This window comes from Rhamphochromis sp. 'chilingali' (assembly GCF_963969265.1).
Source record: "Rhamphochromis sp. 'chilingali' genome assembly, chromosome: 18".
Classification (NCBI taxonomy): Eukaryota; Metazoa; Chordata; class Actinopteri; order Cichliformes; family Cichlidae; genus Rhamphochromis; species Rhamphochromis sp. 'chilingali'.
The window spans coordinates 28,381,276-28,525,454 of NC_137945.1; the positions used below are offsets into that span (position 1 = coordinate 28,381,276).

The 144,179-nt window shown below is 40.8% G+C and overlaps 4 protein-coding genes across 13 annotated transcripts; 2 read left to right on the forward strand and 2 right to left on the reverse strand.

Moving 5' to 3' along the window:
* Positions 1-9,279: 9,279 nt before the first annotated feature.
* On the reverse strand, positions 9,280-28,741 carry LOC308385541 (outer dynein arm-docking complex subunit 2-like). Of its 3 annotated transcripts, none has more exons than XM_080864525.1 (22): positions 28,644-28,741; positions 27,787-28,034; positions 27,367-27,524; positions 26,812-27,016; positions 26,569-26,675; positions 24,786-24,922; positions 24,307-24,420; positions 22,104-22,231; positions 21,504-21,635; positions 21,228-21,359; positions 20,947-21,100; positions 20,397-20,543; positions 19,847-20,056; positions 18,725-18,958; positions 16,619-16,729; positions 16,353-16,507; positions 13,281-13,461; positions 13,127-13,188; positions 12,374-12,488; positions 10,698-10,886; positions 10,267-10,488; positions 9,280-9,645 (listed from the first exon to the last, which is right to left on the reverse strand). In XM_080864525.1, the coding sequence occupies exons 2-22, from the start codon at positions 28,008-28,010 to the stop codon at positions 9,520-9,522; spliced, it is 3,243 nt and encodes a 1,080-aa protein (XP_080720651.1). In that variant the 5' UTR covers positions 28,011-28,034; positions 28,644-28,741; the 3' UTR covers positions 9,280-9,519. The 3 variants fall into 3 exon arrangements, with proteins under 3 accessions (XP_080720651.1, XP_080720649.1, XP_080720650.1); XM_080864523.1 differs by having other exon boundaries at positions 22,104-22,234; XM_080864524.1 differs by having other exon boundaries at positions 22,104-22,234; positions 27,787-28,028; positions 28,644-28,712.
* A 2,877-nt stretch (positions 28,742-31,618) lies between these two features.
* On the reverse strand, positions 31,619-101,671 carry mpp7a (MAGUK p55 scaffold protein 7a). 6 transcript variants are annotated; one of them, XM_080864529.1, is made up of 18 exons: positions 101,446-101,671; positions 80,419-80,526; positions 66,666-66,828; positions 56,386-56,504; positions 52,356-52,433; positions 51,139-51,219; positions 49,079-49,210; positions 48,841-48,922; positions 48,105-48,190; positions 47,534-47,608; positions 47,049-47,245; positions 46,455-46,519; positions 40,701-40,871; positions 40,170-40,250; positions 39,097-39,190; positions 38,302-38,410; positions 36,561-36,704; positions 31,619-33,820 (listed from the first exon to the last, which is right to left on the reverse strand). In XM_080864529.1, exons 3-18 carry the CDS (start codon positions 66,715-66,717, stop codon positions 33,641-33,643), a joined length of 1,746 nt encoding a protein of 581 aa, XP_080720655.1. In that variant the 5' UTR covers positions 66,718-66,828; positions 80,419-80,526; positions 101,446-101,671; the 3' UTR covers positions 31,619-33,640. The 6 variants fall into 6 exon arrangements, with proteins under 6 accessions (XP_080720655.1, XP_080720656.1, XP_080720653.1 ...); XM_080864530.1 differs by lacking the exon at positions 80,419-80,526 and having other exon boundaries at positions 66,681-66,828; XM_080864527.1 differs by lacking the exon at positions 80,419-80,526.
* A 1,908-nt stretch (positions 101,672-103,579) lies between these two features.
* On the forward strand, positions 103,580-128,191 carry waca (WW domain containing adaptor with coiled-coil a). Of its 3 annotated transcripts, none has more exons than XM_080865293.1 (13): positions 103,580-103,826; positions 104,028-104,058; positions 104,870-105,062; positions 113,948-114,039; positions 114,718-114,833; positions 114,933-115,048; positions 121,530-121,781; positions 124,031-124,153; positions 124,320-124,471; positions 124,794-124,918; positions 126,513-126,708; positions 126,793-126,920; positions 127,008-128,191. In XM_080865293.1, exons 1-13 carry the CDS (start codon positions 103,786-103,788, stop codon positions 127,075-127,077), a joined length of 1,635 nt encoding a protein of 544 aa, XP_080721419.1. In that variant the 5' UTR covers positions 103,580-103,785; the 3' UTR covers positions 127,078-128,191. The 3 variants fall into 3 exon arrangements, with proteins under 3 accessions (XP_080721419.1, XP_080721421.1, XP_080721420.1); XM_080865295.1 differs by having other exon boundaries at positions 126,516-126,708; XM_080865294.1 differs by having other exon boundaries at positions 124,323-124,471.
* Positions 128,192-138,852: 10,661 nt separating this feature from the next.
* bambia (BMP and activin membrane-bound inhibitor homolog a) lies at positions 138,853-144,079 on the forward strand. The gene is made up of 3 exons (XM_080865838.1): positions 138,853-139,407; positions 141,844-142,122; positions 142,964-144,079. Exons 1-3 carry the CDS (start codon positions 139,332-139,334, stop codon positions 143,377-143,379), a joined length of 771 nt encoding a protein of 256 aa, XP_080721964.1. The 5' UTR covers positions 138,853-139,331; the 3' UTR covers positions 143,380-144,079.
* The last annotated feature ends 100 nt before the right edge of the window (positions 144,080-144,179 follow it).

Consider the following 144,179-nt stretch of genomic DNA (forward strand, 5'->3'; position numbering starts at 1 on the left):
CAGAGTTGTTTTCAGCCGGCACGCTTTCATGTTTAACAGGGGATTTCTGTGGGGTTGGAGCTTTTACAGAACTAGATGTATATTCAGAAGATGGAACCAGGTGTTTTTTGAATGTAGAAATGATCGTTTCTTGGTGTTTTTCGTCTAAAACCATGGTGGAGAAAACAGCATGCTCTGGAATAGCCAGCTCCTTACAGATGTCAGAGAAAATGACAGTTTCCACATTTTCTGCGATTTCTACATCTTTAGACTCCAGCTCAGGCCAGAGTTTGTCAAACATTTCTTTCTTGTAATTTTCAGCAGAGAGATGTGCTGCTTTTTCGGCCTGAAAAATCACACCGTCAATGACTGACTGTACGGTGTAATCCATAGGAACGTCACAAGATGTTACATTGACTGGATTTTCTATGGCGCTTTCAACTCCGTCTGCGGAGCTGACAGAACTTGACTGACGCCTACAGCGCATCCACGGGTTTTTGAGTTTTTTCTTTAACCCACCGCCACGTGCAGTCTTCCTTCGCTTGACTATTTTTCTGCCAGCAGTGGCAGAGGAGACGTCAAGTGCAGGGGTGGCCTGGGAAGACCCCTGGTTTGCAGCTGTCGACTGCGAGCACAGGGTCACCATGTTTGCCACAAATTGAGAGAGCTGTTGTGTGGTGACCTTGTCTGCGCGACCTAACAGAAACTCGTCCCACTGCCCCGCTGTAATGTTGTCGAACAACTGGCGCACAAGTGATTTCACAGCACTTACTGTGTCATCAGTTGTACAATTATCCAGATTACTCCTAGCTTTTATATTTTTCATTGTGTTTAAATTTCTCTTTGCTTCGTGAAAATTTATTCTAGGTTTGTTATTAAGCAAGTAACTGCGTTTGAACCCAAGCGGTGTGTGTGTCTAGACATTGCCTTGCCTTCTATATATAGATACACGTTGCCTGTGACGTGACTACTCCTTTGATCCCTGGTTGTGATGTCATTTGATCTGCGTTTAACCCCGCCCACCCTCAAAGAAAAAACGAGAAACTGTTGCCTAGCAACCGCTACACGCTGTCTGAGCCGCAGAACCGTTTGGTTTTTTTTTTTTGTAAAAGTAGGGAAAAATGAATTGCATGGGTCTAAGGCATGCATGCCAACCGTCCCGATTTCTCCGGGAGTGCCCCTTCCGAAAATCTCCCGGAGCCACCATTCTCCCGAATTTCTCCCGATTTTCCACCCGGACAACAAAGTTGAAAAACCGTATCCCAGAATTCAAAGCACGGTCCAGCCAATTCCAGTTTCCAACAATGGCGGCAGCTACTTAGTGTTAATATTACTCTTATTATTCTTTCTGGGTCGCAAAATAAACTTTTAACATATTTTCAGGCGAGAATGTAGGTGTGTAAACCTTAAATATCTGAGCCGGCGAGAGCAGCAAACCCCCGCGGTTTTCGCTACTCAGGTTAAACATGATAAGTCACTTGGATAACTTAAAAATGTTATTGTCTGGCTTTTTTCAGTGTTTTATTTATTCGTGAGTAAATCGGTTTGGCTGAGATGATTAGAGTCAATAAAACTTTATTAAGCCCTCTGGAGGATTCCTGAGTATTTCACACAACTGAATAAACGTCAAACAAAAAACCGATTAAACAGAAGTGTGAGATGGTCGAGAATTTGCGCCAAAGTCCGGTTATATTTTAGATAGCAAGCAGCAGACGGCAGAGTTGATCTCCACCGAGAGAGCTCGTGACGTAATTCTGACCGTCCAATTTCACAGTCGCTCACTTCAGCCTACCTGGCTTTCGGAGGACCCGGCGCACTTAGACCGCGAAGGCCTCGGGTGGATATGGCCTCTGAATTTTGACACCCCTGCTGCTTCCAGCCGGACAATAATAACGATGAAATTTAACTTACTTTATCCGATAAATAAACACTGTAAAATTAAAGTTTTGTTGTTGTTTTTTAGCATATATATATATATATATATATATATATATATATATATATATATATATATATATATATATATATATATATAATTTTTTATGTTTGTGTGCCACCTTAACTATATGAGGATCAAAAGCTAAACAGTCTCCTCTGTGGCCCCTTCGTATCATTAGGAATAAGGGGCCCTGCGTGGAAGGCAGTGGATGAGATTGCTGATGTCTGAACACAAAAATACAGATACTGAAGCCGCAATGTAAACCTAAGGTACCTACCATTCTCCAATACAGGGTTTGTGTGTTATATTTTCAGTGGGCTGATTGCGCCATCTAGTGATTATTTTTTATCATCACATTCTTAAAAGACATCTGCAGTGTAGCATGCTTTACTTAACTTTACTTAACATCTTATCTGGACATATTTGGAGTTTACAGTGTTATTATACTATATCTATATCATATATATATATATATATATATATATATATATATATATATATATATATATATATATATATATATATATATATATATATATATATGCTAAAAAACAATAATTTTACAGTGTTTATTTATCGGATAAAGTAAGTTAAATTTCATCGTTATTATTGTCCGGCTGGAAGCAGCAGGGGTGTCAAAATTCAGAGGCCATATCCACCCGAGGCCTTCGCGGTCTAAGTGCGCCGGGTCCTCCGAAAGCCAGGTAGGCTGAAGTGAGCGACTGTGAAATTGGACGGTCAGAATTACGTCACGAGCTCTCTCGGTGGAGATCAACTCTGCCGTCTGCTGCTTGCTATCTAAAATATAACCGGACTTTGGCGCAAATTCTCGACCATCTCACACTTCTGTTTAATCGGTTTTTTGTTTGACGTTTATTCAGTTGTGTGAAATACTCAGGAATCCTCCAGAGGGCTTAATAAAGTTTTATTGACTCTAATCATCTCAGCCAAACCGATTTACTCACGAATAAATAAAACACTGAAAAAAGCCAGACAATAACATTTTTAAGTTATCCAAGTGACTTATCATGTTTAACCTGAGTAGCGAAAACCGCGGGGGTTTGCTGCTCTCGCCGGCTCAGATATTTAAGGTTTACACACCTACATTCTCGCCTGAAAATATGTTAAAAGTTTATTTTGCGACCCAGAAAGAATAATAAGAGTAATATTAACACTAAGTAGCTGCCGCCATTGTTGGAAACTGGAATTGGCTGGACCGTGCTTTGAATTCTGGGATACGGTTTTTCAACTTTGTTGTCCGGGTGGAAAATCGGGAGAAATTCGGGAGAATGGTGGCTCCGGGAGATTTTCGGAAGGGGCACTCCCGGAGAAATCGGGACGGTTGGCATGCATGCCTTAGACCCATGCAATTCATTTTTCCCTACTTTTACAAAAAAAAAAAACCAAACGGTTCTGCGGCTCAGACAGCGTGTAGCGGTTGCTAGGCAACAGTTTCTCGTTTTTTCTTTGAGGGTGGGCGGGGTTAAACGCAGATCAAATGACATCACAACCAGGGATCAAAGGAGTAGTCACGTCACAGGCAACGTGTATCTATATATAGAAGGCAAGGCAATGTCTAGACACACACACCGCTTGGGTTCAAACGCAGTTACTTGCTTAATAACAAACCTAGAATAAATTTTCACGAAGCAAAGAGAAATTTAAACACAATGAAAAATATAAAAGCTAGGAGTAATCTGGATAATTGTACAACTGATGACACAGTAAGTGCTGTGAAATCACTTGTGCGCCAGTTGTTCGACAACATTACAGCGGGGCAGTGGGACGAGTTTCTGTTAGGTCGCGCAGACAAGGTCACCACACAACAGCTCTCTCAATTTGTGGCAAACATGGTGACCCTGTGCTCGCAGTCGACAGCTGCAAACCAGGGGTCTTCCCAGGCCACCCCTGCACTTGACGTCTCCTCTGCCACTGCTGGCAGAAAAATAGTCAAGCGAAGGAAGACTGCACGTGGCGGTGGGTTAAAGAAAAAACTCAAAAACCCGTGGATGCGCTGTAGGCGTCAGTCAAGTTCTGTCAGCTCCGCAGACGGAGTTGAAAGCGCCATAGAAAATCCAGTCAATGTAACATCTTGTGACGTTCCTATGGATTACACCGTACAGTCAGTCATTGACGGTGTGATTTTTCAGGCCGAAAAAGCAGCACATCTCTCTGCTGAAAATTACAAGAAAGAAATGTTTGACAAACTCTGGCCTGAGCTGGAGTCTAAAGATGTAGAAATCGCAGAAAATGTGGAAACTGTCATTTTCTCTGACATCTGTAAGGAGCTGGCTATTCCAGAGCATGCTGTTTTCTCCACCATGGTTTTAGACGAAAAACACCAAGAAACGATCATTTCTACATTCAAAAAACACCTGGTTCCATCTTCTGAATATACATCTAGTTCTGTAAAAGCTCCAACCCCACAGAAATCCCCTGTTAAACATGAAAGCGTGCCGGCTGAAAACAACTCTGAGGATAAAATATGGCTGAGCAAACTTATTCAAACTGTGTTTTCAGAGTTTGCTAAAATATCAGTGTCCCCCTCTTCCGATTCTCTGCATGAACGTTTGTTGGAGAAGGTCTGGGCTGAAATCCAGAACATTAAAGTGCCTTTAGGCCCAGAAGTGCTGGAAAAGGTTGCCAAGGACATTTTCAGTGATCTAAATGAAAAATTAACTGCTTTAGATGAATCACTGAGTGACACCACAGTTTTTTGTGTGTTCAAACAACACCTATTGGCATTAACAGACACGTGTGAAGTTGAATCACGTGAGAAAGAAGAAAAATACAGACTTTCTGTGGAACTCTGTAATGGGGACGTGATTAGGTGTGCTTTTGATAAGGCAGGCATTTTCATGCCCCCAGACATGATTGAAGCCATCCAAAACAGATTTACCACTGTAGTCTGGAAAGAACTCAAAGAAGAATGTGTTAAAGTTCCATTGGAGAACTTTAAAAACCTCAGCAAGCTGGTTTACAAATCTCTTTGCAAAAAGTATAAAACGCCTGAGAACGTTCTCCTGTTCATGCAGTTACAGTACCCAATAGTTGAGGAAACAATCGTGGACGTGTTCAAAAACCAAATAGCAAAATTATCTAAGAAACCGGGTTCCATCCGCCAATTTTTAGCATCTGCACGCAATTTTTTTTGCCGGAGCAAAAGACACAATAAGGTTTCTGTAATGTAGGGAAATCAACTGAAAACATTTCTTAAAAACTAATTGGAGCCATTTTTAAAATCATAATGGCTCTTTAATTAATTGGATCATTTATGAAACTCCGCGGACCGGTCGCGACAGATGGCCGTCCCCTCACTGAGCCTGGTTCTGTCGGAGGTTTCTTTCTCTTAAAAGAAAGTTTTTCCTCCCCACTGTCGCCGAGTGCTTGCTCAGAGGGGTGTGTCTGCTGGGGTTTTCTTTTTAACACTGGAAGGTACCAAACCTTACAGTAATACATTGTAAGGTTTCCTTACAGTGTATTACTGTAAGGAAACCTTACAGTGTGAAAAGACCATCATTTACTTTCCCTTACAGATTGAAGTGAACTGAATTGAACCGAAAACACAACTAATTCAGCGCTTCAAGTTAATGTCAATAAAAATGTTTACATTTCATGCCCTGATTTCTGTTTGATTTCATTGTCTGTGAGTTGAACAAATTCATTCTTACCAACTTCGTGTTTCATTTAAACGTGTAACCTATTTTTAAACCTTTCAAAAATCTGAACATGGCAGAATACCGTTTAATAAAGCAGAATGTGATATTTTGTATCTGACTTATTTCAAAACATACATTGATTTATGTGTGGAAGAAGACAATGTAGCATTTTTTAAAGGAGAGAAAAGAAAAGAGCCAGCTGAGTCTATTATTGTTACCAGACAAGAATATAACTGCACCAAATTTTGGAAGATTAAATACAAGAAATTTTAATCTTTTGACAAAGTGATTAAGTGAAACATTTTGGATTTACTCAGTTTCGAATGATGAGATTTTCTGAAATGTAGATATATTTAAAATAAATACATTTTTAAAATAGACATTGAACAGGATACACTTCCTTTTCAACATGACACCCACCTTCAGAAGGCATGTGACGCTCCTTATTGGCCCACAGTTTTCACTGATCGATGTCTCAGGCCAAAGGGTTGAGTAATGAACCATGACAGCTCTGTAGGCACGTTCACTTATTCAACCTGAACTAAACTGAGAGCAAATTTTGGCTTTTAGGGAGAGGTGAAAGAGATACCTGTAAAGGAAAGAGGAGATGTTGATTCAAAGCAAAAAAAATATGAACAAATGAGATCTTCAAAGTTAACGGAACGCAAGCTGATGAATGATTCAAATGAGTTTTTATCCCAATGAGCTTGTTTAATTGGTTGTTAAAAGCCAGAATTGTGATTTAAATCATAATTCAATTCATCTCCCAGCTCTGTGATTAATTACTGGATTATTAAAAGTATACTCATCACTTCTCGTAGCACAACAATAAACTGTGAAAAATGAATGAATGAAAATCTGTGGTCTCAAAGAATCACCTGTTAGGACATTAAACATTGTTGAGCTCGATATGGCCAATTTGTTTGTGTTGAGCTTATTCCTTGGTCATTTGGTGAAGAGGGTTCTGTGTGAACCTGTGATGACAAAAGTGCTGAAATTAAATTGTGCGTTTTTATTTTACTGTGAATGACAAACAGGAAGTTGGTACATGCAAGAATGAAATGTCCCCAGTAAATAGAACAGAACTGCCCTTTTGTCACGGTACTGGCTTAACCATCATACACCCTCTCTGTGCTGTTTGAGTTTTTGGTTTTGTTGTCTGTATTAGAGTTTTCCAGCAACAAAGCTGCCGTTTTGACTTTACTCCCCATGTACAAGTCCTGGTGAGACCTTTACTGTCATTGTACATGTACAACGAAATTGAGGATGCTTCACACCAACTGCAGGAATAAAATATTCATTGTAAGACAGCAGCAATTTAAAAAACAAAAACAGAAATGTATACAAAAGGAGAGAGGAGCACACATTTCACTGTAAGGTCTAGTCCAACGTAAGATCACTAAGTTAGGACAACTTAGTCATTGCAAGTACACAGTAATAAGAATAACCCGATTAATCTCAGTGTGAAATACCAATTGTATACCCACTAAACACCAAGTGCTAATAAATTAAAAGAAAACATTTTTTTCTTACACAAATTAAATGCAACTAGATCACATGATGTTTTTTTCTCATATTTCTAGATTAACACTGCAAATATAATTCAAAAATAATTAACAACACTTCTTGTAATGGAGTTAAAATCCAAATTTTATTTTCAAAACAAAAAATATATCAGCCAACATACTGGACACTGTTCTGCTGCACAACAAACAATATATTGCCACTATTAGAGCTTGTGTTATTTCACTATATTTTAAATGTTATCAATTTTATATACTATATTTTTAGTTAGACAACCTGAAACTTTAAGCTTACAATGAAACTTAGTCTCAGATTTAATTAATCTGAAACTAAGTTTAAGCTTCCCATAACTTTGTATTGCAAGTTACATTACCGATATAGTCTATATAAAATGTATTGTTTACCTACAAATGCAGTCTGTAGTTCAAATGCTTTTTTTGCATTCAAAAAACAGAAGCTAATATTCCAGTCATGGCATTACTGCCAAAATGACTGTCATGGATTTAGGTCGTCCAAATATAAGTTGAGTCTGTTCATCTGGACGTACGCTACGATACGTCCAGATGATACAGTAGTGAGGAGTAGATTTCTTCACAGTAGATGTCATTCTAAAAGTGCGGTAACTACGTTTTTAGGATATAATCCACCCACTGTTATCATCGTCAATGCCCTGTACCAACACAGAGCAGAGCAGCTACTTGAACGCTACTCTAACAGAGGTCGATTATCTTGTTAATAATTTTACCTCCTCACTATTTATGACTGGTGAGTAGAGCTACAACATCAACTCATAAAAGATCACTAAAGTGAAATTACACAAGATGAAAAATGACAATATATGAATTTCCTATGAATTCATTATCATGTGAGCCCTTAAATGAAAGTCTTTCTCGAAGTCTGCTTTTCCTGAGCTGTAAAGGACTCAGTCTCACCTGTGAATGGTAAATGCACTGATTCTTATATAGTGCTTTTCTACTCTCCCGGAGTACTCAAAGCACTCTATACAACATGGCTCATTCACAAGCACTTCTATACACAAGTGCAAACTAACCTGCATTCACATCGGAGGGCAATTTGGGGTTAGTATCTTGCCTAGGGATACTCGCCATGCAGACTGGGGAAGCCAAGGATCGAACCAACGACCTTCCAATCGGTAGCTGATCTGCTCTACCACTTGAGCCACAGCCATCCCTGTGAAGAACGCGTGCAGACAGCAGATCAATTATGAGTACAGTGGCTAAATAAATGTTATGTGACTCGTGCGCATCAATGCAGTAAACTTCAATTCTGTTCTATTCAACTTGTAATTTCTAGTTAAATACTGAAATCTGTCCTGACAAGAGAAGCACCTTTGAGCTTTCATCATTAACATTGCGCTAATTCCGTGCAACAAAAGCACAGAAACTAAACACCCAAGCAGTATTTTTAAGTTCCAACCTGTGTCACCATTTATGACATTTAGTTTTCTATATGGGGTTACAGGTGAGAATAAAGAGCCATGCAAACTCGGTCCAGTTCGTTCAAAGTTGTATACGTGTTTGTCCTCTACATCATCCCTGTCCTGAGTCTCAGTAACGTGGCTCCATTCCTGCTGCAGTGTGAGCGCAGTTACCTTGTTCCGGCTCCCTCCTGAGTCTGAAATACTACTCAGAGTTGCCAGCTTGTGAAAACCCCCTTTGGCTGGTATTTAGTCCTTCCGTTTGGAACATAATACTGCAAAGCAATATTATAACTAGTCATTAATGAAGCCTGAGTAATTATAAATTAGTAGACCTGAGTACAGATTATCTTCAAACTTGAAGAGTTGGCTGGATTTGTACAAAGTGAAATGGTTGGCAATGAACAGATGCAAGGATATCACTGTTATAGCCTCATGCAGTAAAGAGCATGTATGCTATATCACAAGACACAATAAGATGACTGATCAAGGTTTTCACTACCTCATCAATACGAGGCATTTTGTAGAGGGTCAAGCAGCTGTGGCAGTTGTTTGACTTCAAATGACAACTTTAATATCCACATTTAACTTTCAACTTTTTTCTCAAAATGAACATATTTTTTTCTTAAATCGGTCCTAATACTCTGTTGTAGGCACCTGAGCTGTAAAGTAGGAGCTCAGGATCAAAGTTCCCTGTTGAAATCGAAACAAGAAAGCCAACAAATATACACTCGTCGATCAAGGTAAAGCAGTTTATTTGAAACCAACAGATAGAATATATCTGAAAGACAGTTCAGACAGTTCAGTGAACACTTTCGTTATTAGAGCAGAAAGTGTAGGAATTTTTTTTCTAACAATTAAATGGTCCAAACGAAATTTGATAAGCCTGGAAAAACACAGTTCTTTAAAGTAACACATTACATAACTGCGCTGATCATTTTTGTATAGTCCCTCTTACATATCCAGGGGTGTTGCTGTGATCAGTTTCTAAAAGTGAATAACTCAGCATTCCTGTTAGCCATGTACAGTAGTCGGATGCTGCGCACACAGCCGGCAGCAGCTTCTTGAAGCTCCTCGTCATCGGATCCCATCATGTGGATCAGTGGCTGTGGAAGTATACAGGACAGAGCTGACAACCAGCAGAAGAATGTATTCCCAACAAATCTCATTTACTAAAGAGTGTTTCTCAAAACTGAATTAAAACACCAGAAACACATCACATTTCAAAGCATGAGATGCATTATAATACACCAGTCCACACATCGGTGTGGTTAGCAAAGAAGCAGAGGCAAGGCATTCCTAGGATTTTCCCAGAAAAACCAGAAGATGAAGTGAGCTAGCCTGTGGATGAAAAAGCTGTGAACTTACAGAATAAGTCCGGTTAAAATCTAAAAAACTGCTGTTCTTCTACTTATAACCACATTATTTTGTAGAAAAATACAAAAGCAGTCTGCTCAGTGTCGAGGAGTGTGTGTGAAACATTTGTGTTTCATGTGATTGAAATCCAAATATACATTATGGAGTAGTGTTGCAACTCTTAACTGGTACATTAATAAGGGCAAATATAGACACAGATTTAAAAAGTATTTCTTAAATTGGCACATTCTTACCACCCGTTAAAAAAAATCTAATAAAAATGTAAGTCTAAATGGAGGAAACAAAAAAGCAGTTTGAATGTGACTGAATTTTGGAGTCAGATATCTAGGTACCACAGCACTGTAACTGACCTGAACTACTTCTTTTTCATGCATGGTAATACAGTTGTTGGGATTCCTTGACAGCTGATACAGGGCCATGGCTGTGCTCCGCTGTACCGAGCCTTCTTTCGACTTAAGGTTACGCACAAGTGGTGCCACAGCTCCAGCCTCACCAAATGATGCCCTATTGCTGCCCCACATGCAGCACTGTGCGATGGCATCAGCAAGATGGTGACGGAGCCTGTCATGAGTCTGGAGAGAAATAAGACGCTACTGAATCCCAGACAGCATTTTTTACATTGCCCAGAACAAGTTGTGTCTACTAATGCACCCCTCATTAGCTGGATTCATACAGCAGTGAGTGATTAAAGAGCACCTAAACTCAGCATAAAGACAGTATATGAATAGTGACAACAACACTACAACCCTGTTGTTTTTCTCCAGCTGTGAGGTGTTCTTACTGTGTTAGTCAGCTTGGCCAGCGATGGGACAACCCCGAAATCAGTGAGGATTGCCAGATTCTCCTCATCTTTGGCTATTTTGCAGATGGCAGCACAAATACTTGCCAGCACCTCATTGTTTGTTGAGCTCAGCAATTTAACAATCAGTTGGAATCCACCGATGAGCGAGCGTGCAGTTTCTCCTGCATCCTAGAGTCAAAAAGTCTGTTATTAGCTGCAAATGAACACAGAAGATGATCAATAGGGGAGCAGTCCTAAGAATCCAGTCCAGTGGATCCAGTGAATAAGTACTAACAAAGCCCGACCCTGTTTCCAGAAAATATCAGGATGCCTTTTAAAATGTAAATAAAAACAGAATGCAAGCATTTACATTTTTTTTCTTCCATCCATCCATCCATCCATCCATCCATCCATCCATCCATCTTCATCCGCTTTATCCGAGGCCGGGTCGTGGGGGCAGCAGCCTAAGCAAAGAGGCCCAGACCTCCCTCTCCCCAGCCACCTCCTCCAGCTTATCCGGGGGAATACCAAGGCGTTCCCAGGCCAGCCGAGAGATATAATCTCTCCAGCGTGTCCTGGGTCTGCCCCGGGGCCTCCTCCCGGTGGGACATGCCTGGAACACCTCACTCAGGAAGCGCCCAGGAGGCATCCTTGTCAGATGCCCGAACCACCTCAGCTGGCTCCTTTCGATGTGGAGCAGCGGCTCCACTCTGAGCCCCTCCCGGATGGCCGAACTTCTCACCCTATCTCTAAGGGAGAGGCCAGCCACCCTTCGGAGGAAGCTCATTTCTGCCGCTTGTATCCGCGATCTCGTTCTTTCGGTCACTACCCACAGCTCGTGGCCATAGGTGAGGGTAGGGGCGTAGATCGACCGGTAAATTGAGAGCTTTGCCTTTACACTCAGCTCCCTCTTCACCACGACGGACCGGTGCAGCGTCTGCATTACTGCAGCTGCAGCCCCAATCCGTCTGTCGATCTCCGGCTCCCTTCTCCCATCACTCGCGAACAAGACCCCGAGATACTTGAACTCCTCCACATTTTTTTTCTTTTTAATTTTAATTTTTATCTATCATCTATCTATCTATAAATCGATCTATCAACTTTCAAATCACTGAAGTGGACTCTGACAAACAACACGAGTAACTGATGCTTAAATTATTTTCTGTGTTAAAGCTCAATTTAACTGGAATCTACACTGGTCCAAAATATGGATTGGCCTTGCTAACCACACAACTTAGCATAACCTTGTTCAAATATTGGCACACAATAACAACACAAAAATGTCCAAACTGCTGAGCTAGAGGTTCAAAGGTGGTAGTCCACTGGATTTGGACACAGTGGGTACATCAATATTTAATTTACAGCATTTCATAAGTTTATATGTTTTCTATGCTTTTAACATACCACGGTTACAAATGAATATAATGTTATTCTGTGCATGGTTGCTCTGTCCTCTGAGCTACAGCCACCCCAACTGTGTGCCTCTGGAGCTGGTAGCATGTTCAGAGAAGATTTTCAGCTGGGAAATCAGAAGCCATGCCACAGGATATTTACTCAGTCTGGCAAAAACACTGCAGAACTCTTTGGTTTACAGGATAAATATGTGCTTCACTTCACACAAACAGGAGACACAAAAGACCCAGTTTTAAGTCACAGACAACTAAAGAAATACATACCTCTGCATTTTCAATGCATGCACAAAGAGCCCAAGCAGCACTAGACTGAACATCTGCACTGGGGGTTTTTAGCAGCGACCACACCAGACGGATTCCATCAAGCTGGTCAATGATTCTGAAGAGAGAGAAAGACATGGAAGTGTTGTGAGAAAAGAGGGAATGAAAGACGGAATGAACAAACAAATAAACAATTGTAAACACATTTTGCCCACTGTGTGAAACTCCCCACAGTAACTGGCTATATTTTATCATACTAACAATTTTTTATTGGGCTTTTTATCCCAAACACATGTAATGGGTTTATTGTTAGTTAGCACTAATAGATAACTAACAACGTGAATTCTGACATTAAGTTGTATTTAGGTTTAGGTATGTTAGTCTGACCAGCTCACCTCCTAACAGTGACTGCAGGCCGATAGTAAAACACTGGGAATTAAACCACAACCACATTTAACACAGCAGGTACAATAAACAAAGCTTTTAAAACCTGTCATTAAGCCGGGGATAACAGGGTAACCTACCTGCATAATTACAAATGTAAAAAACAGGAGATTTCTTGAAGCATCAATGCATGACCAGTTAATGATACCGTGTTTAGATCCTTGACTTGATGTCATTCTTTTGTAAAACGGTATGACCGTATTGTCAAGAATATGTGAGTGTATGAATATATGAGTCAGACACATCACATTTTAACAGGCAGTTTGTCTTGTGTAAATTGTACTTGTGATGTACAGAAAGAGACAGACTTACACCATGTTATCCTTATTTGTTGCACAGGCACCCACTGCTTTGGTAACATTCACAAGCAGCGCCTGGTTAGATTACACGAAGATGAATCGGTAAAGGAGCAAGTTGTAAACATGGCATCACCATTAATGCAAAAATAGAAAAAAAATCTAGATACCTGGTTTGGGCTTGTGAGCAACTTAACTAGTGGTTTGATGCCTCCAAACTCACGGATGGCAGCCTTGTTAGCAGGTATCTGGGCAAATTCTCCCAGGGCTCCCACTACATTGACCAAGACTTCTTCGGGTTGATCAGTTAGTAGATTCACCAAGATCTCCAAGGCTTTGTACTCTTGAAACCTTTAAGGAAAGAAGACAAAACTGGGGTTGTATGATATCACTTAGAATAATTTAGCAATTAATTATATTAACCAAAGAATGTAAAACAACACTAAGAGTTTAGTAGTGTTTACCAGGTTGTGCTAGACTGGGAACTGTAAACATTTGTGCTACCATTGGCAGCAAAAAAATACATAGGTGGAAAGTCAGGGGATGAATAAAGTACTTCTTATCTCACTTTTTAATCCATTCACTAGTCTGAACCATGTCTGGACCACGGTGTGAAGTGGTTTGAACAACAGACTGATGACTATCACTATGTCTAGAACCCCATGCAGGGCATACTACTCAAACTTAGCATTGACTTAGTTGCATCTGCAAGCCACACTGCAACCCACCTCTACTCCCCTTCTCCTTTCATGCCGTTTCTGACTAAATCCAGCATGAAATACTAGGAAAACACATGCATATCTACAATGGGAAGAAAACCAAGTCAAAAATAAATGTAAAATGTCAACAGCCAGCACACTGTGTGGCTCCAGTTTTGCCTTTTAACTGCACCATGGAATCAATGTCTGTATTATCATTAATCAAGAAAATGGCTAATATGTGCTGCTGTCCAGACCATGTAAATCATCAGTCACAGAAAAGAAAAAAACATCCTGTTGTTTGCAGTGGGCCACAGGGTCTCATTTGACCATGAACTTAATGATGGAAAAGAGAAGAAAGTCGACTTCCCTCTCAATACTCCTGTAACAAAACATATTCAAAAATGATTGTCATTTCAGTACGCCACTCAGCCTGTGACTGATTCTGAAATGAGCGCATGCCCCTAAAACCCTGTTACCATTAACAGCCTTTCCTTTTTGACAGTAATGGCTCTGTCGCTTCATTCCAAACTTTTGCCTGACCTAGACATTTCAACCTCCTAAGACCCGCACTCCTCTACGGCATGCATTTTTCATTTCTCTTTGATATTTGGTCACATTGGGGCCTTATTTTTGTTTTTAAGAAAAATAAGAGCCACATATGAGGATATTCGTTTAAAATTTTGATAGAACAGTAGCAGTATAATGTCCTTGTAAGTGGATATCAGGCCCTTGTCGAGCAAAATTGAGTATTTTGGTCTAAATAACCCAAAATGTGATGTCCAAATATGTGGACGCCAGGTCCTAGAAGGTTAAGTGATAAGCCTGAGAGAGTTCGAAAAAACAGATCCACTTACACATTCAAGTGGGAATTAAAAACATTTGCTGTACATCATGCTGGTTTCCTCCCGAAGAGGCGGCCAATTTCACCTTCATTCATATCCAGCTGTGCATGTCATCCAAAAAACACAACATAACACAACACACGGAAACCAAACCACAAAATGAGAGAACGCTGTCAACCTTTGTGATAAGTTAAAGTTAGAGTGAGGACAACCAAAGTGTTTTTTAGTCTTTGTAGTGTCACTAAATGTGCTTTACATAAGATTAATGGCATCATTTCTTCTCCCATGGAGGTTATGTACGTGAAAGTGTTTGTGCGTGTGTGCATGCATGCATGTCATTCTTTCTGTAAACACTAAAATTGTTTTTATAATCCTTATAAAAATGTCTAAGGCTGTAGAGTGGGGTCATGTTTACTATCCATTAAAGTTTGGCTAACATCCTCCGAGGTCTCAAAGGTTGAGTTGATAATTAATTGGTCAAAAATTGGTAAATAGCTTCAAGTGTAGAGTGTATTGTCAACATAGAGAAAGTACCGTACAAAGACCTATTTAAAACTATGTTTGTTACTGCCATTGTTTGTATGATAACAGCATATAAGAGATTCTAAATATCACATTACTTTGGACCTCTCACCTCTCTTTCATGGTCAAATGTTCATAAAATGTCTTTTATGTCGTAAACTGCTTAAAATTCTACTGCCATTGTTTGTAGTGGAAACATTTAGGAAGTGATACTGGCATATGGGAATTCTAAATATTACTTTATAGTTTTCATCCAAATATCATGTAACATTTGACCTCTGACCTCACGTTCAAAGAACAAAGAAAACGATAGGAACAAAATACAATACTGTTTCCTTGAAAGTAAATACAGCCCAGAGAGTGAGCTGCCTTGGCTGAGGTTTGCACTGTCTGAGCGCTTCTTCTGTTATTATTATTATCATTATCGGTAGCTGGATAACTGTTTTATAGTGTGACAATTCATTAAGTGAGGCAGAGACCCTGTACTGACAACAAGTGTTTTAAGCTGCTAAATTAGTCATGGCCAGTTAAGCTTTCATTGTGTCAGTTATGATATATGAAGTGCAGAAAGCCTTGTGAGTGCTACTGAACCCTTTTTCTAATTATTTTTAGAATTCCACTAAAATCTGAACTACACATAAGAAAAAATGCATTTTCTCACCTCAGGAAAAAGCTTTCAACTTCATATAGTACTTTTTTTTTTTTAAATCATAACAATTATTACAACAGACTAGCTTATGAGTTCATTTGCTAAACTGAAGGGAATAACCAACACATCCTGACGTCTATGCAATCAGCATCCACGCTGATCCTTTTGTTTAGCTGTGGAAAAAACTGAAATCTATAAAAATAACATGTGGTGATGGTATAATGTCCCTCATGCACAGAAGTCGGCAGGATGCGTTCTATATCCACCGCTGCTACTCATGTGTTCACAGACTGCATCATTCTGGCAAACATATGTTCGAAAGGCATGGGCATATGTGGACGATTCAGTGTTTTACTGCTATCAAACTATTTCATCAAGAGATTTGTCAAAGTCATACTAATCTGTTACATCTAATAACGAACACTAAAAAGTTATGAATACATTGTTCTTTGTGTCTCTTTTATATTCTCTTTTAAAATCTGTGTGTGTTAATGAGTGGTACCGCTGTGCTGTCTGAGGTATTCATACTTAGTTACATTCTCCTGGCTTATGGAACATTTCCATATTGCTCCAGTAGCAGCAGCCAGAAGTTGCTTGTTGTCTGCTTTATGCAGCAGTGAGACCAGTGGCTGCAGACCTTTATACTTGCGCACCAGGTCACGGGTTTGCTTATCCTCTGCACACTGCAGAGCAAAAAGAAAGAAGTGAAAGCTATGTTAACACTGTATAGAACTCTTTTAGTCCAAATCCTTTATTCTCCAATGGATCCAAGACACAGACAAGAAACACGGTACCTTAAAGATAGCACTGGCACAGTGCATTTGTAGCTCATCGTTGTCACTGCTTAGGTTTCTGACCAAATCTTTGATCATGCCTAAAGTCTGAATGTCATTCCTGTAGCTCTCCTGTAGTGACACAAGAATAAACAGATCACATAACCATGAATGAACCATGAGGTGCTGTAGGGTTAGGCTCAGTGTGTCTCAGGCAGCAGCCAAGAGTGAAGGCCATGGAGGACCAATTGGTGGCTATTGAGGCTGGCGACTGAGTCCCAGCCTCCCAGTCTCCTCTCTAGTGGGGAAGGAGCCTGAACTAGTGTGTGAGGTTGAGAGATACTGGCTAGATATAGCCTCACCTCAACACATGGCTTGAGCTATGGAACCAGTCTCCTAGAGAAGGACTGGACTCTGTTCTAGTCTAGAGTTGCCTTCAATGGGAGGTGGTGGGCTGCGGTGGGCATCCTTGAATTAGAGTTTTAATCAGTGGACAAGAGCGTTTGATCCCTGCACCTGCAAGCCAGGGAATAGGTCCTGGATGTTGTTTGCGCTTGGAGTACCCAGTGTACCCATAGTATCCACCCTTCTTGGAGTTGCTGGGTGGTGTGCTCGACAGTGCTCTGTCTGGAGCCTCTGTTTTCCTACTAGGAGACTTCCACACTCATATAGGCAACAATAGTAAAACCAAATGGTGTTCTGTTATTGGACCTGCACTATATTGCCAAATGTATTCACTCATCTATCCAAATCACTGAATGTAGGTGTTCCAATCACTTCTGTGGTCACAGGTATATAAAATCAAGCACTTAGGAATGCACACTGTTTCTATAAACATTAGAAAGAAAGAATGGGTTGCTCTCAGGAGCTCAGTGAATTCCAGCGTTGCACTGTGATAGGATGCCACCTGTGCAACAAGTCCAGCCATGAATACTTCCTAGCTACTAGACAGCCGACAGTCAACTATTAGTGGTATTAGCTCAAGAACAGTGCATAGAGAGCTTCATGGATTTGTTTTCCATGGCCGAGGAGCTCCAATTAAGCCTTACATCTATAAGTGCAATGCAAAGTGTTGGATGCCATGTTGTAAAGCATGCCTGGAGTGAAAAATCATGCTTCTCTGGCTGGAAGAGTCTGGTTTGGTGGTTGGAGTGATACTTGACTAACTGCACTGTGCCAAGTGTAAAGTTTGGTGGATGGGGGATTATGGTGTGTGGTTGTTTTTCAGGACTTGGGCTTTGCCCCTTAGTTCCAGTAGAAGGAATTAAAAAATTTTCAGCATACCAAAGCATTTCTGACAAGTTCATGCTTCCAACTTTGTGGGGAGAGTTAAGGAAAGAATGACAATAAGTCAGAATTGTTTTGTGCTCATCCAGTGCTCTCCTATGTCACACATTTTGTTCATAACCTTTAAGCACAGAATTTGTATGAACAACCAAGCATCGGAAAGTTACGGTTCGTGGCACCCAGTATCTCATGTGGTCTTGTTGGCTGCAGGCGGTGGTCTCCAGCTCACACTGGAGCAATTCACAGTCGAGCATGAACCAGTGAATATGAGAATTAACTCCTACACGTCTAAGGCCATGGCCATCAGCAGAAATAGGGTAAATATTTTGACCCCTCCAGATAAGGGGCTCGTTGCTGTCCCAAGTGGAGGGATTCTTGTTCCCTTGATTGAGGGAAGACAGGGGCAGAAGATTGACAAATAGATTGCGGCTGCTGTACTCGTCCGTCGTGGTCAAGAGAAAGCTAAATGTGAAAGCAAAGCTGTCGATTTACCGGTCTATTTACGTCCCTACCCTCACCTATGGTCACAAGCTTTGAAACTAGTAGAAAACCAGCAGAAACTAAAAACTAAACATTTTTAAACAACAACAAAGAAAATGTAAATAAGAAAGTTAACTCTGAAACTAAATTTTAATTTTTTTTAAAGTTAAAATGAAATAAAAATAAAAACTAATTAGAAAATGCAAAACTATTATCAGTTCTATAAATGTATTTACAATAAAAAAGAAAGGGAAATTACTGGCATTGTCATTTAATAAAAATGATTTGCAGTATTTGTTTTAACACTTTGAATAGATGTTTTAATTTGACGACTTGTTGTCAATCCTAGGCCCCTCTCACCTCTGAAGCACATTCCTGTAGGGTGCCAACCACTGGAATAAGCATTTTCTGAAGTGGAGACTTGAGCAGGCGTCCCAGCAGAGGGATACCCCCAGCCTTCCGAATGGCCTTCTTGTTCTTGGTGCTCCTGCTGCAGCTCCATAATGCTAAAGCCCCACAACAGGCCACCTCTATATCCTCCTCCTGGCTGGGAGTAAGGCTGGCGAAATTAGGAAGGCAGTCCAGCAGCTTTACCTGATTGGAGATATAGACACCCCAAAACTTACATGTATATAAACACACAGATGAAGCTGTGTGCAGACAAGCAAACACACTCTGTATTTAATCTGATATTCTCTACATATAAGATCTGTGAGCCTAACACAAATTCAAGAACTAAACTCAAAAAATTTATTTGCTAGATTTGGGTAATAATTGATGGTTCCAGATGGAAATAGCTCATTTTTGGTCATGATGGGTGGGATTAAAGTTCTGTTACTAGAACATTTCATTCAGGGAGAATTAAAACAACAGAGAAGTTAGGAGTGGAAAACTGTCAGGATAGATGTTGATGCTGAAAAGCCCAGTGTGACCATTTAAAGCCATCATTCTGTGTTCATTTGATTTGGAGCTGAACAAAATAAACAAGACATGGTGGCTAAATTAGGAAGGCAGTCCAGTCAAAGATCCCTCCATCAATAATCACAAATGCAGGTCAGAGGATGTAGGAGACATTCTATCTGGTACCCAGCACCCACTTTCTAATTTAAAAAAAAAACTGATGACCACTATCAGGCATCTATTGTGTGAAAAGGGAACATAATTCTTTACTTCAAGGAAGCCAAAACAACAAAAAAAAACCTTTGAACTATGTTAATATATGGATTTCATCAGAATAAAACAGAATTTTTCTCAAAGTTTTCAGGTTTTCTGAGGTTATTACAAAGAAATACTACATCATAAATAAGCTGACCTGTGTTTTCAAGGAAAATCTGCCACTGTTGGACATTTTTCGTTATTACCAGTACAGAAAGATCAGGCTCAAATCTGCAGTGTTTTTTCCTGCTGCATTCCTCACCATGGGATTGTAGAGCTTGAGCCATGTCACACTCTGAACTTGCATTTTACTCTGCTTACACTCACCAGTTTATTGATACCACCATATAACCTGACATTTCTTCTTGCTCTGCGGAACTTGGCCACGTTAGCGATGGTCTCGGCAGCTAAGGCCTTCAGTTCCTTGACTGGTGAGTCCAGGATCTTCACTATGCTCTGCACGCCTTTCATGTCAACAATAACCCGACGGATTTGCGAGTTGTGGCTGATGGTTCTCAGTATTTTTAGAGATCCGATCTAATCACAAGAACACACATTAATATTAAATATAACCAGTTAAAAATTATGTTTGTTTTATGATAAAGAAACTTATGCCTACAAGAGGTCTCTAGTAGCCAAAAAAGTAGCAAAACTTTCCACTAAAAGTAGATAAAATGTTGCAGTACAACCCAGTTGAAAAGCACCAACCCACACATCTCATTAGGAATGCTATAGAATAATTGCTACCCCATTTTTTAAACAGCATGCTTTCTACCTTGCACTCATGTTTCTGAAACTAAAACACAGGCTGGCACACATGGCCAGCTCTGTTCATGCCAGCAGGCCATGCAGGTCCAACTTTGTCATGGCAACTCACTTTGCATTTGTGTTCATCTGTATCCAGCAAGTTAAGGAGGACTTTAAGGCCACCTGTGTCCTGGATAGCCATTTGGCATGACTCCTGCATCAAATTAAAGTCCATCATGGCACAAAGAGTGTCAACAGTGACTATCTGGTCACCATCCTGAAACAATAATTTCAAACACAAATGAATTAAAAAGTAGGAGAGGAGGAAATAACATTAAGAATTCTCCATTCTCTTATACTGCTCTTCCCTCTTACTCTGTTGTTTTTTTTCATAATGCTACACATGCTGGAGCTGTTTCATTGATGCCACAGCCTTGTACTTTAAGTGTTTAGCGTTGTGCTGGTTAACACTGATAGAAAAAAAATGATTTGCTGAATTCCTGGTGTTCAGTTTGGCTCATGGTAGGTTTCAGCATCTAATGGTAATGATATTATAAAATGACTACTGGGCAAACTATAAATAACTGTGCTGTGTGGCGTCCAGACACACACACACACACACAAAGAGGTTTTTGTGAAACCTGAGTTTGCTTCTGTTGTGCAGAGTGAACTTATCATACCTTGAGATACTTAACCAGTTTCTGGATTTGCCAGTATTCAGAGGGCAGGTCTGTGTTAGTCTCTGGATGGCGATATGGCTGCTCCTCTTCCTCTTCACTCTCAGTGGAGCTCTCACTGAAAAGTTCCCCTGGCAGGGCTCCTGCTGATGTCTTCCTAAAATACACAAGAGCAACTTCTGCCTTTTTAATTAGACATACAATCAAAACCCTATATGTCTAACGTCTTGGTTGAATTTACCCCAATTGCAGATCTAGAGGAAACTCTTAAAAGGAAAACTTACAGTTTCTGGGAAGACACGTGTCCAGGTGAAGAAGATGCAGATAATTCTGCTTTCGTCTTGCTCTTGGCTCTTTGTCTTAGATTTTTGTGCTCATCTTCAGAACTCTTAAGGGGTTTATTTTCCTCTGTTTTACTATAATGAGGTGAAATAAGAGTCATTATAGCTGCTTCATGGCTACAATCAGATCCCTTGCACTTTTAACCTCTGCTTAGTTTAATTTAGCCCAGCTGCAGTGCAAGAAGGAACCCTTGTAGGTTTTGACAAAAGAGATCTTACCGTTTTTGGGGGGACATGTGTCCAGGTGAAGAAGATGCAGAGAATTCTGCTTTTATTTTGCTCTTGGCTCCTTGTCTAAGACTTTTTTCCTCCTCTTCAGAACTCTTATGGCCTTTATTTTCCTCTGTTTTACTGTAATGATGTGAAATAAGACTCATTATACCTACTTCTATTTTGAGATGGTCATTTTTCTGGCATAATCATTATTTAACAATTCAGGACAGGGTTCAGCATTTTTTAAGCAATTAAGATTAAAAAGACCAGTTTCTCCTCAGATGGGTACAAATATCCTGAGGTAAAGCTGCAACAGCTCAGCCCTTGCTAGATCTATTTATCAATCAAAGACCAAATTTGATAGATCTTTTGGGGATTCTTTTCTCATACTTATTCCTAAGTTTTGTGTTTAGCAGAGAGCAAAGAGGGTTTCCCTTGAATTTCTAAACCATATAACGATGTTTTTATAACATCTTAGCAGATACACTAAACACATGCATTAAAGACTTGGCATCATGGTCATCAAAGTTCATCTGCTCTTCAAGAAGAATACCTGCAATGCAATGAATATTCAGAAGAATTCTTAAGTGAGGAATCATCACATACCCACATGTAGACAAGATACCACTTGGTCTTGGTTCATATATGTTCCTACGTGTTGTGTGCAGCTCAAGCTGTAGTTGCTCATTCACAGTCTTTTCCTTTTTTGTTGATAGTTCTTGAACTGCAGAAGCCTGCTGGTAAGGGGGAAAGCGAGAAGTTGAAGAATGAGTGTAAATACCTCTTCCAATTTGCAACAAAACAAGCGAAATTTGACTGTAAAGTGCTTTGTAGTCTGACTGTACATTTCTCAAATTCTTGCTTATATAAAAAAAGCTATTCTGATTAAGCTGATTAGCATTTCTTTGACTTCTTGTCAATCAGCGTGCTGTATTTTCCATCCATTTTTGCAACTCTATGTCTGACAAAGTCTTGGTCATGCCACTCAAGGAAGACTCATATAAAAACCACGAAAGAGTAAAAAGTTATAATTAAAAACACAAAATTGACATAAGAGCCCGTACTCAACAATATATGGACTTATTTATTTGGGCTGTGTTTGTGCATTAGCTAGAGCCAAGCATGCCCAATTGCTTTTTTCATTGGCTTGTGTTTTATAAAACACAAAGTGCTATTGGAAACGTATGTCAATATACAAACCCACAGTTTGACTTTACTAGGCTAACCAACTTTCTCCAGTTCTACTATATGAGAAATGGACAAATTCGTACTTGTCTGCCTGGAACTCAAAAGTACTACAGGAAATTAGCCCTGTTGTTCTCAGCCAACTTTGGTGGTTTCTCCCATTGATACTTGGGGACGTCTAGTCCATATGCGGCACAGATGTTTCCTATACACAATGTCTCTGTGCTGTCCTTTTTTTGCTTTTAGCCTTTATTTGGACAGATGCAGTGAAGAAAGACAGGAAAGCAGGGAGAGAGAGAGGGGGGTTGGTTTCACGGACTTCAGGTGGAGACCTCAATGCACTGTAAGGAGTTTTTTATGTCTTGGCATCAATGCCACCTATCACCTCCTGTGGCCAGCTTATTATTCCATCAATACATATGCCCTATCAGCATATGATCTTATTCCTGCTGTTCAGTTTGCTTTTCAGAACCTTTTTTACCTTCTAGAGGTACTTGGCTATGGCAGGCCTTCACTTCACCTCAGTTCCCACTGGCCTGTGGGATAAGAAGGTACTTGCAGCTGCACTTTTTATCTGATATTCTATCTTCTAGCAAGTTTGGATCACCTTCCCTCTCTTTGCAGCTATTCGCCTACACGTTCCCAGTCTGAATGACATCTTGATATCCTCGCTAATGATCCTGGTGATGTAATGTTCCCTCACTGATGGGATTTTGCCAGTGAGCCGGGGGACTCCTGCTCTTGGTTGAGTGGCTACTTGAGGTTGGGCACAATCTTTTTCCTCTGATAAAGATTAGATCCTTCTGTCCCTGTAGGCAGCTGGGTATCAACTAGTTCAATTCTGCTGGTCTCTTTTACTACAGTTGGTTCATTATGTCCATATTGCTCACTACTGTTTCCACTGTGCAATAGCCTCTTAAACTCCAGCTTCATCTTTTATTGATGTCATTGCAGTGAGCTGCCAGGTGCTTCTTGGGCAGTGTGGATGTTGGCTTTTGTGTTCATCCATAGTTCCCACATGTGTTAAAGATAACTGATCTCTTACTGCATTGGCTGGAATAGTAGCATCCATCAATTCTGTGTTGTCAGTCCTTGTCCATGTATAAGGCATACATGGACAAGTAGTAGTTCCAGTAGTCCACTTATCATCAGTATATCTGGGCATATATACAGATGTATAGTATTGCACTATTGCAAAAAATTCACATTCATTCACTCAGCTTAAATGGCTGAGAGTAGTACAACATGCTAATATAAACTGGGAGTTGGTGCAGACTATTGACTGATTAGCAAAGTCTGATAAAAAGTAAAAAAAAACAGGGACACTGCAGGTTCATATACTAACAACTGCTCAATCATTGAAGTCATGTCCAGAAGCATACCCTGCTTTGCTGTCTGTTTGGTCTCTAACGAAATTTTTTAGCCTGGATTACAGAATCCCAACTCTGTGTACAGATATGAATCACACAGCATCAGTCATAAAATCACAGGATTAGAGAGAAGGTTCATAAGACAAAGAGGCATTTGAGAACCCACACACTTTTGCTTAGAGAGTTACAATTCACAGCAAAAAAAAAAGACACACCTTAATGTGTTTATGTTAATTGCTATAATTCTACTCTACCTGGTTTATTTTATCAGCAAAATGTGGAGATCTGCTCTTCAGAAGTGTTACCAGGTCTTCATAAGCATCACTTGTTCGCTCATATCCATTCTCCTCCCCCTCCTGTTTTATGCCCTGTGAAAACAAAGTTAAATTAACTTTTTTTTATTCCAAAAACCACAATTTATTGTGGCTCACATGTCAGCTGTTGTTAGTTAAAGTTACAGTTGAGCTGAGGTTAGAACATATCTGAAAGCTTGTGTGAAAATGAAATGATTATGTTTTAAGTCATATTTACATAGAAATATAAAAGATCACAATGTGGACCACACTGCCTTTCTACGGAAGAGGATTAGGGCCACTGGAAAAAAAATCTGAGAAAAAAGTTAGAATTCTGACTTTTTTCTCAGAATTCAGGAAAAGAAGAAAAAAAAAGACGTGCCCACTTTTTTTTTCCAGTGGCCCTAATCCTCTTCCGTACCTTTCACTTCTAGTCTTACCCCATTGAGAAAACTCCCAGCAGTGCTACAGGTAATGTAGAGGGTTTCAGTGTCACAGGGCTCAATCACAAGGTAGCAAATGTCACCCTGCACCTGTCTCCACAGGGGGGCACGATAGCCATTTGAAAATTGAAAGTCTGAAAACAAAAACAAGAAAGCCAACTTAATAACCTTGGAAATGGTTAAAGGTACAGTCCGTTGATTTTCGAGTTTATTTCACAGAAAAAAAGAATTCAGCTTCAAGCCTCATCTCCTGAACTCAAGTTAGGGTTCTAACCAGGGTTCATACGCATTTTTGAGCATCAAATTCAAGCACTTTCAAGGTCCATTTTCAAGCTTTTCCAGCACATTACCAAAAAAAAAAGAATGCCTGTTTCACTTTGCATCACCTCAGTAAGACCATGTAAAAATTAAAACAAACCATCTTAGGTCGACTTAAATGTACTTTGTGCCTCTTGTTAAAACAGAGAAAAATGCACCACACAAAAATACTGAAAAAGGAAATGGTTGCCTTATATGCATATAGTATACAAACTCAAACACATTTCTCTTAAAAATTAAGATATGCAAATGTGAACAAATGAACTTGTTAGAGATATTCATCTCCACTTGAAAAAAACAACAACCCCACAAAACAAGAAAACTGCACCAAACACCACAATAATACACAGCAAGGCCAAATTAATAAGTCTCTTATCAGGTATTGATGCTTCTTTCCTATGTGACACAAAAATAGGAGACAGATGTTTGTTTTTTTTAAGCACCCATGCCCAGAAAAATGGGGGCAAAAGGGAGGAGATCGCGTTTAATCGGTTATAACAAGAGGTCAGAAATATAAGTGCCGACGTGAGTAGTGTCCATAGAAACCTCCGAATCTCAGCCAGAAAATCATGTAAACCATTTCAACAACAACCAAACAAAGCGAAGATACCAAACAGTTAAAAGAGCAGCTATGTCACCATGAATCTGTGGACAGGTAATATCCATATTTTGATTTATGATTTTCTGGAGTTAAAGGTGTTATATGCTATAAAATACTTTTAAATAAATTAAGTGAAGGGACTTTAAGAATGCACAAGCATCTACCTAAAATCTATTTATTTAGTCTATCATCTGTGATATAATTATGCAAAATTATAATGTGTTGTTCATCTCCCTTAAACAAACAGGCAGCCTTAAAGTATGAAATATTAATATATTAAAACACTTAAATTTCTCTGCTGTCTTGCTCATAGAGGGGCTGTCTGATTGTTGAGGTTTTCTCTGTATTATTTTAGGTGCTTAGCTTACAAAATAAAGGTGATGGTTGTGATTTGGCACTATATAAATTGTTTTGAATTAAAGTAAAAATATAGTGTGTAACAATTTTCTTTTTACGCAAACAGTAGTTGAACCACACCAGCTGGTGCAGCCATCATGGGGCACAGTCTAAATTTCATGTTTTTGATGTTTCCTACAGTAGCTAATCTACTGACATCTAACAGTGCAGCATGATATCATTGGTTATGATGTCTATAGTTATACTTGCAATATAAATCGGATTTGAATGGGGGTTTTTTTGTTTGTTTGCTTTTTCTGTAGAATAGAATAAAATGTGTCATTATGTGTGCATGCTGCTAAATGCAATGCAATGAAGCAAAATACCTGAGCTGAAAAATGACTTTGTAAACTGGAATCTGTCTCTCATGTCTTTGAGAGCAGCAGAACACAGCTTTTATGCAGCATTAGAGTTAACAGTGACTGCTTTCCTCGTATTCCAGTAAAATGTGGAACTGATTCAAACCTGATGTGTATCGCAGCGACTTCAACAGCCCTTTATCCCCTCCACCGCAGAACATTTGAAGGATTTCCACTTCATTCTTCACTGCTTTGGGGTTCAGCCTTACTTGTCTTTTGTGAATATTAAGGAAAACAAAACAATAATTCATTAGTAGTTACTTTTTTCAATATGCTTCCTAGTCCAATCAGATAGGCTGTTTCAAATGTGCTTGAACATGTCTAAATGGAAATATTGTGGAGCACTCACTCTGATATGTCTTTAAGAAGCTTGTCAAGGATCTGTTTGTCCATGTCTTGGAACAACTGAAACAGTTTGACCTTGACCTCCAAGTCCTTAGATAAGCCTTCCTCCTTCGTCCTGTCTACCACACTTACTGCATCGTCATGGGCTTCTATCGCCAGGTCAGAGGAAAAGCTCCTACCAAGAATCTTAACCAGGGGCTCTTTGTTTTCTGAACAACAAAAGAGGGGAGGTTTAGCGATTCAAATTCAAATGCTATGAGTTGGATTCATTCTGAACTATAAAAACAGCTGGCTTTGACTGTACTTTGTTTCTTTTCAAAACTAAGCTAATATTATCTCTCCATAACAAATCCACTGGCAGTATGAAATAAGTATTACTATATTCATCATGTGTCCATCTGTTAAAGAAATATATATTAGTTCAGAGAAAGAATTACCAATGGTGGCATAATTGGATGGCTGTACACAGTAACAAGGAGGACAAACACATTAAGTCTGTGGGTTATGGAGGAATGCTGGTGGTTGGACTGCTTAGGATGCAAATTGGACTCAAATTTACCTTCTAGACATGCCCGAACCTCCACCAACTTCTTATCATCTGCCAGATGAAGCAGTTTAGAGAGCTGGCTGAAGCTGCGTACATAAACAGTCGGTGGAGAGAGCTGCAGGAGTGGATGGCCCTCACTATCTCTTTCGTGGGACTGAACATCTGAGTCACTGAGTAGGAAATAAAACAAAAAAGAAACTTTAATTGCCTGAAATGCTTAATGGAGATCTGAGTCTTTGTTTTTGTACTTCTGATGAAATACAGTGGAACGTTCTCAATCTTACTGAAGCTGAAAAACAAATTAATTACAGTCCACATGCAGCTTTGAGTATGTCTAAGGTAAAAACATTTGGAGACCATGGTGACAGCAAATCCTGCACAGACACATAATACTGAGAGCCAGCCAGCTGCCCACTTCATGATTAGACCAACCTGATGTCGTAGTCTGTTTTGAAATCAGACGGCACTAAAGTGGTACTCCACTGGAGTGGCTCCTCAAACACATGTTCAGCTTCCTGTGGGTGTTGGGAACTAAAGTGCTCCACAAAGTGCAGGATTTCTTTCAACAAGGACTCATTCATTGGTGTGGATGCCAGCTTTGCAGTACTGGAGCTGACCATGGTCCATTGGGCAGCCCTGGTCAATGATATCCCCATCGCTGTGTCTGGGATACTCTAAAACTTAACATTAACAAAGGAACCATTTAAAACAGCCTTTTAAGTCTTGGTTTGCTTGTTGGATATGACAGGAAATAAATAAATATTTCTGGATGGATTCATGGATAATTTAAAAAAAAAAGAAGACAGATGCTTGCACTGGTATCATGATGGCCATAGTGGGTCATTCAAATAAATGGCATGTACTATATACACTATATAATCCCCTCCCTCCTCCCATCATTATTATAGCTAAATAAAATCTAGAGAGCCAGACCCTTACGTCTGTGTTAGCTGCAGAACTTTAACAAAAGAAAGACATATCCAACAATCAAAACTCGCTAGAGGACAGCAATGCAAAAATAAACAAGTAATGTATTATAATAACGGCGTTAACGAGACTGTGAAGAGCACCAGCACACTTTCTTGGGACAGGAGTGACTACAGTTAAGCGTATTTTTATGCTACAGAGTCCCGTTATTAGAAAAGCCGATGGTCTTCAGCTAATATTAGATACAACAACTGAAACCACACCGAGGTATTCCTCATTAATTCACCATGAAGCAAGTCTCTTCCGCTGTCTGTCATGAAGTTATGACTATCTGTTTTTTACCTGTATTAGTACAAACTTACCGTGTATTTTAACTTGCTTTACAACACCTTTACTGGTAGCTAGTCAACCACAGTGTCCATAGAAACAAGACCACTATCGGCTCTAGTAAGTGCCCCTCCCACTTTTGTTGCCATGACACTGGTAAACGAAACGGCAAGCGAGTTAAGTCAAAATTCACAAAACCAATTGTTTCAGTTGACACATGACGATAGAAAACGACTTTTTATATAGAGAAGAAGAAGAGGAAGAAGAAGAAAGGTGGTGTCAAGTGTTGTTGTTGTCACTTACTGAAGTTGGCAATCTTTTCAGCTGCTGGTGAACATGTTAGGAGCCTACAAGTCATGTCCTACGACCCAATCACTTACTGTATTCAAATTCAAATTTTATTTGTCACATACACAGTCATACACAGCACGATATGCAGTGAAATGCTTAGACAACTGCTCGTGACCTAAAATAAAAGACTATGAATAGGATAGGAAATAAATATGAAATTAAAAAAAAAAGAAAGTTAAAAATAAAATAACTGTACAACAAAATACACATTATAGAAAATATATAAGAATATATGAAGAAATATAGAACAATAAGAGCAGCTGTACAAGTAATAAATGGTAATGAAAGAAATGTAATGTCCAGGGTTGTGCAATCCACATATTTAAGTGTCTTGTGCAGTGCAAAAATGCTTAAAAGTGATTTATTTAAGTGACGTGTGACTAAGTGAGTGATTTGATTAGATGACCACGCAGTGTAGTTGTGAAGTGCCCACTAGTGTAAACAAATGTCCGGAATGTCCAGTGTGTGTGTAAGAACCATATGTGTGGGTCAGTATTATGTGGTGGTGTGATTGAGAGACCGTATCGCCTGCGGGAAGAAGCTCCTCCTCAGTCTCTCTGTGTTGGTCTTCAGGGAGCGGAATCGCTTTCCTGACCTCAACAGAGAGAACAGTCTGTTGTTGGGATGGCTGAGGTCCTTCACGATCTTCCTGGCCTTGGTCCAGCACCGTCTGCTGTAGATTGAGTGCAGGTCAGGGAGCTCGGAGCGGATGGTGCGCTCAGCTGATCGCACAACCCTCTGTAGAGCTCGTCGTCTGTCCTGCATGGTGATGTTCCCGAACCAGGTTAAGATGTTTCCCGTCAGGATGCTCTCTATGGTGCACGAGTAAAAGTTCCTGAGCACCTTGGAGGGCAGTTGGAAGTCTCTCAAGCGTCTGAGGTGGTAGAGACGCTGACGGGCCTTTTTCACCACGGTGTTGATGTGACAGGACCATGACAGGTCCTGCGTGATGTGAACTCCGAGGTATTTGAAGCTGTCCACTCTCTCCACTGGGCACTCGTTGATGACAGGGGTCTGGTAGTTCCTCTCCTGCTTAGTGCTGAAGTCCACTATCAGCTCCTTTGTCTTACTGACGTTTAGAAGGAGGTTGTTCCTCTGGCACCAGTTCTCCTGTACTGTACTACTTTGTTATTTTAATGATCACAGAAGTGTAAACTTTTCACGGATAATATTTGTGTTTAGTAAGTCACATAAACCAGTAAAATAAAAAGCTATGAAATGTTCAGGATTTAGCTTGTGGAAGGTTAGTGTGTAACAAATGAGATAATTATAAAAATCACTCTGTGTGATAGTTTGCATGTGAGAGGTGTATGAAAACACAGCTGCTGGGTGATCTTATGTGTGTTGGGAAATAATTTATAATTGTGATTTTTTTCATGAAGTTATGGCTATTGCCATAACTTGGCAATAGCCATAACTATGGCTATGCCACGTGTGTCTCTTAGATACAGTGAGTACCAAAATGCCACTGAAAATTTGTCACACTTTCTCAAGGATGATACAGTTTGATAACCTCGAGTCAAGACCTGCAATATGTGTGATGACAAACTAGCTGCCTTAAACTAGCCCACTGAATGAACAATGGGCTTTGAGGTCGGTTCCATAATCATTAATAATCAAGGAACTGACCTCACAGCCCATTGTTCTTTCAGTGGTGCTAGTTTCAGTCATTGTTCAAAGGTACTGTTTATAAGGTTGTGAAAATCCTGCAGTCAGCTGAGACTCAAAGTCGTCACTTAGAGGAGTGACAAAATGTTCCTCCCACTGAAGACGCTACGTCCAGATGAACAGAACTTTTGGGGATTTACTTACTTGGATGACTGAACATGCATCAAGACATAGCTCCCATAACAGAGGTGTGGGACAAGTGGGTAAAGGTTCTTCAGATTTTAGATTTTTAGTGAGTTTGGGTCATTTTTGACCCTAGGCGTGTACAGGACATGAGGACAACAGGAGGGCTAGAGTGTCTTCCTTAAAAGATGCAAAGCAACTTGTGGTATTAACAATTTAAGAGAAAATTTGGTCAAATACACTTACTTAGCACCTCCTAAACCCATCACTGTGCAAGCTTTAGACAGCCTGGAGGTGCTGTTGCCAGTACCCAGTACATCTCCGCATATTAAAAATGAGCCACTGACCTTGATTGCTTTTGGGGGGGAAAAACGTATTTGCCCATTCATTCACTTGTGCGTACAGCCTTGGGAGTGTGGAGGGTTAGTGCCACATTACTGTATGTGAAAGCAGCCATTTTGTGTCCCCCTTTACTCTAGTATCCTAATTATGAAGCAGGAATGAGTGAAACACATCAGCAGCAATGTGTGGACAAACTGAGTAAGTGGCTTCTCCTCCTCTTCCCCCACCTAGCACTTCTCTGCCCAACACCATTAACTCTCCTTTGCTCTGCTCTACTCTCAAAGTGAGCACCATGGAAGGTGTTTGGGTTAAGTCAACCTGATTTTGATCAGTACAGGATTTCTTTTGAACATCAAGCGGAGGGCGGCTAAATCCTCTTCTTAGGAGCCCCCCTTTCACCACCTCCACCTGTTCATTACCTTTATTCACAAAATATGCAACATTTTATTAAAGAGAAGTAGGGATTGTGCTGGTAAACATAAAGTTGTGTTCACTCTTTGCTTGGCTAACAACATATATGAATTAATTTGGGGACATTGCAATTACAAGTTTAGTCGTATTTTCTTTAATAAAAAATGCAGCAGTTATCAAGAATAATGTAAATTCATACAATGTGCCACTTAAAGAGTATATCATTACAGGGAGACATTAAAAAGGTATTTTCTGGAGACTGTACAAATGTGACTTTGATCTGTAAGATGGGCAGCAGGGGGGTGGGGAGGTAGAAAAACTGAATAAACAAAAAGACAAAAAAATGTTGGGACAAAGTATGGCAGACAAGAGTGTTAAAGACATTTAAATCATATTACATCAGAGCAGTATAACCAATCATGCTTACACTTAAAAAAAAGGACACAAATCAAGTTTGTATATGTCACAGTTGGTGGAAAGGGAGAAATAAATGATGCACAATTTGGAAACATACAACCTGAGCTGGACATTCAGCAGAGTAAGAGAGTATTCTTAGAGTAAAGAAAAAAAAGAATAAATATAGAGTTTAAGGAATCATTTAGACAGTTTGGATAATATGCTTAATGCTTTTTTTTACTGAGACTTTGGAAGACTGATAGCACTCTTAGAGTTTTAAATGCAGCTAGAGATTGGAGGCAATCAGCCGAGCAAGCACAGAAATTAAGAGATGAATTCAATATGAACTAACTGTTATTAATAGGGATGAACAATGTACTAAAATCACAAGTTCAGAAAGACTAGCAGACATAGGCTAGCTCCTCCTAATTGTTTCCAGTCTCCAACTATCCTTGCGCTCTACCTCCATGTATAAAGGACAACTTATCCATTGGCTTGTATTTTGTCATATACTAAGCAGATATTAAACACTGCTAAATATGCAAAATATGCAAAAGGTCATCTCTGGGAGGCAGTGCATACGAGCACTAGTTTCTGTTTGCACAGGCTAGGTGAGGGGCAACCAATCAAAGAAAGTATACTTTTAAGGAGCAGGAAGTTAAAAAACAAAACAAAACAAAACAACAGCCCAAAGCATAAATAAATAAAATATGGATTGTTTTTGTGTGAATTCTGGTGAATAAAAATGTAGCTGGAATTATAGTCTCCCCTTAATTTAAAGGAGGTCAGCTTGTCCCAGAATCAACAAGAGAGCAAAATCTGGAGCTAGGAGAATTGTAGCAGTGCTGATAATAGAGCCAAATAAAGCCAAGTAGAGCTGACAGAGCCAAAAAACTAAACTAGGGTGACGAACAAAAAAATGCTAGATTGAGAGAAAAAAATGCTTCTAGTAAAAAGAGGCTGTCACAGAGATGGCTACAGCTAAGATCATATTAAAGTCATAAATGTATATAAAATGCATAAAAAGGACTACAAGCAGATATTAGAAAATATATTAATTTCTTTTAAATAAAATTACACTTATTGCCCTTTCTCAAAAGTGTACCTGACAGTGTTTTGCTTGGAATAACAGTCATGGAAGATTTTAGATGTACAAAAGTCTAATAAGACAGAAGGCAAGTATGTTTTCCTTTCTCCTCTTTCCCTGGTGCTGTGCTCTTTTACAGACAAACACATGTAAGTTGTCCACGAAGAAGAAATACATCAATCCCTTTGGTTTCTAATGGTCTAATGTTATAAAACCACTAAAGGAGTCCTGTTTGGCCGGTTTACTGATGTGCTGGCAGGACTGCTGGTGCTACGATGCTCCAAGCTCGCTCCACGTTCCGGTTTGGACCAAGGCGCTCCAAGTTGTGGCCATGGATGTGTGACCCAGACTGAGACCCTGATCAATGTCAAAGTCTTAGATTCTGGAAAGAAGCCTGCAGCCACAACCTGATCACATCTGGTCAGACCTGGAGCTTCCAGACCACAGCTGAGGTCTAAATCCAACCTGATCCCAGGCAGAAGCTTATTTTTAGCTCGATGCAGTTCAGGTATGGCGACACAGCAGCCAGGCACTGTTTTATTCCTGATTTACTTCCCAACACCGTCCCTGGCAAATATTTTTTTAAAAAGATAGAAAACCTGCATATTTTTGTCAAAGCACTTCCCTTTTCTCCTTTTACAGTCAGTATGTCTCTCAGGAGTGAGTCCAGCTGACTGGAATCCAGTGTGTCTCTGTCTCCACTTTCTTTAGTGCCAACTGCAGCTCGCTGAAGGCAACATCGAGGTTGTCGTTGACTATAACCATCTCAAAGAGATGGCTGTACTGAGTCTCCATTGTCTGGGCCGTGTTCACCATCTCCTGAAAGTCTTCCTCCTGGGAAAAGAGGGAAGAGACAAAATAGATGGAAGTTAAAAACACAAAACGAATAAAATCTCTTTCGTCAGTCGTCCAAGTGACTGATGAAACGTTTCTCCCACTGAGAACGCTACGTCCAGATGAACAGAATCAACTTTTGGAGAACTTATTTTATCATTTATCATTCAAGTAAATACTGCCTTTCTAAATGAGCCCAGGTATCTCTTGGTAGGTTAGGGTGCTGTGTTTTTACTGGGAACACTTAACTTTAAATTGGACTTTAGCTCATTTTCGCTGCTTGTATCTGTGATCTCGTTCTTTCAATCACTACCCAAAGTTCATGACCATAGATGAGGGGAGGGACATAGATCCACGGATGAATTGACAGCTTTGCTTTTACACGTTGTCATGATGAAGCTGTCTCTTACAGGGACTTTTGCCAGCAGTTCCTTCAGAATGTTTCTGGTGGTTTCTGCTTCATAATGGATTAGCTGTGTTTTTGTCTGCCCAACAAGAACATTAATCTGAGCAGGAAGCTGTTTAAGGAACAGCAAGCTGGGTTTGGAAGATGAATAGAAAATCAGAGAACTTAAAAAGAAAAGATTGGTTTAGGATGATGCCTCTTCTGGGGGACCAAACTTGAGAAAAAGCACACCCGGGACTCGTTTATTCCCACTAGGTGGCCTAATTTCCACAAGAAGTTATGTAGCATCTTGTGCCTGTTTAAGTACTTTGTAACAGCATAGATAAATTTCATTGCACAGCAACTAAATACTGAGTCACAGTTTAGGTGAACGTTCCCTCTGTTTTTATTGTAATTCTTTTATTTGTAGCCTTTATACATTTGTTGCTTTTACCTTACAGGACTATAAATCTTTACGCATTTCAGTGGCATGAAGCAGCACGTGTCAGCCTCAGTATCCTCTTTTACAAGCAACCACGTTCTCTGCTGGACACCTGCTTTGTTGTGCCAATAAAACCCACCTGTCTTTGCGTTTTAAAAAAGTGTCAGAAACCAAAGAGATTTCCTCAAATCACTTTGAAATGCCTGTGGTTCTTTCAGATTGGGTGCCAGTTTCTATGCTAACCACATTACAGCTGGGATTTTGCATTACATCAGATTGTTTTGCTTGTATTCACATCACGCTTCCAGCCAGCTCGACTGAAACAATGAGACGACTGTTCCTCGGCCTTTATCATTAAAGCAGACCTGTCTCTTGCAAAGAAAAATACAGCTAGCGTTGGATTGAAAATGTCTGGGACAACTTGCCCAACAACAGCTTCCCTTCATTTAATAGTAAATATAAGATGGGTTTGGGTCTGTCAGTGTACATGAACATTTACACAGAGACTTTGTTTGTTAGCTGGTTGAAATACAGCCCGCTGTCACACAGCTTTATAGAAGTATATTTGTATTACATGAGAGAATAACAGAAGCTAATAAAGGGACGTTAAAACTGCAACAGACTGTTCACAACCAGATTGCTTCTGACAACTAAAGCTTATTGTTCTCAAGACCCAGCTGGGAAATAAGGAGCGGACTGAGACAAATTATGTTTACCTGTGTGAATAATATAAGCTGATGCTGTGTCTGTATCAAGGTTTAACAAGCTGACCTTCAACCATAAATTCACTGCATGTTCTAGGTGAAAGTGTATTGTACTCTAGCATTTTCCTCAACACTTATTACCCATAAATGCACTAAATTATGCCTCAATAAGTCGGATCCTATTATATTTTGTGTGAATATGACTTGACTAACTATCAGCTCTGGGCATATGTGTTGTAACTTTTTTAAACAGAGTAATGTTTGACCTTTTGATTTGACATGTGAGTTAAAGGTAAATCAACACGTGGAAATGAAACCACTGGCTATCGACTGATGACAAATTAGCTTTTTATTAGCTTTCAAAAGTTTTCTACATTCCTAAACAATGACCCCTTTGGCTCAGATGTCTGCTGCCTATACCAGAAGCCCTGAAATATTGCCAGTTGTTCTACAGAGGTCAACTAAAGTCCTGTGACTGTATCACTGCAGATTGCATGTGTGTGACTTGTAGTTCATCGTAATATAATTGCCAGAGACTGCTTATTTTCAGGTCATTTCAGATCGGGTCTGACTACCAGGCTTTTAATTTTTATGGGGTTGTGTTTGGGAAATTAATTTGTACCAGTTTGTAATTTCTCTATGGTCCATTCTGGTGTCAGTATAGAGTTGATAGAGCTATGACTAGAAATGTATCAGTGGAGTCATCAACTGATGTGGAATTAAGATCTGCTGGAATTGCAGCTTAATTTGACTGCATGTCCTGCCTGAAGTAATGCTATGCTTGATTTGACAACTTTAGGAAGGTTTAACTGCTATATTAGCTCAAATAGAGCTGTTGAAACTGAAGAGAAATATTTTTATTTCACAGTATCACGTGAACCGTGCTTGAATGAAATGTACAGGATTGTATTCGTTCCTTGTTGGTCTTCAGAACGGCCATTTGCCCCAAGGCTGCACTTTGAAAACATCTGTTTGAATCAACCACGCACCACGATGTACCTCAAGCAAAAAATACATCAGAACAAATCACATAAAACAGGTCGTGTGGACAGAGAGAAAGATACATTTAAACCCGACCAAGTCACAGTTACACAGTAACAATTTCCTCTTGCTTTTCTATCTCAACTTAAGCAGGGAGGTAATATCTGATTAACATACGATATAAACTATCAGCCATGTACAACCCACACACTAGAAATAAGTTTTTACCGTGAAGGGTTTGGTGGAGTCCTTGTCGTCTTTGCCTGATATAATTTGGGTTTTCTTTCTGGTCTCTCTCAGTCTGTCGACGGTCGGGGGCTTCACGAACACAACGAAAGGTTTAAACTCTGCTGTTCGAAGATGCTTTATTAGCTGAAAAGAATAAAAGTGGATGCAGAGAAAAAGGAGTTAGGCATTTGGCAGCACATTAAGACGTAATCACAAAGTGTGTCACGTATGGTATAAACAGACTGTGAAAAAATTAATAGACAAAACGTTTAAAAATATAATCCTGTAAAAAAAAAGGTTGCCAATTCATGGTCCACTTGTAATAGTGATATGAACTGGATTATGGGGTTGTCACAAAGTCCAGTTTAACAGATTCAGTCTGCTGATTTCCAATCGAGAAGATATTAAAAATTAAAATCTTCCTTCTATTTTTAAGCAAAGACATTTTCTGCCTTAAGTTCCTCAGACATGAAAAGTTGAGGCTTTTCTTCCATTCTCTCATTGTAAACCGAATATATTTCTGTTTTGCTGAAGCATTAAATCTTAAATTACCTTTTAACTTATTGACCTCTCTAGAATGAAGAAGTCTTTGCATAAATGACTTATTAGTTGGACAGAACAATTAATAATGACCACAGAGCAGATGACTTCCCATCATTCTGAGTGAATCTAGAACTTTGAAATCATGTTTATAGTTTTTGTCATTTAAAAATGACTCACAAACACCAATCTGAGGGATAAAGACTACTCACACTAACTCATCACAGCTTTTAAATTCTTTTGGAAGATAGTGGAGGATATATATGTTTTTATTTATGCCTGATCTTTCTGTCTGTCTCTTCTTTGTGGTGACAGTTTTCTGAAATAACATGCCAATCTGGTACCTCAAGGGCCTTTCACATAGGATATGGCAAGTGCAGAGCTCTGAAACCCATTTGTTTCTATTGCTTGCGCCACTCAATAACAGTTTTAAAGAGCAAGTGCGCCGGTAAGAGTACTCTTGCATGCAAGGGTCAACGTTTAACTGGGTTAAACTTGGTTAAACTTTGACTGCTGCGACGTACCGTCGCACGACCAACAGAAACGAAGCAAACAGCCCTACTAAGTTCAACCACACAATGAATGAAAACAAGGAGGAAAAGTTGATTGTGTGTGTTTCCGAGTTCAACAAACTTCATGACACAAGTTGACATGCATACTGAGACTTTGGGAGGAAACAACACAAGTGTTCACTTGTGGGGACAGTGCCAAAGCTTTCTTTTTTATGGATGAGAAATAGCTGGTCCATCGAGTTTTCGACGTACAAGAGCGCAACAACCACTGCAAGACAAATTTTAGGCCACTCGCTCCAGCTCGTGGTAGGTGCGCCCAATGTGAAAGGCCCTTCAGAGGTATGAGAGAGATGAGATTTGATTAGAGGTGGTGTCTGGTGTCTGGTTCTGGCATGATCATCTGACCTTCTTGCTATGCTAATAGCAGTGGGTCAAGACCCACAACTCACAACAAGATGGATAAAAAACTTAATGGAGAGGCAGCAGCGGAACCACTGGGAAACAGCTTCCATCATTCACTCAGTTGGTCAATAACTGAGAAATGGCATTACTGTGGAGGTTTATGGTGACATAAGCCAAAGAGGAAATCTTCAAATAAAGTAACAGGGCGATCTGCTTCTGAGACAGGTAGTTTCCAAAACAGGCTAAGAATACAGTACAGGGATGGTGAGAAAGAAGGTGTCACTCACATGAGGCTGGACATCCAGCAGGCACACTTTCTTCTTTGAGAGGATTGAACGTATCGAGTCCAGACTTGTGCCGTAGAAATTCCCTTTGTACTCGCCATGCTCAAAGAACCTGAGACATGAAAAGAAGAGTGATGAGAAAAAGCACGAACGCACATCTTTGGATGGACACATGGACAAAGTTTCAAATAATTATGTCAGTTTTTAGAAGAGTAATTACTGTAATCTGAGTTAAAGCTCAGGCCTTGTACCTGAGCTAAAAGAGGTTCTTTTAGACTGTGACGAGACAAGGATTATTTTTAACTGCATATATTGTCCAAGAAAGAAAATATAGATCTTGAAATGAGCATCAGGAGGACATTTTTAAACTAGTTTACATAAAACAAACAAACCTTTTTCCACTGTATTAGATATGTTAATTTGTGCTTTTAAGATTTTTTTATATATCCTCATAAGAGCAGGATTTTTTTTTTTAAACAGCAACTTTCAACTTTCATTTTTATAATTAATTTTCTACAATCACTGTGATTTCTGAGATTAGAGTTTTGAGAAATGGTGATAAACCAAAACAATTCAGAATTGTTCTCTCCATTGTAGTAAACATTAAAGAAAGGCCGTTTGAAATAGAGACGTACAAACATATAATCTACACACAGCAGGATATCCAAAAAAGTTGTTCTCTTTTTTTTCCCAGGGAAAAAGTACTTTTGTTTTGGCCAGAGTATGAATATCAATTGTTCATCTCTGCTGCATAAAGTCTGAATGTGTGTTGTGATTGAATTCATCAGTTTTGCTTACTTGTTGTTTTGGATGTCCGTCTCAAAGAGCTGCTTGGAGATGAAGTGGTAATCCACACCATCGGTCTCCTGGTTCTTCTTGGGTCGACTGGTGTCTGAGTGAAAGAAGATGAAGATGGAAAGAGAGGGAGTGATGCCTGTGAGTCATTGCAATGAATAGTGCAATGCTCCTTGTGTGCAACAAGCAGAGAGACAGAGAGAGAGCCGGTGGTCTCCAAAGCTCCGGTTTTCAAATTAACAAAAAGAAGCAACACTTTTGGGCTTAACCCGAAACAACAGCAAGTGTTAAACATATCCATGTGTCCACTGGCAGCGATCAAACATTCAAAAAGAGCGAGACGAGACACTTTCCGATTCTCCTTCCTCTCAATGAGAGCCAGGACCTGTGCCATACGTTTCCTATACGGGTCTGAATCAGACTGTCTGGGCTCTATTAAACAGCAGCAGCACAGGTCACATTTGAGAACAATTAACAGGCTGTGTGGAGAGAAAAAGGCCACACCAATGGGATTTTAATACCGGGGACATTTCAAGTGTCAGACTTTGGCTGGGGGAAGACAATAAAGTCATAAAACTTGGTTATAAAAGGTTTTTTTTTCAATAATTAAAAAAATCTCTCTATGTAAAGAAATATTTCAAATAGTGAGAACAGTGAGAATAATACAGCCACGTTTTTATTACATTTTATTTTATTTCATTTATGTTGCATCCTCAATTCAAGATAAAGCACAGAACGGAAGAAAGACAGAAACTTTAGTTTCGGCACACAAATGTTTAAAGGTTTCTTTGGGATGAAACAAAGAGAAAAGAGATTGTTGGGAACACCACATTTAATGGTCAGCGAATTAACTTCTATTCTATTAACTAGTATAAAGCACACATTCACATATAAGACGCAGAGATAAGAACAAAGAAATATGCAGAGCGAAAGACAAATGAACTGTACTGTTCAGCCAAAGTTTGGTGGGCTTAAATCAGAAGAGTGAAGTTATCTTTTTTCCTTTTTTTTAATTTAACCTTTATTTACACAGGTAGTCACACTGACACCCAATGTCTCTTTTACAGGACACTTACGTGGAATGGTCACACTGAAGTGCTGGGGGTCAGAGATCAACAGTTTCTTCTTCAGTTCACTCAAGCCGACACCTGTGGGTCCTACACACAAACATCTAATTATAAACTCTGCCAAACTCCTCATCACGTTATTATCACATCCATAACATGATATGAGACATTCAAACTTTCTTTCGTCTGTACTTGGTGGTTAGAGTTGCCGAGGTTAACTCAAGACCTCAAACACTAATGATGAGAATATAAATTCAAATGTCTAATAGGATCAAATGATGAACTAATGAAAATTTGTATCCAAAAGATCTAAAGTTACTTTCTGGTTATTCATATTCACTTCTTAGGAACAGATGATAGAGAAACATAATATTCAGCTTCTCTCTTGCAGAGCTGGGCCACCTTTATTGTTTCTGTCGTCTCTATGTGACAATGAGATTGAAGGTGAGGATTTTCATTAAATTCGGTATCCTAACAGCAACAGTGTGTGAGGTAAGCAGCGACATCAGAGTTTGAGAACTTAAATTTCTCTTTACTCACCTACTAGCACCACCAGCCTGTGTTTGTCTCCCCTTTGCCTGCGGTACGGGACGACTTCCTCGTATGTGGGCACGTCAGCCATGTCGTACATTTCACTCTTCTTCGCCTCGTACATGGACTTGGTGGTCTTTCTGTCTCTCCTGCTGAGGCGAAAGCTTCTCCTGAACCCAGCTGGAGGTCAGCATGAGCCAAAAGAGGAGACAGAAGAAACAGATCAATCAATACAAAAAAAGAAAATTCTTTGTCAGTAGTGTAAAATCCAGCACAACCGTATGTACACATACAAATACTGTGGACTTCAATTTATAGTTGTTTCAGGATCTTGGCAAACACCTCCACACAAACATTACTTTCCCCAGGTGACATCAAACAGGTGAAAACTCATCATAGGTCTATCATCATCCAAAATACAGTCCCTCTCTCCTCTTGCACCCGCTGACACACTCACTAAAATAACACAGGTAACTAATTACACAACAACAACAACAACAACCATCCTGTCTTCCATACCAGTGGAAACTGTATTACACAAAGAGGATGACAATGAATGTGCTCCAAATTTTAGAACAAGTCAGGTATGGGTAAACGAAGCTTGCTCATTTGTTCTGGAAAGCCTCATAAGATGATCCAAACACGAACAAGTTAGTAAAAAGAAAGGAACTGGCACAAAGTTCCGATCTCTACTTTGATTCAAAGCCCCTTCAGTAAAGTAGAAGTGCAAAAATGTGAAGGAAAAAGATGAGCATATTTAACACAAGCTGGGACGACGCACACTTACACACAGATACATACAGGAAGCGACTTTACTTCCACAAACAAAAAGTTAAATGAAAACAGAAAGTTGGTGTAAAGATTGAAATCAGTGAATGAATCTAAGCGTCATCAGCTTAAATGTAAATTAATCTCTACACTTGATGTAACCTAATACTGACCCCCACAGCTGCTCTGTATCAGCCCAACACAGAGCTTTACTGTGATTTCACCACATTAATGCAAGCTAACCTGTTTATTCTGCAAATATGATATTATAGAAAGACAAAGTTAGTATACTCACACAATGAAAATAGACCATTTGTCAAAACACATATGTGATATGTGATTAAAAATTTTGACATGTAACCTTTAAATCTGCAGGTCATTAAATGTCCCAGAGCAGAGATCAGCTTTAAAAATAATCTCTACTCTTTCTCTCCTGACCTGACTTTCTTATCTTTCTCCGTCTCTGAGTGAAGTTAGCTCTCTTTCTTTTCTCTCCTTGTGAAATACAGCAGCTGGACCTTTAACTAGCAACACACTGAGACGAACAGCACACAAACAGCTTGAGTCTGCTGATGTTTGTTGAGCTGATAGAAATGTTGTAGAAACATTATGTTGTGAAGCAAGGTTACTCCCTTTATACTCATTCCTCTTTTGTAACACTAGCTACAAGCTGACTAAAACATACAGACAAACGCATTTTTTCCGACTCAATTTCAGCTGATACTGTTGAGTCTAGAGTAACGAGCCTGTTTTAAAAATGATATTTGTGCAAAAATGTAGAGAATAAGAGTAAATACTAAGGTAAAGTACAGATACCTGAAGGTTCTACTTAAGTACAGTAACGAAGTAGCCTCTAAACAGTGCTTACTAAGGAGATATCATTCTCAAGTTTGCAGGCTGTAAAATCAGGAATCTGTTCATCCCAAAGTTGTGCTCAAGAATGACTCTGGCAATGGACCTTACAGACGTTGCATCATTGAGAGGCATGGGGAGAAAACAAACCAAAAACTAAGGACAACAACTGCCGCCCCCTCCCACTCCTTTATTTCCCCATGCAACCTCAGCAGCATTGCAAAAGCATCTGTAAGTTCTAAGATTTCAAACTTTTAGGGACAGGCCAACTTTAAATCATACAACCACATCCAACAGGCTGAAAAGCCATGCAGCAAGTACTCTCATAGAGAAGATGTTATTATAACTCACTATTTTTTACTTCTTCTCCCGAGGTTCTCTCATTTCATTTAAACCTTGTTCTTGGCTGCTGGACTCAAGGTGCTGGACTTTTTTGGGCAAAAAAATGGAATAATGTTTGGCAGAGTTCGGCTTTGGGAGTGACCCTGATTGAGCTTGGCAGACATGACTCAAATGTAGTATTTATAAACTTGCGTGTGCTCTGGATATCCTGTGAAATCTGGAGTCTAAATGTGCAAATGACAGTGGTAATAAAAACACGATGGGAAACATTTTCTGTACAAGACAGGGATTTGGAAGCAGCTCTCTGGAATTAAAGTGGTTGCAGAACCAAAGTGGGCCATGGTAATTGTCATTAAGTCTGACTGGAACCACATCAGCAAGACCGGCCTTCATCTGGACCTCCACAATGCAGCGAAGCACACAAACCTTTCTTTTAAGCCAACTCCAACCAGAACCTCTCAAAGAAGTCCTCAGACCCACAGCAGAGGCAGAACAGGATAACTACATACTGCAAATCCATGACATGATCTGCCAGTGCACTCATGCTGTCAGCATGGGAGCACAAATAGCACAGCACAGTGAGAAAGTACAAAACTATTAAAGTCCAAAAAGTGAATTATGTAAGAAGGTTTAAGAAGTGAATTATTTGCCCCACAAGTGCTCTGTGAGTTAGAAGAACAGGTCAAAGATATGAACAACTGTTCCGTCCCGTGAAACATGTATGACTTAATAGTTCTTCGAAGATGATATATGAAGGATTCATGTGGAAAAAACAAAACTTGTACTTGGCCACTGTCCTCATATTTATTGTAACAGTGAAATGACCACATCTGGCAGGAAAAGGCAAGAAGACAAAAGAAGACAATCTCTCACCTAGGTGAAATCCACCACTATAATCAGCATCCTCTGGTGATGAAAAGAAAGGAGCCAAAGAGAACCACAACATCAAGTTAAATAGAATAGTCAGAAATGAGCTGCGGCCCTCTAAATATGATAAAGGGAAAAACACACAGGTGCTGTTAAGAAGAGAGTGATCAGAGAGGTTTGGGGTAAATTTTGCTTGAGTTACATTTTATAGTGTGTTCGTTATTTTTAAATATTGGCCTTTGCCCAGAATGACAGCCACGCATGTAGAGGTAAATTCAAGGACAGGTTACATATAACCTCCATCTAGTGAGCAGCTAAAGTTGACCAAAATAAACAAAATACTCTCTTTTTCTTTACAGAACTAACAATGCTGAAAAATGTTGATGATCCCAGCTAACTGACTAAGCCCCATTTAGCCTTACAGGCCACTACATTCTTGGCTGTGGTGTTGGACGATTCTTGGAGACAGTGAATCAGTTTGTGCTGTGACTGAGTCCAACAAATATTACTTGTGACGGGATGATTCTCAAAAATGATGTCCACATTTATGAAAATGAGTTGAGGAAAGGTGAGGCTTTGTAAAATGTTAAAGTCAATAAAATCTATGAGGAACCATTGACTGTGACAACTAATGTTACTCTTAAATGGTGAATAGCTTTAATGGGTCAATTGGGGAGATGAGGTAAGAAGTGGACCTCATTACACACAAATAGCATGAAGGGGAACCAATCACAGATGGTTGGGTTAGTAAAGTCCTACTCGGTGGAGGATGTCAGAAAAGTAGTACCTTCAATCTCTTCAGCTTTGAGTGCAAGAGAAGCAAGGAATGGAAATTAGGTAATACTAAACAAAATATTAGATTAGGAAAGTAAACATAACTCAGGGATGAGGAAGAAATATAAGAAGAAACCTACCAAACTCTACTGTCACATCATCTTAGAAAAGCAGAGCAAAAGACAACAGAGAGAACATTATAAAACATTTTAAAGCTGAGTGCCACATCCACAAACATCCTATGCAGGTTCAATTCAGTCATTTCTCACAAAACACTGAAAAAGCAAACAATTCTCTTCAGTTTTGTAATGTTTGTGAAAAATACCGAGCTTGACCACTACACTGTAACTCCCAGTATCACTCTAATGGTATCACTAGTTTAACTATCTACGTTTCAAATAATAAAATAACTCAAGTTCCACTTGGTTCTGAAACACTCGTCAGGTCTTCCTGAGAGGAAGTTGCAGTACACTCAGCTGTCATGACATAAATTGATGGAACTCATTGAGGAAATCTTATCCTTAACTTCTTTCTTTTTTTAAGGTTGGGTTTAAAAAGAACACGTACAGAAACCCTTCATAAGCCATGCTGCTACTAAAAGGTTACAAAAACACCAGTAAGTGGAGCTTGAGTTCAGGTTTTATGAGAATATAACAAACATTTACTTTCTATTTGCTCCTATTTTGATAGAAATGTATATCCATTGTTACCTAGTGATACACAATCTGCGGTACATGTCTGTGGTGCAGTCACTATTTACAGGGGGGAAAAAAGCCATTTAGATTCATAAGCCTCCAAATGATTGATATTGTAATACTGATACAGTCCTCTGTAAGTATTTAACAGTATGAAGCTCACCTTACATCACTGCATTCATTTTCCAGAGTGTTGTTCAGCATGTCCAGAATTAATGTCTAACCAAAACAACAGTCAAGACCTATCTGTGCAAGGCTGTTTGTAGGCTAGACGCATCAGGCAGCTGTTCTGAAGTGTGTGTACCTTTATCTGACATCTTGTTTCAAATGTCAGTGGCCAGGTCAGTTTTCCCACTGATGTTGCCCTCTTCCTGCTCTAATGTGGCATCTTAAGTTGGGACAGCGACCTCAAAATGTGGTTTTAAGAAGGATGAGAATTACTGTACTGTGAATAAGAGTTTAGCCAGATTTAATTATCTAATTTATTTGAAACTAAACCTTAAAGAAAGAATGTGATGAAAACTGCCATAAAGATGTATGATTAGTCCACCTTTATCAAGTCCATGGGTGAGCTGCCAGGAATGTTTACATTGGAAAAATCTGGGTAATAATGTAATAATACTGTAATACTGTTTGTCTTCATTCTCTCTTCCGGCAGTGATGATAAGGAGTTGAACTCTGCAGTTGGAGTCAATCACGGACAATTGCTGAATAACAGGCTGCCATCAAAACCATCCTTGTTATTACCCTCATCATCATCACCCCAAGAGTATAAGTGATTATCCAAATTAGAAGCCAGGCAGCCAAGTGACAATACCAGTTCACATGAACTTGTCTTTTATCTTTGCTATCTGCATTATGCACAGCTTTTAGAAAATCAATCATCTCTTTAGCTAGAGTAACAGCCAGAGGGCAAACCCTCTCCTAATTCATATTAAAGCTCCTGCGTGACTACAACAACAATCATATGACCCCCTATGAGCAAGCACTTTGGTAACATTGGGAAGGAAAAACTCCCTTTTAACAGGAAGAAACCTCTGGCAGAACCAGGTTTAGGGACGGGCGGCCATCTGCCGTGACCGGTTGGGGGGAGCAAAGGAAGGCAGGATAAAAGACATGCTGTGGACTTAGTGAACAACACACAAAGAGGCTGTAGAAGACACATGGAACAGACTCTGGATAGAAATTTAGAGGGAGAAACATTGAACAGACAGGAAGGAAAATGAAAACAAAGATAAATCTAAATTGCTTCTCCAGACGACCAGCATGAACTACACAACTACACGAAAGACTCCAGTGGTGGAATCAGCAGAAGGATGAGTCTGTTTCAGAAATGAACTCCACAAACTGTCCTGACCAGCATTCCTCACTTTTGCCATTCTTCTCTTCCTCCCATCCACCTGTTAAAGACAACTGTCTTGTTGTGGTTTATTAGTCGCTAACACAGCAAATAATATATGCTTACATGATCGTCTAGTAGACCTCCTTAGGGACGAAAGAGTCGTAACAGGTTGCTGAAATGCAAGTCTCCTGAAAGCAAAAAGATGGATAAAGAAAGAGAAGAAAAAGGAAAGAACAGAAAAAAGAAAACCATCAGTTTTCATGGTCACTCTGGGAATAATAAACACTCTGCTATGCTACAGAAACCCTGCTCTACAATATCCTTCATTTCTATTCTGTCAGCTGAGACTGGTGAAACCAAAGATTGAGGAGGTGAAGAACAGAACATCTTTCTATTGAAAAAAGTAGAATAATAAACCTGAATATAAAATGTTCTACTCGATCCCTTTACTCTTCAGCCTTCCTCTTTCTGCCCAAGCCTCCTGAGCTCTGTGTAGGTCTGGTGTGTGTTTTCCATCCACTTGCAGTTCAATGTGGATTGGTACCAGCGCTATCATTTTCTGTCATTACTCACTTTGGACCAGAAAATGTGTGGAAACCCAGACTACTTTGGCAGAGTGAAGCAAGAATACATGGATTAAAGAGGGAGAGAAATAAGATGGAACATCTATGACAGTGACAGCACTGGAGCCAATAAGGTCAGCCTTGTGTTTCTCACCTCTCCTGGAACTGTTTGGATGGTATTAAGCCAGCACGAGGATTTGTGTCGCCCTCGTGTTTGGCCTGCCACCAGGTTGCATCATCTTGGCTCATGATCTGTAGGATGCAACCCTTCTTGAAGGCCAAACCAGCTTCCTTACATGGGATGGTGTTGTCATCTTTTGGGTCGTAGTCAAAGAGCGCCTTCACAAACATCTGTACATCATCATGAGGGAAAGGCAAGAAAACAAAGAGGAGGATTGAAGACACAACAGGAACAAGTTCACTATGTTGTATATAAAATGTTTTCTTTCTAAAACATTGTCATCATGGTTAAAGGTGATTCACCAAAGCTCAGAGTGATTATTCTCAAAAGATTACAGCAATCGATGGTAAACGCTGCAAGTGATGGCCAAGATGGTCTTTCAATGACTTTCCACTATCAAAGGGTCTAAATCACTTAACAAGTGGATAATCCAAATAACAGAGAAAGACAGGACCTACCTGTGGCTCCTTGATAGATGCCTCGTCCTTTGCACCAGGGACAACTTTAAAGGTAATGGCTCCTTGTGACTGTGCCTAAATAATGTAGGAACAGAAGTTGGAGTAATTGTAAAGGATAGTTTTCCTATCCTTTTAAGTATTTTATAAGAGACCTAATCTAGTTACAGTGACATAGCGTCAAGCATTGATTTTTCAACAAAGGAAGGTTTAGTGGGATAGTATAACCATTCTTGACAGAATTAGGGAGTACAGTGCAGGGGTGTAAAGGAGGAGTGTTGAGAGCTCAAAGACTTTTGTGTCTGAGAAGGCCTTAAGAGTTTAAGATCCCAGGCACATGACAGAGCTCATTTAGGCCTGTGACCAAAGCTGCGTGGAGGAACTACACATCATCAGCCTCATCCACAGAGACTCTGCATGTGATCTATCGGCCATCAACACGGCAATGGGAGGCCTGGGTCGTGGATGAGTTGATAAGGGGAGGTTTCTGTCATTATAAACAAAGGCTGGTACCAAGGGAGTGGAGCTGAAAAACCCTCAGTCTCACAAACGTCCATAGAAAGACAAGACTTACCAGAATACGAATGATTTCCTCTGGTTTCTTGTCGTCCACAGGGATTCCATTGACCTCCTTCAGTTCATCCCCTACATGAATTAAACCTGCCACACATAAACAGACGTTACTAATTTGCAGTCATTCTGGCATTCTATTATTTTAACGCCCTGATGTAAGCGAGGTACTAAATTCTGTGCAATCCCAATATATTCCACACTACAGACTTGTATGGCTCTTTTCCACTAGTATCTACTTTGCTCATCTTGACTTGACTCTGTTTTTTAGGGTTTTCTATTAGATGGCAGCACCTGATACCTACTAGAGCAGTCGTTTTGAGCAACCTGAGTTGATCTGAAACTGTGACGTCAACAGACTCCATGCCACCATGTGATGCCAGTCAATTATGTCACTTGATGAGTCATGAAAGTGATTCCTTCACAAACATCAAAACTGCCCTTTTTGAAACACGGCATCCAGGGAAATGGGTGCAGAAAAACCAACAGTGTGATCGGACAGGTATACCAACGCCTCCATGTCCACTGTTGTGTGCTGGGTTTGTGTTGCATACAAATGACATCATGGGACTTTTAAATGAGTTGCTATAACGACCCCATGTAAACTGAGGTGCTACACAGTGACAGAAAATGACAGAAAACTGAGTAGAATCGAGTACACACACACACACACACACACACACACACACACACACACACACAGGCAAACTTATAAAAGAGAGAAAAAGGCTGGAACCAACCACTTCTGTCAGCTGGCCCTCCCTTCATGATCCGGGCCACAATGATGGCACCTGTGCTCTCATCATGTCTTATTGTTGCTCCCTATAAAAGAAGAATAGTCATTATAACAGCATTTCTACCTTTATGACATTATGATGTGCAAGTCAAACAGCAATGACCTAAAATCACTGTAAAGATGAAAATTAAGGCGTAGAGACAGATAGATACTGCACACAGGATGATTGTTAAGTTACTTACCAGTGGCTCCTTGTTCTTGACCAATCTTATAATTTTCACAGAATCTTCATCGTCATCGATGTCTTCAGGCAGCGGAGGTAGTTCGGGGTCATACTTCTTTTGGGCAACTGCGTCGTGGACGGACAGGAGGCTCTAGAAAAAGGAGAAAATAGGATTTATGGGAGGAAACACAAAACAGGCAAGGGTTATCTGTCAAGCCACGAAGGCCTCAACTTTACCCCAGTCCACTTAGCTAAATAAAGTATGGCCATGCATGCAGGACAGAGACACTGCAGACTGCAGGGAGGATGGTTATGAATTGGGTTGTCTCCCTCATGTGCTGGGTGATGGATTTGAAAGCATTCAAGGCCAGAGCTTGTAGATGAACAAGCGTTAATTGCCATTAGGCCCGTGCTCTCCCTCCATACATCTCTCTGATTAAAGGCAACCCAGGCTCGCCCTGCACCATTGCTCAGCAAGAGCTGCAAATGTGACCACCACAAAATCCACACTTTGCAGGGTAAGGTGGTGAAGACTCAAAAGCAAAGTTCTCAGCTCAGATATTTCACACTTTCACGAGCAGGCATAAAAAGAGACGGGACGCAGACGAGAATGATGCCATTCAGGAGACATTCATTTTTCAAAGTATTTAACAACCGCGTGTCCGGACCAAGATGCAGCTAGATGCGTGCTGCTTTTTCTGTGGTTTAGAGGGGGGGGAAAAATTGAGAAAAACATCTTCCAACCAAAGTGCCAGACAAAAGTAGAGGGGTGGAGAGCAAGAGAAACAGGGAAGAAAGAGGAGGATATGGTGAGAAGAGAAGCAGTGTGTTTTATGACATGGGAGCATGCTGCAGTACAGCATTCAAGATGTTGCTAACTGGGAGCAGATGAGAGGAGGAGACACAACTGGAGCTATGTGAGTAGTCTTTGGAAGGCAAAGAGTCTGTATTACCTTATTATAACTAAAAATAATAACTTCTTTCGATCAAGAGAATCCCAAATGAATAACACATGTAAAGAAAATCTCACAGCCAGGAAATCTTTAAAAATGGTTGGTTTTGATCCTACTTCAGAGATAAAATGCCACTCCTCTCCAGCTTGTCTTCTTTGGCTTGTGCTGCTACACCGTCTGCCAAAATTCACCAGCCAGCAATGGAGGAAGCAGTAGCAGAAAGAACATTTTCCATTGTTTGGTGGGGAATTGCTTGGCTGACCCCATTCTGCACTGGAGCTGAGAGACCACTGCACAACTACAGCAGCAATTATATGTGTTAGGTGCAGGGGAAAAACATAGTAATGAGCCAAATGAGTACCAGTTTGCTGGAGGTGTGTGTGGAGTTGCTGATTCTATGTCTAAAATATGTGCTGCCTGGTGAAATATGTGTGTCTGTACCTATAGCACCTGTAAAAAACACATGCTCCACACTTGTCTTTGAACAGATTAATGTAGTTGTTCTTAATGTGTTTGGAGAATTTAGGAAATGAATCATAATTACCAGCTCAGACATTGAAAAATCCATGTTTGGGAACCACCATCTCTTGAATTCCTGCTGTTTGACACTGATAGGTATTAAATATTTGCATGTACTGTAAGTGTGTGTGTGTGTGCTATGTTGGGGGAGAACTAGAGAGCTGTTGTTTCTGGCAGAGCCCAAACAAGCATGACGACAGCGCATTAAAAACGGAGCCTGTCCAACTCTGCTTCTATCCTGCCGTCGTGAAGGCAGCTCTGTCTGGCTGAGACACCTGGAGGCCCTGATGGATGGCCCCAGTTATGCATTAGAAAATAAAAATGTGTAAATTTATTTTGTAGCTGTCTGCATCTGGCTAACGAGGTCAGCAACGGCAGCCAAGAAAACGAGACAAGGCCTGGATCTAACAGGCGTGTTATTTTGTGTACAGCACGATGATTGTAACGCTTTAATGTGGCTGCTGTGCAAACAGCAAAGATCCAGAGCCAGAATTGCCAAATGCTTTGCTGTTTTTTGGATGGAATAATACAATCCTCCACAAAGAGAATATGTGGTTTTAGTTTGTTAAAACCTGCTCAGTACAAAATAAGCAAATCCTTTACTCACCTTTACATGTGGGTTTGCCAGCAGTTTAAGAAGCTCTTTGACATCCTGACTGGCTGATTTGCCTTCCAGCTCATCAGACACCTGAAAATAGTCAAGGACACAATGTTCACACAACTGTGCTCAGACCATTAAGCATGCTTCTCTTTTTCAGGTGTGCATGTGAACATTCAATGCTTCGACAAGAAGACAACAGCAGTCTGTATAATGAAAAACCAATGGTAGAGGTTTGTAATTAACAGTTCAACTCTGCAAGGTGTGCTTTGTGTCAGTAATGAATAGAGGACTTGCATTTAGAGAGATAAACATACTAGTTATGCTTTATCTAAAGAAGTTATGTTGGTGTATCTTCTATTTGTATCATATTGTATTAAGACATAAAAATGCAGCTCTTTCAGTTACAGGATTTATCTGCAGCTTCATCTTGTCTTAAATAAGGTAAATCGCAGCTGGAGGCAAGGCCACACTTTGTCATGTGGCCTAGAACTCCCACCTACTGGCACCTGCCCTTTGATAAATCTTCTATTGTACCAGATCATTTTCCAATGAGAATCTCAAGAACTAAAGAAAACAGTCAGTTAAACCTGGAAACAATGGGAGCTCTGAGAGCATCACTGATTTATGGAAGATCCTCCTGGACTTGGTTGGAGTGTGGAAAGGAGCAGCAAGCCATCCCACACAGTAAAAACTGACATGAAAGCCACTTGACACTGATGAACCCTTTCTCTGTGTTTGTATTTTTCGTATCTGACCCTGCAGGAATAAAATGCAGACCAATGCTCTCTGATGGCACCAAGTGATCTGTCCAAGTAACAGCAGAGTTTGTATTAAGATGTTTGGAAGTCAGCCAGAAGAGGAAAACGGTTTTCCAACAGGGAGAAGGATACAAGTCAACCATAACAACCATACAGTTCTAGATCAGTGGCCATCATTTGAACTATTTATTGATGATGTGGTGTGTCTCACTTGCTTACACCAACGGCACTGGCCATGCTGGTTTCACTTGAGCGGTGGTAGTCACTTGCTGGGAGTTCTAGACAGTACGGCCGGGGCCAGACGAGGGTTGAAGTGTCATTTTATGTTAGTCAATAAATTAAACCTCCATTAACCGAAACCCATCTAGACAGACACTGTTCACCAAAGGTTCCTTTAATCGATTCATTTGCCTCCCAGCCAATAAAAAGATCGATCAGTTTAAACAAGTTTTTTAAAACACTTACGTCACGTGCCAGAGGTGCAGCTCCTTCCAGGACAGGGGCGGGCTTGCTCTCTTCATAGTGCTGCAGCCGTTCGTGGATCTGAAAGGACAGATTGTATTCATTATTAAGGTAGTTATTGAGATAGTAGTGAGCACATGTGGAAGAAAAAGTGTGCACGCTGGAAGCCATGTGCACATCTCCAAACAGACATGTGAGAAAACATGTACAACCTTCATCAGCACCATCTTGTACATACACAGAGTTCATTAAATCATGTCCTTAAATACCAAAAGCACACACAAAGATCTTTCACTCCCTCGATCCACTAAGTATTTCAGTTAGCTTAGCCACTGTACAAACAATCCAGTTTTCCACCATGCATTCGATATGTCCCAGTGGCCCCGTGATGATTCCAAATCATTTCAACAGTCTGGTGAAATTGGCTAAACATTTCCTTATCAGCCTCAGCGCTGTGACTGCACAGTGTTGAGAGACAGAGCTGCGTCTCTGGAGAGTTGCTAAAATGGAAAGTAAGCCTGACTCGTGCGCTCACTTTCACTCATTTATACACGCAAAACCACTTCATCATATGTGGAGCAGAGATGGAATAATTTATATACACACACAAAGCACACGTTCACGCCCACGCACACAACGTCAAAGGCACAGTTGCACACTTGTGCCTACGCACACACAGACTCACAAAAAACACTATAGATATCCCATTTGTGATTTAAAAGCAGCTGCGCAGGAATGCATTGACAGCCTACAGGCTGCTGTCAGGTCCCATCAAGGAACAGACAGGGACAGCTTTCCTCCCAGCAGCCACTCCTGCGTCTCTCCTTCCTCAGGCCCAGCATGGTGAAGGGGATCTGGGCCACGGGTCTGACTGATAGCTGGGCCCCGAGCCTGGAGCTTCCAGCTGGATGTCCTAGAAAGCATTCCAGGAGGATGGTGGAACAGAGGAGCCTCTGGCTGAGGAGAGAGTGACAGAGACGCTCTGGGCCACTTCTATATCTAAAGGGCCAAATCCACACATGCGGGAGTGCACACACACACACACACACACACACACACACACACACACACACACACACACACACACACAGATGGAGCCGTGACAATGTGTGACAGAAAATCACTCAGCAGGACAGAAAAAGACAAGAAAAGCAGTTTGTTTGCTGTCACACTGAACGGCTACAGATGCTTTGTGCAATTAAAACATCTGTTTTAGGAATGTTAGACATAGTTTTTACTCCTCGCAACACAGGTGATTATGTTTTAAAGCTAGATGGTAGCAGTACTGTAAATACGGAGGAAAGCAAGTCAGAATCACTGACAGTTGAATGTTCTGACACACTCACAGGACGGTATTTGTCCTCAATGTTTTTGGCCCTGGCAGAAGTTCTGATTAGCAATAACATGAGCAGCATGTGTAGATGAGTTGATTTGAGTCTCTTCAAGCTGTCATCTGGCTTCGATAATCACCAGGGACCAACACCAAAATCCAAAACATGATGTCATTCAAAAACATTACCCAAACACCAAATGTCACCCATCAAAATCACTTTTATAACTTTCCAGTGAAGAAAACGCGACGCAACGACGTGTGAAATGTCTTTACATCGTCTCTCCCCATCAAGATTCCAGTTTAAATCTTGGCCTTAAACAGCTACAGCCATTTCAGCTGGACTTATCCATACAGTCTGCCGAGATAAATCACAGCCTGTTAGGACTCTGTCTTGGCCAGCACAACAGTCATGTTTCAAGGTCAGCTTAGAAGTTCAAATCCTGCATAAAGCCGTTATTACTCAGCAATAAAACACGGTGCATTAGGCGTGTCGTGGAGGTAAACATGTTTTTCCCCTGTGGACATGCTGATGGATGTTAGGACTGCTGTTGATGCTTCGGCAACCTGTCATGCTGTAAACTTTTTTAGACCCCCAATTATCTCAGAATTGAGATAATTGGGGGGTCAAATCACTCTATAACACTATATAAAACACTATATAAAACAGTGCTAACTGCATCTTGTGAACATCATCTATAAGCCCTAACATTATGGCTAACTAGTTTTATTTTTCTTTCCACTGAGTTATTGGTTTGAAATAATCTGTCACTAGTTTGCTAACATGAACTAATGTAATGTTTAGGGTCAGGGTTGCACACTTTGGAGACTTTTCAAAATACCCGAAGACATAAAACATAGTATTTAAGCAGGCTTAAGACCTCTGCCCAGAAAACTTCACATCACATCCTTTACAAGCTGAACATCTTTTTCAAAGTGACCCGGAGCAAAACCCTGTGACAGACTGGCGACCTGTCCACGGTGTACCCTGCTTCTCGCCCTAAGACAGCTGGGATAGGCTCCACAGTCCCCCCGCAACTCTGAAAAGCAGCAGAGAATGGATGGAGGGATGGATGAAACTGGAGTAATGGCTGTGGGATTTTCCTTGATTACCAATACAGACAATACAAAATGATAGAATAGGGACTGGTTGACCTGTAGCTTTCTTCTTGTTTTAATTGTCCCTCCAGTGTGCTTGACATGGTTCAAAAAGTTTTTCAGTAGTCAACAGCATACTGTGACCTGTCTGCTGCAATATGGAGTTTCCGTCTTCCTTCCCCTGTCCCTATCATAACCTTGCATTTGGCTTCATCTATCATCATCTAGCCACTTTTGGCTCATTTCAGAGGTACTTGTTTGTGAACAACGTGCTTGATCCGGTAAATCTGGGCTGCAGTCGACCATTGAACTTTAATGAAAATATTTGGAAGGCAGCCTAAATCCAAAGTAAGACAGTGCAAGGAAGGGGATATATTTTGGATTCAAGTGAGGCTTTTAAAATATAAATAAGCACCTGGCTCGTGTCATGAGAATATTTTCTAGCAACAAACAGATGTAAATAAAAGCTGAAAGATGATATCGGACAATAATTCTTTCATCTCTGTAACATAATCGGATTAGGATGGATGTGAGACGTCCCGACCATCTGGTGAGTACAGGTGAGAGAGACAGAAAGAGCATATGTCTGGTTTAAGTCTTCATGTTACTCTGAATTCTCTACTTCTTTCTTGTTTCTCTCTCCATCTGTGACACCTCCTCCTCTGGACCGTCTCTCTCCTTCCAGACAGAGTGACCAACAACTGGTTGTAATTACCCAGGTGAGGCAATTACAACCAGTGAGCGACCTGGGTTGGGAAGCCTGTCAGATTAACTTGATGTGTGTGTTTTCTCTCTGCTGTTTAGCCATTCTTTCGTATCCCCTCTACAACCTTACACAAATCCCAAATAAAGGTGGACTGTGGAGATTTGGTGGCCGAGCTTTAGGAAGAGGATAATTAAGGTTTTATTAATGGTGTGTCCATGATGTTAGCCTGAATGCTGCATCTGGTTTCTGAGTAAGACGAGATGGTTGTTTAGTACTTGTGTGCGTTTTAAAGTCTGCCCGTCTGTCCATTTGGCTCACTAGGATGGCTCAGTTAATCAGTCAGACACAGCAGTCGAGCAGCTATTACATTTATTTACTGAATAATAAAGAATGGAAAGCCGATTTGCAGGAAACTACCCCATGTTTAGGGGGGAAAATTGTTCTCTATTTAACAACAAAAATCAGAGAAAGATTTCAGACAAACCTTCTCCCCAATCTCTGCAGCTATCTAGTTTAACAGGCAGTAACCAAACCACAGGCCCCTTCCTGCTGGTAGAGGAAGGAATTAGAAGATCTGGGCAGGTAGATGGTGCAATAGGACTGTAATTCATGAATAATAATTGCTTTGGAGGCCGGGGGCTCCTCTTTTCAAGACTTTTTATGTGACTAATTTAGTTGTCTGCCTTCTTGACAATAAACTTTGTACACAATCTACATGTGCAATTAAAGCTAGGCTTGGTTAAACTGAGGTATTCATATGTATAGCACTTAAATGAAATTACTTAAGTGTTTTAAGTGTATTTAAGAGTTATCAGTGCGTGCATATATGAGTTAAACAACACGTGATTTTCTGAAAAATATGTAGGCGAAATTCCTATAACTCTATTTGTTTGTTGTACCTTAACAAGTGAGTGGAGACTTCTCTCTCCAAACATATCCTGAAGGAAGGTGTTGTCCTCAGAGCAGTTGACATGAGGCTGCAGCTGGGATGGCAGGGCCGCCAGCAGCTCATACAGACCTGCAGAAGGAAAGAGGAAGCAGGAGGGGTCAGTGTGGTAGTGGGAGGTGTGAGTTGTTGCATGCACAGCAAAAGACACAAGTGCTGTATGTGTGCATGAATACATATACACCCAACACACCCAGAGTCAGGCAGAAAGCAGATGCACACGTAAAAACAAAACACACAAAGTCCTGTACTAGTGCCTTTAGGAAGGAGTACATACTTACACAGACTACAGCTCTAATTATAATCTGTGGATGCTCTTCCTTTTCCTTCCATGCTGATTCTATTACGCATTAAAAAAAAACAGAAACAAAAATGTATGGTTCAAACTTCTACGAGCGACAAAACAGACGATGATATCCCTCCCTTTCTTGCCACTGGAAAGAAGAGGAAACGTAAAGGCAATAAACTATTTCCCTTCCCCCGCCTTTACTTCTTGCTTTTGTTCCAGCCCTTCCTGTTGTTTGAGGGACGCTTCTGTCCATGATTAGAAACAACTGAAAAAAAACAGGGAATAAATCTGAATCCTCTCAGAACAGCGGATGCTGAAATCCACAAGGCCTTTCAGGGTTTTACTCACCCAGCTTATAAAAAGAATGAAGATTTCAAATTCAATTTAAAGAGAACCAGACTGGGGAGCTGATGGTTTCAAGATTAAGCAGGGGGGAGGTGAAGCACTCAAGACGGAGAGAGCACAAAACCAGTGAGTGAGTGGGGTTACATCCAAACACAACACAGTCTTGGAGCACAGCTGATGGAGAGTGGTAGCAGATACTTGTTTGCTGCTCACTTCTGGTCCTCAGCCTGGCTGTGATCCACCAAACTAGGTGATGCATTAAAGGTCAGGCTCATACTGAATGCAGTCAAGCTGCATCAAAGACCCCTTCACTAATTCTCCAGAAAAGGCCCCCCAGTTTCAAACTCCACAAACACAACCACACGGTGCTTTAAAGCCTTTGAACTAACACTGATCACGTGAAGAAGTTCTAAACATATCCACAGCAGAGCCACTGAAACGTCAAAACAAAGACAAGTAGCTTGGCTACCTCTCTGAGAGTGTCTTTCATCAGAGCACAGGGCAACAGAGAGAAAGGAGAGAGAGAAAAATCACCACAGACAGAAGCAGAGTAAGTCAGAGCTGAAAAGGACTGATTGATGGTTGACGTTGACTGCTGGACGAGCGACTGACTGAACTGGGTTCTGACCGGGTTAGAGTCAGTGTGTACTGGCAGCTCTGGACGTTTTGTGGGAGAGCTTATGTCATGCTCTCCGTCTGCTGCTGTTGGGCACCAGGATACATCAGTATGATATCCTGTCCTTTTCTCTAAACCCTGACATGATTCCTGTGCAGTGTTAGCGCCTCATACCTCACCGTTTCTCTGGAGAAAAAAAAAGGGGGGAAGAGAGACCAAGAGAACTTTTACACATAATGATGCAGGCCAGATGCAGGTTCTGGTGTCCTCATCACCAGAAAGTTTGCTTTGTAGCTAACAAAAGCCGACTGAGGGCAGCTGGCCCTCTCAATCATTTACAACTTGGAACTCTCTACAGAACATCTCACATAATATATTCAACTAAAGGATTTAAAGAGACATGGGATGAGGTGATGGGTGTAGAAAGGGCTGCTAAGGGAGCCCACTTCCCACACTATACTGATCTTCTTACAAAATACGAACTGATGAAAACAAACTCGTGTGAATAGAGGAAATGAACGCTGGGTTTTGTCTTTCTCCCAGGTGCTCGGTGAATTATGGACCCCCCTCAATATATGGGGGGATTTACGAGGTTTGCCAGACTGCTGGGGGAATAGTGTTGTGACAACATATTTCAAACACTGCCTTGTGAACATGTCTGAGAGTCATGTTCACTAATCCACTTGAGGCTTGATTTACCTTCCTGTTCTCCAGTTGAGAGAGGAGGAAAGACAGCCTCAAGCAACAGCTTTACTGACAAAGCAGTAGACTTGATAGTAAAAGATACTTATTTGAAATTTTTTTTGCCAAACTTGCTGAAAAAAACGGTTTTCAGTGAACTTTGATAAAAGAAATTACAGAAGAGGATGTACTGATGGATAACTGCAATCACACTGAGGAGCGTGAATTTTTGTCAGGCATGTGTTTGGTGTTTTGCTGACAGATTTGACATGTTTTGAGTATAAATGTGGGAACAGGGTGACAGCAGAAGTTGCAGACTGATGGATTTGGATGGAAAATCTCAAAACCCCATTATTTGTCACTATGACCTGCCAGTTTAATAAGCTAGAACTGTCAGATGACATACAAGGGCCCAAATAGCAGACAGGTCTGGCCCGGATCTGGTGTCAAGCCGGCACTGCTGGCTGACTTCCGGCATGGTAAGTGATATGTCATCCAGATATGGGCCAGGCCTGGCATAGATGGCACTGTTTATGTGATGGCATGCCACATTTGGCCCGATGTGGTTTGGTGTATGTGGCCCAGGCTCATAGAAAATAGGTCTGGCCCGGATCTGGGATCAAGCTGGCACTTCTGACTGACTGGTGTCATGGCAGGGTGTATGTCAACCAGATGTGGGCCAGGTCTGGGAATGATGGCACTATTTATGTTCCTATTTTCCTATTTTAGTTAGAAGACCCAAATGCCATGTTGCAATACTATACTGCTATGGTAGCCAACGTTTCAAATGCAGGTTTGACAGGTTTATGAGTGTACACTTTATCCAAAACCTAGTGACAGTTTACTCATGTTTACCACTGGGTGGCTGTAGTTCAGGAGGTAGAGCAGGTCATCTACTGATCGGAAGCTTAGTGATTCGATCCCTGGCTCCTCCAGTCTGCATGTCAAGAGTGTGAATGTGTACGAATGTAGTTAGGAAGCACTGAGTTAAGAATCAGTCCATTCACTGTCTGAACACAGTTTCGTCATGTTACTTTTGTTCTATTATGTTCCAGCACATGTTGTTATTACATGGCTTGATTAAGGTACACATTAGGCTGATATCTGGGGCCAGAGGTGAAACTGTTCTGGGCCAGCACAGGGCCAGCAGTGTGTCTGCAACTGGCCCTGTGCTGGCCCATGTGTGGGCCACCTCTGGTAACCTGATCTGGGCCACCAAAGGGCCGTCATTCTTTGTGGTATGTGTGCCACGTGTAAGCACAATGTGTGGGCCAGATCCGGGCCTTACAAATTTTGCTATGTGGGGATGTGTGCTGCATACAAATTCAGGAAAATACACATCAAAACACAAACATTTTGATGAAATGTATCTACAAATTGAAGTTTACAGACATACTTACAGTTTTTAGAGGTTAACATTTTTCAAGTTATTAAATTTATATGAATTATTATATAAACAATGGCGTGGCTTTTTGGCAACAAATCATAGGTATGGAAAATGTCATTTTTTCCCACTCATCAAGTCAGGAACTCCCTTTAAAAAACACACATTAGTAATTTAATGTGTGTGACACCATCCCTACCATATTGTCTGTTTTCTTCTCATGATTCTTTTAAAGTCAGGTGTCACAGTGTAAGTACCATATTCTTTATTTCCTCCTGAAGTTTAGCTTAGATTCATTTCTCTTACCTCTGAATAAATCTATGGAAGTGCTTGTTTGTATAAGCCTTTGTGTTGTTGAATGTAACTTCCTTTACTCTATGTCCTCTTTGTCTATGTGTTATTGTCTGAGTTTATTCTCTCCTTTTTTTTCAGTTCCTACCTCTTTCATTTTAAATGTTGGTTCCTCTTTGGGCTTTCACTTTTAAAGATAGATTTGGCAGAAAAATGAGTTTCATTCTAATTAAGGATGGGAATCAATAACAAGTTCTTGTAGAGAAACAGTTCCCAGTAGTCCAAGTCCTTGGAACCGTTAATGTGTTTGCCTATCGATTCCACTTATCCACTTGCACTTGCTCTACAATCAGCGGGTGTTAAAGTGCAAATGATATCCAGGACAGAAACAACTGTACTATGCTCTTAACACAACTTTGGCTCTTTGCAAGTATCTGCATAGACAACATGCTAATGCTAAGCTAGCCAAGAACCTAAAGTGATGTTAAAGCTGAGTGAATGGCAACCCCAGACCCTGAACTTCAACAGATTACAAACAGACGAGCACAAACCTTTGAGCATACAGTCTGTAATTAATTTGAACAAATGTAATGTCTTTGAGATCCTACTTAACAATGGTGACAACAGCTGATATTGATAATGGAATCAGAATCAATAAATTCTGATCAATTCCCATCCATACTTCCAAGGATGGCTGGGCTGTCCCTTAGAGACAGGATGAGGAGCTCGGAGTAGAGCAGCTGCTGCTCCGCATTTAAAGGAGTCAGATAAATAAGGGATCTGACTAGGATGCCATCTGGATGCCTGCTAGATGAAGTACAGTGGGGCAAAAAAGTACTTAGTCAGCCACCGATTGTGCAAGTTCCCCCACCTAAAATGATGACAGAGGTCAGTAATTTGCACCAGAGGTACACTTCAACTGTGAGAGACAGAATGTGAAAAAAAAATCCATGAATCCACATGGTAGGATTTGTAAAGAATTTATTCGTAAATCAGGGTGGAAAATAAGTATTTGGTCAATAACAAAAATACAACTCAATACTTTTGTTGAAATTTCCCAATTCTTTGAATCTTTGGGCTGAAGGAAGGACAATACTCGGTGTATTTATGCTCAATCAACAATCATTTATTTCCATACAATTCAACACTTAAGAGCATAAGGACCATCATGATGGGGAGACCTGCCTGAAGAGGGTCACAGCAGTCTCAAAATGGTGACGGGTTATTCAGCTTCTTATAGTCTCTGGTGGCCCCCACCTAGTCGTAAAAGCCTAAACATTACATTCTTTCTCTCTTACGGCGCCTAAGTTATGACCTCGGCTCCCTGTCTTTCTGCTCTTCTGAAAGGTGGGGGTATGGAATGTGGTCTATCTCCCCTGTCTTAGACACCAAGTCTCCTGCTTACAACCTTCTTTTTATGATTCAACAATAGAGCATGTCAAGAAAACAGTGTAACACATTCCCAGCAGATCAAGGATACAGAGTGATGCACATTTATCTAATGAACTAATATGTGAATATGTTCTGTTAACTCAAAAGTATAATGAGAACTAAACTACATACAGATCACACCCTCTATATTAAAGGGTATAATATGATCTACAGCAGTATTCTAATTCAACTACTTTGATTACATATATAAGGTAACATATAGTAACAGAATAATCTAATACTTTGTAACATAACCTTTGTTGGCAATAACAGAGGTCAAACGTTTACTATAGGCCTTTACCAGGTTTGCACACACAGTAGCTGGTATTTTGGCCCATTCCTCCATGCAGATCTTCTCGAGAGCAGTGACGTTTTGGGGCTGTCGCCGAGCAACACGGACTTTCAACTCCCGCCACAGATTTTCTATGGGGTTGGAGACTGGCTAGGCCACTCCAGGACTTTCAACAGGACTTTCAAATGCTTCTTACGGAGCCACTCCTTTGTTGCCCGGGCGGTGTGTTTTGGATCATTGTCATGTTGGAAGACCCAGCCTCGTTTCATCTTCAAAGTTCTCACTGATGGAAGGAGGTTTTGGCTCACAATCTCACAATACATGGCCCCATTCATTCTGTCCTTAACACGGATCAGTCGTCCTGTCCCCTTGGCAGAAAAACAGCCCCATAGCATGATGTTTCCACCCCCATGCTTCACAGTAGGTATGGTGTTCTTGGGATGCAACTCAGTATTCTTCTTCCTCCAAACACGACGAGTTGAGTTTATACCAAAAAGTTCTACTTTGGTTTCATCTGACCACATGACATTCTTCCAATCCTCTGCTGTATCATCCATGTGCTCTCTGGCAAACTTCAGACGGGCCTGGACATGCACTGGCTTCAGCAGCGGAACACGTCTGGCACTGCGGGATTTGATTCCCTGCCGTTGTAGTGTGTTACTGATGGTGACCTTTGTTACTTTGGTCGCAGCTCTCTGCAGGTCATTCACCAGGTCCCCCCGTGTGGTTCTGGGATCTTTGCTCACCGTTCTCATGATCATTTTGACCCCACGGGATGAGATCTTGCGTGGAGCCCCAGATCGAGGGAGATTATCAGTGGTCCTGTATGTCTTCCATTTTCTGATGATTGCTCCCACAGTTGATTTTTTCACATCAAGCTGCTTGCCTATTGTAGATTCACTCTTCCCAGTCTGGTGCAGGTCTACAATACTTTTCCTGGTGTCCTTCGAAAGCTCTTTGGTCTTGGCCATGGCGGAGTTTGGAGTCTGACTGTTTGAGGCTGTGGACAGGTGTCTTTTATACAGATGATGAGTTCAAACAGGTGCCATTCATACAGGTAACGAGTGGGGGACAGAAAAGCTTCTTACAGAAGACGTTACAGGTCTGTGAGAGCCAGAGATTTTCCTTGTTTGTGGTGACCAAATACTTATTTTCCACCCTGATTTACGAATAAATTCTTTACAAATCCTACCATGTGAATTCATGGATTTTTTTTTCACATTCTGTCTCTCACAGTTGAAGTGTACCTCTGGTGCAAATTACTGACCTCTGTCATCATTTTAAGTGGGGGAACTTGCACAATCGGTGGCTGACTAAATACTTTTTTGCCCCACTGTATTTTGGGCATGTCCTACCATGGGGTAACCCCAGAGCAGACCAATGACTTGCTGGAGAGATTATATCTGTTGATTGGCTCTGTTGAAGTCTTGGTGTCCCCTAGAAGAGCCTCCTTTCTCTGACTAAAGATAAGGCAGCCAGGGTGAGGGAAGTCTGGGCTTCTCTGCTCAGGCTGCTGCTGCTTAACTACGATACAGGGCAGGGACGTGCAGAGAGGTTTAAAGGGGCGGGTGCTCAAAGTTAAAAAGGGGCACATTGAACCATGCTGAATAACAACAACACACATTCATCAAGAATCTAATATGGGAAGGGCAGGGCTGTGTTGATCTGAGACTGTAGACATTAAAAAGTCCACAGGAGAGATGGTAGCTGATTAAACAAGTGTCATGAGATAATAACAAAATGCAAAGATTGGTGACAGCGCTTGGAACCATAAGGCAACGAAAAACTGTGACATCACTCTTTGCTTCTCTTCTTCCTTCCTTCCCATCATTTCATATATCACTCTCCACTTGCTGTCTATCTGAGAACAAGGCACAACTTGCTATTGCAATAAACTATAATCTAATTATCCACACCTAACAACTCTTGCACTTAATCTATAATAAAATGATGACAGAAAAATGTTATAGCACTGCCTTTAGTAGCCTCATACAGCTCCTACTGTTTCCTCCTCATGTCCTTACCAGCCATGTCTGCACAATGTTATATCATGAGTAATATTTTTTTAAATCCAGCTAAATAAAACACACACATGCACACACAGTGACATTTTAGACCTTCTTCAGAATACTGTATATACTATGGGCATCCTTACATTATTATTTATTACTAGAGCTACAATAATAAAGCAATGAGGAGGGGGAAGTAATAAATATGAAATAATGTATTTATGATGATTCCATTTGTTTCACTATCCACTCTGTGCAGGGCAAAGCTTATTACATTTTTAAACTGTATTTTTACTGCTGTAAAATCCAACTTTTGTCTTATTTAAAATATAAATCTAATATAATCTGCTTCTTAATGTATGTTCTTTAAAATACAGCGTGTGTTTTTTAATATATTATAATTATAATAATTATTATGTGGACATGCATATTAGATCGTTTTTTAGTGAAATATAATCCCTCCAGAAAGGCAGGAAATGCCCAGAAACTTACTTTAAAACTAAATATGTTCCCTAAAACGGTGACAGAGCTACAGACCCATGACAGCCTTACACAGGTAGCCAGCAGCTATGACCAGCACTACTTGTGCAGTTAATAAAAGGACAGGTAATGTTTGTCGCGCTGTTGCACACACAGCACGCTCGTTTGTTTCAGTTCGTCAGTTGCAACAAGACAGCTTACCAACGTGTACGTAATAAGCTAATACTCCTGTGTGCTACACACTACAGTGTACGCTGTACACCTACTTACTGGTTTTGTCGCATCAGTCTGTGTCTCTGAGTTAACTTGTGTTTCTCCTACAGCTCCGGACCGCTAAAAATGCGCGTGCTCTTTGTGAGCTCGTTCCCGGCTCGTAACCAGCGCGTTCTGCCGTCGAGGGCGATCATTGGTTAAATGTGATCATGTGACTGATGCAAGCCAGATCCTTTTATTTAGCAAAACTATGATTAATAGTTAAATATTATTGTTGAGGGGCACAGACAGGACTCCGCACGCACACACACATAAAATATATAAATAAATAAATAAATAAATAAATAAAATTTAAAAGTTGCCTCAACAAAAGGGCACTTTGGGCACTCATCAGGAAAGGGGCGGGTGCTCAAGCCCCTCTAGCCCCCCCCTCTGCACGTCCCTGATACAGGGTGATTGATGGATGGATGGATGTTGTTCATTCTTCGTGTGGTAGGAAGGTGTGATCGCGTAATACCTTGCTAAGGGTGCAACAAACCTCAGCATAGCACAAACCTTTCTCCCCATGCCATAACTGCCGTTCACTTTAGTTTATCTCAGTTTCTCATTTCTTCTCTCTCATGCTTGGCCTCTCACTCGTCACACGATTCTGCAGAGTTTCATCATCATCATTTTTGTGGCTTATTTGTGGTAGCAGAGCAACCTTTAAAACCAGGGCATGGCAAATATAAAACTACATTGCAGAAAGGAAATTCAATAAAATATTATCTATCATATGTCTTCCAGCTGGAAGTACAGATTGTATTGAAACAGATTAAACAACAGTGGTGCACCAGGAGTCATCATATTTTTTAAGATGTTATTTCCTTATTACATTTTGAAGCTGTAGTTTTAAGTCACAGCTGATCTAAAAATGTATTTATCAATTAAATGGTTGCTTTTTTTCTTGAAAACTATGAATTCTTTTTTCCATCATTCTCACAGAACTTTGGCTCCTAAATCAACAGCTTTCTTAGGATACCAGGAGTAATACTACCAGTAATCTGTGCGAACGTCGGTCACTCCCTATGCCAGGCTAACCACAAGCATTTATGACTTATCCCAACCTGTAACACAACATTCATCCATAATGCTCATTAGGTTTCACCTGCACACACAACTTCACGGCTTTCTACTTTGCCTCTACAAATTTCCAGAACAACAGGACCTTTGGTTACTAGTAAATGGACTGATTCTTATATAGCGCTTTTCTACTCTCCCAGAGCACTCAAAGCACAACATGCCACATTCCCCCCCCATTCATTCTTCTATACTTCAGGGATGTTTAGCAAACATTCACACACATTCACGCTGCGATGGATGTATTGGAGAGCAACCGGGGGTTAGAATCTTGCTCAAGGATTTTTGGCATGCAGACTAGGGGGAGCCAGGGATCGAACCACCAACCTTCCAATGAGTAGCTGACCTGATCTATCACCTGAGCTACAGCCACCCTGGTGCTCTTTACTCTGTTAAAAGTCTGGACACAGAAACACACACGCTCTTTATCCATCAGCGTAAGACTTAATGTCTCTCCTCCTTTTGTCCTCATGCTGTTCGGAGCTTGTCAAGACCTCTGTGTGTGCGTGCACAGTGATGTAGCTGCCCATTAAGCCGGTCTGAGAGGAGGAAAGCGTTCCTGAGGGGAGAGGTGGTGATTTCTGCCAGCTGTCTCTGTGATGACAAGTCTGACATGTTCCTCGTTCTGACATCACACACACGCACTCCTCACAACTGGAAGGCGAGAGCACGGTGTATGTATTTTAACATCGTTTTGCTCTATGTTGTTAAACTGTAAATTCACAGCAGTATGCTTTTCATTGAGCTGGGCACAAAATGGAGCGAAAATAGACTTTGGTTTATTTTCCAACCGCAGTTTTACATGGTCCACTCGAGTGAAGAAAAAGTACCCTGAGGCACACGAATAGTAATTCTTTTCTACACTGAAATTAAATTTGGGCTCCCCTTGAAGTGGTGGGCGCACCAACAGGCTATACTGACATTTAAATAAAGATGTATTCATTTTTCAGCTGAGGTCAGACTTGCATTCATACTCTTCTATTTGTATGCTGTGGAGCCACATAATAGCATGAATCAAATAAGTCCTTTAGCAATTTCTTCTAAATGACACATATTAGTAGTGTTGCTGATTGTGTTCCTTGCCTGAGGGTCCGTTACCTGGCTCATGGCCGGTTCCGGTGGCCAGGGCAGGCATGCCTCCTGCCGGCTACTTCCTGGTTCTCCTCAGACTGTGGAAAATGGCGTCAGGAGCTCCTCGGAAGCAATCTCCAGCTGAATCTGAGGATGGGCTTTATGCCATAGAGCCCTGCAAGAGAACAAGAATTTTGAGCCTACTTGTGGCAGAATAGATGTATATGTCTGAGTATGTGTTTAGGGATTACACTGGCATCTGTAACCATGGATATAAATATATATATTATAAAACATATATTTGTCTCTGTAGGTGAGCCAGTGCATGTGCGTTGACAGTGTGTTCACAATTTACTTCTGGTGTTTACAACGCATTACTTTTTCTGCTGCTACTTTTCAGCTTATATATCCCCCTGAATCACAACATAAGGAAACCAAGCAGCTAATGTGCATCAGTGTGGACAACACACACGTATTCTGCTCATTTCCAACTCCATGTCTTTATTCTTGGATTCTATTGAAATAGTTTTCCATTATCCAGAGCTCAAACTAATCCTTTTTTCTCTCCTTCTGTTCATCCTCTGCATGGGTTGGAGTTTCAGCTACTTTACCACAACCTTTAATAAATTTTATGTATATAAGACTGTATCACAGCAACAGTCACATCAAGGCGCTTATTGTAAGCTAAATACCCTACAATAATAGAGAGAAAACCCCGACAATCAGACAACGCCGTATTAGAAAACATTTAGCATCAGTGGGAACTACAATCTTTAACAGGAAGAAAACCTCCAGCTCTGTACAAACACATGTAGAGTTTGAGCCTACGCAGCAAAATAGAAACAAACATGAAAAGTCTTAAGGCATGCTGCACCATCTTTTTCTTCATTTTTTGTTGCATGTGAAGGGGACCACATTCTCAACTGTTAGTGTCTGTTCAGACCACAAGAAAATCTGATGGTCATGGGAGGAGTAAAGTGACACCTTGCCATGTTGATAAAGGTCAAGCTCTGCTTAGTTGCAATGAGCTGTTCCTCCATGTATCCATGTAAAGCCTGACATCTCCAAATGGTTCTCCCACCATCTAGTGGGAACTGTTGCAACTGCAGGGAGTGTTCACCCTAAAAACCCCAGCTGGGGTGCAACCTGAAGGACTTTTCCTCAACAAACCACCTGTATGTGTGTAAGTCAGAAGATCTTGTCTGCATGTACGAAAACACATCTGGGTGATGGAAAGGTGCACAGACTGTTTTTCTTCTTCTCTTTTCAAAAACAATCCTTTCTGCTGGGCCTGCGGGGAGAATCGGTGGAACAAGCTGAATCTCAGCTGGATGCTGATGAAGTTAGAGAGAGAAACAGTCAGGAGGTGAATGACTTACAGAGAAAAACACTCGAGTGCCTGAAACTTCTCACTGTCTATCAAGAAATGTAAAGTCTGTTTCAAGTTTAAAACTTGAAGACAGTTTTGTTATTTAATCTTTAGCTTCCTCTCCTCTTTCTTGAGCAGACGGGACATTGGAAGATCACTGCTCAAAGCAAATGGCCAAAAGACATCAAGAACTTCATCAGGTAAAGAAACAGGAGAAAAACGTGTCATCCTCTGAATGCTTTCTCAGGGTTCAACTGGGAGAAATGCTGTCTCCATCTGGGCCTGACAGGAAGAGCAACGACAGGACACAAGAGAGGTCAACTTTGCCAACGAAGGTCAGCGCCACTGAATCCTCCCCAGGCACCCACTGGGATGTTGGATTTTCTGTCTGTCCTGTTCTTCCCACATCCAGTAACAGCAAGGCCAGCTCCTGGCACTGGATTTTACTGGGCCACCATGAATGACACTCGTCTCCACTGCGTAACTGATGACCATCCAAAACCAGCCCTGTCACACCTGCTCTGGTTACAGCTCAAAGGAGCAGTTAGCTCCAAAGTTATCCAGCAGCTCCAGTGTCTGCTGATCAGCTTCAGGGTTTATCTACACTGGTCCTTATATGACAGAAAATCTATTCAGCAGCCTGTGCAACACATGCTCCTTTTACCAACACCGTTCTGTCAGCTAGATTGAAGAAATTCATCTTGTGACATTTAAATAAAAGCAATCACTGCAGTGATCACAAATTTGATGAAAATATTTAATGTTAGCTTTCAGATTCGACACTTCTTAGACACTCAATCCTACTAGATGTTTTAGTCAGTACCAAATATATATTAAAAGGATAAAACAGTTTGAGGTCTGTGTAATCACTGGTGATTCCCTAACCCTTTACCTCCAACTATCATCTAAATCCACTGCATAGTTCCTGCAGCATCCAAGGCCACAGACTTGCTGAGGTATTAAATTTGCAGACAGTAATCAACAGCTGCATGCTGAAGGGTACACTATGTTGTTTTTGCTTGCTCTTGTGTGTTCCCATAAAGGTCAGTTATGATAGCAGACAGCACACAATCTTCAAGTCCACAAAAAGAGGTTTCCAAACATTAGTCCTGTGATGATGTTTAGAGGAGGGAAGTTCTGCTACAGAGACTGAAGATGAGAGATTTACAAGCTCATGGGTTTAAAACGAGGAATAAAACTGTGCTTTTTATGGAAAACTGTGGTTGCTTCAAGCCACTATGATGTAGAGTAGCTGAAATACAAATTGATTTCTTTCTTCACAGTCGCCCCGATACCAGCACCCCAAACCACCACAATGTGCAAAGTCAGACAGACAGAAGTAGATAGAGTTACAGGCGATGCACACAAGCATACATGACACACTTGTAAGAGCATAATTGCAGCTTAACCAGCTGTGGTAAAGGCGAACATTCATTTACACACAGTGGAACTCCATTTCAATGAGCTGTGCATAATTGCAGTGTATTAAAGCGTGGTCTTTGGGAATTTTTATCCACATGACATTCTGAAATGGAAAGAAAGAAATTGAGAAATCCTTCTGATGGCAGCCCTCTGCCGTTTTCTGGTTCTTCTGTGGAAAAACACATTGTTGAATAATGTCTTTCTCCTGCTTCGCTGTGGCCCTGCCAAAGTGTCACCACGTCCATTCCTATTACAGTTTTTGCCCACTGCTTGAACACATTTTGCAAAACCCCGCTCGCTGTGCCAAAACTGTACACACAAGTACACATGACACAACACTGGGAAATATACCATTCACATCTGTGCCAAATTGGAACTCTACTCCCAAAACCTAAACTCTGCTGTCAAAACCTAACATTCCTTTGTCAAAATGTAACTCTGTTGACAAAATGACACATACCTGCACCATATGCAAACACTCACAGATCAGGGGGAACACACTAGTCTGCTGTACATAAAACACTGCAGTCCTTGATTCCCATTGTTTATTCAGAAGGCACATTTACAGGAGACACATTTCCAAACAACCATAAACGCAAATAGACCTACTCAATACTGTACATTGCAGTACCATGAATACAGGTACAGCAAATAAAACAACAACAACACAATAGTACTGCAATAGAAAAAACACTATACTGTAAACACAAAAAACCATGACAATTGTGCATAAGTGGGCTCATGGATCCCGCCGTCTGTTGGGGTCTGGCCACAGGACCTCATCAACATCGCAAGCAATGTCCTCTCCCGCTAGGCACCGGGGTAAATATCCTCTTGCTCTCCCTCCATCCATGCTTGCAAAGTTCTTGGAATGGCTACGCTGAGGGCTTTTTGTAGTTGGCTAGTTCGGTTTTGCAAGTAGGTGCCTTCAGGTGTGTATTTGAGTGGTTGCAATTACCCGATGTGTTTTGTATTTTGGATACATGTGTTTTCCGAATGGCACCCTGAGATTTCATTTTGTGAGCGAAGTGTCTTATGTATGAAATAGAGTGTAGCATGCAGGACCATGTGTGTTGCATGAGGGAGTAGGTGTGTTGCATAATTGGTACTGGGGTGCAAAGCAGCGCTTTTGTTTAAGGTAGGGGTACATGTGTTTGAGGTATGGTAACAACAGCTTCACGTTGTGTTACTTTAGTCTAAGCATGGGTTTATAGTGTTCAAGCAACGGGCAAAAACTGTAAGCATGAGGCGCGTGGCGTTGGCGGGACAGGGTTGAGTTTTCTGGAGCGTGCCATGCGTCATCTGCTTAATAGCCGTTAGCTTTATGAGGGATCGGGGCTGCTTAAAATAAGACTTGGCGGTACCTGGCATGGTTTGTGTTCCTGCAATGACTGACTGCTATGAAGGAGGAGGGGAGCAGTAATAACAAAGCAATGAGCAATAGGAAGAAGTCCATGCATACATATGTAAATTAGGTTAGGATTGGGTTAGCAAATGTGGAATATCGGTGTAAACCAAGATGTAGAAGAGTTCATATCAAGGGCAGCGTCCTTGTAAGCAGTTAACAGGAAAATGTGAAAAGTGAGCTCTCATCTCTCGGGCTCAGGTGGGATTTTTCTGACAGCTCAGACAGAATCAGCACTCAGCCATGTGTTCCTCATGACTGTCCAGTTGTTCCACATAAAATACTTCTGCTTATGTATATGTACACACATGAACACACACACACGCCAAGAAAATCAATATACAACTCTCTACTGTATTCAATGTTTCCTATAGAAAAACTACACTAAATGTTTTGCAGCAGCACTCCAAACTGTAACACTTCCCATGTAATAAAAGCTCATAGTAACAGGGTAATCGTATCAATCAGTATGAACTGTACAAATACTGATAGAAAGTGAAAAAAGAACAAGCAAAGTCACTTTGTCTACACAAAAATCATTTGACCACAGAAACCTTCATGAGCACATGATTGAATACATGTGCAGGGCAAAAACAGGTTCAGTAAGCCAACCAGCCAAAATCCGATGACAAAGATGTTCTACACAAGATAACAAATCAAGAAGAAATGGCCAAAAGCTCTGCAGGGACTTACCAGATCACCTTCTTCGTTCAACAGAAACAGCTTTCTACGCAGCAGCAGATACTCAGACGTGCACAAAAACACTAGAGCCTCCCATACAGGATGATACCCACCCGCCAGGTGTGTCAGCTCACCTGGAAAGACCTGAAATTCGAGTTCCTCCTGCCTAAGGGTTGATTGCGCTCCACCCACTTTTAATTTACACTACAACTCAATAGTAAAGAGACAGAAAGGGTGTTAACCAGTTTGACCCTGGCACAAAAAAAACAAGTCTTATCTTGGTCTTCTCCGAAACTGGAAACTTTTATTTGACTTTGATTTTACATACAGCCTTGCTTCTGTTTGGCTAAACATGCTTTTAAGTATACTATAGAAACGTATCAATCAAACTATATTTCCTTCTGTCATACACAATGTAACAAAAAGGTCCAGATAAAGTGCTTAGTAAACGCAATACAGTGTAGTCTTTTCAAAACGTAATAACAACAAATAACCACTAGATGGTGCAATCAGCTCACTAAATATTTTCACTGCTCAGCCACCAGGAGCAAAAACTACTTTGGAGAATAGCTGACAGCTTACATTCACATTGTTGCTTCAGTTTGTGTATTTTTTTTGTGTGTGAGTGTCCCCATCATGACCTCAAGATGTGCCTCAGTGTGCCAGTAAATACAGGGATCGGTAATCTCATCCACTGCCTGCCAGGCAGGGCCCCATTATTCCTCCACAGAGGAGGCAGTTTTGTTCTTGATGCTCATTTAGTTAAGGTGGCACACAAAGACAGAAAATTATAATTCTTATTAACAAATCAGATTACAATGGATTTTGAGAAGAAAAAAAAGGAATTGATTAAGAGTATTGTAGTGCAATCATTTTGCAAGACTTGAGCAAGTTGCCAGTTGTACACATTATCTGAGCTTTTTTCATTGAACACTTAATTCAACCCTGATCTGCCAAAAGAGGCATATAAAGAAAGCAGATAAATGGTCATTTCAAGCAGATATTCTTTTTCAAACACAGCTTTGCAGATGCATGGCCAAAAATCCTTGATAAGGCTTTTTCAGGAGCATTAACGTACCATTTGCCATTTTCCTCCAAGTATACTGAATGGGGACATCTATTACCTGCGTAACCTTCTTACTAAGTTGAAACTAACAGATAATGATAATAAATGGGAGATTAATTGTCCATAATAATACAACAGCACTGCTATAATACACAGTGTGTTTCTTTGTCCACAAACTCATCGTAGACCATCAGGTGTTGAACAACCAAACCTTTCCCACAGGTACATCTTAGGCTCCTGAAGGTTCTTATCTAGATCAGATATCATTATTTCACAGATTATTTCACATATGCCCACGATGAATACATGTCACCCTTTGATTACAGCTCTATCTTAAAGACCTCATAGCATCAAATTATCTCGCTGAACATGTTCACTTCCTGTTTAAAATGAGTTCTTTCTCCCCCCGTGTTTGCTTATAGGAGAGTGTCTGCTTGTTGGGGTTTTCTCACTAATATTGTAGGACATTTACATCACAAGCCCCTTGAAGCGGCCGTTAATGTTAATTGATGCTGCATAAATTAAACCTTGCTGAAAGGAACAGTGTGTTACTTAATGCTTATAAAGTTTTTAGCAGGAGAAAAAATTATTTTTACCATAAAACCTGAAAGATATAGTCCAAGTCTTGTGCAGTCTAATTGTATTTTTTAAATCTCTTTTCTGATGATATTCAAATGTTCAACATATTTTGTATACTCCTAACAGAAGAAAGAGTAATTGCCATGTCATAAAGCCTATAAACAATGACTCATTAAAAATACAAATATACAGTACATTTGTTTCAAATGCTCCAGTGTACAGTCAGCTACTTGCTTGTCCTTAACACCTCCTCCTCCACCTCTTTGTTCTCCTCCTGTCACTCCCCTCTGGTTCCCATGCAGACATAGCAGCTCTTTGTCTGTCTCTGACCCATCAACAAGGAGAGGAGGCCAAAGTGACTATCAGTTGCCACTGACACATTCCACTTTCTCTCTCACACACACACACACACACACACACACACACACACACACACACACACACACACACACACACACACACACACACACACACACACACACACACACACACACACACACCGTGTTGAACCAGTCATTAACCAATTAAATTGATCCTAGACATTAGATGGAGAACAAAAAGGCGGAGGGTGGATATAGTGGGAGTGGTGGTGCAGAGAAAAGAGGAGTAAAACAAGGAGAGGAGAGGAGGCCAAAGTGACTATCAGTTGCCACTGACACATTCCACTTTCTCTCTCACACACACACACACACACACACACACACACACACACACACACACACACACACACACACACACACACACACACACACACACACACACACACACACACACACACACACACACACACACACACACACACACCGTGTTGAACCAGTCATTAACCAATTAAATTGATCCTAGACATTAGATGGAGAACAAAAAGGCGGAGGGTGGATATAGTGGGAGTGGTGGTGCAGAGAAAAGAGGAGTAAAACACACTTTGCTTAATCACATAATATCATTGATTTGAGTACTTCACTTAAACCCCACAGGACTCAAAGTCCCTGAATGAAATTGTGTTTATTTATAGTGAGGGAGATGCTAATGCATGACTCTTCTTCACACACACACACACACACACACACACACACACACACACACACACACACACACACACACACACACACACACACACACACTTCAATTTCCATTCATTACATGAGCAAATAAAATAAACCTACAGTGAGAGGGACAGAGAGAGAACAGCAGGTAGCCATAAGCCTCTCTAATCTCTATGTCCCTCCAAATGCCAGTGTTGCCGGGTAGCCTACATCCTCACCAGATATTACCGGAGTGAAGTGCTCTACCTGGAGTGCACTGTAGGTGAGGAGGGGGTGAGAGAGAGAGATATACAGATAGAATAAAGGAAAGAGAGAGAACGAGAGAGTTTGACAGACGGATGGGATGAAGCCGATAAGAAAGCAGGAATGCGGCCTGCAGACAGGCCGATAAGTTAAAGTACGGTCTGCCTACTTTCCATGCATGTTGACACACACGCCCACCCACTGTGAGTGTTTAACATATGAGTTACCAAAGCTGCAGTGGAAAGTGGAAGCGAGCCCATTAACACGTGCATAATTAATACATGTAGAAAGCAAGAGGAAAGAGCAACAATGAGGAGAATATAAAAGAATATCACCTAAATAAAGGTAGATAAAAAAAATAAAAAAAAGAAGTGTAGCATTTACTCATCCCAATGACACCAGCTGTATCTCACGCTCCTAGCTGCACTCTAATGCTGTTTGGCCCATTTTAGCCCAAAATAACTCTCACTGCCACTATAAATAATCCCTTGTAGTATCAACAAGCATTGTGGTAATATTCGAGGCACAAAGCTAGCCATGTCAAGACAACTTCAGAGCAAAGATAACTATGAGTCAGATACATTTACAGCCGTACAGGTCCATCAGTAAGGCTGCACTTACTTGGATGGGTGTTTCATCTGTTTCATAGGAATTCTGTCATAAACCAGAGGATTGGAAACTTTTCTGTATATATTATATGTAACACTTTACATAATTGGAGAAATTGTGTCTAACGTTGTCATTAGCGACAAAAAGGTTCCTGCTTCAAACTTCCTGGTCAGCCGAGACCTTCCTGTGTGTTGCTTGTATGTCCTTGCAGGTTCCTCCCACAGTCCACAGACATGCATTTCAAGTTAACCCCAGGTGTAATCACGCTGATGATGTGGAAGTCTAAAATCTCACAAAAAAAACTGTATGTATCAAATATGGCGTTAATGATCTATGAACATTTTTATAGATTTTATATTTATGAGTTTGTTTTAGTAATGGTGTTTGTAGCATCTTACATATTGTAATTGTAATAATAAATTAATTAATTAATCAAGAAAAATACAGAGATGTATAGATAAATAGACATTTGACTGTTGATCCATGGCACCCAACACCAATGTCCACATGTAAGACATTCACTGTATTTTAAAAGCAAAGAGACTCCAGCGTGCAGTCTCTGTAGTTGCACCACTCAAACAAAAAACAGAAGAAATTGGTCAGAAGTCTGAAAACCTGGTAATTTTTGAGGACGTACAGCTTGAGTAAAATCCAAGACCTTAGTAGACAGCTGCATGGATTAAAACTGCAGCTGATGCAGGTCAGAGCTAGAGCTGGTAAGGTCATGCTACTGCAGTAACAAATATCACCATCATCGTGCTCAGGAGATGGAGAGATAAACGCTTAAGTGATGGTTTGCGTGATGAGCTCTTAACTCCCATAATTCACTTAGAAGTCATAAACTAAGAGTCCCTCTGAGCAGGTAGACATCTGCCTGCTCGTAGATTACAAAACTGCCATGTAAGTGAACGTCCGCTCTAAAAATAGGGCTTTTATTTCATTAATCCCCAGAGAGGTGGGCTTTTTGGAAATGTTGCCTTTTGACTTGATATAAAAATATCCTGAGCTTCGCAGACTCAAATGCAACTGTAACAGGATCATTTTCCATTTCGGGCTGGTTCAATAACTCCAGGTTACTGACTCTGGTGTCATTCTCTTGAAGACACAGCATTATAGCACATTCTGGCCCAATGCAAAGAGAAAATCCTTAGCAGACTGTGAGCAAGCATTTAATTCTTTTATAGCATACTGGGACGCATACGCTAAACTGACCAACAATAAAAACAACACTTAATCTCATCTTGTGATTTATCATCATAATGTTGATCACCTGCCACATGTTTAAAAACTACTAAAACTGTCTTTAATCTTTTTATGTTGTCACTATTTATCTACTCTGATAACAGAGCAGGATCCAAGTCCACCTCTCACAGTATAACAGGTGCTATGAGGGTGGAGGCAAGAATAGAAGCTGGCACGCCAAGGGAATAACAACGGAAGGTATATGGCTGAAGCAATCCTTGCTGCGAAACATCACTTGCAGCGACTGATAATCTGAGGGCTAAGCTGCTTATGTTGGAAAACAAACATTACTAGATGCCACCCAGCTGGTGGTGGAGCAAGAGCTCGGTCAAAAACTGGACCCCAGAGTGAAAAGCACACGGCTGTGTGTCCAGAGCTCTGCTTCACTGCAAGTAAACAAAGATATTCAAGAAAAAATAATCAAAACACATCCGAGAGGAATGTGTTGTGTAGCCATGTAACCACATCAGTGGTTTACAGTCACAAAACAAAAACTATTCACAGACTCCTTTAAACAGGAAGAAATGTGTTTTAACCACACACCAACAGCAGTTTTAACTAGAAGCTGTTATTATCTCAACTTTTTGCCTATCTGGGGGGGGGGGGGGGGGGGTTACCATGCCACCCACTGGAGCCACTTCCTCCAATAAGCCTCCACAGTTTGGCTATGGTCTTGCCCCCTCCGTGACACAAACACAGGTTTAAATCAGCCGGGGTGACAGTCATCCTACGTGCGTCCAACATAGTTTCTAACTGCCAAGGAAAGTCCAAACCACCGAGCAACCTCAAAGCTGCCAAATCCTCAATTCTACTCTCTCTGCGTGTCACACAGAAGCTATTCAAGGAACAAACTAAAGGATGTCAGGTCAGCACTCCTGCCATTTGGTGGCGATTGTTTCTCGGAGCAGATAAAGATACACTGTTTGCAATAAGTTAGCTGTCCAGTGAAGGCAGGAGCTACAAAGTGAAATTTTAATCAGAAGTAATCAGTGTTGTGGCTGAAAGCAATGGCCTGGTCCATTTAAAACTGCACAGTCAATAAAAACATGTCTGCTGGAGTTCCCAAAATTACTGGATTTGCTCAAAAACTGCACAAATTTGAAACACGAGCTTTCAAAGATGTGCGACTAATGCCTCATCCATTCAGTGTTAACGGCTTCTGGGAATCCATTTGAAAAGGTAGGATGTACCAGCTTTGACTAAAACCCAGAGTGCTTCTTTGCAAAACAGGGGTTAAAAAGTCAGAAAACAAACCAAACTCTTCTCCATCACCGTGAGGAACAGGAGGCAGTTTCCTCCACCTCTGCCTCCTGTTAGTCATTTGTCCACTCACCCCCTCTATGATCCCTTTCAGAGTAATGAAGCAAGGCCTCCAGATGACCCAGACCTAAAATGAAGCAGCAGAGACCTACACTAAGCTCAGTAATAAATAGGAGGCTGTACAGAGTCCCCATCTTAAAAGAGAAAAGCTGGTAAAACCTGACTTTTCTTTCAAGATAAAAGCTGGCAGGAATTCAGCTTTCATATATTATACAAAAACTATAAAATTGTTCTTGGTTAACCACAGAGTATATTTCCTTAAAAGTCCTGTGATACATACAGTTATGTAACGACTAGCACAGAAAGCATTCGACAAACCAGCAAAACTCAATATGGAGACTGTAGGCAATGAAGCATGACTTTATCAGCTAAGCTCTGCTATGTTTCTTTGCCTCATCAGGTGAAACTCTACACTGTTCCCACATTGAACAATGAAATGTGAGAACATCTGTCAAGCGTGCGCGTGTGTGCACGTGTGTCTAACAACATCATTATCAAGTCATCGTGACAATGCATGTTGAGAGACAAGCTGGGAAAACTAGCCTGCTGAGAGAACCGGATCATCACCAATAAGACAGGAAAGGATTTAGATGTGCGGCTGTACACTGAATCACTTTCCCCTCACGTTCATAATTTAACACAAGCCCGGTGCATAAACACCCAATCTTTATAACAAACTGTTAGGACACATCCTACATCTGGTAGATGAACTTTCATGATACAAGAATAAATCAATTCACAATAATGCTAATTGTGTTTATACAAAGCCTTGATCCCAAACTGCAATTCCCACTGTGAGGAAGAGACTGAGAATCGTTCCATAATCTTTGAGGTCGTCCAGCCTCAACTTTAAATTTAGTAAACTTACTGAATTGGTATTAATGTGAGGGTCACAGGCTGTTATTTATGGTGTCCCCTTTTCTCCTCTGTTATTCTTTTTGCTCCTTTTTTACTGCACATGCACACGTTGTGTGTGGAGCGGAGTTGACAAGAGGCAGGCGAAGTGAAATACCATTAATGGAGTTGGCGACAACATGCAAGTGCAGTAAAAGCTTCCAAACAAGCGTTACAACAAGCATACTGAGAGTGAAAGTGAGTGAATGCAGGAGGGGGAGAGAGTTTACACTAAAACAAATAAACAGACAAAAAGCTGTTGGTGTAGCTGGAATTAAATACGTCCATGCTGCTGTCACTTTGCTACATTAGCTCTCTTGCTAGCAGCCAATGTGCTGCTGCTGATGTGTCTCATGTGACAAGACTTAACAGTGATATCTGAGGCAATTTTTCATCTCAGAGTCAAATCAATATCCAATACAGTTATTAGATCACTATCACCTATTGGTCAGTATCTTCTCCCCCTTAACGGGCAGACCAATCTCAATGAAACTTTGCACAAACATCGTCACACATACAGCGATTAATAACGTTTACATCTTTAAAAAACATCCATAATAAATCCCAATTGTTCTTATTTTCATCTTCATCATCCCCCTGTGAATGTGATATTGCATGCTCTGTTTGTGTTTCCCATGTCAGCGTACATTGCCATTGATAACTTAACAAAATTTGAATCACAGCTGGAATTTTCTTCATGTCGCCATTAAATACAGAATAAAATTTTTTAAAAACTCTTGCATCCTGGTAAAAAACTACCCATAGGAAGGGTTTCTGCTGTTATTATATAAATATTGCTAATATTATCTTAAAATAGCAAGCTGTTCCACCCTTTTCTGTGTTAACCACTTCAGCCTTTGAATATGCACGATGAACTGTCATATTTCAAGATGTAGTTTCCAAACGTGGACATCCAGTCACAGTTCATTTTAAGAAGATTAAAATCATTTTATTTGCTGAAAATCCTAGCTTTTTATGCCCGCTTGCAGTCCCAATCAAAAGTTTAAGACCACTTGAAACATGGTAGACAGTAGATCCCCTACGTGCGGCCGTCTTCACCACTTGCAGAAATGTTCCCACACCTCATGGAAATGCTTGCGTCAAGCATGCCGCAACAAATTTTTAAAGTGATCAACAATAACGGTGCAGCTACTCATTACTGAGTTCATGTTTGGAACTTTGATTTCTGTTTTGGGGGGTTTACAGGGTTTTTTTGAGGTGTGGTCCTAAACTTTTGATCAGCTGTAAAAGAGCCTGCTTCAGTTTAAGCGTTGTTTTCAATAAATTGCATGCTCAAAAAAAATGTTTTGTCTCACTCTCATTTCTTCTTGTTGAATGTTGAAGCTCTACTTGGAACCTTGTTAAGTTCCCACCATGCTAAATATGATTATTTGCCATTTTTCCAAAAAATGGGAAACTTTGGATCCGGACTGTAATTCGTTTAGACTAAAAAGGCATGCAAGTAAAATGTACCTCGGAGACTGATGGATGTCGTTAACCTGGAGACAACATAGCCCACAAGTTCAGTACACTAAGATTGTGTTTGGTTGTCCCTAAATGGTGGATACAGAACCAGAAAACATGACATGTCGTACACAGCAGTAACCCTGCTGAGGTTGACTCTGCTTTATTTCATACCAGATGGAGAAAGTCTGATCGAGCAGATGGACAAAGGTGGTGAGATGGTGTGTGGGAAGCTTTGGTGGCAGAAAATACTGTATTACACCAAAGCTGCTCCTCTGGGGGCAGCAAAACAACTGTCAGCCAGGCTGCCACGATCAGGGTAGTACCACCAGGGCAACAAGCAACTCGCTCTTAGTATAACGTGGGAAATGAAAATGCACTGTAGACAGACAATGCAAAAACAAAAACAAAAAAAAAAAACAACTCACCTACAATGCTACTGTGTGTGCCACCACGTGAGTCCAATCCTTCCAGCAGATCACGTTTTCAAAACGATATCATCACCAAGGCATCAGACATGAGCAGATGGCACAGATCTATAGAATCAATTGTGCTGTGTCATAAAATATCCACGAGCAGAAGCTTAACCTTGGAGACTGCAAATGCAGCTTTTTCTACTGCAGGGCGGCGTCTCACACAGACACTGGCTGTGAGAATGGGAGTATCACCATAGCTATCCCCTGGCAGAGTGACAGCAGCCATAATGGAGTGTCAGCAATCAGCACCTTCCAAATTACCAACACACACAGGTCAACCTGCGGTTTAATACAGCATGTGTGCATGGGGGGTGAGTGCATGGGGGCGCCAAGGCTTACTGTCTCACTAAATCTTTGCTCTGATGTCTCAGGCTGATAGAGACCATCACAGATTTTGGCTGTGATAGTTGGGAGTTTCCTACAGATTTACATTTTTGCTTAGCTGGCGACGGCATTACTTTAGAGCAGATGAAGCACTACCATCCTGGGGCGACCAGCTTTGGTCCATGAAGGTGGAGTTCAGGTACTTCTTACAATGGAACAAGATGTTTTTTGCAGATGAATGATACTAAGTGCAGACAGAATAACGACCTGAAATGGCCTGAAAGCCGGTTTCTAGTCATAAAACGAGACTAACTGCAAAAATAAAAGTATCCAAGAATGTATCATCGCATATGGCAATGGTCCTCCAGATGGATTAAAAAAAAACAAAAAAAAAAAACAACGTAGTAACATGATTTGCCACTTTACTTGGGCAGGCCCATCAAAGTTAAGTCAATGTGTGGGAAAACACTGGTTTTGTAAATTAATTTAGATTTCATGTATAAGGTGATGTGAGATATAAATGTAGTAGGCACAACAATGTAGATCAGGGGTCTCAAACTCGCAACCCAGGGGTCACTTGCAGCCCACGTCATCCCTGCTTGTGGCCTGCATGTTGGCGTGAATGCAGTTTGGCCCTTGAAGTTACTTTTTTTGTTAGGAGGATTTGTTTGTTGTTGAGTACAATGCTAAAATAAGTTCTTTAAAAAGCAAAAAATGATTTAATATGAGGGCAATATGAGCAGGAAGCACACACATGTTGAGATTGGCTGTGTTAGTTCAGTGAGAGAGTTATTTATAAAGAAAACAACTTTCACTAGCAGTCATAAAACTAAAGTGTACATTTTCTGCATTTTTATGTTGTCAAATACAAACAAAATGATAGCAGAACTGCTGCCACGTGTCTGGCCAGAAAGAGAGTACCAATTTATTTATTTAGTAATTCAACGAAAGGCTTCAGTTAGTTAGGACGAGAGAAAAAAATCTCAATAACTATTTGGCTCTACAAAACATTTGATTCATTAGACTCAAGATCAGACATGATGTATCAGTTGATGTTGAATCAATTCACACATGTGCCTGTGCAGGTTTAGCAGAAACGTTTTTTTGGAGGGGGGAAATAGTAACATGCTTTAGGCAATGGCCGAACAATGCCAAATTAAATATATTTCTAGAAACCATGACCTCTAATTTTTGTATCACCTCATATTGTGGAGAGCTTTTAATCTGCGGAACGGAAACCACAGACCGCCATGTATTTCAACATAAGCCTCTGTTTGCAATGACTGTCTTGCTGCTGGTACTTCAGAACTGAATGAGAACAAAACCAAAACCGGGCGAGTTCTTACATGCAATTATGGGCTAGACTCAAAGACATTGTTGGGATTAAGGAGATAGACAAACAGGGTATTCACATAGAATTTAGCTTCTAGTGCTGGGAAAGTGAGAGAATTCACCTGAGGCAGTGAACAGGGGAAACAGATCGGTGCAGCAGTGCATCAGCTGAAGTCAGGGTGGTAGATCAGAAGGCCTGCTAGCACATTCCTCGACATTCATGTTATGCAGTACGGGAAAATATTAGACTGATAAATGAAAAACAGCAGTGTTTATGACCTCTATTTTTCTTGGCAACGCAACAGATTTTGGCTTTGGTTACTGCAAATGAAAGAGGAGGTATAAGCAGGGAGAACAATGCCTCAATTGATTATCAGAGTGGTGCCCCAACTCTAAACATGACTCACCTCATTTAAAACCACAAGTCTTTCAGAGACCAAACTCTAACATCATGTTCGGGGGACTTTGACTCTCTCACTGATGTGCTTGAACTAAATATTCAGACCATATATTCAGTGTTCCTGTGAGAATTAATCAGAAATAATCAGCTGCAGCTTCCTTCAGTGTCCTGTCACATCTATCAGACGGTGCTGAGCCGTCTGAGCTGAGAGACAATAATGATCCCTTTTGTCTACGACAGCCATTCTAAGTGTCTAAGCAGCACCTGTCAGCAGCTAATCAGGTACACAGAGAATCCAACACACATATCTCCATTAATTTCTCCCGTCTCCCAACCCTTTTCATCCCACTCTCTGAAGTGCTCTCATCCCCACACTCCTCCACATTCCACACACACAATGACGTACAGCCAGCACTTCCTCCTCCACTCTAGCAAAATGGGATCAGTTTCCATCGCAGCCTGGCTCCCATCGTCCTGTTGCTTTGTTAGTGAAATCGGAGCTGTGTGGATACAGGTTACTTAGTCTACAATTATAAAAGAAAAAAGTTCTCAAGCTTCAAAAAAAGCTTTACAAAAGGTTTCTACATGCTGTAAGCATGTTTTACTGTGAACTCAGAGAGGATTGTGTAATTAGGTGTAGGTCCTTTCTACCTTTCAGATTCAGTTACAAGGTTAGAGGGTTAAATAGAACTGAACATGTAAACACTTCTCCTGCCTGCTGAAGGGAATTCAACCCGTCTTGGCCTTAGTAATTAAACATGGTCTCTGTTCTAATCCATAGTTTTTCTTCCTTTGTGTTAATTCTTAGTTCTTGTCCTGCTTAGTTTTATGAGTGTTTTCTCAATGAGAAGGAAAACTGTAATTTGGTTACATCATTGGTCCCTCTCTTAGCTAATCCTTGTTTTATTTCCAAGGTTTGTTTTCCCGTTTGTGTTTTTAGTTCCCTTCTTTATTCCTTTTCTGTCCTTGATACTGTCTTGATTGAGTTCACTTGTGTCTGATTGGCCCTTTAACTGTTATGTGTAATAAGTGTGTTTTTCCTCAGTCTTTGTCAGTGCAATAGACCTCATTCACTAATATGTGCATAGAAATGATGTTATTTTGCATAAAAAAATAAGTGCGTATGCGAATTTACTGTCAGATTCATGAAATGCAAATGCATTAGTGAATCAGCATAATTCTAAACCAACAGGATAGTGCAATCAGCATTTTCGTGTCTCCAATTAACTGTATGAGCAAACAGATTTACCTCAAGGTGAAGGAAAGAAAGTGGCAGTGATGTTGTAAGAGAGAAGCCTGTTAAGGCAAGACAGCAGGAGAAAGACCAACTGAAGAAATTTAGACAATAGTGTCCTAGGAGGAAGCCACAAAAGGAACAGCTTTCCAAAGCTTCCAAATAAAAAGCAAAGCTCGGGCTCAGAGTCTGAGGAGGACAAGAAGGTCCAAGGTGGACAAGGGAGTAGGGGTGGGTTTTGATAATCGATTTATCGATTAAAATCGTTTCTAGCTCGGATAACGTGATATCGATTCATTAAAATCCTGAATCGATTTTTTAATATAAATTTATTTTGCCCGAAATGCCAGAATCTCAGGTGAAACCTCACAAAATGTCAACAACCACCAAACAGCTAAAACAGTGAATGAGAGCAGGAACACAATACTTCAACGCACAAGACTGCTGTTGTTTACAGCGCTGTCGGCCGCTGTTTTTTCCTTTTACTTACTTCCGAAAAGAAAACCTAATTTCTGCTGTTCAATGGGCTACTGAACAAATTGAAACGGTAATGTTCATATGTTGATTAATGGTTTTCTTTCGTTTTTGATCTACTGCAGAATATTTTTATAAGATCCCAGGCCAGGAAGATCACCATCATCTTTTTCTGTGTTTTATCTTCAGCTACTTTGACACAAAGGCCTCTGCTGTGATGCTCACACCTTTGATAAAGTCTTGCAAGTGTCAGCTTCCTTTTTATAGATACAAAAATGTGTAAATGTACTGATCTTAATTATAACATTTCTGACTGTCTGAGGCAAAATTTCCCAGATACAAATCGAATTGAATCGAATTGTGGATCGAATTGATTCGGGACCTTGTGAATCAGAATCAAATCGATTCTAGAAATCAGTGACGATACCCAGCCCTACAAGGGACACCTGATCTGTCAACCAAATAAGAGAAAGTTACTAAAAAACATCCATATTCTGGGATATTCTGGACATCTGTGATAGTACGTGAGGACATTAAACAAGGTTGAAAGTCAGTTTTAATGAAAGATAAGATTCTTGTTGCACATGGTCTGAGGCAGTTTTAAATCAGTTTGTTGAATATGAACAAATTAAGGTGTGAAAATAACAATGAACTGCAGATTAAACTCAGATTTGTGCATATCGACTGAATGAGACCCACTGTGCTTTGTATAATTCCTGCTGTTGCTTCCTAATTAGATTCCTAATGTCTGATGTTTATAGTTTTAGGCCTCTGATTGCTTGGTCAAAGTATAACATTTCCTGTTGACCACCCAACTGCCAGTTTATTTTGTACCTGCATATTAGTTCTTTCTATGAACTTCCTCAGAGATGTCTGATAGGTACCAGCGGTTATTCTGTTCAAAAATGCAACTAAAATTGTGTTGAGCTGTGCTGGTGTATGCTGCTTTTCTGCTTTTCCTCATTCGACACACAAACCTTGTATTAGTGAAACCACATTTTGGGCTTTACTGGGAAGTCATGCACAAGTAAGAAGGAAAACTACCCAGTTCAAGACCCCTGAGAATGCTAAATAAACAAATAAAATCAGTTTCCAACTAAAGCTGGTATCAGCTGGCACACACCAAAGAGAAAAAACAACCTTAAAACTTTACTTTGGATCCAACATATTCAAACCATCTAACCACATATTTCTCCAAGTGCAAATGGGATTTGCTATCACTGCAAACCTCTGACACATGTTGAATGTTTCTAGATAAAGTTTTTTCTTGGAAATAACCTCCTTTGGCTGAAAAAGTCCAGATAATGGAATAGTGGAGGAGTACCTGGCCGTTATCTTTACTATAAATGCAAAGCTGAAAGAAGTTGCCTGGGTGGTGAACATGGCAGAACCTCACTGTATCGAGCTGAAACTTTTGTTTTAAAAATGAAAACCTAAAAAACCATTGACAGCCTCAGAGAGGCGGTGGACTGCTGAGTGCCACCAGTGATGATCCCTAGTTCTGTGGATGATGGCCAGGCTAGATGTTCTAATACCTCGTTACGCAACGAGCCATTCACTTCACCCATTCACACTCCCGTCTGTTCAAATCACATAGATGAACTAAAGCATTTTCTAAGCGTTATTAGGCTTCCCCAGCTTTAAAAGAACTGTTAGGGATGAAAGAGGATGTGTGTGAATCAATGGTGAAAGTCAAAAGCTTAATGATGTGGCAAAGGGCCTGCTTGGTGTCTGCACCCGGAATTTCCCACGTTTTATTGTGCAGAACAAGAGTGCACTACACAGAGTACACACTGCTGTCACAGATGTTATTGACAAGAAAAGAGCAAACTGATGAGTGACCTTTAACATGCAAGCAAATTTACCAAAGTGTGCACAATACACTTGGTGATGCATACACACAGTTACTCAAAAGCACTTTCACAGTTGCTTAGACACTGCTTAGTGTTTACTGATGTTGCTCTGCAGTCTAAATGCCAGCAGCTCTGTTGAAGCTTTGAAAACTCAGCCCTATCTAAGGTCTGGGAAAATGAAAAACGTGCAGTTTTCTAACTAAGATTCTGATTAGATGTAAAACTTTGGAGTGTCATGTATCAAGCGAAGATACATGCAATAATGGGTTACAGGCAGCTGTAGCCAATCGCTGTGTACTAGGCCTCAACTACACTAAATGGAGTCACTGAACTGCTTTTCAAAACTGTGTTTGATGTTAGTGCCTAATGACTCTTTATTAGTGTAATAATTTGATAAATATTATGACTTGTAGTGATGTTGTTACTGATGAATGTTACTTAGTCCTAATTGGCACCAATAGATGTCCTAATGTTTGTTTTAGTACACTTTACTGATAATAACTTCTACTAGGGGTGGGAGAAAAAATCGATACTGTGTAGTATCGTGATATTTTGTTTGCTAATAATGTATCGATACAGGGACAGCAGAAATCGATATTTTGTTACAAAAAAAGTTTTTATGGACTGGAACATGCTCTGACTTCAGAGCATGTTGATCCTTTTTCTGAGCAAGAATCCTGACATTCCTTCACTGTCCAAATGTGTTTAACTTTTTTTTTGGCAGCAATAAACATGACAGTTTACTTATTTTAATTTAAGACATGTTTTATTTTAATTAAGTTTAAAACTTTTTTATTTAATGTAAAATTATATTTTGTTTTCATTTACTTTCAAATTCTTCAGTTGCTGAAGGGGCTGCATAGTTTTCATAAATTGCATAGTTCAGAATAGCTATAATTGTACCAGATGGTTGCATTCAGTTAAGTTGGACTAGACTGTAATACAAACCGTTCAGTTTGTCAACAATAAAACTGACTGAAATGAGAGACTGAGTGTGAGACTTTGATATGAGATAAAATGAATATTGATAAAGTTTACCTTTATGTACAGAATCTGAATTTCACAAAATATTTTAAAAAATTGCAATAATATCGTATCGTGCGTTAAGTATTGTGATAATATCGTATTGTGGGATGTATGGTGATTCCCACCTCTAACTTCTACCATCTGGTCCAAATAAGGTAAGATCAGGTTAGAGCAGGGCAATATGACCAAAAATATTTATCACGATATACATTTGAAAATTTGCAATAACGATATAACTGACGATATAATTGACACTAGACAAAATACTTTATAACTCCTCAACTTCATTGGTGCAAAAAAAACCCCATCAATGTATTTTCACTTAAACAAGCAGCTTTTTTATGTGCATTAAAGTTATATAAAAAATTTGCAGTGCAAATGTAAATTCCTCGCTGACAGTTTAACCAAAAGGCATTTCCTGTGGAAATTGGCTGACATATCCTCAGCATAACCATGTATAATATCCACAAAACTTAAAAAGCGGTTATACAAACACAATACAGTAATATTATGTTGAAGCACAGTATGTATCACTCCGTGAGCCGCCTGCCTACAATAGCCGTAATGCTCTGACAATCCATCAAGCTGTGTGGGTTCGTAGCTTAGCAAAGTTGTACTAAAACATGTGACAGATTTTCCAGCGCCGTGTACCGCATAAAATCGTTTCGAGGTCAGTAAACACGATCAGAATTCATACATAAGGCACACGGGATTATAAGGGGCACTGTCGATTTTCAGAAATATCAAAGGATCGATTTTAAGTGCGCCGTATTTTCCAAAAAAACACTGTAATAACGACGCCCTGCTAGCATGCACTACCAAAAATAGTGCTTTGTTGTGTATCTGATGGACGAAAGCTAAACCAGTTCCACACCACTGAAGTTGCAGCATTTTTACAAACCAATTCTGGTTCATCCGTTTCATTTAACGATCCGCTTTCGCTCTCCTCATTCTGCATCGCCGCCATGTGCGTATGTAAACAAAGGCACTGTGCGTGTGCGTTTTACCCATGTTCTATCGCAATATTTCATTTTCCTATCATTGCCAAACATTACACCGGTATGATATAGCCCAGCCCTAGATCTGGTTCCAAAAAACCAGCAGCGATAATACTAAGCTGCTGTGAGTCTCTTAACCAGGAGGTGATGTCATAGTAGTTCCTGTCATTTTTTATATCGACTCTATGGTCTACACACCGCTCCTCTATCAGTAGCTACTGCTTTCTGTTCCCTTAATACAGTTTTCAGCACCATTAGGAACTTGTATGAACTTCTCCAGTTAAGGACATAAAGAAAGGAAATAAAAAAAAGTGGTGTAAGTAACAACATACTGAAATATCACAGGTCATAGCATTTTTTCACACTGCAGTTTGGTCTTTTGAAGTCGAAGCATAGTCAGCTGGATGTGGTTACAACGTTCACACATTCGAGTGCTGTTAGCGTCAGAACCTAGCCCTCGCTGAAACCACTGAAAGTGTAGTCAAAACCAGTAAAACTAAAACAATCCTTTCCAGCATCTGTCTCACAGGTTTCTCATGTGATGGGGTGTCTACTGAAATACATTAAAGGTACTAATGAAGGAGGACACATGTCTAGGTTGTTGTGAAAAGATTTCTTTAATACTTAAGATGGATATCAATAAGATTTTAACTGATAGCAGTGCCATTACTGATTTTGCCTATAGGTCAGAGAAAGGGACGTCAATTGGATTAAACAAAATATGCTTAAAATGAACAGTTCATCTGTTTAACTAATCAGATAAAGACAATTTTTGTCACTTTTTAACAATTTTAGAGACAAAGTTTTAGGTGATTTGTATCTCAGTTTAAAAACGCGAACTTTCATCTGTTTAAACATTTTGGAAGCTTAACTTACAAAGTTCCCTTCTCTGCCAGCATCTGGAGGTCATCAAGAGAAAGGAAGGACGATTTTTTTCATTCTTGATCAAATACCAACTCTATAGTCCAGTCTATTCATAGAGATCAAGTTACAGCTTCATATTTATTTGTCAACACCAAAAAATTGCATTACTAAATGAAGTTTAAGGGAAAATCTTTTCCTCCACACTGGCCTTGACCTTTGGGACGACAGATTAATAAGTGACCAAAACATCTCCAGTAAATTCTTTTGTTCTCCTTTAACAGCTACTTCACATAAACCTAACTGAGAACTAAAGCAGCTTTTCTTATATGCATATCATAGTCTTGTCTTGTCAACTGCTTCTGAGAATCTTGGGTTGAGGTGTATTGTTGGTAAATGTATCCCTGGCAGATTCCCTTATGATGTTTTGGAGATTTAACACCGCTGTCCTCCTGTATTAAAAAAGAAAGAAAGAAAGAAAGAAAGAAGCAAGCTGTTCTACAGTGGCTCACTGGCACACAATACTCCTCTGTTCACTGGATGCCAAATGGTCCAGTCATCACCCCTCATGCCACCCCAACCCCTCTTTCACTGTCTCTCAGGATTTTTCTCTGTCTTTCCCTGTGACAGAAGCTGCTGCTGATGGTCAGTCAGATTAGCTGAAGAGTCAACTCGAAAACAGACAAATAAAGAGCTGCTTTGTGTCCGTCTGGTGCCAACGACCCCGGAAATAAGAGAGGAAACTGAGTGGACAGAGAAAGAGCCATTATAATGACCAACTGTTAAAGGTTGGGTTTGCAGGGAAAACCAGCAGTACCTGGGTCAGTACGATGTCCAATTATATGCTTTTATTTTAATGTGTATTTCATGTTGTCGCAGAGGTTCTCAAATAATGGATCAAGCACAGTAAATCTTGAAACTATAGAAAAACTAGAGATTTTTCACTTGTTCCACTGGCAGATTTTTTCACTTGCCTCTGACAAAGGACACTAAACTTCATTAGGCAGTCACTGGGTGGTGGGAATTATTAAAGACTGTAATTAATAAGAAAATATGTGAGGGGGGAATTTTAGCTGACTGCTAGCATGAAAAAAAAAAACCTTCAAAATGGAGGCAAACTTTTCTGTATGCATTCAGATAGAAAACTAATACTAACAATGCCAAGCATCCCTCCTTAAAGAAACCTAGCCTACTTCAAAAGAGCATGCAATCTGATTGGGAGGTCACAAATCTACTCACTACCTTAATACCACTGTGCTGCTATACAAGCACTTCTGAATAGAAAGCTGAAATACAGAAACAAGTTAAGGAGATCTCAAGTGATGTAGTATAATATCAATCAAAACTCTCTGAACAAGTTTCATTATCATAAAGCAAGCATGTGACCCAAACCCTATCCCCACACTGCACATCTATTCAAACTCTATTCAAATCTAAATAGACTAACAGCTGCATTATGGTGCCGCCAGAGAGAGTCAACTGCACCAACACACGGTGCTCCATGAACACCATACGCCTGCTGTTATCAACTGACAATCCAAAGCAAACTATAAATATCATACTTTGATTTCACCAGAGCAAAAAAAAAAAAGAAAATACAGTCGAAGGTTACTCAGCAATTAGTGGTGAGCTAAGTTAGCGGTGCTTTGATATGAGGGTTCTGTGTCACAGGCGGCAGGGAGTGCTTACAGCTGTTTACATTTTAGGATGGTTCCCAATAGGGCTGGGCCATATTATACCGTTCACGGTAATACCGGTATAATGTTAGGCAACGATAGGAAAATGAAATATCGCGATAGAATGGGAGTAAAACGCGCATGCGCAGTGCCTTTGTTTTCATACGCACATGGCCGATTGTTGAGTGAAACAGATGAACCAGAATTGGTTTGTAAAAATGGTGCAACTTCCGTGATGTGGAACTGGTTTGGTGTTTGTCCGTCAGATACACAACAAAGCACATTTTTTTTGCAGAACATGCAAGCGGCCGTTGTTATTGTCGTATTTGTCGGACTAAGATGCTCTTAAATCTGGGAGTAATCTGGGTCCTAAACTCCGTATGCTTCAGGTCAAACAACACTGCAGCATCACTTAGAGTTAAAAACTGTCTAAATTCTTTCATCTTTAATAAAACGATCAGCATTGCTGCTTTACCAGGTGTAACTATAAAGTTTAACTTCCAGGCATCCATGAAAACAAAAGTTATTACATTTAACGGAGTTAGAAGTTAGCAGGAAGCTAGCGGAAGTTAGCTCGCTAGTTTCGCTAGTTACCTAAGCATGATATTGCATGTTCTGACTGAGAGATTTCTGAAAAAAATCAAACGTACAGCTCTGCTATCACTTCCAACATAAATGAAGACAGGAAACTAAACAGCAGTGACGTTTGTAGGGTTACTGAAGTTGGGCTAGCTGGTATATAATGATGTGCTACGTGCTCGCTAGCGACACAGCTATGTTAGCATAACATAAACAGTGAAGCTGGAGGACGAACACTAACACTTTTCCACTTATAAAAGTTAACGTGAAGGTTCTTCATGGTTAGAGACAAATGCAATCGCATGTCCGGATGCTGTAAACGGACCAAACTTCAGTCAGGAGAACAACTGAGATAATCCATCCACAATACGAGGTTAGTCATTAATATACTGCAACAACATGGGAATAGAGCAGCTGCCAGAGAATTCAACATTAATGAATCAATGGTACAGAAGTGGAGGAAGCAAGAAGAATGAGTTTAATAAAGTTTGATTTATCTGACTGCTTTGTTTCGCTTAATGTGCCTTATAATCCCGTGCACCTTATGGTCCGAAAAATGCGTACTGCACACTGCAGTTTAATGTTGCAAAGCACCTCTTTTTAACTTCAGTGGATATTATACATGGTTATGCTCAGGATGTGTCAGCCCATTTCTACTGGAAATGCCTTTTGGTTAAACTTTCAGCAAGGAATTTGCATTTGCACTGTTACATTTTTATAAAGCTTTAATGTACATAAAAACCAGCTTCTTGTTTAAGTGAAAATAAATGGAAGGTTGTCTTTTTGCGCTAGTAATGTTGTGGAGTTGTATTTTGTCTCGCATCAATTATATCGTCGGTTATATCGTTATCGCAAATTTTCAAATATATATCGTGATAAATATTTTTGGCCATATCGCCCTGCTCTAGTTCCCAAAAAACCCCCAAAAAACCAACCTCATTTCAGCTGGTGGAAATGTTAGGCTGAGGCAGTCATTCCTGCTGGTTTGAATCATGTATGCAATGTGAAGGCAGTTTAGGTTCAATGTGGCAAAACCTGTTTAGATAACAGCAGCATGAAACAACAATGTATTAGTATTAGAAAACAAAGGGACATTTGACAAAGGGACATGGGTCAAATTTACCAAACAACACTGCAGAAAACAACAGAAGCATACAATGTCACAAGAAACATGCTGTACATGCAGGAAGCTACAGTTCATAACAGCCCAGAACAGTCATTAAAACACTGTAGCAGTCACAGCTGTAGTCACATAAGCTCAGTGCGAAATAATTTAGTTTTTCCAAGTCCTACTGTGGTGCGTATAACATGTAGGTTTTCCTATTGACTATTCACTTGTGTAATCCTTATATTGAGAAAGAATTAGGGTTATTTTCTCTCCAGGTCTCACCAAACCTTATCTCACAAAAAAGACTAACAGAGCTCAGAGCGTAGCACACTGCCCTGCTGGTTTAAATAGTTTATAATCCCTTTGTCCCTTTGTCTGCCATCATTTAGACTGAATAGCCTTTATCATGTGGGTCATCAAAGAGTGAAGATTGCATAGTTAATAGTCCTATTAGACTCTTGTGAAGGGTTTATTCACAGTCGAATTGCCCTAATTGTGTTCAATGAGCAACAAGGGAGTAGACACACACAGAGTGGGGCTCGTGGGCTAAAAATGAATGAATGAATGAATGCCTGTCCGATACAGGCACACACAAACACACACAGAAGCCTGAGAACATGCTTTCCAGCTCAGAGACAAAAACATGCATTCACACACACACACACACACACACACACACACACACACACACACACACACACACACACACACACACACACACACACACACACACACACACACCTCCAAAGATTTACATGTAGTGGCGTGTAGTTGAGATTGCTACCCCTGCAGCCAGAAGTAGGTGGCAGGAGACAACAGCAACAAGTGTGGAGAACTACAGCTCACACTACTTGAGACACCCCACACACAAAAGAGGGGGGATGTACCCGTGAAAAACAGCATTGCTTTCTGGAAAGGGTCCCTGCCAACTGACAGAAAACAGGCAACAGGAGAAAAAGAAGAGAAAAAACCTCTTAGCCTAATCAGCACCATTCTGGAGGTCTGTGCAAGATGCCACCCACAGTCACAGAGAGCATACCCAAGTACTAAGTCCCCTGCCACTCATCACATCAATGATAACAATGCAGCAAGGTCAAGAAGGTGAAGACATCTTGAGTGACATCAGTAAATGAAACATGCTTTACTTAAATGCACCGATCCACTACAGAATGAATAGCTTTAGATCTAGCAGGCCAATAGCAGCCCACATCAATGGATACCCTAACTCATTCCCTTCTTCAAGTCAATTGGTGAAGCACATACAGGTCATGCAATTGAAACTGTTATTTTAGCCTTTCCACAACGGCTGCAAGTCTGCAAACTTCTTTGCAACCCATCTCACCTCGTGCTGTTTAATATAAATGATCAGCGGCTAAGAAAACAAGAGCAGTTGTAGTGGAACTCAGATTCCTTGCCAGAAAGCCCAAGGTAGCAGAAAAAAGGAAATACATTAACATTAAGTTCACTTAATCTCTTTATTTTGTGTCCTTGCTCTACAGGACCCTTCACCATGTAAAAAAAAGAAGGCAATGTTTTAGGAAAAGAAGTCATGTTCGCTTGTGTTATCTGTTTTATCTGATGCTCTCACAGCAGCAAGCAAGGAAGACTGTGCTGACATCAGTGTGTTATGTGCGTGTTGCATCATAAATGGTGTTACATTACCCTTACATTAATTAAATCAAATGCTCAAGTTACTGTCAAGTTGCTGTTAGAGGTAAAGGTGAGCAAGGAAATCATGGGTCACAGGACAAATGTTTGGTAACTAAGGGCTCCAAACACTCTAAATATCATGGCCATTAATACAGCAGTGATGAACGTCACTGACAGTTGACGAAGATCTTGTCATGCTGATGGAGTAAACTTGAAGCCTTCAGGTCAAATAGCAAAAACAAAAGTCTTCCTATTCAGATCCACAAAAGTCATTAAGTTCACATTTAAAGAGAGTTACATAAACTGCATTATTTAACTAAACCACCAACAAGCGCACAGTTTAGGCTGTTTTAGTTCTATTTGCCCCGAGCGCACTGAATAATTCATGGCGCTGCCATAAGCGGAACAGGCATAGTAACACTAAGCAGGGGCCACGCATGGAAAACTCTCATCAATAAAACACTGTTTGACAAATAAGCCTGACATCAGTTAAGGGTACCCTCTTCTGCCTCTAGCCCTCACTGACTGCACACAAGTTCTTACAGACATGCATCATGTCTTTACATGACTGTGCGACATTGTCTTTGAACTAATTATAAAAGAAAACCATGCATATAGAGTTTACTGTACATATTCCTGTTAGCGCAAAGGCTTTAAATGTAAATCAAATTAGGTTAGAGATGTAGCTGAACACGTGCATGTCTTAATTGCCTATGACCTAAATGAGAAGAAAACAGCATCCCACAACAAGATATCACTTTCCTACTAATCATGTTTAGACCTTTACACAGTAGCACATGGCTTGACATTCTCCCTTAGGGTTTAGGGTCTAACTTATTTTCACTAAGTGCTGTCATTCATTCAGTCTCTCTGTTTTCTCCATCAAAAAATGGGCCGCAGTGAGTAAGGAGGGCTGCATGCCTGCACAGTGAGCGCAGCGTTTCATGTACACAGGCTGGAATGTGACGCAGTTGACCGTCGGTGTCTGATAGCTGGCATCTGCTAGGTGGGCTCATTCCACCGCAGCACAGCAGAGGCTTAGGTGGTACTGAGAGAAACTCTACACCTCTGCAAGGCAGGCAGGGGCATGAGAACACAGCATCACTAATGCTCATCAACCATGACCCCTGCCAGGGACCCTGACGAGCACATCAGTTTAATGTATCCATCTGGGATTGGCAGAGCGGCAGAAGGCTCACAAGTCCACTGCAAACTCAGAGATTACAGAAAGATGGTCACTATAGACAGACAGTAGGACTGATGGATAAATAGATGGATGGATGAATGGTGTAATGAAAGAATGGCTGGGGTGGGTAGATGAATGAATGAATGAATGAATGAATGAATGAATGAATGGAGAGACTGATGTGTCATTGGATAGCCTGTTCTCAGTATGCATGCTGCTTGGATCATTACAACAACAGCAGTGATGAAGTAAGAACAGACTGAGTCAGAGAGGATCACTTCCACTGATGTCAGAATTAGGGCTGCTCAATTAATCGAATTTTAATCACGATTACGATCTGGAATTTCAACGATCATTAAAAATGACTGAGCCGATTATTAGCCCCTCCCTCATTTATCCGCGACACCTTAAAGGCCGGTCTGTGAAAATATTGTCGGGCATAAACCGTCCGTGGCGCAAAAAAGGTTGGAGACCGCTGATTAAGAGGACCCGAGGGAAGCTCGGAAAGCTAAGCAGAAGTTATTTGGAGAGTGACTGCCGCTGGTTGAAAAGAGAGTTTAAAAAAAAAAAAACTTCAGTGGTGTTGCACACTATTTTATATTATTTTTTAAAGTCATTGTTAACCCTTTAAAGCCGGTCAGAGCAGCACGCTCCGTGTTGTGTAACTATTTTTAAATCCCTGTAGAACCTGAACCGTGTAAGCTAGCGCAATAATTTGTTTTGCATATGAAACCGGAGGAGTTGTACTTACATCTGATGCCATCAGCTTGTCCTCGGTCACGGTTTCCTTCCACATATAGCTTTGCAAAAACTGCATAAAAAGCGCTTGCAGGAACAACAACATAATATTCCAGAAACACGCTTTGCCGATCCATCAGCTGTTCGTAACACTTCCCAAGACTTTGTGGACTGGTGCCAGCTAAACTACCTCCAGATCAACGCCAGTAAAACCAAGGAACTGGTGGTAGACTTCCGCAGGCACAAGCATTCTCCACTGCAACCACTGAACATCCAAGGTATGGACATTGAGGCTGTGGACAGCTACAGGTACCTTGGTGTTCATCTGAACAACAGACTGGACTGGACTCATGACTCAGACGCCCTCTACAGGAAAGGGCAGAGCAGGCTGTACCTGCTGCGGAGACTCAGGTCGTTTGGAGTGGAGGGCCCACTCCTGAAGAAATTCTATGACTCTGTGGTGGCTTCTGCTATCTTTTATGGTGTGGTCTGCTGGGGCGGCAGCATCTCTGCTGGGGACAGGAAGAGACTGAACAGGGTGATCCGAAGGGCCAGCTCTGTTCTAGGATGCCCTCTGGACCCAGTGGAGGTGGTGAGTGACAGGAGAATGGCGGCTAAGCTGTCATCCCTGATGGACAACATCTCCCACCCCATGCAGCAGACTGTGACAGCACTGAGCAGCTCCTTCAGTGGGAGACTGCGGCACCCACGGTGTGGGACGGAGAGATTTCGCAGGTCTTTCCTCCCCACTGCTGTCAGACTCCACAACAAAGACTTTAACTGAACAAACACACACATCCATACATGTGCAATAATACTAAGTGCAATAATCCTTTCTGTCATCGTTGTATTTTACTCAGTTGTATATAGTATTTGTATTTGTATTCTATTTTTATCTTATTGTATATTTATTTTATTTTATTCTACTGTATATAGTATTTTATTTTATTCTATTCTGTACAGTTGTGTACTGTATTTATTCTTATTGTATTCTAATTTTTGCCTCATAACTTTTGCACTGTCCACTTCCTGCTGTGACAAAACAAATTTCCCACGTGTGGGACTAATAAAGGTTATCTTATCTTATCTTATCTTCCCATAGTGAAATGATGCACATGCTGTTTTCTTTGCAAATTTGCATCATAGGATTGTTTTTTGTTTTTCCTGCAGTATATAAAAACTGTATCTCCAAAATAAAACTATGAAGACACTCAAAATAAATTTCCTGTTGTTGTAAACTATTTTTTGCAACTTTATTGTATTTAAAGTTTTGAGGGATAAGCCTCTTAAATTTCTCCAAGTAGAAATATATGTAAACAAAACAAAAGCGATTTTCAATTTTTTTTGTAGTTTATTGCACTTTTTTGCAATTTATGTAATTACTATGGACTTAATGCATACATATTATTAAAATATGGGCTATAACAGTTGTATTGATGTATAGCAACTTGAAATGCTCCCACAAATGGCACTACAGCATGTAAAAAAAATAATATAAGCTCTGGTGGACTTGGTTCTATAGTAGGTCTTAAAGGGTTAAATAAATATCGTCAAATAATCGTGATCTCAATTTCAGTGAAAATAATCGTGATTATCATTTTTGCCATAATCGAGCAGCCCTAGTCAGAATTGTTGATCTAGTTCTGGGAAACTAGCTTTAACAATCTCATCACTTCTCAGCTGTCAATTTCACAACATGGGTTGCAACATGTGCGATCATGGAAAATGTGCTATATAAGACCCTTGACAAATCTACATGCGAGGTGTAAAAATATTTTGATCAATCTGGCTTCAGACTGTATAAATGGATTAAGCTAGTGAAACAGCATACTTGTATTCATATTTCATATGATGCCAAGTTTAGCAAATGGCCAGCTGTAAAGTAGGTTTGCCACAAGGCAGTGCTCGAAGACCTGAGCGAAGAGAACACAGCGCTTGATGAAGAGGAAGTACTGCTGAAACACAATGACTTTTAAAAGAGTCCACAATAACACCATGTCTTTCTCATGATTCTGTGGATTTTTTAGTCTTGTGCTTCACTTCAGTGCCAGAGGAGCTGCACACTGTACTCCAAACATTCACAATTAGCAGACACCTGCCTACTGCTTGAATTAGACTTAATTTATTACCTTTCATATTAAATATAAGCAATTCTTGGAGGTGTTTAAGAAGAAAACATTTGTGAAACACTTATTTAATAAACTTATTTTCCCAGCGTTTCTCTTCCAAGTCAAATGCTTACAGCTGTGCTTAGACTGGTGTATGAGCACAGCTGCTCAGACTTCCTTCTCCCGTGACACCAGGCTTCTGCTCGGGGGATGCTGAGATGTTTCCAAGCCAGCTGAGAGACAAAGTATATCCCGACTCTGCCCAAGGGTCTTTTTCCTCTTTGGCCATGTCTGAAACACCTCACACGCTGACCTTGTGATTCTATCTCAGATGGGAAGCTTGTCAGCCTTGCCTTCGCAAATGGCGCCGTACGACAAGGGTGATGCAGCATCCACTGGTGCGAGCTAGATTTTGGTGTCATTTTAGCCTGTCGTGCACCTCTCAGTTTTTGTAAGCAGATGTAGGTTCTGCGGCTGCTTTTACCAACATTTTATTGCTCCACGAGTACAGAAGCTTGTGGATTCACAGATTATACAGAGGACGATATTGCAATAGTTTGAAAAAAATGAGACTTCTGCTTCCAGTTTTAACTTATTCTCATTGTACAGCAGCGCTGATGTGAAGGTTTTGTCTGAGTAGTGACACCTAGTGTTCATGAAAATACTGCAGAAAGTAACCACGCCCTCAGTGCTGGTAGAACTGCTATAGAAATGTGGCGACACGCGCCTAACAACACAGCCTAACAACAGGTATAACAGGTCTATAAGTGTGTGTCCAGGCAGGCATAAGTGTCTTTCAGTTGCTACCATTAGCTCATGGGCAAAGATAAAGCTCAGAAATTAAACAGACCAATCAAATTGACAGTTTTGCCTCTAGGCTCAGCTCTCTCCTCATAAAATCTGAATAGATGATGCAGATGCTTCACCAATCCATCTGTCCACTCTTTCCCCCACTTGTGAACAAGATTCCGGGATACTTAAAAACCTGCAGCATTAACAACAGGCCCAGTACCCCATTCTCCTGAAGCATCTCCCACAGGACACCCAAGAGAGTCATAGATACATGACAGACATAGAGTGGTCAGGCAAACTCCAATGAACTGTCTTCACACAAGGCAATTTCCCATGACTCTGAGAGCTGATAGTAATCCAAACTAATGCTTGGATTAAGAGTCTTAAACCACTGTATCCCACCCACCCTTAAGCCCCAAGAAAATAGCCTCCCTGCTGACAAGCAGTTCCGAACCAAATCTCAGCTTTGTCTCCGGCCGTGGGCACAGCACTGAGCTGCTGATAGGTTTCTCATCAACATAGACCAGGCTGGTGTAGGGACAGGAAGCGTTTGTCTCTGTCAGCAGGTTGCCAGGGTGAATTCTGGGAGTTAAGCCTTCTATGCATAGCATTCTCAGTTCCCACATCTCCCTCCCCCAGCTCAGTGACCATCCACGCCAGGAACAAAACCCCGAGAATGCGAGCTATGCAGAGCTGCAGCTCGGAGACACCTGTTCAGGCAACCACCACGGGTCAAACTCTCCTACACGGAGCCTCGTCCGAGTCACAGCATTTGACCCCACCCTAACCTCCGCTGCTTCCATATACACACTCCAGAGAACTATGTGCACAAAAAACAAAAGAAAATCATCTGGCAGCAGGGATTTGCACAGTCAATTTCCAGGATGCAAACATTTGTACCTTGACCCCTTCAATCATCACTAAGAGTCCCTGAACCCACTAACCATGACAAACCTGATTTAATGAAACCCTCTGTCATGATGCCCGACTGCTGACCTCACAAACAAGCTTGAGTAATGAACTTGACTAAAATACTTACAAAGTCTCCTGAGAGACTTTTCCTGCCCATTTGGAATGCAGACTAAAGGCCTCTTACCTTTTTCTAGACAAGATTTGAAGAAAAAAAAAAAGTTGGGTTATTCCTAGTGAGCGCACAATAGGTGGCCAAAAAACTGTAGATTAAACCACACAGAGGAATGTCAGCTCTTCAGAACGTCCCCTCAGTGGCAGTGAACCATGAGGAAAAGAAGGTCATCCTCTTACTGTCTTTTTTTTTCCTTTTCACTCTCAGCCAAAGCACCACAAATGTGGTAGAAGGATACGAACAAAGTCACTACTGAGTGATGGGACACAGTTCAGGCACTTTACCTGCCAGCAAGCAGTGAGAGGTTTATTTGAAATTAAGTCACCTAGACATTGATTTAAATTTGGAAAACCCTTGAATTCAATGGGATTTTTGCCAGTGAAGTCCAGCTTTGTTTTTAATGAACTGTTTCCTCCAAACATCACTGCACTTCCTCTTTTACATGAGAGCCACATTTGGAGTCAGTGGTTATGCAGAATTTAACTTTCAAGGGACTCAGAGGAATAAGAGGAATTGAAAACAACAGCTTAATTCGGCAAATTATACTGGTGTCTTGGGTCCCTTTGACTTTTGGCCACTTCAAGAATCCCATTATAGGAAGATACTTTCACTTCTGGACTATCAGGCACTCTTAAGTAAAGATGCACAAAGGGTGTGAGCTATAATTATATGAAGGCATAGCAATAAGGATTATGAAGGAATTGTGTGAGACAAAACACACATACACCTGCTCGATCATGATTATGCACATTCAAAATATGCAAAACCAGTGGCTGAACTGGGAGGCGGTGGCAGCTGGCCAAGTGCTGAGTCTCCCGGTGTGGCAGCCCAGTCAGAGGCTTGGCGATGTCAGCCAGTGCCAAGCTCCGTGTCACCATACTTGACTTCGCAGGGCACAAGGGCTCTGTATTCCCTCTGTCCACACTACAAGGCGTGGATAGAGGGAGAAGGAGCTTTACGTTGTAGGTGTGTGTGCTTGTGGAAAGGTTGTCTTTATGCTTGGTTTGTGTGTATTTTACCAGGCTGGACTACCTGTGTCGTGTCATTAGGTTGTACGTGTAGCCGTGCATGTTGCTATCACTAATAACAACTTATCACTGTCATTTCGAAACATTGTTGTGGGCCCTGCAACGCAGCTGCGTTCACTTCCCCGCGGAAACCCAAGAAAAGCCGTCAGGTGAAATTTTATTTACTAAAAAGGCGATATTAGGAATGAATTTCACATTTCACTGCGCATATGATATCGACAGAAGGGGACGAGGTTAACATTTCCTTCGAATTAATCAATTTTACCGTGTAAAATTTGGCACAAGTCCCAGATGGTTACTTTTATATTTTGTAGGTTGGTAACAACTGAAGTTCGCTGTTAGGTTAGCGCATACAAAGCAACTCTATTACACTGTTACACGGCTAGTCTCGCTACCTATAGCCTTACGCTTTTCCCCCATGGAACCACTGCAATATTCACGGCAGCTTTTATTTTAAATACAAATATATTCGTTTGTTTTCATTGTTCTGACAGCTGTGAGGATAAATAACGTGATGGTTCTACTCACTCGGAGTTCGGAGTTGAATGGCCACGGTGTAGCTACTCCACTGGTTCTTTCGAGGGCAAAACTTTTCACTGGTTTTGTTTCCCACTTTTAAAACCGTCTGTTCTTTCCTTTGTAGACCCTTAACTCATCCCCGCTCTCTGCGGTGTGTGCTGAGCTTTCAAAACGTTACGCCTCGGCAGACGGTGCCACTCTCCAAGAATCGTAAAGTGCTCTGTCAAGGGGCTGACTTGGAAGCGGTTTGTATATTTAGACACAGCGTTAGCGGGAGGGCGTGCAACAACACAGAGCTGCTCTGAGATCTGTGCCGCGCGGAGCTTTCACCACCCAGGCAACCCCATCCGCTCGTTCATTGGTCAGTGCTTTATCGAGGTGTGTCCAGAGATTCAGTCTACATTTTAATTGGCTTGTTTTCGTTGTCCGTCATCCGCAAACGCCTTGTAAACTTGCCTTTCCGTAGTAAGCAAGGAGGCACAATTACAATTAAAAATCAGGTCGCTGAGGAAATATGTTTATGGACACATTGATGGGAAATTTACAGAAGTGCATCCAAGGCAAAGGTTATGTGTGCCAGTTTAATCATAACGAGTGAAGTATTTCATTTATCGACAAGTATCATAGTAGGACTTTTTTGTTTTGTTTTTTCTATTTAAAAAAAAAGCTGAAAAAAACGGAACTAGAAAATCAAAACCCATAAGAATCTAGTGTTCAGGTGAGTTTTTGTACCTTTCCTACTAGAGCCATAAAAGTGGTGTGATATCTCCCCCTATCGGTCATATTAAGATAGAAAGCAACAAGTTGCCCAATGAAGGGCCAGAAGTGATTTGATTTAATTCTGCTTTATTCCTAAAACAAATAAATACATACGTAAATAAATATATTAATTAATTAATGTCATTTTAATATAGCTCAGAGACATCATACACATGGTCACACGCAACACTGGACGTGTGTGAAAAAGTTCCTGAAATATGCTAACAATAGAAACACCCCCTGTTTGTGGCCTCTTGTCCCCACATTAATTTGCACTGTGAGCCAAAATGCTTAACTGCAGCTTCTTTTGTCCTCGGGCTTGGGATATGATGTGGGCTGCATTGTCTGGGAACAATGGACTCCTGCAGCCCCCTTGTGACAGCTACTCACTCTGAAACTTTAATACAACCTGGTCAAACTCTGTGTTAGGAAATGGCTTCACGTAGTACGCGTTTATTATAGTCCATAACGATTCCTTTGGGGATTTATATATTTATGTTTGGATTTGTCTTTTTTTATCATTACTATATTCCTTTCATAAATTTTTGACAGACAGATTTTTTAAAAAGTCGACTGAAAGTAGAATAGTACAGTAATTAAAAAAAATGGCCCCTGTTTCATTTGTTAATCTGACAAAGGAAAGTCAGTCATTCAAAATCTTCCCAGTCGTTTGTGGTATACCATAAACCGTGTTTTAGGTAGTGCAGTTTTATTGATTGCTGACGCTTAGATGAATATCACCTGCGATGTCAAAGTACAACCACTAGATGTCAGGAGAGAACAAGTCACTGGCAGTCTCAGATCTGTCAACATGATATTTATTCACAATCGTTTATTCAGTATGGAGGACCACAAGAGCCACGTGCATTAAAGCAAAATTCTGGGTAGAAAATAGTAATTTCTCCGATGCAGCAACACAGATTCACGTTTTTGCAAGTTTTGAGGGGACTCCAGTCGCTTTGTGGCCCGGATGTTGCCATAAAAAGGGGGTGTGTGTAGTTGCAGCGGTTGCAGCTAGGTTGCCAGGTCTGTAAAAAAATTGTAGTTAATGTATATATATATATATATACTCGTTATTTTTCCAAATACTTATCAGTGACGTCATAGTGCTGGCACGCGAGGTGATTTTAATGCGCCGTTAAATAATTTATGTGTAAGTTTTACATATCCACATTCGGTAATGTTAAAGTAAAATTAACAGTATTAGCTTAAAACTGTCAAAACAAATATATGTACATGGCAGAGAGCAACAAAACCTCACATATATAATGTTATTAGCATGACTTGGTAAACATTTTCTGACTTCACGAAGGCGTGCTCCTAGTGGTGGATGTGGCCTATCTGGCAACCCCGGTCTCAGCTCAGCTTCTCTGCTACGTTTGCTCGGCTGTTAGAGACACGGCTGTGAGCCAGAGTGGGAGATGGACTGAGTGAGGGCGCTCTTTCGACCAGTGCAGCCGATTTAGCATTGCAATACCCAGAAGCTAGGCTGAAAAATAACTGGCGATTTCAGGTCGCTGAATCAACACGAAAACATAGTGCAGTTATCAGTCTTTCACATCCCACTCCAATCACACTAACACGGCATTGATGGTAATGTATGCAAGGAAACAACCGAGACTCGGCGATGGGTAAACACCTCCTTTTAACCTTACTTATTCACATTTTTTTTCCTTTTCCTCATAGCTACGCTTTGACAATCCGCCATTTTTACTGAAACCAAAATAACTGTGTGGAAACTTGTATCCCTCACTCGCTGCGGGGCTTTCACCGATTTCTGAACATTGACATTTGAAGCTTAAAATTCACAACTGTTTCCTTTTTCTTTGCAGGTGCGACCGAAGAGATTCTCAGCCCTATCAGGTACTTGTTAGCCAAGCGTCTCCTGCTAGCTTGCTAGCAGCAAATAAGATTAAAATGGACACTCTAGTGCAGGCTTCTGGAGAGCACAACAGGCCCCAGTCAGTGCGGAAAATAACACAAAAAGTAGAAAGGTTTGCTTAAAGCCTCCATTTAAGCCCTGTAAATATATCCTAACGTTAGCATTGCTAGTAAAGACTTGACAGAGTGAACATATTCGTCGAAGTCGGCTGTTTTGAAAAAGGTACGGGCGAGTTTTATTACAGCTGAAAGCTAATGATAGATTGTTACTGTTAGCTTGCTTGCTAGCCAGTCCGATTAGGGCCTGACCGCAATCTGTCATTTTAAGGATATAGCCAGTTAAGCTTCCTTAATATCAAAGTGTTTGATATTTATACAGCAAACCAGTGAATTCACTACCTAATTCAAATCGCGATAGCCAAGTGAAATGGCGAGCTAATACTCATAGGTCGAATAAAATGTTGTTTACTTCGTCATTTAACATGTGTTAGTTTGCATGCATACGTTGTTATGAGCAGAAATACGGGCACAATTAACGTGGCTGTTAAATATAAGCTTATAGAAGGGACGAAGTCGATAAATAAGCTGCTCGATTTATATATATATATGCATTTCCTCGTGCTAATTAATTTCTGCATCATTCAAACTGAATGAAATGACATGACAGTACTTTCAAGAGCTGAGGACTCTGCTCACCATGGCTGCTTTTAGAAACCTGCTAATGGTGATAACAGAAGTGTAGGCCTATTTTAAGTGTGAGGTTTTTAGTAAAGCGTTTGATTTGTGTTTACAGACTCTCAAATACTCATCCAAGAGCCATCCAGGAGGGGACCACCGGCATGACAAGATGCGAGACTCTTCAGACGTCACCCCTCCCTGCAAGATGCTCAGGAGGTCTGACAGCCCTGAAAACAAGCACATCGACAGCACGGGACACAGTAGAGCAAAGGGTGTCCACACGCACCGCGCCAGAGACAGGGATGGAGGTGAGAGCGGCGAATAAAATGAGTTTAGAAAGAAATAAAGCTGCTCTCTTTAATTACTCCAGAAACAGGTGCTCTTTCTCTTAGTGAGGCGCTGTTTTGTTTTTTGTTTTTCTTACAACTGAGTGCTTCAGTATTGAAACTGCAGCTGTCAGGTTTTACACTGTGGGTAATCCGGCCGTGGTAGTTTTTGAACAAACAAATTTAAAATAAACGCGTTGTTAAGCTGTTGCTATGTGCTTTAATTTTAACCACTGAGCATTAGTCTCTGCAGGTTGCATTTGATTGAATGAATGGTTATCGTGGTTTCCAACCTCACAGGTAGATGTTCTGCGAGTACAGTTAAAGTTCAGACCAGAGTAAGACCACACTCTGCACAGACATTCAAGTCTTGAAGGACACGTTTTGTGGAGGGGAGTAACTGCTTTTGTTTCTTCGCCTTGGTCAACTGCTAATTTTAACAACATTATTTCAGTACAGTTTTGTCAAAGTGGACTTTTTTTGGTAAACTTTGAGTAACTGGCACGCAAGCAGTTGAGTCCATGCGTGGAGTATTGTGGTGTTTTGAGCTCCTTTTCAGACATGCTCTCCTCTCTGGAATCGGAGTGTGTCAGCTGTCCTGGTCACTTTTCTGTAAAAAGTCACTACAGCAAACTAATGCTACTTGAACACTAGTAACAGTGCCACAAGTTTGCATGCAAGCAGCCACATGATGGATAGGCTCTCACAATATAAGGACAGCATGTGTCTTTCTTTTCCAGATGAAAACAGCTGTTTGCTAACTTGTTTGACCTTTAGGCATTGGCCACATTTCATTACATTCCAGCACCAAAGATCCATTTTGCATGTTTTTAAGTGTAGGAAGTGTATCCATACTAGGGGTGGGTGATATAAACGATATATGATATAAACGATATAAATTTGGCCAACGATATAGATTTTGACTATACCGCTCTATCGCGATAGCGCATGTTGATGATGTCATCAAGCTACGCCTGTTTTGGTCGAAAGCATCGCAGCGGCTACAACCATAATCATCTGCAAATTATGCCGGGCAACAGTCATAGCAAAGAGATGAAGCACTTTTGAAATATGGGGAAAGCCAAAAACTGCGCTTCCTCCACTTCCATAACATTGATTCATTAATGTTGAATTCTCTCGCAGCTGCTCTATTCCCATGTTGTTGCAGTATATTAATAACTAACCTCGTATTGTGGATGAATGATCTCAGTTGTTCTCCTGACTGAAGTTTGGCCCGTTTATAGCATCCTGCTATGCGATTGCGTTTGTCTCTGACCACCAGAATCCCTCACATTAACTTTTATCGAGTGGAAAAAAGTTGGCGTTCATCCTCCAGCTTCACTGTGCTAATGTTATGCTAACATAGCTGTGTCGCTAGCAATCACGTAGCACAACATTATATACCAGGTAGTCCAACTTCAGTAACCCTGCAAACGTCACTGCTGTTTAGTTTTCTGTCTTCATTTATGTTGGAAGTGGTAGCAGAGCTGTACGTTTTAATTAGTTTCAAAAATCTCTCAGTCAGAACATGGTATGTCATGTTTAGGTGGAAACTAGCGAGCTAACTTCCTGCTAACTTCTAACTCCGTTAAATTTAATAAATTCTGTTTTCATGGATGCCTGGATGTTAAACTTAATTGTTACACCTGGTAAAGCAGCAACGCTGATGATTTTATTAAAGATGAAAGAATTTAGACTGTTTTTAACTCTGTGTTCGTTTGACTTTGGGACCTGAAGCGGACGGAGTTTTGGACCCAGATTACTCCGCGAAGCTCCTCACTACGGCAGCCGTAATGCTCTGACAATCCATCAAACATTTTTAACAGATTTATGCACGCCAAAATCGGTTTGAGGTCAGTGAGCACAACCAGAATTCATACATAAGGCACACTCTCGATTTTTGAGAAAATTAAAGGATTTTAAGTGTGCCTTATAGTGTGGGAAATACGTTATACAGAAGAAAAGAATATATCGCGATATATATCGTTACCGCACATGCTTCAAATTATTTCGCGATATGAATCTTAGGCCATATCACCCAGCCCTATCCATACCCCTACAAACTGTGTGTCTTGTCTTTCCCTCAATGTTTGATCTGCAATTTCAGTTATTTGAAATGTTTCTAAAATGCCGTTTCATGAAGTCTTTACTGTGACGAAGACAAATGCATAGACAGTTTAGGGTTAACAAGATTCTCCATCATGAACCACAGAGCCAAAAGTTCAGTGCAGGATTACAGGTGCTCCAATTAGATTTCTGCATATAAAGCATTTCTAATGTGGGAGAATCTACAATGACAGCAGTCTAATAATGTGAAGCCCTACGTTTGAATCAGTGCAAAATAACTAGCCTGGAGCACTGCAGAGATGGACTGACATCCAATCTGAACAGCAACACCTGGTCTGCTTTCTCTTTTTCTCTCTCTGTAAGATTATAGTCTCCTACAGGCAAAGATGTGAAATTGAAAGCGTTCAGACAAGGCCTGCTAGCTGAAAATTTACATTTACAGCTGGCAAGGAACTCACTCAGAAAACAGCAACTCAACACTTGAAGGGACAGTGTGTGTTCTCAGTGAAGCTGATGTTAAGGCTTTGAATTCTTGGGTTTCTCAAATGAAAAATGCTAATATTATTAGCGCGCCATACCAGATAAATCTGATAAACATTCTAAACAAACTTGCCTTAAAAACTGCTTTAAAGTGTCATCTGCCTTTTTCATCTCTGCTCTCCTCCTACTCTCCACCTGAAACATTGTTTCCTAAACTAAAGTTATTAACACACAAAACATGCATAAACAATGTCCAGAATTTCCAGACATTGTCGCAGTTACTGATTTTTAAACGGAAAAGAAATGCTACCCTTCCATCTGTGGACAGCTGACAACAAGCTGGTTAAACAACAACAACAGCTGGTTATAAACAAAGTTATGATAGCTGGTGTTTGAGTGTCCTAAACATCGCACTTTGCCTCTGATAAATACTTTAATCACATTCGCAAATCTTATGAGTGGATTGTTGGCCTCAAAGAAAATTTCATTGAAACCAGCTAATAGCAGTGTTACTCTCACTAAAATGCTTACTGATGGGCAAAGTTTTGGCGATCCTCAACTCATCTCAGTATCTCTGTCATCCATCAGAGGTGAGCTTCACTGACTCATCAACTCGTATCGGAATCCTTTCACAAACTTTTACAGCCTCAGAGTAAATAGTTGTGGACACTTCTTACTTAGCATTGTGAGGGTTAGTAGAAAGAACCAGTCCAAATTAAGTGAAATGATGTGACAGCGCAGAGATGTGTTAAGTCAAGGAAAACTAACCCACTGGGCAGTATGTTTGTATTTTTTTTCTCTCCTGTAGAAAATCTAAATTTTGGTTATGGTTCCTGTTTCTGTTTTGTAGCAGTTTTTGTGTTCGGTTAGATGTGATTGAGTCAACACTTTTAATATGTCGATATGTCATACTGACATGTTGGAGGTTTCAGTAAGGGAATACAATCGGTCTTAAATTCTGTATGATGTTTTCCTTATTTGCAGTTTCTTCTGAATAGCTGTGTCGCAGTATTGTTACTATTGTTACTATTATTATTTGCTGAACTCAATCTTTTTAGCAGATATGAACTTTATTATTTTTGAGTTTTAGCAAATTGTTAATAGGACTTGAAATTATTATTTTGTTTTTGCTTCCAGATTTTTCTAGAAGTTTTTCATCTTTCACGGCTTTCTGCTGTTTATTGTGGAATTACTGTATCCATGTCTAAGCAAGCTTGCAGAATAACAAGTAGATAAAAAATGCTGCCTGTTCTGTCATAATTGCTTTGACAGTGTTGGGTATTGAAAGCTATTTTTATTCTAGTTCTGGTTGGTTTGTAAAAATCAAACTGGATTTGTTAATCTTAGAGACATTTGTTGCTGCTATGGAACTATTTTTATGGTCGCTCATGCGGAAGTCGGTGCTTTAGTTGAAGATCTCATTAGACTTGGATTCTTTGAGTTGCGTTTTTTTCTTTTGTACATTTATTTTGTGACAAAAAAAGAGTTCATGGTTGAGATCGGAATCCCAATAGTTCAATTCCTTGGAATTGTTAGTCTGCTTGCCTATTGACTTTTCTTATCGGTTCCACTTGCATTACAATCAGCTGATTTCAGTTTGTCCAAGAGAAGCAAAATAGTGGCACAGTCTACAGCGTGTATATGGACATTACTTTTATTGCACAAATTAAAGCTGAGTAAATGCTGACCCCAGCCTAGCAAACAGACACTGAACTTCAACAGCTAACAAAGGGATGAGCTGTGAGGCTACAGCCTGTTTCTACCTGTTCATGCTTCCAAAGTAGAATCATTGTGGCGACTGGTTTTCATGTTTGCCTTGGGTTGCCAGCTTTGTGTTGATACATAAATAGTAGCCTCGGGCTTAAATTGGTCGATGGTAAATGGCCTGTATTTGTATAGCGCTTTACTAGTCCCTAAGGACCCCAAAGCGCTCTACACAACCAGTCATCCACCCATTCACACACACATTCACACACTGGTGATGGCAAGCTACATTGTAGCCACAGCCACCCTGGGGCGCACTGACAGAGGCGCCCCAGAGGTTGATGGTAATTTTGAGATGAAGGGTTTCAGGTCATTTTACAGAGAAACAAAGTATTGTAATGTTGTTAAACTAATCACTTTCTTCAGTGAGTGATGTGTAATGGAGTACTTTTTTAAGTAATCACTGATCACAACAAAGAGGGGAAAATGCCCAATGCTCCAACATGCACAAACATCTGATCACACAGGATGAAATTCATTTTGCACGAGCAGATGAGTTGACATTTCTTGACTTGATGGAGGAAAGAGCCAAGGAGGAAGAAAACTGCACCTTAGCCAACTACATAACTACCCGAAGATGTCAGTAAAGCTGATGATGTCCTCTTACACGTTGGTGACAGACATTAACTGTGCTTTGGTGAATTTAAAAAATTTCCTCAACATTGAGTGATATAACATGGTCTTGCGCTTGTTTTCCCTCAAACCCAGATATGCTCTGGTACAGAAATTTGGTACAGATTGAGTTCGTGTGAACCGATACTCAGTTGGTCCGACAGTGTAATTTTGACAGAAAATTTAGTTTAGTCATAATTTGGGATTCTAAATTCTTTGTTTTAGTTCACTAAATATCATAAGATTATCGTAGACTAAATGTAAAGTTGATTCAGTTGACTGAAATATATCCTGTTTTCAACCAGTGAAACTTACTCCACATGTTCACTCATTTAACTCGTCCCGCCTCTCTACACAACTTAATTGTGATTCTGATTGGCTCTCATCTCTCCTGATCATTTTCATCTCGTTTTTATTCGTCAACGAAAGTGTCAATATATCTCTTAGTTTTTGACCTTGTGCATTAATTTTTATTTAATTATCATCTTTTTTACAGTACAATTGGGCAACTTTTGAAGGTATTTGGCAGGTGGGGTTTTGGTGGGAGGAGGGTGTGTATAGTGTCGGGTAGGGCTGGGCCATACTATACCGTTCACGGTAATACCGGTACAATGTTAGGCAACGATAAGAAAATGAAATATCGTGATAGAATATGGGTAAAATGCGCAGTGCCTTTGTTTTCATACCGCACATGGCCGAAAAAGCATGGCAGCAACAGAGAATGAGAAGGGAGAAAGTGGATCGTTGAGTGAGACGGATGAACCAGAATCCGGTCGTTAAGTGATGACGTGACGAATCCTACTTCCGGGCCTAAAGTAGTCTGCGTATAACATGGCTTTTGTGTTGTTAACATGTTTAATGTTTTGTATTTTCTTCTATTTAATCTCAAAAAGCTCCTCCTCAAAAAGCACAGTCAGTGATCACTGTTGACCTCCCTCGGTTTTATTACCGCTAATCATTTATTTAAGCTCAGTTTTTAAAACCTTAGGAAGTAACTACAGCCCAGCCCATGCAGCAGTATATGAATGACTAACCTCGTATTATGGATGGATTATCTCAGTTGTTCTCCTGGCTGAAGTTTGGTCCTTTTACAGCATCCTGCCATGCGATTACATTTGTTCCTGACCACCGAGAACACTCACGTTAACTTTTATCGAGTGGGGAAAAAGTTAGCTTGTTTATATTATGCTAACATAGCTGTGTCGCTAGCGGTCACGTAGCACATCATTATATACCAGCTAGCCCAACTTCAGTAACCCTACAAATGTCACTGCTGTTTAGTTTTCTGTCTTCATTTATGCTGGAAGTGATAACAGAGCTGTACGTTTTAATTTGTTTCCAAAACCCCGCAGTCAGGACATGCTATATTGTATTTAGATAGAAGCTAGCGAGCTAACTTCCTGCTAACTTCTAACTCCGTTAAATGTCATAAATTCCATTTTCATGGATGCCTGGATGTTAAACTCAATTGTTACACCTGGTAGAGCAGAACGCTGATCATTTTATTAAAGATGAAAGACTTTAGACAGTTTTTCAACTCTCAGTAATGCCATAGTGATCGTTTGATATATGGACCTGCAGCGGCGTTTAGGCCCAGACACGGCTAGTGACTTTCAGACTTAACGACCGGATAGGTTTGTAAAAATGGTGCCACTTCAGTGATGTGGAACTGGTTTGGTGTTTGTCTGTCAGATACCCACAAAAGCACTTTTTTTTTTTTTTTTTTTTTTTTTTTTTGGTAGAACATGCAAGCGGCCATCATTACTGCCGTATTTGTCAGACTAAGGTGCTCGTAAATCTGGGAGTAATCTGGGTCCTAAACTCTGTCCACTTCAGGTCCCAAAGTCAAACGAACACTGCAGCATCACTGAGAGTTAAAAACTGTCTAAATTCTTTCATCTTTAATAAAACAATCAGCATTGCTGCTTTACCAGGTGTAACTATGAAGTTTAACATCCAGGTATCCATGAAAACAGAATTTATTACATTTAACGGAGTTAGAAGTTAGCAGGAAGTTAGTGGATGTTAGCTCGCTAGTTTCGCTAGTTACCTAAGCATGATATAGCACGTTCTGACTGAGAGATTTCTGAAAAAATTCAAACGTACAGCTCTGCTATCACTTCCAACATAAATGAAGACGGGAAACTAAACAGCAGTGACGTTTGTAAGGTTACTGAAGTTGGGCTAGGTGGTATATAATGTGATCACTAGCGACACAGCTATGTTAGCATAACATAAACAGTGAAGCTGGAGGATGAACGCTAACACTTTTCCACTCGATAAAAGTTAACATGAAGGTTCCTGATGGTTAGAGACAAATGCAATTGCATGGCAGGATGCAAACGGACCAAACTTCAGGCAGGAGAACAACTGAGATAATCCATCCACAATAGAAGGTTAGTCATTAATATACTGCAACAACATGGGAATAGAGCAGCTGTGATAGAAAACCGCATTAATGAATCAATGGTACAGAAGTGGACGAAGCAAGAAGAATGAGTTCAATAAAGTTTGATTTATCTGACTGCTTTGTTTTGCTTAATGTGTCTTATAATCCCGTGCACCTTATAGTCCGAAAAATATGTATTTGACTTTTTTATTTGGCACACTGCAGTTTAATGTTGCAGAGCACCGCTTTTTAACTTCAGTGGGTATTATACATGTTATGCACAGGGTATGTCAGCCCATTTCTACTGGAAATGCCTTTTGGTTAAACTTTCAGCAGGGAATTTTCCTTTGTACTGTTAATTTTTACATAGCTCTAATGCACATAAAAAAACAGCTGCTTGTTTAAGTGAAAATAAATGGATGGGGGGTTTTTTTGGGGGGGGGTTTTTTGCGCTAGTAAAGTTGTGGAGTTGTATTTTGTCTCGCATCAATTATATCGTCAGTTATATTGTTATCGCAAATTTTCAAATATATATCGTGATAAATATTTTTGGCTATATCGCCCTGCTCTAGGGTCGGGCATTGAGACCGGATCCCAGTATCTGTTTAATATGTCTGTTTTGGATATTCAGCCTTCGCTTGCATCCACATTGCATTGGACCTGAGAGGTCCAGTGAAATGATACAAACTGCTTTTCAGTCAGTTGTCCAGTTGCTTTTGAGCATCTGTAAATAAGAGACTATGGGTGTAATTTCTAAATGGATAGTGTTAGTATGGGATGGGACTGATCTGTCTAACCGGCCGTATGTCACAAAAATTATCCTGGAAATATGCTCAAATTATTTCTTGGGTTGTAAACCTAAGATGCTAGTCAGGTTTTTTAATAAAAATTATTAAATGAGATGATTTACAAGCTAGTAAAGTTTATAAGCTGAAACTTTCATTTTGCACCAGTAGCATATTGTAGTGATGCCTGTGTGTCCACCGCTAGAGAATCTAGTCTATACAGAGTGATGCTCACTGAGTCATTCATCTCCTTATGCTGCATGTGCAGAAACAATGATCACCAGAGGCCTTTCTGTCACGTGTACCTTGCCTGCTGTTCTGCCTCACTGACATATAGTTATATCACCAAAGCAGTTTAAAAATGTTATGGCATGTTATCTCAAAATGCACACTCTTGTAGCATCTCTGTAAAGATGAGAGAGTTCATATCCAAAAGCAGGTTCACTGTTTCCATCGGATTGTTGTACTTGTTCTGTTACCTGTTGAAGTGCTGGCAGTCTTCAAATGTATCAAGTAGGCAGCTTAATTCTCAGATTTTTAAGTTTCTAATTATTTGATAGGCCACATAGCTGGAATAAATTATACCAATACTGTTACATTAATGGAGCTTACTTGTTAAAGTACAACCTGGAAGTTAAGTTGGCCGAGAGAACATTGATGCTTGCCGCAGTCTGCTTCATCCAAACACTCGGTGATGCCAGTGAACTTTGTTTGTGTTTTTGTGTGTTACTCATGGATCTCTCCCTCTGCTGTGCTGTGTTTCATTGCAGGGACCAGTTATTCTCCACAGGAAAATTCTCACAATCACAGTTCCCTTCATAGCTCCAACTCGCATTCTAACCCCAGCAAGACCTCAGACACAGTAAGTATCGCCTCTTCCTTAACACAGGAAGCTATAACGGCCCGAAGTCTTGTCTATCCTGTGCAATAGACTGAATTGTTTCCTGGCAGCAGCACCTGCTGATGTGTCATTTCACAGGTGTAAAAAAATAGTGTTGTTTTTTGGTACTTGCATTTCATCTAAGTTCCCTTACATGTCACACATAAATCAGGGTAATCCTCCTCTTACACTCATAAACTTGTGCTTTTATTTGAAGTTATTTCTACTTTGCTTTTCTCTGAGTGATATGTAAGCTTCAAGTTTCTGCTCTTTTCTATCTGTTTACCTCATAATATTGGATTAAATTTGTTAGGTTATTTCTAAATGATGGAAATGAAGAAGAAAAAAAAACTTCAGTGACAATACAGCAATGTTTTAAAAAGCAACCCTTTTCAATCTGATTCCTTAACAGCCAAACCTGTCTCTAGAATGAGTCTTCCTCCTTCTTACAAAGCTGCTCTGCAAACAGCCTTCCTAGGCTTTCTGCTTTCACCCCAATATCTATTGTACATTTCAGATTGTATTACAAGTTCTTGCATCAGAACCTGCCCCCCCCCCCCCCCCCCCCCCCCCACACACACACACACACACACACACACACACACTTACTTTCATTCTGTCTCATTGGCTTCATGTTCCTAAATGTATATTTCTTTTCAGCCTTATGAACCTGGTGATGACTGGTCAGAGCACATCAGTTCCTCTGGAAAGAAATACTATTACAACTGCAGGACAGAAGTGTCCCAGTGGGAGAAGCCCAAAGAATGGCTGGAGAGGTAGCTAAAAGTATTTCATTATATAAGCTTTGACTTTGTCCCAGTGTTGTCACATAAAGAATGCATGCATGGTTAATTTGTATTGTATGCGTTTCATAGAGAACAGAGGCAAAAAGAGGCAACAAAGACTGCTGTTGTCAACAGTTTCCCAAAGGACAGGGACTACAGAAGGGAGGCTATGCAAGCATCGGCAGCCCCTGGCTTTACTGGACCTAGTAAGTGTTCCACACACTATTACGTTGTGTACTGTGGCAGTGAGCTGAAGCTAATTGAGTTCAAAGCTATTAATTTCTGCTGTGAAGTTAAGGGAACACATCTCAGTTTATCTAATTATAGCTGTTATTTTGACATTCTGTCTGCTCAACCAAGTTGGGTCGAGTCTGCAGTCACTTTGAGTTTAGTAATTTATCTGCAAAATCGCTGCATTGTTTTCCTACTGGATAATATGAGATGCATTTTTTACAAGATTTGGGACTACTTTCTGAGTGGAATTCTTGAGGGAGCCGAAGAACTCCCATTGCAATCCTGTACAATCCTTCTATTTTATTTGGATGGCAAAAGTTGCCAAAGCACTTGGCGTTTAATAGAGATGGACCGATCCGATATTACGTATCGGTATCGGTCCGATACTGACCTAAATTACTGGATTGGATATCGGAGAAAAATAAAAAATGTAATCCGATCCATTAAATATCACGAAAGCACCTCACAAAACTTGCAACACGCCGTAACTCACCTCAGAACGTTAGCACGTCAGAGCAGTATGCATCACGTGATAGAGCGGCTGTGGCATGCGGGACCTGTCGGTGGTCTGGATAGCATGTGGAGCTTCGCTAGCAACCCGGCATTTCATCTCCGACAAAGTTATCCCCGAGAGAAGTAAAGCAAGTGTGTAAGTCCATCTCTGAATGTCTGTAAAGCATTCCTGTGTTAAGCTTAACGAGCGACTGCCTCTCGCTCTCCGGCTGCTACTTCAATCATGAAACTGCTTAACGATCAGCTGATCGGCTTTTCTGTCGCGAGTCCGTGTCTCTTGTTTGCTTTTGGCCCACTTTGCACCAGAAAGAGGAAACCAGCGGCTGAACAACAGCAGCACGTTTAAGCTTGATCAGCTGTTGTTAGAATTTATTTAATATTACTTTCTACTCGAGGATCTTTTTCTACGTAGCTGACGCTGGTAACTGTGCAGGGGCGGATCTAGCAAAGTTTAGCCAGGGGGGCCGATAGGGCATTAACAGGGAAAAGGGGGCACAAAGACATACTTTTCTTTCTTATTCTCATTTAAAATGTCTCGCTTTTAATTATTTAATATTTATCTGAATCTTACACCCAAAGTTTTAATCTGATGTAAAATGTATAGAAGTCCATTACTGTATATAGTAACTGTTAAGTCTAATATACCCTAGTAAGCTATAGTACTTTTTCCTTTGGGAAGGTACCATCTGTGCAGTCTGCAATTTTGTTGAAGAAAGATGTTGAATCTATTTAATATTTCTTGAAAAATAATTGATTTCTGTGCATTTTTTTTCACACTGCATCAAATTAAGGTTGATTACGTCGATTAAGCATCATGAGGTGGAGCGTGAGGGGTGGTTCCCTATTTTTTATTTATTTATTTTTGTTGTTGCTGGGAGTTGGAACCCTATTAGTTAGGTTGCTTAATATTTATGCTAAGTACTCTTTAAAATACCAGAATAGGGAGGATGGTGTAGGTTTAAGTTTATTAGATTGATCAGTATTGCTGAACTAATGAAATATTTTTTTTTGCATACAGGTATAACAGAATAGCTTTAGTGTAGTTGTTGTTTTAAACTTGAGTATGAACTTATACAAAATGCAGCAAGATATTTTAAAAAACAGTTTTGTTGATTAAAAAACACTATATCGGATTCATATCGGTATCGGCAGATATCCAAATTTATGATATCGGTATCGGTATCGGACATAAAAAAGTGGTATCGTGCCATCTCTAGCGTTTAATACCACTTGGTAAATATTAATGGTCTTTATTTCAACCAATTTACTAATGGATGAAATGGGAGATAAAAATCAGTCTAATCACCAAATTTTATGAGTAGTAAATTGAGCACAGTGAGATGGAGTGTCCATTAGAACCACGTTCTAATAATCACATTTTTCAGCAACAGATGCATATTTTAAATGCTATTGTGCGTAGGGCTGTGCGATATGATGAAATATATCGGATGACGATATGAAAACATCTGTTGTTTCATATTATACACTATCGTTTGTTTCGTGATGTTGCAAAATACACTGTTAATGGCAATATTTTTTTCTCTCTACCACCCACGCAAGAATCACGTGAGCGAGTATGGAGAGAGTTTACGGATGAGAAGCAAAAAAGGTGCTCAAAATAAACCTTTGACTCAAACTTTAGAACAGGGTTTTCCTGGCAGCACGCCATGTAATAAATACTCACAAAGAAAATGGCAGCTGTTACAACTTGTATCTAAAATATATAGTTTCATGCATCGGTCACAAAACATGACTCCAGGTACACAACGCCCAGCAGAAAACACTTCACACAAGTCGAGTTGCCTGAGATTAACTGAATTTACAGAAAAATCAATATTGTGATATATATAGTTATTGGGATATGAGATTTTGGTCATATCGGACAGCCCTAATTGTGCGTGTAAAATATTATGCACTCTATGCTGTGCGCACATGCAGTATCAGTTGGCAGTATGGCTGTAGGGTCTCTAGCTGTGCTAATTCTAGCAGCCTTCTTTTGTTTCAGGTTAGCGTCCACATGTTTGTGCTGAATGTGTACATGTGTTGCTTTGTTTGAATGGAGACAGTGTCAGAATATTCTGTTTCCCTCTGGTCCATCTGACTTTTTAGCTTCTAAATGATCTTTTATGCTCACAAGTTTCCATCATAGCTACACCGGTGCTGCCATCTGCTGGGCCTGCAGCTGCAGCTAGTCGCTGTATAACGTCTTAGATCCAAAGATCAGTCATTAATAAAATGTATTTAGGTTAACAGACTGCAGTTTCTCTTGCCAAGTATCGGGGGCAGCAGTATTAAATCGAGTAGTCAGTTACTCACACACATCCCTGATAAATATGTATTTGAGCCCTGGAAAAACAGGGACTGTGATGAGATCTTACGCTAGAGATGCTGGAACTACAGCCACATCTATAAACTACAGTTGTGTTACAGAGTGAAGCATCAAACAGTCTTTGGCTGATTACACTGCCTCACAGAGAGACCCAAACCCAACATCAGGGAAGGTTTTTATTTTGTATGAAGCTGTTTTGCACAACTAGAGCTGCTCGTGAACCCAAATAATTTCATCTTTGCACACTAATCATCGATCCATTTTCTTTACTGCTTATTCGGTTCAGTTTCGTGTGAGGGCTGGAGCCTATCACAACAGTTCTGGCGCAAAAGGCAGGGTACAGGAAAGCTCACTGGTCTCTTACAGGTCTAACGCAGAGGCAGAGATAACCATTAGTGCTCACATTCATACCTACAGCTAGTTTCAAATCAGCAGTTGCCTCCTATGGGTGAGACCCCACGCAGTCATAGGGAGAACACACAAACACCAGGACGTCCTTCTGTGAGGCCAAAGTCGTGACCACTGCATGACTGTTTGTGCACACTTTAAATTTGAAATGCAGATATGAATAAGATGCGCAAAGTTTTAAAGAGGTTTTTTTAAATACTTGTTCACCATCATGTGAGATTTTGTGTTCTTTAAAAATCACAATCACACAATCTGTTGCCGAGTCTGCCTATTGTCCCCGTGTTATTGGCTTATTTCTCAATGACACAGAAAACTTGTCTGCGTGTAGATGGAAATAGTTATTTGAGTGGGCCGGTCCTGATGCTGTGTGTTTGAACAATCTGGTAAATGATTTCCTGGAGCGTGGTTGTCTTCTATTATTGTGATAGGAATTTAAGCAAGGCTGCTACAAGCTAGTTCCAGGCAAAATGTTGCTGAGCGTTTGTCAGTAGTAATCTTCTGAAAAGTAAACAAACATGTAATGAAGTGGTGTACTGAGAAAAGGATGTCATTTATCATGAATAACCTGTTTCTGAATATCTAATAACCGCTCCTTATACTGCTTCCTGCTTAACAGAGGAGTACATGACATACCTGACAGATCTGTTCATTAAATCTTTCTGATTTACAGAAACACAGTTATGTTGTGTAATATGTTAACATTTTCTAACCGTCCAGACACCCAGCAGGTGGTAATTGCTGCTATATTTAAAGCGTGGTGATCACACACTTGCTTAGTGCAAAAATTTACCTCCTGGAAGTTTTTGTCTTTACCTGGACAAAAACTAACAGGCTGTAATGAAGCAATTATATGAAGGATGCTTACAGCTTGTAAAAAAAATGAACAAACAAGCATTCATAACACACGCTTAAAAGATCAAAGTGAACAACAGTGACGTTAGGCTTGCCTGTCATTGCTTCTGGATGGGTTGTGAGCTGATAATTGTCAGACAAAAACAGAGGTTTCCACATTGGTGCTTATCAGCCGCAGGTCTCCACAGCACTACGCTCGCTAATCACAAGCTTTCAGTCTATGAACGTCTGTATATCACTCTCACCACCTTTATAAAACTGTAAAAATGAAAGCGGAGTCTCCTTTTAGTGCTTCACAAGGTAGTTATAGTTGAAGCGTGTTGAACCTGTTTATAAGGATGCAGACTAAATTGGCCAAATGACAAAAATGAACCTACTCAAGCCCTAATACAGTCCTGATCAAAACTTAAAGACCACTTGAAAAATGGCAAAAAAAATCATATTTGCATGGTTGGATCTTAACAAGGTTCCAAGTAGAGCTTCAACATGCAACAAGAAGAAATGAGAGTGAGACAAAACATTTTTTTGAGCATCCAATTTATTGAAAACAACACTTAAACTGAAACAGGCTGTTTTACAGCTGATCAAAAGTTTAGGACCCCATGCCTTTAAAAGGCCAAATCTGTGCAGAAATGTGCATTTCATTGTCATTTTCGGTCATGACGTTCTGATGGCAAAGGGAAAAACTTTCCCTTTTTCAATGTTTTCGGGTTTTTGAACTGCCTAAGTAGGGTCTCTCGCAGTGCGCCATCACTGTTGAGGTGGGGTGCAGTAGACAGTCATGTGGAATTTCTTAAATGATCCTGAGGGTTATGGAACAGGACTGTATGAACACATGAAATCATCATATAGTGGCATGCTTCACTACAGCAGTCCATGTTACTAGTATTGTGTATTAGGGTTGGGCGATATGTAAAACTTTTCCAACCAATAATCGACGACGGGCGATACATTTGCGCATGCGCTGACTTTTTGATAGGCGGAGCAATGTAATCATGCACGGACTGATTTGCGCATTTACAACACGAGAGTCCAAACATGGACAACTAATTTCTCCAAAAAATGAGGGCTGTTAGCATTAACGCTGTCATCACCATTAAAATTTTTAACGCGCTCAACCCATCTGGAGCGCAGAATGAACAAACTTTGGACAAACTGCCCGAAATGCGTTGCATTTCGGGGACTTTGACTCAGCCTGCTCTCCAGATGGGTTAATTGTTAATCGCGTTAGTCACGATGACGGCACGTTAACGCTGACATCACTGAAATAAATATCAAGTTGCCCATTTGGGATGAAAGAGGTAAACTTAAGGATGTAACCAAAGTGGTGTGCCGCTTGTGCAGATGTATAGTGCGAGCAAAGTACTCAAACACAACTTGCATGAGCACGTACATGCGCATGAGCACGTACGTGTCCACTATTTGCCTGAGTATGCTAGGCTATCACCAGCTTCTGCAGCTCCATCAACTCCATCAACAAGCATTTGGGTGCACGCTTCTATTAACGCCATCATTATTAGCAAACTTACTCATGGGCAAATAAATAAATCACTCTTGTAAAAACGATTGCCGATGGGCTCAGCCTATCGTTGATAGTCGATATATTCGTCCAATCACCCAACCCTATTGTATATTAGTAATGCAAATATACAATAGCCCCATTCAGGGCTGACATTGGTCACAGTTCTTCTTCTCCTTTGTAGTCTTTCAAAAGACAGCTATTAAAATTATTATTGGGATCATTTTTACTACGTTTGCAACCATACAGGAAGTTAACATCTCACTTTGTGAAAAGTTTAATATAAACAACTAAATGACAAAAATTAGATTCTGAATTCTGGTTTTCAGACCAACAAAAAATAAGCTGAATCATAAGGGTTCAGTTTTGTTTAGATTGTTGCCCCGTTTATGGGCAGTCATACTGTAACCAGTCATGCACAGGCCTCTGAAGGTGTTGGCGTAGTGCTTGTTCTTCCATTGAAACACAATCTATAAAATCCAGCTGGAACAGCAGAAAGTCTTGTAAAGCCTGATCAAATGCCACAACACTGATTTAAAGTACTAAGACCAGAAACAAAACCACATGCAGCATTCACATGCTGACTGTTTGACCAGGTGTCTCACTTGCAGGGATGTGTTAAATGTTGAAGCAATCACAGTGGCTTGTTTGCACTTATTGGCATATCACCCTGTGCTGGAAAGTGAACGATAGTTCCTAGACAGGTCTTTTTCAGATGAATGTTGTTGTTTTTTTTAAGGTTTTGTGTTTTATGTTGGACCATAAATTATTGGAGGAAATGGATTTCAGACTTCCACCTTTGACACTGCATCTTTATCTTTTTGCTCCACAGAGTCTGCCCAGGTGGAAAAGCCTGCAGCAGCACTTGCCACCCAGTCTCAGTCGTCATCTGGCTCTGGGAGCTTGAATCCGTCATCAGGCCCACCTGGGTCGTCGGCGTCTACAGTACCCGTATCTCCAGTCCTTCAATCCCCAGCTCCTCCGCTCCTCCAGGACCCCACCCTGCTTCGACAGCTTCTCCCAGCACTTCAGACTGCCTTGCAGCTCAACAATGCCAGTGTGGACATGGCAAAAATCAACGAAGGTAAGAAGAAATAGATTTAAGAGCCGCTTGACATATTCAACTTGTCTACATTCAACTTGCAGCAGAGACGGTGATTGATGGCCACTGGTTACAAGAAGGCACTGAAATTATTAACTACTGTTATCAGCTTTTGTTCTGACACAGTTGTTAGAAGCTTTGTCATAATCTGTCCTGTCAGTCTGAGCACAGAGTCCTAACTCGACATCGTCAGTGTGGTGCTGTTTGCATAGCTGATGTCTGGATGAAGAATGCCTCACGGCAAGAGTTTGCTAGATGAGAACATGGTATCTGACCATGTGACACTGAAAGGAAAGATTCAGCTGTCAGAGTGGTATGAGATGCATTAATTGTAAAATGGGAACGACAGCACAGACTTTTCTAAGTCTAGAATGTGTTGTAATGTACCAGATGCTGGCTGCTAGATGTCCTTAGAAGTCATCCTGCTTCAGTTTGATAGACTCTGTCAAGTCCAAGGTTCCAGGGTCGGGATGAAGATAATGGTGTTTCAATGTTTACAAGTGTGAGTCACTGTGGTACCAGCTCATGGTGTAAACCATGGCATAGTAGTGGGAACTTCAATAAAAAAAATTCCCCTCTCACCCCTGCGGGCGGTCTTTATCCTTCAAGCTCGGGTCCTCTACCAGATGCCTGGGAGCTTGAGGGTCCTTTGCTGTTCCTAGGACTGCGCACTTCTGAACAGAGATCTCGGATGTTGTTCCTGGGATCTTCTGGAGCTACTTGCCTCGCTTTGGGGGGTCACTGCACTGAGTGCTCAGATTACCACTGGGACCACTGTTACCTTCACCTTTCACATCCTCTCAAGCTCTTCTCTGAGCCCTTGGTACTTCTCCAGCTTCTTGTGTTTCTTCTTCCTGATGTTGCTGTCATTCAGTATCGCTATGTCTATCACCACGGACATCTCTGCTTGACTACCACTACTACGTCTGGTTGGTTAGCCATCAGTATTTCGTCCGTCTGTATCTGGAAGTTCCACAGGATCTTAGCTTAGCTCATTTTCAACCACCCTAAGGGGTGGTCTCCCATTTTGACCTCCAGACTTTCAGGCCATACTCTGCACAGATGTTTCTATATTCTATGCCATCCACTTGGTTATGGGGTACCATGTTGTTATGTGCTGGATTGCGTCAGGGGCACCTTGGGTCTTGCCTGTTGTGGTAGACCCCAACCTCTATGGATCTTGTGCTCTGAGCTTGTTCCCATGCTGCCATGATTATTGCCTCTGTGCTGTCTTTCAGTCCAGCTTTGTCCAGGCATTGGTAGGATTTCTGGATGTCAGCCACTTCCTCTATTTGCTGGTAACACATACCATGCAGGGGCCTGTCCTTCCATGATGGTTCTCCTATTGCCCCTCTCTCTTGGGTTTCTGCTGCCTGAGGTATTCACTAAGCAGTTAGGGCCATCTTCCTGATGTATTCGTAGGTGTTCGTTATCTCATCCTGGACTGTGGTACTGACACTCACCAGTCTTCCTTAAGCTTAGCATACAGCCTCAGGGTGCTGAAGTTAGGGTGAAACCCTCCATGCATGGTCAGAAACTTCCTGGTCTTGATGTCAGTGGCTTCTGAGGTTGTGTAGAGAATTTTTGATCAATAATTCAAATGTCTGTGGTAGCAGGTTATGCGTGGGGTGTATTTGTAGTAGCATAATAACTTGGGCTAAGGTACTTTATATGTATGTATATCAAATTTCCCTGTTACCTTCTGTTACAAATATATGTGAATGAGCTATATATGATGAGAGAGCAGTGTGGGTCTGAAGTTTTAAGATTTTTCCCTCTCCTTATGTGTGACATCTCATTTACAAACATACAGGAGAAAAATATTTTTATATATATATATTTTAAGACAAAAAAGGGATAAATGAGGGCCTGTTATGTCCTCGCATTTATATTCTCACAGGTGGGTTTCACTATTCAGAGATGCCGTTGACAATCAAAGCAGCAGACATATGGACGTGCATACTGTGTCATATTGCACAGCATAGAGTTGATCTCGGTTAATGAACAGGATCACTTGTGCTGAATAACACTGATCACCACCATATTCCCACCAGAAACACTGTAAACACACAACTGATAGGCTCTGCTTTTATTTCTAATTTCTAAACCAGCTTATAGGAGACATCTGAGTTTTGACTGTCAGACTTATTGCAGTGCAGTATCTAAACTATTCTTGTAGCAGGACTCGTGTCATCAGTTCTAACCGCGTGTCCATTTTCTTTTCTCTGTAGTTCTCACAGCTGCCGTCACACAAGCTTCATTACAGTCTATGCTTCATAAGATCCTCACTGCTGGACCGTCAGCTTTCAATATCACTACTATCCTCTCTCAAGCTGCTCAACTATCCAACCAAGGTAAATGAAGCTCATACACAAGTGTTTCTATACCACCACTGTATTCTTATGTGTGCTGTGAAATGACTGCGTCGGCTTCCTGTGTGTTTCCTGTGAGGTACTTAGAAGTTGTATTTGAAGTTGTTTTGATTCCCTAGAGTGACTTTGTTGTTTTGTTTATGTCTAGCAGCTCAGCAGTCGAACCAGTCACCAATGTCATTAACATCAGACGCCTCATCGCCAAGGTCCTATGTGTCTCCGAGGATCAGCACACCACAGACCAACGCTGGTCCTCTAAAGCCCCTCCTCAGCACACAGCCTGTCATCACACAGCCAAAAGTAAGATAGTAGGATAGTAGGCAGGTACTGAAAACTCCCAGCTTAGTGAATATTGAATATTTCCCAAGGGGGAAAAAAAGGTCAGAGGAGGGGGAAAAAATCAATAGTTTGCAATTATGAACGTGAAATGCTTTCCAAAGAATGTTAACAGGTGTGAAAAGTCTTTTGAATTTATTAAATATCCACCTACAGTCACGATTGACACTGTCAGTCTGTTTCATGTATTGTTTGTGAGATAGACGGACATGCTTCAGATTAAGCCATTGTGTATATCAGTAGTCTGTTTCAGTGAAATGACGTGTTGTTTGTCTTGTTGTTTTAGGTAAGCACGCCATCAGCAAAGCAGGCATCTCACCCCCAGCCCACATCCCAGCAGCCCCTCTCCAGCGATAAGCAGCACAGTTATGATGCGACCACATCTTCCCCACGCACCCTCCAGCGCCAAGGGTGAGTGTCTGTACAACAGTTCATTTTATAAATCCCACTTTTTGGGGGGTTGCTTGGAATTATGACATGAATGATGAGTAGGTGAGCTCTCAGAGAAACAAGGGATGTTTTTTGGGTTTAGGTGTCAATATGCGTGAGTTCATGAAGCTTGGGTTGTCCCTTCTTGAGGGCAGAATTGGTTAGAAGTAATTAAGACATATCTTGTTAGAGTTATATTAATCTCTGGGCACTGATTTCATCTACATCTGCTATCAGAGAGTGGAAATTCTGCATTAGCGAAAATGCACTCACTCTTATAAGCTGTTTTCAGTTTTCATTTTGTGGTGTTGTTGCTCCCTCTGCTGGCTGTTGATGGAACAGTGAGTTGCTCTTTGATTCATTTCTAGGTCTTGATTTACTTTGTGCAACAGTCATTTGATTGGAGGTGTTCATTACTGCGTGAAGTGTATTTAGTGTTAGTGTGAACCGGTTTGAACATGACTTTCCTCTGAGCTTAACTCTTGTACATGCAGACTCTCGCAGATATTATTCAAAATCCAATTCCAAAAGTCAGAATATGAGATCCGAGTTGGTGCTAATGGAAAAGGGGCTTAAGCTTAATCCAAAACCTTCTGTTATATCTGACATTGTTATAAATTAACGCTGACGTATATCCATGGTAACATACTGAGTTTAGAGTGCAGCACAGCAAAGTAAATATAGTTCAGCATTTATCCCATTTTTGTGCAGAATATGTATCTCAGGGGTCTTGAAACCATATTTTCATTTCAGTCTCGCATGAATCAGGCAATCAAGTGGACGAATTCAGTTTTTTAGGAGGGGGGAGATCCATCACTCACTCCATCAGAAGTACTGCTTCACATCACTCTAGAGAGCTATTTTTGTACAAATTACCCAAAGTAAATTGCAGTGGCTTTAAATGCCTATTTGAGTAGAGTTACTATTATGCCATGTCAAGCTGCTTCTTTTCCTTAAAACAACAACAGAGTTGGCCAATCTGACAGACTGAATTCAGGCTGTACTTCTGTTTTTTATCACGGCCCACCAAGGAGGCCCCAACCCACACTTTGGGAACTACTGTACTAGCATTATGAGTTAGCAAGTTCAAATTACAGGCTGTTGACAGTGTTTCTTGCTCGAGTCAGTGTGCTTTGTGTTAATTGTGTTGCGTATTTAAAGTGCACATTAACACCAAGCAGAACAATAATTTTGTTGTACTTGGACCCTTGCAAACACTTGATCACATTCCAGGACAGCTGACCATCAGGCTGTTGCAAATCAGCACAGAACCAGATAGATCTGGCCTGACATCAGTCAGCTGCCTGCATGCTGCTCACAAGTGTCAAACAAAGGCCTGAAAATCTCACACTGCACACACAAACAGTATATTGTTCCATTAATGTGCCAGCTTTCTTCTAGATCACCGTACTATGTTGATCTATCGATTGTAACTATAATACTAAGACACCTTGTGAAACTCACGTTATCATGTTCAGCATTCTACCTCATGCATTCTCCACTGCTGTATGATTGTCACAGGCCAGTTTGTTCATGCACATCGCTCACATTCTCCCCAACACTGTGCTCACTTCAGCAGTCAGAGGAGTCCCTCCCCAGGTCCCAACCACGTCGCCTCCAGCAGCAGCAATGCCTCCAACTCGGCCTCCGCTCCCCCTGCCCCCTCAGCAGCCCGACCCTCCTGCTCCTTCACCCCCACCTTGGCTGCCCACTTCAACGAGAACCTTATCAAACACGTGCAGGGATGGCCCGCCGAACACGCAGAGAAGCAGGTCTGTACCACTAACATTTCCACAGGTTTTGGCTACATCTTCATGAAAGCATCATTCAAATGATTTTCATCTTAACCCTCACAGGCATCAAGACTACGTGAAGAAGCTCACACCATGGGCAGCATCTGCATGTCCGAGAACTGCACCGAGCTCAAAAACCTGCGGTCTTTGGTCAGAGTCTGTGAAATACAAGCAACATTGCGTGAGCAGAGGTGAGGGTCTGTGTTTTAGAAGAGTCCCTGTTAATGATGTAAAACACACCTGCACATAACTCATTGTTCTCTGCCTTTTCCCCACAGGATACTGTTTCTGAGACAGCAAATCAAAGAACTTGAAAAGCTGAAGAATCAGAATTCTTTTATGGTCTGAGAACTTCTGATTTGCAAGTCGGAGCAGGTGTCGGAGAAGAGTGGGGACGGGTGGGGGTGGGGAGACCCATTGCACATAGTCGGAAGCTGGAGGGAGAACGGGTTGTTCAATTTCAATTCCTCTTGAGCCCAGTCTAAACACACACACACACACACACACACACACACACACACACACAGGAGCTGTAGTCAGGTTTGCTTTGGACCGTTGGGCTGGGAATCCAAGAGGGAGAAATGAAGAGCTGTTGTGGGAGGATGAGGGGAAGGGGGGAGGGCAATTTACAAGACTTTGTTTTGTAAAAACCCGTGGCTGGCGGGTGGACGGGGAGGGGGTGTAGATTTCTTGTAGATGTTATTATCTATGTTGTAAATATGTTTTGTAGATTGAAGCCATGGAAAGCCATGCCTATCAAAGCTTTTGACATCCAGACTAATCAACGCCTAGGCGGCTACATTCATTAGCTAGCCTTTTCCTTCATGTTAACTGGTCAGCAGACTTTACAGCTTCATTTTGTCAGTTCATAGATCGCTGAACCACTGAGCATGTGTGACCTGCGTGGAAACAGAGGAGGATGTTTGAAGGCATTTATTTACACAGAAGCCTAGCATAAAGCATAACACACTGTCGTCGATGTAGTTTGGGTTTTATTTTAATTTTTAATTTTTTTTTTCTTCAAATCTACTCTGTCTAGATTCTCTTCCTTCCACCCTCTCGTGGTGAACTGTAACATGTACTTAGGCGTGGCAGACATCCCCTCTGTGTGGGTCTGTGCTTCCAGTGGTTCACTGATTCGTTTTGCAGCTTTCTGGTGGCCCTGCATTTCCCAGCCTGAAAATAAACAGTGCCTGATGGTGTGATGAGTGAGTGATGGGGGGGAAAAAAAAAAAGACATGATGGCGTGCTGCTTTGGACCATTCCCGCTCCACTCCCCTGGCCTCTGCCCTGCCTCACCTCCTCCTGAGACATCACACCCCTCCGTTTTTTTTTCTCCCGCACCCTCCCACTGTTTCTGTTCCTGTTTTTTACATTCAGGTGTCATCACTGGTTCATTCCTTTGTACAGTTGCTAATAGCAGTGCAGTTTTAATTAAACATAAGAAAAGGGTTTATTTATAAAGAGCTAAATCATGACAATATCCACACTTTTTGTTTTTTTTTGTTTGGGTTTTTTCTCTTTTCCCAAAAGCACCCAAGGTTAGGAGATGTATCACAACTGCGAGCGGGTCAGAGGCAGGCGGGTGGGTGTGTATGTGGAGCACCTCTTGAGTTAGTGCAGGGTAACAAGAGGTCAAATGTGAAATGTATGTATTGTAATAAACATGTTAAACTAAAGCGAGCACTGGTTATTTCCTTGGAGTGTTAGGTTTGGTTCATTTGCTAGTGCCTTGTTGAAAGTCTTAAGCCTCATTCACCTGTTGAACCCACTTTGTTTTTTTAATCCCAACAAGATTATCTTCAACAAGCATGTGACACACACACTCGATTTTTCTGGCACGTCCCCGTCCTCCCCTGCCCTGCTCCCCTCTCGTTTGTTTGCTTCCCACTGTTGAAGAGCAGGGTCCTCAGTTGCAAAGGCCTGTTTATTTCTCCCACCATAACTATCTATTGATAAGTGAACTGCACCACACATTCAGTAAAAGGTGACCACATCATTGCTTTGTATATTGTTTCCTGAAGTATATTGACAAATGAAATAAAATATGCCTTTCCAGGGCCATGTTGTTCTTGGGTTTTTGATGGTGCTGCAAGCTTAATTTTCCTCCTTTCATTTAACTCTGACGTGAAACGCCTGATGGTTAAGTAAACATGTAAACTGGGACGAACTGTGCCTGTCTCGTTTTGTTCAGTGATTGAGCCGAATTAACAACCCGCTATGGCTCACAGTAGATGCTCTTAAATGCATCTGCAATCAAACACACCAGTCAATTGCAAACTGGAGCTCAGCAATAAGATTACCAGTCAGCTGTGTAGACTCTGATCCCATCTTGTGCTTTTATTTCTTTCGTTCTTGCGGTCATTGCCCAACACGTGAAAGCTTGTTGATCAAATATGTGACATAAGGTCAAACACATCAACAGGATTTTTTTTTTTTTTTTTTTTTTAGCTGTCTATTGTAACTGTGTAAAATGTTGAAGGTTGGTAATTGTTTGGGATACGACAATATTGATAATTTTTTTTTAAAAACCCAAAAAAACCTTGAAAATGTGAGACCAGTCCAAGAGCAGGATTTTAACTCTTCGGTAAATATTGGACTTGCTGTGGAGGATAATGCCCGACCACCTCAGCTGGCTACTTTTGATGTGGAGGAGCAGCTCTCCTCTGTGCCCCTCCTGGATGGTCCAACGTCTCACCCTATGAGACGTGAGAGGCTATCCATGGAGAAAGATCATTTCCGCCGTATGTATCCGTGGTGTCGTTCTTGCAGTCATTGCCCAAAGCTCACGACCACAGGGTGAGGGTAAGGACATACCTCAACTGGACCATTGGATACCATGAGGACCATGGCCTCAGACTTGGAGGTGCTGAGTCTCATTCCTGCCGCTTCCCACTCGGCTGGGAACAGTGCGAGCTGGAGGTGACCACCTGATGAAGTCAACAGAACCACATCAAAAGCAGAGGAGACTCTTAGGCCATCCAAGTGGAAGCCTTGCACCAAATCTTATTGTTGGCTATGCGGACCAAGCTCTTGCAATAGTTTTATTAGAATAACATCCCTTACTCCCGAGGAAGCAAGCACAGGACACTCCAAGAGACCACAAAACGTGTGTAGACTTGTTGGCCATACTCTCAAGTATCCTCCAGAGGGTAAAGAGCTGGTCTGGTGTTCTGTGGCTGGGACAAAACCCCCATTATTCCTTCTGTATCACAGGTTTGACTAGCAGACGACTCTAGCACCCTGGCATAGATATTCCAGAAGTGGCTTAGGAGTGTGATTCCCCTATAGATGATGATGTTCTCCTCGTGCCCAGACTCTGCTTCCTCTATGGTAGATCTGCCAGTGTGATTAAGGAGGTCCTCGAGGTATTCCTTTCACCGCCTGACAATATCCTCAGCTGAAGTCCGCAGCGCTCCACCCGCACAGTCCAGGTAGAGGACAGGTTTTCCCACCGGAGTCACCTGAGGGTTTGCCAGAATTTCGTCGAGGCAGTCCCAAAGTCTTTCTACATGGCCTCTCCATCCATAACCTGCTGGGAGGCTGCCAAGGTACGAGACCCTGGTGGTTCAATCTCCAACTACCAAAACTAGTTACTGGGACACGGAACATCACAGAAGTTTTTCCTGTAATCTTTTAAAGTGCTTAGCAATAGCAGGCTTTCTGAGGATCTTTCATCATTTTCCTTTATACATTGTCTGAATTTTCCATTCATTTTCAGTTCTGTTCTTGGTGGTTTTTAGAGGATTTTTTAAAAGTCCCTTTAACACTCCCTTCAGAATCATTCGAGCAATAAATACCAACAATAACCAAAGTCTAACAGTCATAAAACAATATTTTTACACCAACAAAGCAATTCCCAAAGAGCTATTAGCTGAACACTTAGCATGTTTCACCATGGTGTGTAGTGTGTTGTTAAAATGTGAGGAAACTGGACAAATGCAAGATGAGAAGAAGTGGCCGGCCTGAAAACACTAACTACAAAAGATGAACAGTACCTGAAAGTCATGACCTTAAGAAAGAGGAAAATATCCGGCAAGAACCTGACACAGGAACTTCAATTCTTTCATCTACTGTTCACTGAAGCCTCATCAGTGATGGTCTCAGTGGAAGAGTGGCTGCCAAGAAGCAGTTTTAAGGAAGGAAAGGCCAAGGTATGCCATCTTGCACATCAGTTCTTTGGGAGTAACTGACGTTTGTGACTAAAATTGTCATGAATATGTATGGAGGGGGTCAGGAAACAACAATCAGTAAAACAAGGGTGGAGGCTCTTCCATGGCCTCTGGCTAAATTACAGCCAGTGGCGTTGGGGATCCTGATGAACGCAGAAAAATCTGATTTTGATCCACCATTTAATACCATGTGGAAAACATCTGATTGGCAACAGCTTCATTTTTCAGCATGACAATGATCCCTAACACTGCCAATACAGTTAAACCATACCTGGACACAAACGCACAATAGAACACTATCAGTCATGGACTGGCTTCCCTGGATATCAACACTGTTGAAGCGGTGCTGGATCATCTTGGCAGAGAAAAGAACAAAAGGCAAAGAAGAGCTTTGCATGTCCTTTGAGAAGGCTGGAGAACTCTTCATGAGGACCACACAAAAACATGCCAGCCTGCCCAAAGGGCTTCAGGGTGTTCTGAAGAATAAACAGGTCAACAGCCAAATACTGGCTTTGAATTCATTCAGGTTCAGAACTGAAAACAAGTTGTTTTTTTTGCTTTCTTTTGGGTTTTTTTGTGCTATTTGTTCCAATATATGTTTTACAATGTTTAATGCACCTATTTCCTATTTTTCTATGAAAACAAAGAAATGAAGAATGGCTCCAGACTTTGTGCCTTGCTTAGTTTGAACTTACTGCTGAAGCTCTAAGCTGCCTGCAGAGGGCAGCATCTGCTTTCTCATCTCGTTATTAAAAACAGTGTGACGGCTCAGAGCTCTTATTTTGTCATAACCAATACATATTTTTATGCATCTAATAATATTCTTGTTTTATTGACAGGGAGACAACTCTATTTCAGCATCAAAGAAAGCTATTTTCCACCCTTTAAATTTCCTGCATTTTATTCCTTATTTGTTTTCATAAAATCTAAAGTAATTATTTGCCAGTCTTGTACTGTTCTGTAATTTTTTGATCTGCCTTTTTTATCTAAAGGATATATACATGTGACTTGGATTACTTTTTAAAAAAAACAACCTCTATATACTTTTTATTTTATCGATTTGTTTTTTGTCTTCATTTTATCCTGTAGCGTTTCTGGCCTCTCATGACTGTTTTAATAAATCAAACCCAGTCAGCTCTGCACATCTGTATTAAAGATCTACTGTTTACTGCTACACATCATTTAAAAGGGGGGAAATGCACACAAACCTTACCCCCCTCTCTACTCTACATTGCTGTACGCTAAAAGTAAGAGCAGCATGAGGAAAGTAGAAGATGCGATTAAACAGGTAAAAATCAAAGGTGAATGTCATCAGCTTGCTGTCTCAAACAGTCTGGATAAACAGGGGCAGATCTACAGGGGTGGCTTGTGCCACCCTAAAATGATCTCTTGCAACCCCAGTTTTGCATATCACAGTGCTGTTTATTAAAATAAGCTAGCATTAACACTTTGAGCCCAGCTACAATAAACATTGCCTATAAATTCTTAAACTAAATATATTACATAGTATCACATGGAGACTTAGCCAGGCCGATTTGTGTGTCATCTTATTGTTCTCTAATTTTAGTTTTAGTAGAATTTTTAAATGGTTGTACAACAACGCCAGATGCAGTAGCTGAATTTATTTTAGGTAATATTTGTATATAACTTTATTGTTTACTAAATTAGTGCATGCGTTTTTAAAATTTACAATGTATATTTGCATTTCAAGTTAAGAAAATCATTCACTAAACATGTTTGTGGTTTTTACAATAAAAACTATAACTTTTTCCTACTCAGTTTTGTGTGGTTTTCAGAAAAAATAACTGTAAATTCAGACATGTGTGATAGTGCTGAAGAGTATGATACCAAACAAAGGTAAAATAAAAAGTAGTCAAAAATGACCAATGTATCCTGGACCCAGAGGGTTAACCCAATAAATCATGGAAAGCTAAGTTTAAATTTTTGGTGGAAAAAGGGTAACAGTGCAGTTCAGACAGTTCAGAGTCTGAGACTGAAGTCAGACTTGGGTTTGTGTAGCTCTCTAGATTTTACACTTATTGGACTACATACTTATTTATTATATAGGCTATACAGTACATCAAATCAAAATCCACATGTTTTATGTAACTGAAATGTTTAATTATGTAGGTTAAAGAAAATAAAGTTACAGGCTATATTTATATGAAATGTGTATTCCTACTGTATTTGATGCTTTTTTGTTTTTTTTACCATATATAATTCATATTACAGAATGTAACACCTGCATGTGTGTGAAAAAATGGCTTTGATTTTGCCACTCTGTTTGATTTCCATGCTATCCTAAGAAAATTTCTCTAGATCCGCCCCTGTGGATAAAACAAGCCCACCCAGAGTGCTGGGGAGTGTAGCCCCTTGGACCCAACCCAGAATAACAAAGCTTCTGTGAGCAGTCTCCCCGTGCCTCTCTTTCCTCTCTTTCCACAGAAGGCTCTCAGGAGCAGACAATATTATGTTGAGGAGAGTAAACTAGATCACGAAAGAAAGAGACAGTCTGCCTGTCTGTGACTCTTCACAGACATCGATATGGCTCACTTCAAAGTGAGAAGAGGAAGCACCAGAGGAGGTGTTAGAGGAAGGCTGTCTATCCAGACGGAAGTGTTCACTGAGCTGTTCATGAAATCAGTGATATTTGAGTGAAATCACTTGGGCCTCCTTAGGGAGCTCGGCTTAAAATGTACTTTTTAAGAGTGAAATTAGACCCCAGTTAGCCCTCTGCTCCCTCTGCCTCAGCAGCAATGTGGCTTTTATTAAGCAAAGCCTGTCCTTTCTGCAGCAGGTCACACCTACAAGTCTCTCCTAATGTGTGAAAGCAGACGCTACCTGTGGGGCACGATCACACCCTTAAAAGAGCACTTACATGAAATGCCCCTCTCCCCTCCCCTAAATCCCTTTGACGCGCACCTTCTCTGCAGGAGAAGACACACAGTTTTGTTTTCTTACTGCTACTGTGTGGGGGGCTGGGGACAAGCTCACAACAACACCTCTCACAGCTCACTTCTGACACCCCCACATCCATGTATAAAGCATATAACCAATTATGAAATGCCTAGCTGTTGCTATAGTGATCTCATTAGGATTATCTTGGCCTAGGTCTGGATCATAGACTGTATATGAACAGCTATGAACAACCAAAGCTGCCACACTATTTTTTCCACACTATATAAATTATATACAATTTTAAAAGTTTATCAAGACCTACTGAAACGTATACCAATTATAGTTACATAATGGACATGGATATAATGTGTAGACTCTCAGCTTTCACTTGATGCTATCCAAATTCAAATTGGATGAAGAGTTTAGGAGTTTCCGCTCCTTAACATGTGCAGCTTCTTTTTTAAAGGGACCAAAGGTAATTGGACAAGTGACTCGTAAGCTATTTCATGGACATGTGTGGGTAATTCCTTGGTTGTGTCAATATCAATTAAGTAAATAAAAGGCCTGGAGTTGATTTGAGGTATGATGCTTGCACTTGGAAGAATTTGCTGTAAACAGACAACATGCGGTCAAACCTGCTCTCCATGCAGGTGAAACAAGCCATCCTTGAGCTTCAAAGACAGCTCCGAGAAATTGCTGCAATATTAGGAGTGGCAAAACCTACAGTTTGGTACATCCTGAGAAAGAAAGACAGCACTGGTGTGCTCACCAAAACAAAAAGACCTGGATGACCACAGAAGACAACAGTGGTGGATGATCACAGAATCATTTCCAAGGTGAAGAGACACCCCTTCACAATGGCCGACCAAGTGAACTACACTCTCCAGAAGGTATCATTATCCAAGTCTACCATAAAGAGAAGACTGCATGAAAGTAAATACAGACAGTTCACTGCAAGGTGCAAGCAACTCATATGCCTCAAGAATAGAAAGACTAGATTGGACTTTGCTAAAATACATCTCAAAAAGCCACCACATTCTTTGGACAGATGGAAAAAGTATGGAGAAGCCATGGAACAGCTCACGATCCAAAGAGTAGCACATCATCTGTAAAACACGACGGAGGCAGTGTGATGGCTTGGTTGTGCATGGCTACCAGTGGCACTGGGACACTAGTGTTTACTGATGATGTGACACAGGACAGAAGCAGCTGATTGAATTGTGAGGTTTTCAGAGACATACTGCTCAAATCCAGCTAAATGCAGTCAAACTGATTGGGTGGTGTTTAATTATATGGATGGACAATGACCCAAAACATACAGCCAAAGCAACCGAGGAGTTTATTAAAGCAAAGAAGTGGATTACTCTTGAATGATCACATCAGTCACCTGATCTTAACCCAGATGAGCGTGTATTTTACTTGTTGAAGACTAAACTTCAGATAGAAAGGCCCACAAACAAACAGCAACTTAAAGCCACTGGAGTAAAGGCTTAGCAGAGCATTTAAAAGTTGGAAACCCAGCATCTGGTGATGTCCATGAGTTCAACACTTCAGTCTGTCAGTGCCGGCAAGGGGTTTTCAACCAAAGTATTATAAGTTGACATTACATAATTTCATTTATTTCATTTGTCCAATTACTTTTGAGCCCCTAAAATGAAGGGGGGGGGGGGGGGGGGGGTGGGGGGGGGGGGGTGTTAAAAATGATTTAGTACCTCTCAATTTCATGCAGTCTTTTTGTTTAGTCCTGAAAATCTGAGTTGTTTCATTTAAAATTCATTGTGGTAATTTACAGAACCAAAATTAGAAAAAACAAAAATGATTCTGTCTAAATATTTATGGACGTAACTATAGCTGTGTGTGCATGGTTTTTTTTCTGGGTACTCCATCTTCCTCCCACAGTCCAAAGACATGCAATTAGTGGGGTTAGGTTCATTGGTAATTGCCATTAGGTATGAATGTGAGTGCAAATAGTCTCTCTGTGTTATCCCTGCATCAAACTGACACCTGTCCAAGGTTTACCCTGCCTCTCACTCTATGGTAGCTGGGACAGGCTCCAGACCCCCTGAGACCCTTATAAACAGAACAGGATGGGTGCTATGCAGAGCTTTGCAGACATCATGTTTACATGTTGTAGCTGTGTACTGTCAGCATGGGGCTGTGTCAAAAATATGTGGAACATCTGGTGATGTGGCCTGCTCTTTCTGTGTGTTTGTGCTATTTGACTTAGCCACTAAATGTGAATGTTTTCCTGTACTAGAGGGAAATTGAAACAAGATTTATGCTTTTGTGTTAAATACCATAGCTACTCCAAACCCTTCTGAAACCCTGCTGTACACCTCCCTGGTTATGTATGAGGCAGCTTATGCTACTAAATAGACTCTCACATGTTATACATAGACAATTAAAACTCTCCGTTTCACACTCTTTCTACTTGTAAGTGCTTCACTCCCTTTCCTCTTAAACTTCCAAACCAATCAGCATTTGTTCTTTACATGGTAATGATGACCAGTGATTCCTTGTTTCTCCCTTTTCTCCCCCCCCTTCCCCTCCCCATCAGATGTCGTTGTAGTCTCTGCATTGATATAATCCAACTTGCTATATGCAAACAGACACAACTCCATCTGTCTTCTATGGAAATGTAGAATTCAGAGCTTGTTGAATAGGTTTAATTAAGACTAACCCTTAAAGGTACTTACTGGAAACTAATTTTTTTTACATTTTTAAAACCTTTCAAAATTAACAAAAGCCATAAACAGAATGTGAAGAACATGTGCAAGTGAGTCAGTATATTTTTTTATTTTACCAGCCAAGCCATTAAGAGCAGATTATTATTATTATTATTATTATTATTATTATTATTATTATTATTATTATTATTGTTGTTGTTGTTGTTGTTCTTCTTCTTCTTCTTATTGTTGTTGTTGTTGTTGTTGTTGTTGTTGTTGTTAGAAATCCAAAAAGAAGTAGTAAAAGTTAAAAGAATAGCAACAAACATCCAAAAACATTTCAGCCCTCAGTGGTAAATTACTACAGCTGATGGTAGAAGTTTTATTTAAATTGTCTGAAGGTAATTACAAAAAGGACCTTTAATATCTCGAAATTCGACCTTCGGCTTTTGAAGCAAATGTGTGAACCACTAAACTGCCTACGTTGTTTAGGGCACTGTCACTTTGTAACGTAAAATTGTCCTTAACAGCTTCGACCACCAGGGGATGATAGTTGTCCATCAAGCACAAGTACAGACAGACTTTAAGAAGGGGGAAATAATGCAGCTGGGATATTAAAGGTGAATTTCCCTTCATATTTGACTGAAAACGAAAATTTCTCATGTTTCTTGTTAGCAGGAGTTAAGGTCAGAGAAACAGCACTTCATGGGGAGAAGAGGTGCCTTAGCATTTCTGCCCAGCATCACAAACTTTACGAGGACTTCAGATGAATAAAGCTTCCAGAATTCTGAACTACTACCTTTGTCCCGTTGCACCCATTTCACGCACTCCACAGTTACAGATAAATGATGTAACGCCAGCCGTGGACTGGCGCCTCTGTGGAATTGCAGATAATTACTTTAATAGCAGTGTGTGTGTGTGTGTGTGTGTGTGTGTGTGTGTGTGTGTGTGTGTGTGTGTGTGTGTGTGTGTGTGTGTGTGTGTGTGTGATCTCCTGTGTTGCCTGAGGCAGTATCCTCCTGTTGTCTGTTGGCCGCAAACCGCCTGCGGATGTTTTATTTCTGCGCTTAATGAGTCATTACATGAATGAAAGCATGCTTAACAAATGCGTGAGATTATTAACACGCATCATCTGTTTGTTTGTTTCTTCTTTTTCTTCTTCTTCTTTTTTTAATTTAATACAGACACTATCTGCGGATGAAGCTTGCGCGCACACCTATGTTTTGCATTGTCGGTTGTTAATGGGTAAATGTGTACTGTGTGCGTGCGTCCAGGGTGTGTGTGTGTGCGCAAGCCGTCTCGGTGGCGCCATGTGCTTTTTTGGATTGCTAATTTCTCTGACTGTCCGCTCTTTCCTGCAGCAGCAGCAGTGTGATGGCCTGAAGGGGAGAGGCTCATCGCGGCGTCAACCTGGCTGCCATCGGGATCACCCTGCAGGTATCTGCGACTGTCCACACTGCACACACGGCTGTTTTACAATGCACTTACTTGTGCTCAATGAAGAATCTGTCAGTACTCTTGGGTAAGTTTTGGGTAATTTATATCATCCAAATTTGGAAAAAAGTGGGGAGGATTACATCACATATCGGCTGCACCCATAACACTGAAAACACAGATAATAGTCCAAGACCTGCATTATCATCAGGCGACAGTATGACTGTGTGCGGGACAGCTGTTAACCTGCTGGAGTGACTGCTGCCCGGACCAATGGCATCCACTACTGATAAATGGGATACTTTATTATGGAAATAAAGAACGATGAATGAAAGCTTCAGAGTGATCAAGCTACAGAAGAATAAGCAGTGTGAGACCGGAAACAAGTTAATTATGTCTAGAGAATAAATCTTCAGGGGCTACCTGATTGGAACATTAGGAGAAAATAAATCATATAATAATAATTCCTCAAGATGACTGTGCAAAACCTAAAAAAAATCTAAAAGAATGCTATGGGTTTTTTTAAGTATAGTGTTTAAGTTTTAACATATTAATGGCACGATGCGTAACATTAAAATTTTCTGTTAACATTATCCTTCCATTACCAGTGTAACTGCATCTGCTTATTTATTTAGTAATGCACTAATAATAGGAGATCCCATTTGTTTTACATAGATCGATAATAAAACATGCTTTATGTTTAGTGTCCATTTCATGTAATTTATACATAGAATTTATTCATATAATTTATCTTAATATCTTAATTTTTCTCATTCTCTTCTTTTTTTAATAGTACTTTCCTTTTTTAAAATACTTTATATTTTTTGCCTTATTTTGAAAAGAGCCACCGGATGCTTTGTTGTACGTCCTATCACTAACTTCTTTCTCGGTAGGCTGGCCAATCAGATTAGAGGAGGCGGAGCTCTGACTGACCACAGCTATTTCTGCTCGATCGTGCCTGTCCCTTGTAGCCTTTGGCACAGCGGAGTTGTCCGTGTTTAGTGTTTGTTTCTCAGTCGTGGAATACAAAAGTGATGCTTCGACGTGACCGGCTGCAGAGCGAGACAGATGAAGACCAGCACTGACAACTTTATGACTCGGTTTCACTCTGTTCAACGGAGTATATATCTTTTCTTTTGTTTCTGGGCTTGAAGAAGAGGCTGCTGTATTTTGTGCGCTCCGGTAACAAATTCGCGAGGGTCTCGGTGGCTCCATGCGGGAGAGGAGACATTTTGGGGTGTTTTTTTCCCCCTTTTCTTTGGTGTTCCAGTCAGGATCGTGAGCTACCGCGTTCCGACCCCACGAAGGCTTCATTTTTCGCCATAGCTTCATGTAAATCTTTTTTTTTCTCGCGCTGCTTTCTGCCCAGCGGACTCTTCTGCTGCTGCTACTGGATATATGAGGACTCTTCTTGTGCAGTAATTTGGTGTAAATGGATCGCCAGTCCAGTTTCATTTCCATTTGGCTACAATTGGAACTCTGTGCCATGGCCGTTCTTCTGACCAAAGGTACGTGTGGACTTTGATGCGTGTTTGTTGGCTTCTTCAAAAGAGGATAAACAGTGTTTTGAAGCGATAAAAACGAGGCTGAACTTAACCCTCAGTCGACGGCTCCAGGCTTCTGCGGGGCAGCTTACGCTCGCGCCAGTGTTTGCGGGGAAAACCCGTCATAATTAGCAAGAAAATGATTTAACATTTGGTCATAAAGTCGTACTTTACCAATGAGGGGAATCATAAACGCGTTTGTTTATTACTGGGGTTTTTTTTTCGTAATAAACATATTATTCTTCCAGTCGTCTTCAGATTTCAGTTAATTTTATTCAGTCATACCTCCCCTTTAAAAAAAAGAAGAGAAAACTTAATAACAGCAGCGGAAACAACAATAACTACCTCTGCCCTCATTATTATTTTTTTTCTGAAGGCATGACATACCTTTTTTCAGTTAAAACCAAATTTTTAATAAGACCTAACCTCTATGCACTGTTATTAATATAATAGTAATACACTGTGATTAATCCTCAAGTGTGTAATACAGTTCTTAGCTGCTAGGCTACACTTAGGCTACGTTCACACTGCAGGTCTTAATGCTCAATTCCGATTTTTTGATCAAATCCGATTTTTTTGTCTGCTCGTTCACACTACAAATAAAATGCGACAGCAAACGCGCTCTAGTGTGAACGCTCAAAGCGGCCCGCATGCGCAAAAGAAGCTGTCACACACAACGAGCTCTGTTTAGACCCAGAGCAACAGTATTGTTTGACTGATGGCCCTTCGGACTTCGTTTCCCAATTTTTGCTTTAAGTTATTTTGTTATTTACATAATAATGTAAATAACCTAATAATGATCCTTATTGCTGTTTAAGAGAGGAGCGGTGCTTCAAATGATAGCTGCAGATTTCTGTCAGAATCTGCAGATTATACAGTACAAATAAAATGTTCACATTGTCTTCCCAACAGTTTCACTAACATCTACGCTGGATGGCCAGGAAGCGTTCGCGATGTCTTCTCGGGCGCTTCTCGGGCGCTGATAATTGGCTTCAGTCTTGTGTCGGTGACGTAAAAGGCGGATTTAATGCGACTTGACCGTTCAAACAGCAGTCGCTTTCTAAAACATCGGATATGTATCGGATTCAGTACCACATACGAAAGTGACCCAGATCGGATTTGAAAATATCGGATTTGCGCCGTTCACACTGTCATAGCATGATCGGATATGGGTCGCATAGGGTCAAAAAAATCGGATTTGATGCGCTTTCGCCTGCAGTGTGAACGTAGCCTAAATAACTCCACTAATGTTGTAGCTGCCATTCATACGAGACTTAGCAGGGCTAGAAAAGCTTCAGTACTCTCCCCGCCACCACCCCCTCAGTCCACAAAGGGGCCTCTCCTTTCTAATGAAATATTCTCCAAATGACCTGCCTGGGCCCCACCGCTCCAATCATTCACAGGGAAAACACTGATCTGATGAATGTGTTCCTGCGCTGCTAAGTTGGTGCAGTCACAGACTTTCGGGCTTTTTAGCTCTCTCATTCCAGGTTTTGTTCCTGAGTCCAGCACATAAAAGCTTAAGGGAAGTCTTTATATGTGGAGCTCTGATAATTTTCCTCAAAATAAAGCAGTCACGGAGTATGTGAAATGACATTTACATTGGTCGTCCTGCAGTGGTCCTTATACTTATAATAATAACAGTAACAGAGGGCATCAAAGGCAAACTAAGTTGATAAATATGTGTTTCAGTGGTTCTGTTTTGTTCGGGCAGATCCTTGGCCCAGATTTCTGTTTTGAGAAAGGAGCCCTGGATGAAGTAATGAGTGGGCCCGTGTAAGAGCAGGTTGCCTTAATGATAAGGTTGCTGGAGGCTCCTTAGATGGGACCTCAGAGCTCCCGCACCCAACCACCACACCCATACCAATACCCCCAGGCAATTTTGCATGCAAACTTTGGATGGGGGAGAAAGTTTGCAGGTAAAAAAAAAATCTCTTCCTCTCTTTACTAATTTTCATTTAGGTTGAAAGAAATTGACGTTTGAGACAACCCACTAATTACAAGCTACGTGCTTCCTGTTTTAGAATACAGAGAAAAAGAACCATTTAAACGGGATGCTCTTAAATGAAGGTGTGACAGGTGAACAGGTTAAAAAAAATCCTGTGATCTCTTCAAAAGTTACCAGGTTGTTTAATGCAGGGCTTAACAGATACTTTTAGAGCAGTACTTCAAAATAAAAGCAGGGTATACCACTATGGGAAAAGTTGAACTACAGTTGGTGTAAAATAGAAGCCAGCATGAGTTTGATAAAAACACGGAGAAAATCAGCTGCAAACTATACGAGTTTTATATTCACATGGTTGGACGTTAAAGACAAAATAGCCATGGTGACTCTGAAACCTTGAGCGGATTAATGTCAGCACAGGTTCCCCTAACGCTGCCTTTTTTCCCCACTTTTAGGAGAAATTAGGTGCTACTGTGATGCGCCGCACTGTGTGGCCACCGGATACATGTGCAAATCAGAGCTGAACGCCTGCTTCACCAAGGTGCTGGACCCGCTCAACGCCAACTCTCCACTCACCCATGGGTGTTTAGACCCCATTGCCAATGCTGCGGATGTCTGCAGCAGCCAAAGGGCCTTGGATGCTCTCAGCAGGGCGGCAACACTGGAGTGCTGCCATGATGACATGTGCAACTACAGGGGCCTACATGATCTGGCGCACACCAGAGACTCGACAGGTAAGTAAAACAGGGTAGCGGAGCTGAGCTACTGGCTGTCGGGATGTTTGTTTTTAGACTGTAGCTACGTTTTTAGAAACGATGGCACTCTGTGGAGGGATTTTACGAGTCCTCTTCAGCAAATACTCCCATGTTTTCCTCCATCTAGTTCCAGGAGCAATACATTGAGCTTTAATGTTCTTTAAACACTTGATGTTTAAGGATATTCAGACCACCCTTGCCCCCTTCTGCCCCCCCACCCCAAGCTTAATAGAACTTTGGTTTGACTTTTAATGGGTTCCAGCTCTGTGCCTGGGAAGGCAGGGAGCAGCCCGTTTACCTTTAAGCACTTGGAAAGAGATCAGATATAATCTTTTTCTTTTTTTTCTTTTTTTATTATGTGTGCACCATGTAATTTTCCCACTGAGCTGGAATGTGCCTCATAGAATGAATATGCATGTTGGGCAGAAACATCAGCTTATAGAGTCATGAAAAGGTGCACGAAAAGTCAGAGAGGAAGGACGGCAGCTCTCCTGCGTGAACCCGAGCACAGCAGACTATAGTTTATTAGCTCAAATTAATTTCTGGCTCTCAGTTCGGGACAAGGTGACTCATTTGTTTTTGCCCCTGCTGGCCTTTCTGACTTGTGCGTTCGCGTCTGTCTGTCTGTCTTATTTTCCCTCTTTGCGGTTACTTTACTGGCATGACTGGCGAGTAGAGCAGCTCCTTCTCATTAAGCTCCAAACAGCAGTTCAAACATAATCACTTGCTTTAAGACCAGGCTCCATGGAGCAGTGGAAACCATATGAGCATGCATTTAACCAGATTATTTTATTTTATTTTTTTCCATGCGTGTGTGCAGATGGCCGCTACCAGCCAGACAGCAACAACAGGAACCTGGTGACCCGGGTTCAGGAGCTGACCTCAGCCAAAGAAGTGTGGTTCCGTGCGGCTGTGATCGCTGTGCCGATCGCTGGCGGCCTCATCCTGGTCCTGCTCATCATGCTGGCGTTACGGATGCTGCGCAGCGAGAACAAGCGGCTGCAGGACCAGCGGCAGCAGATGCTGTCGCGGCTCCATTACAGCTTCCACGGCCACCACACCAAGAAGGGACACGTGGCCAAGCTGGACCTGGAGTGCATGGTACCTGTGACGGGCCACGAGAACTGCTGTCTGACCTGCGACAAGATGAGGCAGGCTGACCTAGGCAACGACAAGATCCTGTCTCTGGTGCACTGGGGGATGTACAGTGGCCACGGCAAGCTGGAGTTTGTATGACCAGTTCCTGCTGGGAACTGAATGACTGACACCTCCAAGAAACAGCCAGGACTGCCTCTCAATTGTTGGCTTTGGCTCTTTTGTACTTTAAAAAGACATTCCCACATTTTTTGTCCTTTGGGTTGTTTTTCAATTTGTTTGTTTTTTAAACATCAGCGAAAAAATACGAGACTGATCTCATGCCTTGTGGTTTTTGCTAGAGGAGCACTTTACTTGAAAATGAAAGGCGAAGCAACGAGGAGCTGTATTTAAACTTGAGAGGGCAGGGCTGAGGTAGAGTGAGAGCTCTGTCACCGCTCCCGAGGATCCTGGACTGTTTTATTTTTACACTGAGCGCTGAAGGATTCCAAATCTGTCTTATTTGCACATTTGTAAAAAACAACAACAACAGCAACAAAAAAACCCATCATTGCTTAAGACAACAACTCAACACTGACACCAGGGTACAAAATAAAATGACTTGTGTGAGGAGTAAAAAAAAAAAAAAATCAGTGTTTGGCTGTAGGTGTGCGCACTCCTCTGTGTATGTTTCATGATTCAAGCTTAATGTAAAGATTCTAAATATATATATTTTTGTCTGATAAAACTGACCGGCGTGTGTCTTATTCTGGGTGAATGTCCAACATCTCTCTCTGTGATCAGACTATAAGCTTGATTGAGTGTGAAAGAAGAACTTCCATTAAAAGTGACTTTTTATTTATTTGCCGATTCACGCTTCTGTTTTTGCTACATATTCAGCTTTGAAATGTACCATCCGTGAACTTACAGACACACTGCTGGGGCTGTTGTGAAGTTTTTAG

Excerpts from the sequence above, each read along its gene's own strand:
- waca (XM_080865293.1), top strand. The coding sequence starts at position 103,786 with ATGGTAATGTATGCAAGGAAACAACCGAGACTCGGCGATGG. Across the intron at positions 105,063-113,947 it reads CGCCAGAGACAGGGATGGAG|GGACCAGTTATTCTCCACAG; the intron begins GTGAGAGCGGCG and ends GTTTCATTGCAG. Across the intron at positions 114,834-114,932 it reads CCCAAAGAATGGCTGGAGAG|AGAACAGAGGCAAAAAGAGG; the intron begins GTAGCTAAAAGT and ends TGCGTTTCATAG.
- bambia (XM_080865838.1), top strand. The coding sequence starts at position 139,332 with ATGGATCGCCAGTCCAGTTTCATTTCCATTTGGCTACAATTGGAACTC. Across the intron at positions 139,408-141,843 it reads GGCCGTTCTTCTGACCAAAG|GAGAAATTAGGTGCTACTGT; the intron begins GTACGTGTGGAC and ends CCCCACTTTTAG. Across the intron at positions 142,123-142,963 it reads GCACACCAGAGACTCGACAG|ATGGCCGCTACCAGCCAGAC; the intron begins GTAAGTAAAACA and ends GCGTGTGTGCAG.
- LOC308385541 (XM_080864523.1), bottom strand. The coding sequence starts at position 28,010 with ATGGGGATATCATTGACCAGGGCTGCCCAATGGACCATGGTCAGCTCC. Across the intron at positions 22,235-24,306 it reads TTGCTGATAAAATAAACCAG|CAGGCTTCTGCAGTTCAAGA; the intron begins GTAGAGTAGAAT and ends CCCCCTTACCAG. Across the intron at positions 20,544-20,946 it reads AACTGGTTAAGTATCTCAAG|GATGGTGACCAGATAGTCAC; the intron begins GTATGATAAGTT and ends TTATTGTTTCAG.
- mpp7a (XM_080864527.1), bottom strand. The coding sequence starts at position 66,717 with ATGCCTGCCCTGGCCACCGGAACCGGCCATGAGCCAGGTAACGGACCC. Across the intron at positions 47,609-48,104 it reads AGGAAATCATTCGTATTCTG|GCACAGTCACAAGGAGCCAT; the intron begins GTAAGTCTTGTC and ends TACATTATTTAG. Across the intron at positions 47,246-47,533 it reads CATCTATCAAGGAGCCACAG|ATGTTTGTGAAGGCGCTCTT; the intron begins GTAGGTCCTGTC and ends GATGATGTACAG.